Below are 126,284 nucleotides of genomic sequence, written 5' to 3'. Positions count from 1 at the left end.
TACTTAATTCTACGACTTCTGCGCAAATGCGTGGTCATGATGCGCCAACAAAAAATTGACGAAAGAACGCACCTATTAGGTGCTTTCTTTTGGGTGTTTATTTTTTTTCACTTCAATGCGCATGATCATGCACATGCGTATGTCATGCAAAATTGAGAAGAGAGCAGTGTATAAATGAAACAAATAATTCTTAAAAAATAAGAATTAAAACATGGCTGATCCAGCTCCTTATGTCCTACGCTGTTGCAATCTGACTTTTTGCCGACTGCGCATTTAACTGCGCATGCGCGAAAATAAACAGGAAAAAAAATAAACACCCAAAAGAAAGCACCTATTATATTTCAGCAGTCCAATTCACAGGGCATTACAATTTAGGGCTTTTTTCACCACTCATAGCACTTGTGAAGCTTTTGTATGTAAAATCTATATAAATTTTATTAAAATATGGTAAAGCTTAAATTGTTCCCCGTGAATTGGACTGCAGTGGTAGTATACCGTATTCCAGATTCCCGCACCCGCAGTCCAATTCACAGGGTAAATTTTTTACAACTTAGGGCTTTTTTTGCCGGTGGTGGCGCTTGTAAAATTTTTTTTATATAGATTTCACATATAAAAGCTCCACAAACACCGCCAGTGGAGGAAAAAAGCCCTAAATTGTAATGCCAGAGTATTCAGGGTAGGATGTAGCTCATTAGTTCCGATAGCGGCGCTTGTGAACTTTTTATATAGATTTTACATAGAAAAGCTTCACAAGCGCCACCATCGGAAAAAAAAGCCCTAATGAGAACATCCTCTGAATACGGGTGCTGTGAATTTGACTGCCGTATTCACAGGGCAACACAGTTTAAGCACTGAAATATAATAAAACTGGAAGCCGAACTTAGCGTTACCGAGAGAGAGATTCAATGGATGGGCTTTTGTTCTTGTCGGTACAGTCACGTCAACTAAAGTTGGTTGAGACTGTACTGAAATATAATGTAACTTTTATATCGTGTAGTACTAGTTTGTTTTGACGTTGACTGTACGAGATTTAATGTGCGCATGCGTGAGTGAGAGGGAAAGCCATCCAATATATTGCTATCTCTAGCGACACTCCGTGCATTGGCTAGGCATAGGAGTTCACTTTCCAGTTTTATTATATTTCATTGAGTTTAAGGCTTTTTTCCTCCACTGGCGGCGCTTGTGAAGCTTTTATATGTGAAATCTATATTAAAAAAATTTGACGACAAGCGCCATCAGTGGCAAAAAAAAGCCCTAAACTGTATAAAAATTTGCCCTGTGAATTGGACTGTGGACAACATACTTTTTTGTTGGTCTCTAGAATATCACTAGTAACTGAATTTACACCAGAACATATTTAATTTGAACTTTACCTGTATATTTAATTGAGTTTAATTTTTACGGTAATTATATCAATTTAAATTTGAAGTAAAATAAAAGGCCGGTTTATCGTCCAACATTACAGTGAACCAGTGAACTGAGTATTAATTGATATCATTAACAAATGATTATGTTTATTGAAATTTAAAAGTAATATTTATTGATTTGTTTAATAGAATATTTATATTTTTTTTATTTAATAGAATACTTATTTATTAATGAAAGAAGACAAAGTAATTTTATTTTTTTATTTTAGAGCAGAGATGCTTTGCGTTCTGTTCTTTTTTTAGACTGTATGAGAAATACATGTTTTATTATTTTTTCTTTTGTCAACGAAAAATTAATTGTTAAAAAAACTGAATTTCGTGAGCTGCGCAGGTTGGTAAGATGTGAAGGTGGTATTTCTAGTGGTTAACCGCTCACGTAGCGAAAAGTTTTATAAATATTTCTATAAAACGTTTTTATAAAAATTTTTATACAAATTCTTATATAGATTTGGCGCTTTTTTTATAGAATAAATTCTATAAAATTTGTGGTTGATTTTTATAGAATGAATTTATTAATTTTTTATAGGATTTGGTTTATAGGATTATTTTTATAAAAAAAATGATTGGTATATATCATAATCATCATCCCGAGTGAAATTTAGATCAAGTCTTGATCAAGAATTCGATCAGGCAACATTGATTTCAACCATTCTGATAGATTTTGATGGGCTTTATAAGAACGTAACGCTAAACGTGATAATATTGATCATATTTGATAAAACTTGATCAAGTATCTTGATCAAATCTTGATCACGTTTGTTACGTTCTTTTATAAGATTTGATCATATGCTTGATCAAGATTTTGATCAAGATACTTGATCAAGACTTGATCAAGATATTTCATCAAAAGCTGATCAAAATGAAAAAAAAATTATTACAAATTATTAATTTTTTATTATTGTATTATGAAGTGTGATGTCATAGAAAAGAGTTAAATAATTATCGAGCGCAGAAGTTTTTTGTTTTTCTAATACACGGTAACCGGGAATCGAACCGACGAAGTATAAATTGACGTAGTAACGGGTACGCTTTAGACCGCTCGACCACGGAGGGAAACATGTACCGTGTGATTTTGAAGTTTATATATTTAGACCAGTCTTGCGACATTAAGCCAACGTTTGGCGTTTTTTTCAGTAAAAAACTTTTATCAATATTTAAAAAAATCGTACTAATGAACATAATATATAATAAATTAAAAGTTAATGTTTCTTTGATCCTATTCCTGATCAAGAAAATATTTAAAAAGAACAAGTAACGAGATAAATATTTATTGATCAATTCTGATCAAGTTTGATCAAGACGGCCTTATTGCTGCACAAGTTAAGTTTTATTTGATCCTATCTTATCAACTGGCCTTTAGCCAAGAAGAGTTAAAGTTTTTATGATCAATTTTGATCAAGAGGCCGTATAACGACAATTAAAGTTTTCTTGAATAAAAGTTTGGATCAAGACGCCTATCACGGACGTGTTAAAAGTTTTCTTGATCCCATCTTGATCAAGACGGCCTTAGTCACGAAAGTTAAATTTTCTGATCAAATTTGGATAAAGACGGCCGTATCACGGACCAGTTAAAGTTTTCTTTGATATCATTCTGATCAAGACGGCTTTATTCAATAAGAATATTTAAAGTTTTATTTGATCAAGTTTGGATAAAGACGGTATTACAAAGAAACAAGTTAAAATTTTTATTTTGATCCTATCTTGATCGCTTTTTTTAGTCAAGAATAAGAGTTAAAGTTTTCTTGAACAAGTTTGGATCAAGACGGCCTTATCACAGACGAGTTAAAAGTTTTCTTGATCCTATCTTTAGTAGGTTATCCTTAATAAAGCATTTTATCAAATCTTTATCAAAAATTTATCAGGTTTTATGAATTATTATAACTTGATTAAGTATTTATTAAGATTGGAGCAAATAATTATTTTATTGAACAGATTTCAATCATCATATACGCTGTTCTATAAAAATATTCTTCTATAGAATTTTGAATTTTTATAAAATATCCGAAACGGAATGTTTTATAAAATTTTTCCTATAGAATAGTTTTTATAGAAATATTATATATGAACTCTATAGAATAGTCCTGTATAGATTTTATTATATATGTATAACATTGTACATAATTGATTTAATTCATTTATTTATTGTTGTAACGGGTCTTTTTATTTATTGTACTATAATATTCGTTTTTTAAACAAAGATATAAACCAAGCCAATGAAACATGATTACACTTAATCCATTGACAAACAGTTACAGTCACTTCTGAATCATCAGGGTCTATATCATTATTAAACTCGACTATAACACTTTCTTTTTTTTTTAGTTATATATTATCTATTTCAATAAATATTTTTAATCATACGCAACAACAATAAATCAAACTATCTTCATGACATGTATAATTTTATATAATCAAGCATCAACGACCACGCCATCAAAAATGAAAAAAAAATCATTAAATAATATTTATTTTTGTAGTGTTTTGCAATTGTTTATTAACAATTCCAAAAATAATCCTTTTAAATAATTCTCTTTTCATCTGTAAAGAGAAAAACGTGGACTGATGATAGCAGAATCCGTATTTTAGCGGAAAATAATATAAAAAATTGTTTATTAACGATGGCATGTCACCTCGAATAATTTTTAACATTTATTCGTAAATATTGTTGAACAATTTTCTTTTTTATTTTTAAAGAGAAAGTCGCGAGCTTCTTTAAACCAACGAATGCAGGTTTCATATCCCACACGGAAAAAAAATATATAATTTATATATAAAATTATATATAATAAATTATATATATCAATTATATATACTATTGGGCGAAAACGTGTATATAATTTATAAAAAATTTATATATAACGATTATATATATATATAATAGTTTATATAAAATTATAATACGTCTTTATCACAGCTTCCTCCTCTTTCCTCTCATAAATTGTTTATTTTGTTTTTTAAATTTTAATTTAAAATTAAAACAATCTTCCATCGAATTTTTTGATTGCCCTTCTGGTTGGGAGGCAAGTGCTTCACCTCGATGCCACAAATCTTATGATAGATCTTTGTAAAAATATAAATAAGAATATGTTTTTTCTCAATTTTTTTACTTTGCTGTTTTAATCATAATTCTATTACTGACTTTTATTCAAATATATAAAATTTTAATTTTAACATCTCTTTGTTCATATTTTTATGAAAAAAAAGATAAAACCGGTATTAAAACCACAAAAAATTGAGAGAAGTCATATTCTTATTTATGTTTTTGCAAAAATTTATCATAAGATTTGTGGCTTCGAGGTAAAGTACTTGCCTCTCAACCAGAAGGGCCCGGCGGGTTAGAATCCTGATGGAAGATTTGTTTTTGATTTTTTTAAATTAAAATCAAGAAAATTTTTAAATAAAAACAATTCATGGGAGGTATCGAGAGGGGGAATGTAATAAAATTTATATGTAATTTTATATAAACTATTATACAGAGTGTCCCATTTTAATTTATCAATGGATTTATTTTGAAAAATATAGCTTAAATTGAAAAATGTTTCAAGTAAAAGTTGTAGGGTTTGGAGGGGGACATAGAAAAAAAAAAAAAAAATCCGAAAAATCCAAAATGGTGAAGTTTCCGGTATAAACATAGTTTTTTTAAATGGATACTGTATTTTTTTTTTCACACCAAAATGTTTCTTAAATCAAAACTAATACTTTTTATTTGAAAAATTTTTCGATAAAATCACTTTTTTTTCGGCCCAATTTTATCTATAGTTGATGGATTTTCTTCAAAAAAAAAAATGGCTTTGATTTGAAAATAATATTTAGAAAAGTTGTAGCGTTGAGAAAGACAGACTCGAAAAAAAAAAAAAAAATTGTTAAAAAATTCAAAATGGCGGAGTGAGAAGCATGAATACAAAAAATGGACTTAGCCAAAAAATTTTATTTAGAAAAAGTGTTAGACTTGATGCGAACAATTTTTTGGTAAAAAAAAATTACACCTAACCTCAACAAAAAAGATGTTCATACTTTAAACTCCGCCATTTTGAAATTTTTTTTTCCGTGTTTGTCTTCTTGAGCGCTACATTTTTTCTGAATATTATTTTTTGATGAGAGCCATATTTTTTCAGGAAAATCCATAAACAGATAAAATTGGGCCGAAAAAAGTTAGTTTTGATGTAAAAAACGTAACGGTGCAAAAAAAAATTGTAGTATCCATTCAAAAAAATTATGTTTATACCGGAAATTCCGCCATTTTAGATTTTTCGAATTTTTTTTTTTTTGTTTTCTATGTTCCCCTCCAAACCCTACAACTTTTACTTGAAACATTTTTCAATTTAAGCTATATTTTTCAGAATAAATGCATTGATAAATTAAAATGGGACACTCTGTATATAATCGTTATATAGGTATATAAATTTTATATAAATTATATACACGTTTTCGCCCAATAGTATATATAATTGTTACATATAATTATTATATATAATTTTATATATAAATCATATATTTTATTTCCGTGTGGATGCATACTTCAATATAATGGTTAAAAAAAAAATTGTTTACTCTAAAATTTTAATTAACAATACTTTGTTATTGTTAATTATGTACAAATCTTGATTTTATTATTACATTACCGCCCATATTAAATGATCCCAATTTTTTGGAAAATCTCGTGGGTTTCCTGCCTTGTTTCTAGTTTCTTTCCTTCTAAATCAAAATTTTCATGTCCTCAATTCGAAACCCATTAGTTGAGGCCTCCCATCTCTGGGTACCCTGAAAATTCTTTTGAAGCAAAATGTGTCCTGAAACCAAGTCCATGCATTATTTAAGTCACCTACGAAATAGTATGAATGAAATGTTCTGCACGCGAGAAAGTAATTTTAAAACCGGGAAATGGGTCCACTTTAAAGTGTCCTATTTTATACCTAACTTATCTTTTTCTTATATTCTGTTTTTTCTTTTCTACAACTTGTGTTTTTTCTAGAAGTACCAACGAATTTATAGTTTATGTTTTTATTGTTTCGCACTATTCTTCGTGTATAAAGTTGTCAACTTTGACATTCATTATCTATAAAAGCCGAGGCAAAATTGAAATAAATTGTCAAGATAGATAATTATCATTTAAAAAAAGCTAATTAAAAATCTATAGAAACTCAAATCATTTACAAACAACCTTAACAATACGATATACAAATGTATATGGAAAGTATATAGAAAGTGAAAAATAAAGAAACAGTGAATACAAGAAAGAAAAGATAAATATGGGAAAATATCAGTAAATATAAAAGAAAAATCACTGAATATAAAAAAAAAAAAGATAAATATGGAAAAATATCAGTAAATATAAAGGAAAATATAAAAAAGTGACTGAAAAAAACGATAAATATGGCAAAATATCAGTAAATATATGAAGGAAAATATAGGAAAATATCAAAGAAAAACCGGTAAATATAAAGGCAAATATAGGAATGTGACTGAATATAAAGAAAAAAACGATAAATATGTAAAAATATCAGTAAATATCAAAGAAAAATCAGTAAATATAAAGGAAAATATAGAAAAATATCCAAAAGAAATCACTGTATATAAAAAAAAATACGATAAATAAGGGAACATATAGATTATGTCCCCCCCCCCCCAACCATAGTAAACCCCCTGAAATCTTTCTAAGTCCTTTAATTAATATAAGCATGATAAATATGAAAAATGAAGAAAAATATAGAAAAATAAAGAATATATAAACGAATAAACGACAATCTAGAAAAATCACTGAATATAAAGAAAAATACGATAATTATAGGAAAATATTAGGAAACTATCATGGAAAAATCATATTTTTCAACAAGATTTTTCAACAAAAAGATTTAAAAAAAAATTATTAACATGATAAATTATTAAATATTCAAGTGAAACAAAATATATACGATCACTGGAAGATTAGTAAGAAAAATTAATGGACAATACCCATCAACAAATAATAAAAAAATAATGATACCAATATACTGAAAAAGAAGTATCAGAAAGTTTTGTGTGGTGTTACTTGATTGATATAAAGACTTCTTTTAATCAAATCATAAAAACTTCTTGAATCATGAAAAACGTCTTGGATCAAAACAAATTGTTCTATGTTTTTAGAAGTATACTTCTTGGATTATGAACAAAAGTGTTCTTTGGTCAAAGGCAAATTGTTCATGTTTTTAAAGCATGCTTCTTGGATTATAGTAAATGTGTGTCTTGGACCGAGACAAACTTTTCATGTTTTAAAGTATGCTTGGATTATGAACAAAAGTGTCTCGGTTCACATATTGTTCATGTTTTTAGAAGTACTTTTGGAATTATGAATCGATATGTCTTGGAATTATAATATTGCTTAGCTTGGCGAACATTTATCAATAGATTTGGCTTACAAACCCTGTAATTTGTGTAATTTCCGCAATTTTTTATTTTATATCGCCCGTTAATTTTATTTCCAACGGGACCGAATTGTGTCCATTCATCAGTCCACAGTTTAACCAATGCGTGAAACGGAAAGTTATTTGTATTACTTTAGTGACAAGATATTTTTTTAAAAATTTATTATACAAATGAACTGAAACTACACGTATATATATATATTTTTTATAATTAATTATTAAATTACTATAATATCATTCTTTTGTTATATCGAAACATTTTATGTTTTCCAAATAATTGTTAAACATAAAATATCTTGTCACTAAAGTAATACAAATAACTTCCCGTTTCCATATCGCGCCCGTGGTTAAGCGAGCTAAGGCACAGGTTTAGATTAGATAGGTTTTACGGTCATAGGTTCGGGTCCCTCGTTAGGTAAAAAAAAAAAAAAAATTGTAAGAAAAAAAGTTATAAAATAAAAATTGCAGGATAAAAAAAATTACAAATTACAAGTTTGTAATTGAAAAATTTTTTTTATTTTTTTTATTTTCAATCCTATTGAGAATAAATGTTCATAAAAAAATATTGAGTTAAATTGAACCGAGACATATCGATTCATATAATTCAAGAAGAATATCTCTAAAACATGAATTAATATGTCTGAAGAGAAAATTTTGTTCATAATCCAAGAAGCATACTTCTAAAAACATGAAACAGTTTGTCTCGGTCCAAGACACATTTATCCATAATATGAAGCATATCAGTAAAAACATGAACAGTTCGTCTCGATCCAGGACACACATTTATCCATAATCCAAGAAGCATACTCTAAAAACATGAACAGTTTATTCCCGGTCCAAGACACATTATTTATCCATAATCCAAGAAGCATACTTCTAAAAACATGAACAGTTCGTCTCGATCCAAGACAATATTTACCAAAATCCAAGAAGTATACTTAAAAACATGAACAATTTGCCTTGGATAAAGACACTTTTGTTCATAATCCAAGAAGTATACTTCTAAAACATGAAAAATTTGTTTTGATCCAAGACGTTTTTCATGATTCAAGAAGTTTTTATGATTTGATTAAGAAGTCTTTATTCAATCCAAATCAACTTATCTTAATCCAATCATTTTTGTAAGAAGAAAATTAATTACAATACTTTTCAACAAATAATAAAAAAATAATGATACCAGTAGAAGCTAATATAAAATTCGATATAGTACATCTACTAATTAATTTATTTGCAGGTAAAATTATTTTAGCAAAAAAAAAAAAAAAGAAAATTATTCAATAGTAATAATGACATTATTTAGATATCATCGCAATCATAATAGCAATAAATGAAATGGAATTTATATATATGCAATGTCAGGATGGTTATTAAAATAAAGAACAATAACATTAGTAGACGACAGTGATTATGAAGTAAAATAAAATTTAAATGAAAAAAGTTTGATTAAGCTAAATGAAGATATTAAATTTACCAAAGAAAATATATTTTAGATTGAACTAACCATATGAAATGAAGAGTCAGAAAATTTCGAGGGAAAAAAGGGTGATGTGATAGCATTAAATGAATTGAAAATAAATGAATATAAAAAAATTGAAAATATAACGACGACTTTAGCAACAACTAAAACTTTAAATCCTGATTCAACCGAGGGAAAAAAGTAAATAAAATAAATACAATCACACTCGACAATTTTGTAATAAATATTCAACATTGACAGGCTAAAATCATGGTACTACAAAAAGAATAAAAACAGAGTTTAAAAGGTTAGAAGAAAGCGATTCTGGACATGAAGATGACCGATTAGAAGGAACAAGCAAAATGAATGAAAATTAAATAAATTTTAGTTGTAACAATAATCATTGTAACGATTGAGAATGAAATAAATTTGTAGTCTTTGCTTCTGCAACTGTATGATCATTTTTTTTTTTTTTTTGGTGATTGAATTTTTTCAGAGAAATCCCAAAAATTGTGCTGGCGCTGGTGGAAATATTTCCCCGGCATTAATCCACACTCAGAGAAGGATATGTTAACATACAAAAGTTTAATGTTAAGATATATATCTTTGATGTAAACTTATCAGCCACCACCCATTTAAACATATAGCAATATAAATGTTAACATTAAACAGGATATGTTAATACTGTTAACATATCCTTCTCTGAGTGCATTTTTATCCCATGAGATTGATACCGGAATAGTTTCGTCGACATGAAATTAGTACCGGAAAAATTATTCTGGCATGAGATAAATGAAGGAGAAAAAACTCTAGCAGTGATTTTATGCCGGAGTAATTGCTCTGGCAGTGATCTCATGACAGAGTATTTTCTCCGTCATCAATCTCATGCCGGAGTAATTTTTCAGGAAATGGGCCAAAAACAAAGTGACCTCGGAGTAATGCCGGAAAAAAAATTAAAAAAGATCTGTAACGTTTGTTGGAGCGTGTGGCCCGCGTTACCGTTGAAAATTAAAAATTTTTATTACTCCGGCTAGGGCCGTGTTAAATTTTATCTGTTAAATGATTTTTGAAAGTAACAATACAATAATAGTACATTTTTTTTTAATTTTCTCAAAATCAATTTTTTTTTTTTTTCTTTCAAATTACGTAGAGTTAAGGCAAGCTATAGGTTTGTTAGAATCAACGGAATGACTTCAAATTAGGCTCAAAAAATGTGGTTTTCGAAACTCTATCGCCCCTTGAGGGGTTTATCCTGATTCCAATAGTCAATTTTTATCTATTTTTGAAAAAAAAATTACGAAAATATTTCAAAAATTCTATTTTTTACAATTTTATAAAAACTATAATTTTTTTTGGAAAAAGTTTCGAGTAAAAGTTGTAGGATTTTATCACACATGCTTTTTAAGTCTTATACAAAGTATTTAGGACGAATTTGTCGAAAGTTGGAGCGTTTTTCAGAAATTACTTGAAAACTAGGAAAGCAATAACTTTTGATAAAATTGTAGTAGAGACTTTGTATTAGGCTCAAACGATGCGTCTTCTAAAACTCCATCGTCCCTTATGAGAAAAAGCATTATGTGTTCAGTCACTTTTTAAAAAAAAAAAAAAAATCGATTTTTTTAAATTTTTTATGAGAAATGTGATTCATAGTTCAAAATTTTCTTGGAGAGGCGATAGATTTTTTGAGTACGCATGTTTTAAGCCTAATATGAAGTCTCTAACACCATTTCATCACGAGTTATTGTTTGCCTAAAAAATGAAAACGGCACAAGCTATAACCAAACTCAAAATAAAGTAGTCGCAGAGGTTTATTCATATTAGACTTAAAATAATCGTTTTTCAAAATTCTATAACTTTTTCAAATAAATTTTTCCCATACGAATAGTATTTTTCGTGAAAAAAAAAATAAACACAATTTTTTTTATTTTTCATTTTTTGGAAAAAAAAAAAAATGGTCGAATAGATAATGTTTTTTTTTATTAGGGGCGATAGAATTTCTAAAGCCGCTTCTTTTAAGCCAAATCCGAAGTCTTTACGACAATTAGTTTAGAAGTTATGAACGTTTTCTTTTTTTGGGGGATAAATCTAATATTGCAGTATCATAAATTTATGACGTATTTAAAGCTATTTTCAGCACTTCTCAAAATATTGATAGTCTAATCTTGTTTACGTCGAAATCCGTGGAAATCCGGAGTTAATTGGGACTTACGAAAAGAGATTCTGATATAACTCCGGATTTTTTTCAGAATTTTCGCGTCAAAAAAATGAATCAATAGACGAGAATTAAGAGTCTACATAAATATAATATTCATCGGGATTCAAATTGTTTATAACGAAAATTTTTGTTAATAAATTTTGTTTCGATCATTTAAACAATTTTAATAAAAAATTTAGAAAAAATAAAAAAGTAATAACATGAAAAAATAAAATATTTTATTGCAGTTAAATTATTTATTTATAAATTTCAATCGTTCATTAGTTATCTTAATTTAATTTCTGAATTTTCTAGTAAAATTGTTTGAATTAATGATATTGTTATAAACAAAATTTTTTATAAACAATTTAAAGCCCAGTTTAAATTTCTTAGAGTTTCAGCCTCGGATGAGCTACGAATGAGAGGAGAAAAAGAATCCACATCTCTTTTTCTTGATCGACCAGAGGCATTTTTAACGATATTCATAATTCCGATTTCCCGCATGCTTAACCCTTTCAAAAAAGCAAAAAACCCTTGATAAATAAGTTGAAGCTTTTCCTTGCAACTTTCATCTATACCCCTTAGTTTTCAAGATATTCTCAAAAAACACCTATGTTTCACTCTTTCTATTTTTTTTCAACCCTTTAAAAATTTTTTTAACCCTGACCAATCGATTTCCTTATCAATGCGATACCTACTTATTTTTTTTCAAAATCGAAATCGAAAATGATAGATTCCGACCTTTATCTCCTGGACTAATACTACTGAAATAAATACAGAAGAATTCTTCTTAAGGATCACTTTTCCCGCGCGTACTGATAATACACACACACTTTTAAAAATATTTTGTGATGAGTTTGTATAAGTTATCACTATCAGCTTTTTATTTATTGCTTTTCACTTGTGCATCAGTACAGTTCGACTGTTCGACATCAACTGCGGCATATTGATTGATTCACCCCCTCTAGAAAATTTTGCCACTCGAGTCTATCTCAATTTTTATTTGTTTTTTATTTTTCAAAACTGCCGGTGTATGGAAATACACGAATATTAATATTTCATAAAAACAATGACAACTCTTCTCCCTATTTTGAATTTTTATTTTTTTCCTATTGTACTACCTTACTATTTACATAGTATATTATGAAAATACTTTTCATTGGAATAAAGTAAGCCTGGATATTTTTATTCTTAGAAAAGTATAACGCATTTTTATTCAACCCTTCTCAAGGGTCACTATATCCCACTCTGTAAATTGAAATAATATTTTTACGTATATTCAAAGACAAGTCAATATGATATCATATCTATCAGTTAGTATATTATGGTGTCGTATTATGGGTTTATTGTGGTATTCAGATGACAATGTTTACAATTGGAAGAGAAAATTATATAAATTTTATACTGGACTTATTATTTTTATGGAAATAACAATGTCATTAACAGAGTTTATTGCATTATTTGGTTCTTTTAATAACGCTGAAGAATTTGCAAATGCATCATTTTTATTAGTTACACACATATGTGGATGTTTAAAAATGATTAATATTATTGTAAAACAAAATGTTATTTCGAAATTACTATCAACACTCTTGGATAATAACTTACAGCCACGTGATGATAATGAGACCAAAATATTATCAATTGATGGTGGCAGAATAAGGCAAGTGGTATCACAAATATTTGTGTATATGTGAGTATATAATTAATAATAAATAATTAATATATTGATATTGAAGGAAAGTCACGATAAAATACAATTTTTTGGTAACTTTTACCATCTCATATTTTATTATATCTTCATTGATACGAGACATACCACTTCATCAATTTCCCTTTTCCTGTACGTTACCACAAATTTTATCAACAGGTAAAGGATATTGGGTTGGTTATTTTTATCAAATTATAGCATATTATAATATAGCAAATATTCATATTGCATTTGACATTTTATTGTATGGATTATTGATGATAAATTGTACTCATATAAAACTTTTGAAATATCGTATTTCAAAAACGAATAAATATATTGAAAAAATGAGTTACTTGAGATATTATAATATAATACTACTTGAACATAATTATTGGAAAGATTGTACTAAATTACAAATTTTCATTTATCAGTTGAGTAATTGTATTGTCTTATTCTTATTCAATTATAATATATTATCGAATAATTAATATTCTAGATTTGCAAAAACAACAAATGAAACATTTACTTATTCAATATTAATTCAATATTTTGTAAGTTCAATAGCAATATGCTCAAGTGTTTTTCAATTAACATACATTGATATATTGAGCAAGGAATTTGTATCATTAATTGCCTATATAATTTGCATGACTATACAAATTTATATTTATTGCATTTGTGGAGAAAATATATCATCTGAGGTAAATTTAATAAAATAAAAAATATTCATGTATTTTTATTATAATTATATATTTATTTTCTGTTAATATGAAAATAATACTTGCGTATTTGATTAGAGTGACACACTGACAGTTAGTCTTTATAATTCTGAATGGACATCATTATCAAAAAATGGGAAAAAAAGTTTAATTATGATGATGATACGCAGTTTCAAACCTATACAATATACATGTGGATATATTATAACACTTTCGCTTGGTGCATTTACAAGTGTACATGAATTTTTTTTGTGAATTTTAATTTTAAATAAAAAAAACAAACAAAAGAATTATTGTATAAAATTAGATAAGCTTTTTTTTGGTTTTATTTCAATTTATAAAATTTTATTTTTTAGATTCTAAAATTATCATATTCTATATTTAATATTCTTCATCAATAAATTATTTGACAACAAAAATTAAATAATCATCAAAGTAAGTATTTGAAGTAGCAAAAATTTAATTAGCGTAAAGTATGATGATGTATTTTTTTTTTTTGAAATTATAATATATAATATTATATAATAAATACAATAAAATTAGATTTTACTTATTTATTATTACATCATATTTATCATGTTACTAATATCTAGCGGCCAAGTAAAAACTCTTACTAATTTTTTTCTTCTAAATTTTAGAAAAAAGAAAAATTTCACGAAAAAAAAACTAAGTCCCTTATTTTGAAGCCAAAAGTTTAAGAAAAAAAACTCTGCATATTGATTGTTTGGCTACAATTACAGCTAAGTAAAAATCTCGTGGAAATTCTAAAGTTGAACTTAGTTTTTTTTTTAAGTCCAGAAAATTTCACGAAAAAAAAAACCAAGTCCCTTATTTTGAAGCCAAAACTGCATAAAATAAAATAAAATTACGAATAGTAGGAAAAGTCATAACCACCAATAAGCCGCCATGGGGGGCACTTCGGGGTGCCACGGGCCTGAATTCCGATACTTCCAAAAAAAATATTGATATCGATTTCAGTAGTATTTTTTTTTTGTAGAAAACAATGGGCATAGTAAAAATCCGATATCTTTAATAGTTTTCTAAATATTAATGGTTGAAAATTAAAAATATCGAAATATTTATATAATGACAGGTTGTAATTTGAAAAAAAAACAGATTTCATTAATCTGCAGATATACTCTTATATATGAGAAGATCTTTTCATTTTTCCCTGAAAATTCACAGCACGGTGAAAAAAGTTTATATCTAACAATACAGGATGTCTCGTAAGACACGCATTTATTTATTGATCACATTGATAGAAATATCACATAATGTGATCAAAAAAATATAAAAGTGTTTTTAAATTAGAATGTGATCAATGAATAAATCACGTAATGTGATCAAAACTATAAATGTGATTCTAAATTAAAAATGATTATTTTGTCATGATTAGTGTGAGTCAATGTGAGTGCTGTGTGTGTGTGAGTTCGCAGCTGCGCATTCATCCAGCGAATTTATGATTTCGCTCTCTCTGGCGTTCGAATTTTGAATTAATTAAAAAAACAAAAATAGGGTTGTTAATTTACCGGTGTTTTATTTTTTTAGCATTTTTAACCAGATTTTTTACCGGTAAAAAATCATTTTTAACCAAAAAAGGCGGAGCTTACCGTTTGCGCGGCTGATTTCAAATAGTTTATTTCATCTTTAATGTGAATATATTGATAAATAATAATTAAATTATTAATTTATGATCAAATTTATCAATTAATTAATTTATTATTATTTATTGTTTAATAAATAATTGATTATTAATTTATTATTCAATAAATTATATTTTTATTATTAATTTTATTATTATTAAACTAATTAATAAATGGTTATTCTTCGTATTATAATAATTAATGAGTCCATTTAATTGAATTTTTATTTCACCCTAGCGGATGCGTCGACACCTATTCGATCGGGATTTGACTCTCCAATGCCTCCAATGTAGCACTCAGTCGACAGCGATTTGACAGCCATTCGACAGCATATATAAGGTGCTTTCTTTTGTGTATTTATTTTTTTTCACTTTCATGCGCATGATCATGCACATGCGCTTGTCATGCAAACTTGAGGAGAGAACAGTGACGTCGAACAAATAATTCTTAAAAAATTAAAAATTAAAACATGGCTGATCCAGCACCTATAGGCTGCGTTCTTTGGCCAGTTTTTTTTCACGCATTCTGACCGCGCAGTTGCGCAGAAGTGAAGAAATCCAGTAAAATTTTTAAAGTATATATGTGTGCGTTACACACACTTACAAACATTTGAAAACTCACGTGCTTTTTCACCTTTGCGCAAATGCGTGGTCATGATGCGCTAAAAAAAAATTGACGAAAGAACGCTGCCATAAAACGTAATTCACTAGCACCGGATACTCAAAATGAGTTGGAAAAATATAAAATAAATATAAGATTATAATGACAATAACTTAAACTGACTGAAACCTTGACTAGTACATGTATTTAATATTGAATAAAAGATTAAATTATACACGGTAGAGAGGTTAGATTGACATGATTCGCATTTCTACTGGAGTCAGAAAGCTGTCGAGCCTCAGACCATTCATCGGTAATTGACTCGGTCATTATTACCGAGATATTTTGTCACTAAATCGACAGGCTTCCGACACCGAATTGAGAGCTGTCTAATTTATTCATTTTTCATTGTTTTAAATTGTTTAAACATTATAATAGACTTTATTAATTTTTTAATAGAAAATTATACTGTGTTATTATGTTTTTCACATGCAATTGTTATTAACAATTAATTTAAAAATGATAAACAAAAAAAAAATTTTTTTTTTAAATTTTTACAAGTTTTTTTATATTTTCTATTAATTTTTTTATAAAAAAAATACAAATCTATCATTAATAAAGTCTATTATAATGTTTAAAAAAGTTTTCGAAGTATCGATATTTTTTCAAAACATGTATACGATTTACTTAGTCGTTAGATTTTTTACTATAGCTGTAATTATAGCTAAACAATCAATATTTATTCGAGATGTCAAATTTTTATTATGACATTTTTTTTTCCTTGACGAGTTTTATCGATCACTATTATTGAATTTTAGAATCAATCGTTATTTTAATAGCTGTACTATATATTACCGATAAATAGCCGTTTTTTCGATAATTGAACTTGATTTTTAACCACTTTGCGCATGCGTGGGAATTTTTTTCGTATTTTTCTCAGTAATATGAACAAGTTCTATGCCATAGTCCATTTATTACCAGAAACATCTAGATTATTCCCAGTTATCACTGAAAAAGTCAGTTGTTTCTGGTAATAAATGGACTATGGCATAGAACTTGTTCGAAAAACTATGCTAGTGGCCACACGCCTTAATCGTGAGGAAATTTCCTATAAGAAACAAAAAAAAAACCTGTTGTTTGGGCATATGATCTTGTCCGATTTTAGTGATTTTGTCATAGAAAAAAAATTTTTTTATAATGAACCCATCGTTATCCCATGATGAAATTTGGAAATTAAGCTCATCTTCTGCTCTACTTCTTACAGTAAAAAAATCAGATTTTTAAAAAATGGCGAAATCGTAGTTTACTCTTGTAAAGGAGGTGTTTTTTGATTCTGGCTCGGCGGTTAATGATGGTAAAAATAAAAAAAAAATCAGAGGTACATCTGAGTCGATGACTAACCCAAAAAAAATATTCGTTTTCAAATCTGTGAGGGTGAGGGAAAAAACCCTGTGAGTTGACATGGAATGTCCCATATGCTGTCGAATGGCTGTCAAATCGCTGTCGACTGAGTGCTACATTGGAGAGTCGAGCTATCCGCTAGGGCATGAGACTTTCATATATTATTATATCTATAGATATATTTTTATATATAATGAGATCTTTCCATTTTTTCCCGTATACTTAGAACAGAAAATACCGTATTTTTCACCTATATAGTTGTAAAAATATCGTATCAAAACTTACTCGTATTTTACGGTATTTACATAGAAAATTCGGTAAAAGGCATATTGGTATGATATTTCGATTCGATAACAAATACCGTATTCAATGCCGGTAAAATACCAAATACCGTATCAGTCAGGGATGGGCATAATGTGAGTTTTTGAGTTGTTTACAATTATCCATGGATAAAAGTTAGCTATTTGAATAGAAATGGCGTTATAGTTCATTTATTACCAGAAACAACTGACTTTTTCAGTGATAACTGGGAATAATCTAGATGTTTCTAGTAATAAATGGACTATGGCATAGAACTTGTTCGAAAAAGTATGCTAGTGGCCACACGCCTTAAAACAGGATAAAACGGATTGAAAAATAAAAATGTCTAAGGAAAAGCAGTAGCTAAAGAAAAGATGTAGCTAAGGAATTAAAGTTGCCAAAAAAATTATGTTTTAAGCAACATTAATTCTTTAGACACATCTTTTCTTTAGCTACTGCTTTCCCTTAGACTATTTCCTTTTTTAAAAATAAAATTAAATGCATTTAATTTATTAAATAAATAAAAATCCCAAGGACAAGCTGGGGTGCATTCCTTTAATAAAAATTTTTTTTTCGTTTTGCAATTTCGCCCTGTAATACCGGCCAAAATTTTATAGGAAAGAACTGTTTCTTGTAGTGGCAGTACTGACACATGACATTATTTTTTTTGGCTTCCAATTGCTTCCAATTATTAGATGGATAACTGTTTAATGTTTATATCAAACTGAAATAATTAGAAAATTGACTTGTTGTGATTGTTTGCTATTGTCACATAGGTCGTACCACACATTATCGTAAACTGTAAAGTCTGGAATATTGCATAGAGAATTTTATCACTTTTGTCGTTGTTTCTGTTTCTAGTTTTTAGTCGGTATTACAAAATTGGGCGAAATTGCAAAACGAAAAAAAATTTTTTATTAAAGGAATGCACCCCTTGAGCTAAGAAATTATGGTTACTTTTGATGATAGTTCCAAGTTTCACCGCTAGAGGAAGATTTTTTTTATACAAATGGATAATACTAAGCATGTTTTAAACAGTTTTAAACATGGTTTAAAACATTATGTTTTATACATGCCCATCTCTGGTATCAGTCGACATCACTATTCACTACCCTTACCATGGAGGTGTTAAACTCCATGACCCTTACCGAAACGCACCCCTATTACTTTTTTTTTACAAATAATTCGGCCAATTACCTACTATCGGAAATAATTCAAAATTTAAATATATGTAAACTAACAAACATTTTTTTTGTAAATTTTTATTAATGATTTTTTTTTTTAATCGTTTTTATAGTAATTAATTAAAAAACATATAAATTAATAAATAAAAATTGAAATATAATTTTATTTTAAAGTTCTTAGAATTTATGTATTTTTTAATTTTTTCTAAACTGTTGTCACAACGTTGATGACTCAACGTGATTTTAATCTTGACAAAAGTACAAAAATAGCTTTAGTTCAGGTGCGTTGGTACGATAAGACAGTTGTTGGGTAGTTTTGTGTGGTCAAGTGAAATAAGTAGTTGTGATATTAGTGATGTCATCTATCATTTTTGGAAACATTAACCACGTTTAGCTATTAGTCACAATATAGATAAAAAAATATAGGTATATAAAAAATTAAGTATAATTTTAAGTGTAATATTAAACAAGATGTTTTTCACTTTACTAATTACTGTGGGTTTTGTAATACTTATTTCACCATTCTACAATAAAATTGCCTGCAAAATAAAACATTTTTGGTACAACAATAAATATATCAATGGTAAATTCGGTCAAAATACAAAAAAAAACTTTGCTTTGGATAAGATTGTAATTGCAGATACTCTGGAAAAATGTGAATACGCTGTCCAATATATTCAAAGGTATCAATTATGTATAAATTAATTTTATTAAGCTTCATTTATTTATTCGTTGATTCAAATTAATTTTATTATGTGTTCTTTCTTTTCGGCAGCAACTTATCGTATGGTGTTTTAGGATTTGATTGTGAATGGGTAAACGAAAATCCTGTATCACTGCTTCAATTAGCAACTTTCAATGGTGTCTGTGTGCTATTTCGACTTGATAAAATTGGATTTGTTCCTCCGAATCTGAAAGTAAGAATGAAGATTTGACGTTAATATTATTATTATTATTACTATTATTAAATGAATTGATTCCATTTTTTCTCAATTTTTAAATAGGTATTGTTGTCAAATAAATGCATACTCAAAGTTGGCGTAGAACCATTTGAAGATGGTAAAAAACTTACCAAAGATTATGGCTGTCGAGTATTTGGAACTCTTGATCTCCGAAAATATGCTGATCACGTGAATATTCCAAATGAACCAGGATTGGCTTCTCTTTGCATGAACTATCTTGGAATAGAAATGAATAAATTTTGGAAGATAAGATGTAGTGACTGGAATTCTGATGTTCTAACTGATGAACAAATTTCTTATGCTGCGTCTGATGCCATAGCTTCTATCCAGATTTATCATGAGGTAAGTTTCTAAATTCTTTGCTATTATATAATAAACATCATCACATTTAATTATATTGCATTTTTTTATTTTCAATACAGATGCAAGTCAAAACCAAGCAAAAATATGGTATATTATTTAATTTTTATTCTAGTTTCATTGATATTATAAAACGAAATTTTTTTAAAAAGAATAAAAAAAATTTCAAGACTAATTTTTTTCACGAGATTCCTTATGAAATTCTGGATGTCAAATATCATGCACGTTCTTCAAAAATTAACAAAAACAATGTAACAGGAAATAAAACTGTAAAAATAAAACAGCAACAAGTATCAAAAATTTCGAGTATACCAACACGAAAAGAATCATTGTATAATCATTGTCATTTACAAGCACCTGATGGAGAACTATTGTGTATATTTGATCGAAAAAAAGGCAACTGGTATGTGAGTAAAGGTCTAGGTAAAACAGTAAGCGAAGATCCATTTACAGTTAGATTAAATTTTGAACCAGTCAGTCGAGGTTTCGCCGAGGTTGATAAATATTATACTCAAGTTAGAACCAACCAATGTGTTGTATGTGGATCATTTGATAATTTTATCAAGAAAAATATTGTTCCCCGAGAATATCGTAAATACTTTCCATGTGAGTCATTTATTTTGCAATTTATTTTCAACTTTAAGTAAATGTGTTTTTTTTTTTTTTAATTGTTTAGAATAAATTGTTAATTTTTTTAAATTACAGTGGTGATGAAAGTTCATCAATCTCATGATATCTTGCTACTTTGTTCATTTTGTCATGTAAAAAGTAATGCAAGTGATCAAGATTTAAGAAAAGAACTTGCTAGAATGTGCAATGCACCTTTCAATCAAACAGAATCTGGATCACAAGTAAAAAAAGAGCAACAACAGAAAAAACGTAAATTTCTTTTAGCTATAAACGCATTGAAAGATACTACAATACCACAAAATCGTAGAGAAGAACTAGAATCACAAATACGTGAATGTACTCAAGGTCATGATTTCGACATTTCCAGTACAAAACAAATACACGAAATAATCAAATTAATAAATGAGTCATCATCGTCTGAGCAAGAAAAAACTTCAACTCATGGTTTGCAAGTTGTTAAATATTTCACTGACAATGAAGGTGGTTTAGTGAGCCTTGAAAAAATGTGGCGTGAGCATTTCTTAAAAACTATGGAACCGCAATATCTTCCTCCACTCTGGTCAGTTAGTCATAATCAAGAACGCCTTGAAATTCGACAGGTCCAGAATCGAATTGGACCAGAAGATGCTAAGGTTGCTGGAATTAAAAAATAAATATAGTACAAAAAATTTAATTAAATACTTTAGGTAAGATTGCATAATGTGAACTTAAGGCGAATCAAAGATGCCAATTGACTGCATTATATTTTAAACAAAAGTATTTATTGACTGTTACAATATTTATGTTAAAATATATTTATTAATTATTATTTTTATGAATAATAAATGACGCAATACAATTTAAAAAAGTACCCAGTTTTTTAATTTTTTATTCATTCAAAGCCATATTAAAAATTTGGATCTTTCTCAGGTGGAATTTTGTTATGAAAAAATTTGATAATAATTGAAATGGAGCCTCTGGAAGAAAGGAAAAAAGCAGACAGGTACTTAGGAAACACTGAATGGTACACTAGTGAGGGCTCTCTGCATTCTATTCTCCAAGTTAGCTGACTTCCCTCTTCGCATACACCGCACAAGAAAAAAAACGAGACAAATAAAAGAATACATTTAAAAATTAAAACAAGATCAAAATTTAAATGCCATTATACAGATACTAAAAAATAATATTTTCTTTTATTACGTTATCTGTAAAATTATAAAAAAACAAATAACAAGATCAAACTGATTAATTAAACAGTAAAAATTTTATTTGTTTTTGTACTTTTAACATTATCATTTATTTAATTAATTGTCATACATGCAATCTTTTTTTTTTGCTTTGACAATCGATGTTCATGTCACTGGTTAATAAATAAAATTACTTCTATAAATTTTTTAAAAATATAACTAGTTTGAAAGACAGAAGAATTGACAAATGATTATCTCGACAAAATTAATTATTCATAATTTGAATTGTCGCAAAATGACGTTAGTAAACAATGATAGGATAATAATATTTTATAAAAATATAAAACATTTATTTTTATTGTCGTTGAATTTTAACAATTAACTTTTCAAATTTTTAAGACGTAATCATACGATAAATGTATTTCAATTGAATCTATATAAATATTGAATGAAAAAAAAAAAAAAATAATTTACATACCTATTATATTACTTTTTTTTGTGTACAATTTTTTTTTTTTCTTTTTAATAATAGCAACTATTTTAAATCATCAAATACAAGTGAAATCCATTGGATGAGTTTAGATGACATTCTACGCACTGAACAAAAAAATCTATTTTATTTCTTGAACCCCCATAATCATACCCCCATACTCACACAAATTGCACTACTAAACTAATTTAATAGCCTTTAACGATTTTTTATATTACCATTCAATTTATTAATAAAAATATTGTCATTTGATTATTTATAATTTTCAAATTAATCGTCATCATCCTCATTATTTTCATTGTCACTATCACAACACTTTTTGCTTGTATTAGCTTCGTCGTCTTCTAATTTCTTTCTTGCAATTAATTCTTTTGCCGGATTAAATACTCCATTTGTTTGAACATTACAAATAAAACATCGAGTAGATTTTTTGTAATGTCCTAAAGCACATTTTTCACAAAAATAATGCTTACATCTAGAAAATAAATAAAAAAATTTGAATTACTTTTATAAATAAATATTTGTTAGAATTAAAATATGAAAAAAAAATTATTTACTTTGTAATAATTGGATCGGTAAATGATTCACGACAAATAAAACATTTAAATGGCAAAGTGTCTTCATCACTGTCAATTTCATATTTTTTATCATCATCATCATCACCACTGTCATTGGCAGTACCACTTGTACCTTCTCTCTCTAATTGCCAACCAAGTTTATAATCAGATCTGTCATGTAAAAATTTACAACTATCACCAAATCCACAAAATCCAGTTTCTTTGTAATCCTTACAAATATCCGGTTGATAATCCCATCTTACTGTTGTTCGTATATTTGCTGGTGCTCTTATTGGACCTTTTCTTACCATTCCACTCGAGGCATTTCCAGCAGCAGTATCTTTTTTCTTAAAATATTGAGCATAATTATTCATACCACGATATATTTTATCATCTTCTTTTCCTTCTAATTCTTCATTTATTTTTTGGGCTTTTTCAAATATTGCTTGGGCATCCTTGTCCAATTCTGTTTCAGTCTCAATAACTGATGTTGCACCTTGATCACCTGGACCAGCAATTTCACTAGTTTTTTTGCTTTTATATGAAACTCTCAATACACTTTCATCCTCACTGCTTGAATCATTTCTTGATCGTTGTTGTTTTTTAGTATTAGTCTGTAAAAATAATAATTTATTTAAAACAATAGGATATATATAATTTTATAGATTATAAATTAAAAGAAAAAAATTAATTACCCTTTGTATCAGAGGATTATTATCTATTTTTTTTTCTTTTTTCACAATGATTGTTTCATCTTCACTACTTCCTGAAAAATTATAAACAATTTTTATCAAAACACTGCTAAACGTTGTTTATTTATAACCTCAAATTAATTGTAAAAATATGAGTACTTTTTAAAAAATGTTTAGGTTATTAATTACGAAATACTTGCCATTATTATCTTCATCAGTTTTTCGTTTTCTTGTTGATGTTTTATTTATTTTGCGCTTTTTAAATAAAATTTTTTTATCACTTGTATTTTCGTCGGCCATGGCTTTAAAAATTGTATTTTACGTTTTACACGTTTTTACTTTTTACACAACAACAACACACACCATTGGCCACCATTTTGATATTTTTGGCACTCTGTCATTGTCAGTGTTTTTTTTTTTTTTGTGTATATGCATTGTGGACGCGCCTACTCCACGCGAGAGATTATAATTTTTTTTTATTCTAAAGTTTAAATAAACCTTTAAATATTATTAAGTTTGTTAAGAATAAAAATAATATTCACACAATAATTATAAAATAATCAATAAATTACCACTTGAATATTAAAAAAAAAAAAAAAGAAAACCCAGGTATTTATAAAAAATTTAAAATAATACAAATAATAATTATACCTATAGGTATAAATTAATCAATTAAAAAGGTTATAAATTATATTTATATTTAATTTTAGTGTTAAAAATGGGAACAACAAGTAAAAAGAAGAATATGGAAATTGATTTTCAAGATAATATGATACTTTTAACAAGAAAATATCTAAAAAGAAAAATTATGTGTCCAGAGACAAAATTTCGACATCATATTAAAGAACGTCAACATGTATTGGATCTTTTGAAGCGAACAGTTGAATGTGGAGAAAGTAATTCAGCTTTGTTAATTGGTCCTCGTGGAAGTGGTAAAACAACACTTGTTAATTCAGTTCTTAAAGAATTATCAACTATAAAAAATTTTAAAGACAATGCAATGATTGTTAATCTTCATGGATTAGTTCATACTGATGATCGTTTAGCATTAAAAGATGCAACTCGTCAAATGCAATTAGAAAATGTTGTTGGTGATAAAGTATTTGGTACATTTGCTGAAAATCTTAGTTTTTTACTTGATTGTTTAAAAGCAGGTGATAAAAAAAGATCAAAACCTTGTATTTTTATATTGGATGAATTTGATTTATTTTGTGGACATCAAAATCAAACATTATTATATAATTTATTTGATGTTGCACAATCAGCACAATCTCCAATATGTGTACTTGGTATAACATGTCGTCTTGATGTTATTGAACTATTGGAAAAAAGAGTTAAATCAAGATTTTCACATAGACAAATATTTTTATTTCCTGGTGAAAATTCAGCACCAGAACAAGCATTAAATGGATTTGAAGAACGTGTTGAATTATTTAAATATTTACTAAGACTTCCAGATAATGAAAATATCAATAGGGTTGAAGAACAGTATGATGATTGTATGATTGATTCACAATTTGGAACTGTTTGGAATCAATTTATCGATGATTTAGTATCAAATGTTACAATGATTAATATATTAAAAAAAATGTATTCACTTGATGTTAACGAAAGATGTTTTAGAAATTTTTTGGCTGTTGCTGTATCAACACTTGATGAAGATCATCAAAGACTTGAAATTAATGATTTTATTGAAGCAAGTAAAATGTTTACACAAGATGATAAAGTTTTATTGCTTGAGGGGCTTTCAGTACTTGAAATAAGTTTAATCATTGCAATGAAACATGAAACTGAAATTTTTGATGGTGAACCAATTAATTTTGAGACAATATTAAATCGTTATAATAAATTTGCTAATCAAAATTCAAGCATTCAATCCGTCCAGAGACCAGTCATTATGAAAGCTTTTGAGCATATTAAGGTAATATTTTCATTTTTTTTTTTTTTTTTTTTTCGTAGAATTTTTAATATAAATATTTTTGTTTTTATTTTTTTAAGAATTTAGAACTGTTAACACCCGTTGGAGGAACAAATACTCGTACTGAAAAAGAGTATCAGTATTATAAATTTTTACTAACTCCAGAACAAATACTCGATGCATTAAAAAATTATCCCAGTTTACCAACTGAAGTTAAACAATGGGCAACAAACAGTCTTCAATAAGTAACACCTTAATTTTTAGAAAATATAAAAATAATAATTAAATAAATAAAATCAGGATCATGTGCCATTTTATAAATAACGGTAAGACATAACAACTAATAAAATAAATTACAATAATAATGATTATTATTTAAAGGAAAAAAAAAAAAACAACAAAATATATAAATTATTAATAATCTAAAAAAAAGCAAAAGAAGTTTGTTGCTATAGTCATAACTTTTTAATGAATTTATTTTTGTTTTTTTTTTTTTTTTTTTCGATTTATTAAGAAAAAAAAGAAAAATTTGCTCATAATAATTATGAATTTAATATTAATTATTCAATAATAATAAGTTATTTAATTAAATAGTCAAAATAGTTGAATAGTCTAGAAACATATCGATATTTAATTTTTTTTTTTTTATTATTTATTATTTTTTATTTTATTTGTAGATGATTTTTTTCTTATATTAATAATTGTGTGAGATAATTAATTTATTATGTATATATAGAAAGTAATAATGGCAATCTTGAGTTCCTCGTTTTGACAATGATTATTAACACGTCCATTGCAATTCGTCCGTGAGTAACTAGAAAAAAAAAAAAAAAACAAGAAACCAGTACAATTTCAGTGGATTTTACCAATGAAATTTCTATTTTTTTTTCCTCTATAAAATTATGAGGAAAAAAAAACAAATTTATTTAGTAATAGCAATAATGATAATAATAATTATGTATTTATGCAAGAAACACTTATTTAAAGTGCATTTATTTATTGAAAGTAAATTAATAAATACTCAATACATCTTCGTAAACATTCCACTAGATCAATGCAGTTATTTTTATTTGTTGTTTTATTGTTTAAATTAATGTACCAGTTATGCCAATAAGTATATTGATTCTTTTAATCAAGCCAATTTGATTGTGAAATTGTTCGAATTGTTGCTTGAGGTGATACCTGATTGCTTGAATTTATTAAATTTTTTTGTTTTATTTTTTGACGATTTTTTAATTTAAATAAATTATTTAATTTTTTTGCTTTTATATATTCTTTTATGTATGATTCATGACCTGTATTTATACCAACAACTGGTACTTCTTGAAGTGCTTTGTCTTTTGGAAATGGTTGTAAAGCTGATATTGCACGACTAACACCAATCTAAATAAAAAAAAATTAAATAAAATAATCATAATTTATTAAAACAAAATGAGTTATAATAATATTTTTTTTTTTTTTTTTATTACTGTTTTATGTCTGACACCGTGTTCAAAAAGATCTGCTCCAATTAATTCTTCATGTTCAGCCATTCTTATTGGAATAATTAAATTAACAAACTGAAGTAAAAAAAACATTTTTTATAAATTATTTGTTTTTTTTTTTAAATATTATTAATTGATTTTACCCATAACAACATGACTGATGAAGTAAATGCCCATACAGTAAGAGTCAATACTGCTAAACTTTGAATACCAAGTAAATAATATCCACCACCTTTGAAAAGTCCACTTCGTCCACTGGTTGTATTTATAGCACCAGGATTATCAGCAAAAAATCCAATCGATAAAAGTCCCCATATGCCAGACGCACCTTATTAAATTTTATTATTAATTTTTCATCAAATTTATTATATTATGTATTTATTATACCATGAGTAGCAAAAGCACCAACTGGATCATCAATTTTAAATTTATCAATGATTGGCATTGTAAAACAAGTTATAAAACCTCCGATCATTCCAACAACAACAGCTTCCCAAGCTTGAAATAAAAAGCAGCCACCAGTTACAGCAACGAGAGAGCCAAGAATACCATTTATTTGACTGAGAATGTCAATACCATGCGGATTTGTTAGGCTAAAACTTAGTCCAACAATACCACCGCCCATGCTCGCCATTACTGTTGAAACAGCAGCTCTAGCCGCAAATTTCCATTTATCTTCATTTACACCATATGTTGAACCACTGTTAAATGCCAACCAACCCCACCAAAGTACAAATAATCCTAATATTGCATTAACAGGATTTCCAAGTGGAAGTGGATCAAATCCATTATCATATCTTCCTAAACGAGGACCCAGCATCACTGCACATGCTAAAATTATTTGATTAATCATTAATTTAGCCAGCTATGTTGATTGAATGTTCAATTTTATTACCTAGAGCAGAAAAACCACCAACTACATGTACAACACCTGATCCAGCAATGTCAACAGCTCCCAAATGTTTTAAAAATCCATGATCACCCCACATCCAACCCGCAGGAATACAATAAACAATAGTATTTAAAGATGAAAATAAACAATATGCTTTAAAATTACATCTTTCAGCTAATGCACCACTTACAATTGTTGTACTTGTTGTACAAAATGATAATTGAAATAAAAATGCAGCACAAATTGGACCCATTAAATCATCATAAATATATGGATCAATTAAATAACCACTTGTACCGATAAATGAATTTGTTGGTTTATCGAAACCAAAGCTCATGCCAAAACCAAAGGCCCAATAAGTTATGCCACCGAGCGATATATCAACAACATTTTTCATCATTATATTAACTTCATTTTTAATTGATACACACCCTGATTCTAACATCCCAAAACCCGTTTGCATTGTAAATATAATAAATGAACTTGAAACAATCCAAATACTGTCTTCTTTGCCAATTTGAAATAATATCGGTATATATCTACTACTAGTTGTATTTTCATTTGTCATAACTTTTTATTTTTATATTGTTTAAAAATACCTAGTGAAACATTGAAGAGTAACAAAATAAGACTGACATTAAACAGTAAAAACATAAACAATCAAATATTTAAATTCCATTGATTTTATTATGACAATTCACAAAGAGAATATTATCATTTTATGATGAGGATATTTAATGATTATTTAATGAATTTTATTCTTGTATTTGTATTTTTTTTTTTTATTTATTGACGTTTACATCGATTTTTCTTCATCTATCACGATTAAGTCTTACAATATTAACTTCTATTATGATAATATATTTATTTACTTTTTCCCATATATCATCACTTGTTGTTCCTTTCATCACTCTAATTTATATGTTATAATAATATTATATTATACCATGTTAATAGTAATCCAACTGGAATAAAATAATGTTTTTTTTTTATATTTTTTTATTTTCCAGTCAGATAGCCGCGCAAATACACGAGTTATCATCATCAATAATGCATTGCAGCTTGCATAAATTCAAAGAAAAAACAAAAATAAACAATAAAAAAAAATTAAATGAAATTATTTGTGATATAAATATTAAAATAATTTCAAATGTAAATTTTTTTTTTTTTGTTTTTATAAAATAGTTTTGTGTGAGATTAACATAATACCTAAATCATTAATAATATTATCATTTATTTTTTTGTTTTTTGAATAAAATTCATGTTATTAATAATAAAATTTTGAAGCAAAACTAAATATCTCAAATATGTACTTATGCTTTTTTTTTTTTTTTTTATTTTTATATTTTTATATCTTGATTTTTATGCATATGTATTGTATTGATCTTTTTTTTTTTTTTTTTTTTACTTTTTTCACATTAAATGTTCTTCTCAAGAACTGGTTATTTTTAATGTCCATAAACGTTCTCATCACTGTAGGCTATGTAAAGGAAGCAATCTTCTTCATGATGTTCCTAGAAATTTAAAGAAAAAAAAATTGAAAAATTTGTTTATAAATTATTTGTTTTTCATTGACATTAAAGACAGCAAGTATGTATTATAAAAATTACCTGATAGAGTGAGCCCATGGTTGCACTTGTTGGTGGAATAATATTGTTGACGAAGAAAAACAACGCATCCTCAGGACGTAGATGAATACGTTTACGAATCAAAAAATAAAACTGACCTACAGTAAGATCAGAAGGTACCAGATACTTTTGTTTATCAAGGTCACTGATTTTAGCTTTTGGTGCTTTCTCAACAATTACCTACATACAGAAAAAAATAAATAAATAAGTAAATTATTTTATTATTACCTTGAGTTATAATACACAGAGCAACACAGAGCCAATTGCTGTTAGATTACGGCGTAGTTTACTTTCACGGTCAGTTATTATTATTTTTGATGACAAGAAAAATAAATAAAAAACATCTGACTAATATAAACATTAGTGGTTTTTTTTTTTGTTTTTATATATATATTTTTATATATATTTTTAATCTACTACGTAAAGCCAATGACGTCTGTTATTAATGATATAAAATAAAATATAAATATTCTTTTTATTAAAAAAATTCACATGTACATAGAAATGTTGACTAGTTAATAGTAATGGTATATAATATACATTGTCTGTGTATGAATGTGTGCAGCATATATGTCGTCATTCACGAATGAAAAAACACAAATCATGTTTTTTCATAATTTGTAAATATTTAATTTTTCATATTTACATAACTTGGAATAAGTTCATTGACACAATTGCAAAAATATTAAATTTTATTAAATATTTTTTATTATTTATTACTTACAGGAACTCTGTCTGGATACTTTCGTCTAATTTTTTCGCCCTCCGCCTTTCTTTTCTCAAAGGGATGTTCTTCCTTGTACTGGAATTTCATGATTGCAAAAAAAGTATCACTAAATTTATTAATTATCGTGATTTTTTATAATTATTTTATGATGTTTTTAAGTATTTAGCACGACAAAATAATATTTATTTATTGAACAATGGAATTTTTTTAGATTACACAAAATTGATTGATATTGAAACGGATACACCAACGAATGTACACTTTTTTTTTTTTTTGTTTCTGAAAGGCTCTTAGACTCGCTGCTGCTCGCTGCTGTCACAACAATAACCGCGCATGCGTACTTGTTTAATCGCATTGATTCCCTACGCCATAATAAAAAAAAAATAAAATGAAGTTCCAAATTCCAAAAACAAAAAAATAAATATATCATAATCTTTTTTTGTTATAATTATTACATGTATATTATTGTTCAAAAAAATTAATGTATTATTTGAATTTATATTTTAATAACTTTCAAATTGCATTGATTTTTAATTTAAAAGTTCAAGTTAAATATTACATTCAAATATTGCCGCGTTTTTATTTTATGTCATAAACGGTGTCTGTCTTGCCGACAAGCAAAAAGATTGTGGGACGATGGCCGCCGATTCTGGTAACTGAAATCCTAGCCTAACTCTTAAGCTTGTTTCTCTTTCATTCTCGCTGCTTGCGCGATATATATCATGGCTCCGGTAAGATGTTTTTTTTTTAATGAAAAATTAAAATTATAAGTAATATTAATTAAATAACTAGTGCATAAATATTTATACAATTATCAAAGTGTATATTAATAATAATTATATGACAATTGTTAATTATTATCTTGAGATTGTGTCGGAAAAGTTGGATTCTAAATCTGCTGTGATACTGTGATCATAAACCACATGGCTTGAATGAATTTATTATCAGTCTTATTTTCTTTTGATATTCATTTGTTTTTTTGTTTTAACTGTGGTGTTATAAGTTTTTTTTTTATTATTATAAACAATTTGCCTGTAAGCATTATTCTGATATATTTATTTAATTTGAATTACAGAAAGTTGCAGTCAAGGCCCCTGCCAAGGCAACCATGGCCAAAAAAGCCCATCTTCGTGGCAAAGGCCAGAAAAAAAAGGTGTCTCTTAAATTCACCATTGATTGTACTCATCCAGTTGAAGATAACATCATGGATGTAGCCAATTTTGTGAGTATTTTATTTTATATCCCAGTTGTATTAATGCAATCATTAAAAATAAAACTATAACCTCAAATATTATGCTTGAAATTTGTAAACATGTTGATTATCAATATTAATTTATTTTTTTTCAATAGGAAAAATATCTTCAAGAAAGAATCAAGGTCAATGGCAAAACTGGCAACTTTGGCAACAACGTAACAATGGAGCGCAACAAGAACAAGCTCTCAGTCAACAGTGATGTTGATTTTTCAAAAAGGTGGGTGTCTTTCTGATAAATTTCATTTACTTTTATGTACAATCCATATACTTTCATACAATTTTATATACTAACCATGATAGAAAGACTATAGAGTATATTTCTATCATGATACTCGCTAATTTCATATACTTATCAATCCAACCGATATTTGCACTGACCATTGATGAATTTGTTTTATAGATACCTCAAGTATTTAACTAAAAAATACTTGAAAAAAAATAAATTGCGTGATTGGCTCCGTGTTGTCTCCAAAGACAAAGATACATATGAATTACGTTACTTCCAAATTACAAGCCAAGATGACGAAGAAGATGATGCTGAATAATTCTTTTGTTATGTAATTATCATCTGTTGTCAGGAATAAAAAATATATAAAATGATTTTCATTTCAAGTACTCAATGAATTATTTATTATTTTTACACATGTGTACAACCTAAACATTTTTTCAAAAATACTTATGTTTTTACATTTAATTTGAGGTTATAAACAAACAACATTAATCAGAGTTTTAATTAAAATTGTTTATAATTTTTCAGCCAGTAGTGAAGATATAACAATAATTGTGAAAAAAGAAAACAAAATAGATAATAATCCTCTGATACAAAAAGTAATTAATTTGTTTTGTTTTCTTATAATTTATAAACATTATACATATTCTATCGTTTCAAATAAATTATTTTTGTAGACTAATACTAAAAACCAACAATTTTTTATTGTAATATTCAAACAAATGAAGTATATAATCCAGCAAAAGAATTAATTGTAAGAAAGAAATTAGAAGACGACGAGGCTGATACAAACAAAAAGTGTGATAGTGACAATGAAAATAATAAGGATAATGATTATTAATTTGAAAAGTATAAATAATCAAATGACAATATTTTTATTAACAAGTAGAATGATAATATAAAAAATCGTTAAAAGCTATTGAATAAGTTTAACAATTAATGAACATTACAAGGTCAATTAGTTTAGTAGTGCAATTTTTGTGTAAGTATATGACTATGGGGGTTCAAGAAAGAAAATAGATCGGCGTCTGCGGAATAGCAAGTACTTTGTAATCGATAACAGACCTTTTTTTTGTTCAGTGGGTAGAATGTCATCTAAACTCATCCAATGGATTTCACTTGTATTTGATGATTTAAAATAGTTGCTATTATTAAAAAGAAAAAAAAAAAATTGTACACAAAAAAAAAGTAATATAATAGGTATGTAAATTAATTTTTTTTTTTTTTTCATTCAATATTTATATAGATTCAATTGAAATACATTTATCGTATGAGTACGTCTTAAAAATTTGAAAAGCTAATTGTTATACTTCAACGACAATAGAAATAAATTTTTAATATTTTTATAAAATATTATTATCTATTATGATTGTTTACTAACGTCATTTTGCGACTATTTAAACTATGAATAATTAATTTTTTCGTAATATTCATTTGTCAATTCACTTGTCTTTTAAACTAGTTTTACTTTTGAAAAATTTATAGTAGTAATTTTATTTATTAACCAGTGACATGAACATCGATTGTCAAAGCAAAACAAAAGATTGCATGTCTGATAATTAATTGAATAAATAATAATTTCAAAAGCACAAAAACAAATAAAAATTTTTACTGTTTAATTAATTCAGTTTGATCTTGTTATTTGTTTTTTTATAATTTTACTTTTAGTATCTGTATAATGCCATGTAAATTTTGATGTTGTCTTAATTTTCAAATGTAAATTTACTCTCGTTTTTTTAAATTCGTTTTTTTCATTATTGTACATGAATTTCTATCAATTAATCTAGCTTATTCTGTTAATTTTTTTTAAAGAAAAAATCGACAATGAAATTGAGTATTGGAATAATTTATTAAATATATTACAAGATGAAATGTAAATTTTTATTTTCTTTCAAACAGTTCTTTGTTTTTGCATTTCGAAATTACTTTTTCGATTTAGAAATTTTTTCATTAAAAAATAAAATCATAGAAAAATAATCTAGCATTGTTAAAATTGAAGAAATAATTAAAACACATTGTATAATTCTCTCTAATAGATAGCTCATGATTCTGGATGTGTATAGCAGTAATGCCCCCATCGGAAGAAGAAAGCCTCTGGCTAGTTGGAAAAAGTGGAAGTGTATCATCATTTCAATCAACTGTTGGAGGACAAATAACAAGATCAATTCCTCATACTAGAGGTATTCTTTATACCGAAGAAATGACAAGTAATACATCAAAAGAATCGATTGGAGAAATTCCAACAACATCAACAATGACAAATGTTAATTCATCAGCTGTTGATTCATCAGTTCCATCATCAAGGGATCACCAAATTGAACCTGATTCAATTGATTCAACAGCTGACATTGATCTTATGTCACATTTTCATGAAGATGCTATTAAACAGGTTTAGAAAAAAATATTTCTCATTGTTTTTATTTTTTTATAATTTTTAAATTTGTTTTTGAAATTAATATTTGCAAATAATTTGTGATAGGTATATAAAAACTCGACATTCGATTGGTCGTTAAATCCCAGTTATTTTTATCACAGGTAACATAGGCTGACATAGGCGCTAAAAAATAAAAATACTTTTTTTTAATATATGTATATGAGTACTTGTGCATGTACACTCAAATAAGTGTGGTATTGGTAAAAAGTGTACATGTAGTAAAAGTGCTTCAGTTTGCATATATGTGAAAAAAAAAAAATTATTTTTTACTCCATTTATTTGAATGTTTGTATTTGTTACTAACGTCATATTTACTTGGATCAATTTTTACCATTCTTTTGTAATTAAAGTACATAATTATTAAAAAATTATGGAAGAAAATCAAGACAGTAACCGGGTCAAACAACCACCTGATAATGAATCTTCCGAATTACTTGAAGCTCTCAAGGATCTTCAGCCTGTAAAAAAAAAAACATACCAACTTATATTTTTTTCATTTGAATGATTTAAATTAATCAACAAATCTCTTAATTTTATATGTTGTAGTAATGCTTTTTTTTCTTTAAATATCTTGGAAATGAAAATTGATTTTTTTATTTTTAAATTATTGCTAAATAATAGGTTATATTATTGTTGTTGTGTCATTATAACAAATTTTATTGTAGTTTAAATTTTGTTTTAAATTTTTAGACTGGTGTTGGATATTTTCAAATAATGGTAGCAATATTTGCTGGATTAAGTCTTTCATCAGACACTATAGAATTTTTTGTTGTACCATATATATTGCCAAGTGCTGAAGTTGAATTATGTATTGAGGATAACGAAAAAAGTTGGCTTAAAAATATAAGTTTATTTGGATTGGCACTGGGGGGATTTGCATGGGGTGGTTTGGGTGATCGAATTGGTAGACGTCGTGCTTTATTATCAGCAATGTCAGTACATTTACTCTTCATTACAATTGCAACATTTATGCCAACTTATGGTACACTGATGTCTGTTAGATTTTGGTCAGCCATTGGGTAAGAATTAATTTTGAAAAATACAAAAATATAATAAACAGTTAATTTATTAAAAAACTATATAGTATGGGTGGTGCAATGCCACTTGCATATGCCTATCTAGCTGAATGTTGTCCACGAGGAAGCCGAAGTATTTGGATTGGAATTTTAGTAGCAGCTGGTGCTCTTGGTGGTGTTTATGTGGCATTACTTGCTTGGTTTGTGGTACCAACAACTGGTGAAATGATTGTTCTTGAAAATAAAGCACATTTCAGTGCTTGGCATAGATTTTTAATATTTTGTTGTTTACCAGCATTATTTTCAATTGTTGGACTTATATTTTTACCAGAAAGTCCACGTTATTTGATTGAAGCTGGTCATGATGTTGAAGCCATGATGGTTTATCAAAAAATATACAAAAAAAATAATACAAATAAAAATACAACTGGTTCACAGTATCAATTATCAGAACTTGAATTACCAAGTAAAAGATCACGTGGACAAACAAATTTATCATCATCAATATCTGATCAAACAGTACTTGGTGATATTATTCATTCAATTAATTTATTTAAAAATTCATTTTGTGAATTATTTACTGCTCAATATATACGTGTTACTATAACATTATTTATAATATGGTCAACAATTGCATTTGTATATTATGGAATTCTAATTTGGTGTCCTGAATATTTAAAATATATACGTGCAAATGAATATACATTACAATCGAAAAGTTATTATGACAAAGAATTTAATGGTACAATCTTTACTGGTTCACTTGATAATTTACAATATAAAAAATCAAAATTTTTTAATTGTCAATTTAATAAAATGATAATTAGTCATGTTAAATTTTATAATTGTACATTTAAATCAGTTGATTTTACAAGTATACGATCAAGTAAAACATATTTTATTGACAGTGAAATTGTTGATTCAAAATTTGTTGATACTGATTTATCATCACAAGCATTTATAAGATGTAAATTTGAAAATAATACTGATTTAAGTTTAAAAGGACCTTGTCCAACACTTGATCTTGATTATAATATATATATTGAAGAAACATTACACGCACATCTTGTCGCTCAATTGGCATTTATATTTGCTGCAGCATTTGCAGGTTTTGCACTCAATGAATTTCGTCGTCCAAAAATGATTGGTAAGATTTTATTTAAATTTAAATTAAAATTATTTTTATAATAAATACTTTATATATTTTACAATTTTTTTCAATTGCTGTAACTTTATTTAAATTTGAAAAATTTAACAAAGTTACTTTGCTAAAAACTGTAGTATATATTAACTGAGTTATTTTATTGTATTTTTCTTTTTCAGGTCTATCACTTTTTATATCATCAATTGGAGCACTTTGTATAATATTTGTTCAAAATCATACATCATTAATTCTAAGTTTTGAAGGTGGTTTTATGATTATTTTTTCAATTGCTTGGACTCTTATGACACTTGTTACACTAGAAAGCTATCCAGCACACATAAGATGTTGTGGATTCGGTATTATGGCTGTTGGTATTAGATTATCAGGTTTAATTGGTACTGTTATTTATCAAAATCTCATTGATGCACCACTCATTGCACCTGCATTACTTACAGCCATAACATTATTTATTGCAAGTGTCGCGGCTTTCAAACTTCCAGACACACATGTAGTTTTTCTGTAAAAAAAATTAAGGTATATTTTATTATGTTTATATGATAACATATTTAAAATAATTTTGTATAAAATTGTTTGCCATTTATGATGTGTGTGAGTATGTATGAGAGAGAGAGCGAGAGAGAATAATTTTATATTTTTGTTTATAAATCGCACAGGCTGTGGGCTAATTGTTATTGTCCAGTTTGAATTAATGAAAATATCACGACTGATAATTATTATAATAATTTTTTAATTTATTGAAACATTTATTTACAGTTAATGTTCTTTTGTTTTTTAATTATTATTACTTTTAGTATAAAAATTTAATTACTTCCACTGAGATTTTTGTCTTGTAATTTTATGATATTTATTAATTTAAAATATTACTTACTATTTATGAGAAGGATATTTTTATACATGAATTTATTATAATTTTTTAAATTATATTTTACACACACTCGGTATAATTGATGTGGCAAAAAATAAAAATTAAATCATGAGTAGCTAAAAGTCAATGTATACAACTAATATTTTAAATAGAAACAAAATTTTTTAGAAATTCAGGATTTCAGCTCTGAACAAAAAAATAGTCAATCGAAAAAAAATGTTTTACTTCTTCAATGATAATTTTGATATTTTATGTATATACTTTTATATTATTTAAATCAGTTTTTTAAAACATATTATAAATATATATACTTATATATTTTTTTTTTAAATCAAAATGTTTTTGAATTATTTCTATATAAATACAAATTCAAATTTAGAATGTTTTAAAGATAAATAATGAGCTGTTGGATATTGAAAAAAAAAATTATTTTAGCGGTCAAATAAGTCATAAATCGTACATTAATTATAGAATTATTAATACTAAATGAATGTAAAATAAAAAAAAAGAAATATGGATTATTTATTCCACTGTGTTGCTTAAATGTTAATAAATAATTAAAAATACATTGAGTAAATAAAAAAAAATGTCATACGTATTTATTGTATGTTAACATTTACAAATATATTATTATCACACACTTGTTATAAAGGTTTTATTTTATAGAGGAATCAATACAATCATATAAACATATGATTAATTATTATCCCAGATTACTCTACACTTAATTAAACGTATCTTAAAAATCAATATAAATAAATTTATTATAAGTCTTAATTTATATACAATATTTATGAAAACAATGAGGGATGTAATTAGAATAATGAGATAAATATAGCTTAAAATAATAATTATTAAATGCCTTCAATATTTTGTTTTTGTTTTTTTTCTCGTCTTTTCTATTAATAATCGGTGTATTAAGATAATATATTTTATCGTACAAGCTATGTTATACTATAATTTTGTGGTAAAATATTTACTTTCTATCTCAATCTTAATTATCGTTATTACAATTATTATTATTATTATTATTAAATGTACAAGTTTATCCAACGAGTGGATAATTCATTTATTATTTAATTGCTAGAAAAACTAAAAAAAAAAAGTCTTTATTATTTTTTTTTATCAGTCATCGGAGAGTACACACACTCCAATTTCGTTGTGCGCTCGTTGATTTATTTATTTTCATAGATTTATTATAAATAACTTTTGTTTGATCATTTTAATTCCATTATGGTTTTTGTTTTTTTTTTCATTTTTTATTTTGTTATAAATGTATGTAAAAAATTTTGTATACAATTAGTTGCTGACGAAATATATGTTTATATATAAGTAGAAAAAGTTTATTTTTAAAATAAATAAAAAAAAATAATAATACATAAAACATATGTATAAAATATTACTAAAATAATACTTGAAAATTATTTTTTTTAATGTGAATTTCGTTTTGAAAAAATAATTTATATAAAAAAAAAAAGTTTCAAAATCAATTTGTACAATAATACTCATCGACCCATTTGACGTAAATTATAGTTAATAATTGAAAAACAAATTATAATACAATGTAACAATTGAAACTGTGAAAAATAAAAAATAAAAAATTACAATTAATTTGACAGTTCAACTGCTGTATAAAAAAGCTTATCGAACATTTTACTTAGATTTTACTTATCGTCCATTTAAAAAATGACACAGTGGTCTTTGTCTATTTCACGTAGAAAATTATGTTCATCTCAATATAAAATCATGATAATGATGACAAATCTTATCAAACGTGATATATATAAATACAATTAATGGCAGTTTATTTAGCTTATTTATGTATATCAACATAAGTGATTATACATATTTATTTAACTATAAATAATATTATTTATAATAAAAAAAAAAAAATCATATTACAAAATTGACGATAAATTATATCGTCATGACATTTATATATATAAGAAGAATAGTGAATAATACAAATGTTTATTCAATTTTAGCATTCAAACTCTGATGCTGTAATTGCATTCAAGTCTTTCATAAGACCTTCTAAATTGGCCATTTCCTGATTTAATTCTTCAGTACTGTAAGAAGGTTTTAATCGTTCAAGTTCTTCAGGTGTGTGGGAAGCACTTGATACAGATGTCAGTCTATTTTTTGCCAACTGACTTGTTGAACCTAATTGTTTTTTATAAGGACTACCAGATATACTGGGTCTTATTGTAACACCATGTTTTTGTTGTGCTGGTGTTGATGGTGCTGATTGTGGTGGTGGCGCAGGAACGCTAAAACTTTTTAATGGATGTCCTTGAAGACGTTTTACACTACCACCAGATTCATTGCCACTTCCTGAACCTCCTCCACCACCACTACTTCCTACTCCTCCTCCTCCTGCTTCTCCTGTTCCACTACCACAACCACCACCAATACCATTAATACTACCAGTTGTTGCTGATGTAGAGTTTGATGTCTGACAGCTAGATCCATAAAGACTGTTTGGACCATACTGAGTTGCATTATAAGTTGGTCCACTTGAAACATATGACATTGGAGCTTGAAGTACATAATTACTCGGCATGGAGCAAGAGTCAGGACTTGACTCAGGTGTTGGTTCTAGTGTTATGTGAGCTCGACTGAGACTGTATTGAGCAACTGTCCGAGGATAAGTTGGCCGCAGTGATGATCCATCAGTGCATGAATTGTGAATCGTTGATTGAGACAAACTGCAATTTACTATTGGCGTTGCTGTTCCAATAGCTGAAATTTATTATTATTATTATTATTATTATTATTCTTAATAAATATTAATTTATGTTTTAACTTTAAAATATTGTAATTCAAGTATATATATTTTTTATTAAATAGTATAAGTAGTGTTTTTTTTTGTTGGGGGAAATAAAAAATAATCATAATGACGATGTGATGATGAAGTTGTATTTTTTTTGTTTTACTCACGTTGATGTACTGGAGCACCATCGATAGGTAGTGTTATAAGTTTAGCTTTACCTCCACGACTGTGTTGTCTGCTTAATGTTGAACACTTCTCATCCAAGTTGCCTAATTATTATGATTTGTAAAGGGTTAAATAAATAAAATACTAAATAACTAAAATAAATAATATTTTATAAAAACTAAAATTTAAATAAATATTTGATTTGTAAAAAAGGAAATGTGTTTTTATGTATGTAAAAAAAAAAAAAAAAAAAATTAAAACTAATAATTACCCATGTAACTTGGCACGTAAGTTCTTTTATCCAATGAATTTGAGTTAATGGGAATTGAATCTTGACTATAATCTGAATTTCCAGATCTTGGCAATGTATTTGCAACGCCACTTGTTGATGCTTCACCATTAACTGATGATTTTTCTAATGCTTTTAATTCCATTTGATCATGATGTATCCAAAGATCAGGTGGTTTAATATTTGCTTTTAAATTTGTATCTTTCATATAGCCTTTTTTATGATCTGGTGAATCAGGATTTTTTCGGCAACAAATGAATAAAATTACAACGGCAATACCAGTCAATAAAACAACTGTACATCCTACAATTATATAGACGAGTATTCCAGAAAGTGTATGACCATCTAAATTAATTAATAAACAAAAAAAAAAAAATACAATAATTAAATTATTATTTTTATTGTATAAATATAAAATTATTTTTTATTATTAAAGAGCTTTGTAAACATTAAAATAAACTATGCTATTGTAAAATATTATAATCAAATAATATCAATGATAATACGAAATGAAAAAAATAATAATAACAATATTATCATTGGCCTAAAGGTTTTCAAAATTATTTTATGTGTCTCTAAATAATTCTAAATTATGATTGAAATTTATTTCTAATCTATCAGACATATTATAAATAATTTTTTAGCCTTTGAGAAACTTTCTAAAAAAAAAATAAAGATTTTCTCGAAAATGGGATTCAACTGTAATGCGACGTTAGATAAAACTTATTATGATGTCTTACTTGGACGAGTTTTGAAGGTGACTGTCGTTGAAAATGGTCCATATCCCTTTGCATTTCTAGCTTGAACTTTAAAAAAATATGTCGTACTTGGTGAAAGTGATCGTACAATATATTCAGTTTTATTTCCAACCATGCCATCAACAAGCCAGTCTCTATCTCTATTAGTATCATCAGTTGAATATGATATAATATATCCAATAATTTGTCCATTAGGTTGTTTTGGTGGTTGCCACTGAAGTATAACTGCAATAGTATGTTTTTCTTGTTCATAATTTTGAACAATTAAATCTTTTGGTGATGATATTGGAGCTGATTCTTCAGTTTGATTTAAAACAGCCATACTCCATGGTGATTCACGTTTACCTTTAACTGTTTTAACTGTAGTATATCTAACAACATAGTAACGTGTATATTGATTTAATGTATCAGTCCAATAAAGTACAACTGTTTTTGATGATAATACAATTGCTTTGAGTCCAACTGGTGGTATTAATGGTGATGATGATTCAGATACTGATTTTTCAGTTGTTCTAACATTAGCATAAACTGGTGGTCCTTCACCAGCTTCGTTTGTTGCTCTTAATGATATAACATATTCTGAAAGTGGCTCAAGTGGTTCAATGGAATATGTACGTTGTTTTCCATCAAGTACTTTAGTATATGAATCAGGAAAACCTTTACCCCAACCAACAACATAACCACGTACTTTAATACCATCATCTTTTGGTGGATTCCACCATATTGTTATAGATAATGATGATGGTTTTGTGCGTAAATTACTTGGTGCTGATGGTACTGATGATTCACCTAAATCATTTTCATATGTTTCAACAGCCATCCATTCTGTCCAAGGACCAGTACCATTGACATTTAATGCACAAATACGTACATGATAAATAACATGTTTATCAAGACCAGTAAGAACATAAAGACGTTGATTACCTTCAGTTGTTATTGTATCAGATTGATAACGTCTATCTTGAGGACGATAACGTATTTTATAACCAGTTATAATACCATTTGTTCCTTCAAGAGGTGGTTCCCATCGTATTATAACACTTGATGAACTTGCTGCTTCAAGTGTTACATTGTGAGGTGGTTGACTTGGTTGTGAACTATATGTACGTATATTAATTTCACCAGATGATGCACCAGGACCATTTTCATTAACAGCATGAACCCAAATATTATATTCAGTATAAGGCACAAGATCGATTAATTCATATGTTGTACTTGTTGTTTCACGTGTTTTTTCTTCACCTTCATCTTCATCTTCACCCTTTACAAATGTCACAACGTATTTTGAAATACGACCATTTAATACTTCTGGCTGTTGCCATGAAAATTTTATACTTGTACTACTCGTTGCATGCCCATCAAGTGGTATTGGTGGTCCTGGTACATTTGCTTCGGATAATGTTGTCTCACGAAGAATTTCACTTGACATACCAGCCCCTCGAGAATTATGTGCAACCACACGAAATTGATATGTTACACCTGGCTGTAAACCACTGACCATTACTTCCAGCTGTTTGTGTGCTGTATTAACAACACGTTCTCTATAATATATGTGAGAAAAGAAAAAATAAAAATGAATAAATAACAAACAAAAAAAAATTACACCAATGAGATATGAGATAATATGATATCAAGTATACTTATCAAATATAAAAAAAAAATCATGTATATGAAATGTTTACTTTACCTTTGGGAACCTTCCTGTTTATAATACAAATAGTACGTTAAAGAATCATCATTTCCATTTTCCGGTTCCTGCCAGCGTAATGTGATAAATCTTGTTTTTGTAATGACAACACTGAGATTTCTCGGTGCTGATGGTACACTACTACCCTCATTTGTTTCCAGACTATCTGTATCATCTATAAAAGGTGAGTCAGGATCGTATGAGGAATCAGGATTATTTAATTTATCAACAACATCTACAGGATCGTCTGAGGAATTCATTGAAAGAGGTAAATTTGTCGTATGATCTGTTGATGATGTATGACCAATGAGTGTACTAGGATGTTGCCATGTTGTATTGTATAATTGACGTTGAGGTGTCAATTTTTTCTTTTTAATTGATTTTAATGTTGTGGATTTTGATGAATGGGATTTTTCTAATGTTTTTTTTTTAATTATTGTTATCATGCGTCACAGTTAATAAAGAAAAGAAAAGAAAAGAAAAAAAAAACAAAAAAATTAAATAATAATAAATAAAAAACATTGAATAATAAATAAATACGTAAAAAATAAAAATAAAAAACGACTTACTTGGTTGATTGATGGTAAGACGAGCAGAGGCTTGAACACTGCCAGCAGGATTAACTCCAATACATTGAAAAATACCAGCATCAATTGCCATAAGGCCATTTATTCTTAAATTATTACTATTAACAAGTTGCCAATATTCACTCAATGTTATTTTTTCACCATTTTTTAACCATGTTATTTTTGGCTCTGGTTTACCATATATTTCACATTCAAATTCAAGATCTTGATGTTCATTTGCAATTTTATCTTTTGGTCTTTTAGTAAATCTTGGTGGTACTTGTACAATAACTTCAACAACAGCATCAAGTGCTTCTTCTTTATTTTCTGCTCTACATTGATATGAGCCATGATCTTCTTCCATAATATCAGTTATCATAAGACTTGATGCTGCAACTTTTCTATATCTTGAATCAAGTGCAGCAAGATCAACAGCAACACCATTTTTTAACCATAGTATATTTGGTTTTGGATTACCATTTGCAGCACATTCAAGTGTTATTGTTGATCCTTCAATAGCAACTTGTTGACTTGGTTTTGCAATAAATATTGGTGCTGATAATGGCTGATCAATATCACTTGTTAATAAACCAAGTTGTGCTTTATTACTTAAACGAAATTGATTAAAACCACTTGCATTACATCGATAAGAACCAACATCATGAGATTTTACTTCATCAATTTCAAGAGCTCCAGATGGCATTATTGCCATTCTACTTTCATCTAGTATCAATGGATGCTCATCTTTTAGCCAATTTATTTTAACACGATTTGATTGTATTGGAAGTGAACATGATAAATATGCAATTTGTCCAGAATAAACCATTGTATCTTGTGGCTCACGTTGAAAACTTGGAAGATTTGCAAGTTTAATATTTGCTGTTCTTGATACAATTGATCCAACATTTTCAACACTTGCCAAACATTGATAACGTCCAGTTAATTCAGAATAACCAGAATTAATATTGTTAATATATAATGATCCATTTGGCAATTGTGAGCGATTATCATCACCAATAAAATTAATTGGTTGACCATCCTCTGTTCTCCATTGAATGTTAACATGACCAAAGCCACTTTTTGCTTGACAATCAAGTCTAGCTGAGCCACTCTGTTCTACAATTACATCCTGAGGTTCAACTTTAAAATATAGACCATCTGCACTGTCAACTGAAAATATAAAAAAAAAAAAAACATTATACTTTTTAAATTAAAATTGGACAATTGTATATAGATAGGAAATTTCTTGCATTACAATACAAAATATAAGAGGGGTGTTGGCAAACACAAAGGGTACGTAAACAGCCCCAATCTTTTTTTTTTTTTTTTTTTTTTGAATTATTGTTAGACGACATGCTGCTATGGGTATACGGTCGAACGATATACGGTGGCTTTTGCTCTATGACACACGCGCGTTCTTTGACCCTATACAATCCTCAACATAAAACGATCTATGCCTATCCTTCTATAATCTATGTATTGCACTCGCATCACCACAGTTATTCCAGCTGTTATGTCAGTCGCGTGCTTTCATAGTTCACAATATAATACATATATATATATCTACTTTCTATATTTTTCAGTAAATTTTTTTCATAATAAATAAGCTTGCCTTCAAGACCATATTCATAGTTAAATCGATTACGAGGCACGGCATCAAATATATAAGAGACACACTTTTGCTGCACCCCTAGTAGACATTAAATATATTGCCACCCTTCTCTTTGACACACAAAATATCATTAATTTTTTTCAAAATATAAGCAGGTTTTTTTTTTTTATTTTTTTGTAATGTTGCATGATAAAAAAATGAAATATAGTATAACATAATATCAAAAATCAATATGCTTGAAAAATTAATAAACCTAACTGTAATTTAATGTAAAAATATATTTCTTTTTACAGAAAAAAAGAAATATATCAGACAAATTATATCTATACAATCGCTGGTATTATTAAATTAATTTTTTATTTATTTGAAATAATGAAATTTCGATTTTTTTAATTTTAAAGATCTTAAAGTGAAATTCAGAAAAAGCTTTTAATGAGAATTAATAAAATAATTTGATGGTTTTAGTATTTTTAAATATCAAGTCAATTTCATAAGATAGTAAATGGATTACACCACAAAATAAATTTTCATATAATATACTGAGCAATAGAAAATTACGATAAATATTGTTGTAATTTGTTTTGTTACGATTCAGTTTGACATGAAGTCTTGCAAATGATTTCGTTTGTATAAAGAAAATATCATTATTAATTCGTACATTTTATTTTTAATAGTTTACTGTTTATTATTAAGGAAATAAATCGATAGAAAATATTTTTTTTTTTATTTTGTTATTACCGAAGTCATTTAATAATTTTAAAACTCCAAGAGTTTTAAGGCTTTAGATTATTCTAAGAAAACACACTGGATTATCATGTTATCAGCTGAACAACATAATTCTAAACCATTCCATAAATCAAATGATGTGCGCGAGTGTGTATATATATAAGAATTTTTGTGTTAAAGTTACTTTACTGTAAGATGTATTAGTTTAACACTTTCTAGTTGTCTGGAATTATTGATAATATACATTTTACACAATTTGAATGTTGAAATACATTTTTTTTGACTATCTAAAATGTTAAATAAACATTTTTTTTTTTAAACTCAATTCTAAGTTGACATAAAAATAATACTCTCGAATATATTTTATGATATATTACATAGAGTGTTGATTTGACATAGAATTTTTTGAAATTGATCCTATCGTATTAAAATAACACAAAAATTAAGTACGAGTGTTTTTAACATTAGATTTTCGTCAAATTTTTACATTATCTTCTAACGATGTTTTTCTTTATAAAATCGTTGTTTTTGTTTTGTTTCGTTTAGATATAAAAAAGTGTAGAAAATATAGATTTTATCATAGTCTAGATGGATAAATGTGGCGCCAAACTTTTTCGATATGTTAAGGTTATTACTATTGGAATACTTTTCAGTATATTTTTATTTTGAAAGATTTTGTATTTTTTCTTTTTGTGCAATAAATAACATGGTGAATCACTTATCCCAAGTATCCACTAGCTCAAAGAAAAAAAAAAAAAGACATATACATACACGCCCTTTCTAAACATTATATGCATTCGGGATTTATATCATTCCCGTTTTTTTCTTTTTTTTTTTCAATTTTTTTTAGTTCTTCCAGTTTTATCGTTCCGTCACAATATTATTATCATACCCGGATATCCCTTCCGACTTCTTAAAATAAACCAAAATGACAAAGTGAATGATTTTAAAAAATAACCAAATGATTTAATTAAAATGTGAGAAAAATATTTTAAACTTTATATAAAATAAAATTTGATTTTACAAATTTTAAAAGAAATAAATAATTTTCTTATTGAATAAAGAAAATTCAACGTTTATGAGCAAATCTAAAAATATTCAATTTCAAAATAAAATAAGTTTTTTACTAACTGAAATTTCAACTTTTTATAATTGGTAAAAATTGATCATTTATTTTTTGAATAGTAATCAATTATTGTAGCGATAAAAAATAATCAAAAAAAAAAATTATTAAATTGCATTTATAAAACCCAATTTATTTAAAAAAAAAAACAAGTGTTGCAGAAATTTAATACAAAAGTATAATTAATAATAAATGCATATACACAAAGGTTGTTTGTTAATTTTTTTTTTTTTAATTTATAATACAAAAACAAGTGTACAGTATAAAATTAAACTACTTAATAGTATTTTTCATTATTTCATTCGATAAATTTTGTATAAAGTCATACAATATTTAGAGGATGTTATGGTTTTATACCGATCAGTAACTCAATTAATCACCCGCACTTCCGGTTTTTAATACAGCTCAATTGTGAATACTATACACATTAAAAATATCTCTTCCTTTTGATACCCTGAATAATATATTATTTTTTTAATTCACCGAATTTTGCACCCACAAATAAACAAGTATATATAATTTTATTCATTTAATATTGTGAAACATATTCATCATATTATTAATTTTCTTGGAACCTGTTGGATATCAATGACTTGATCGCATAAACAGTTAGAGAGTTAAGTAGTATGTATATGTCTAATTATTTATAAGTCATTTATATTGTAATTTTTTTTATTCAACACGCAAACTATATACCACAAACGTATTATTATAAATTTATTATTTTTTAAACAATTAATAAAGCAACAATTTTATTAAATGTAATTATGGGTTTTTCGTGTGAATAATCAATCAATCAAACGATCAAAAAAAATATAACTAAATAAATAAGAAGGGAGATGGAGGTCGTTGAATTGATTAATGAATAAAGAAGGTGGCACGCGCAGAATTTTTGGTGGTGTAGAAAATAAAATAAAATAAATAAACAAAAACTTAACAGCATCTTGATTTACAGCTGGAAGCATGCACTTGCATATGCCTTAAGTCAAAATACAGAAATAGATTTAAAAAATATATTCTATGAGTTTGTGTAGGTATATTTATTTTTCTTCTTAAATCTTAACTGATTATTTATCATTAACAACTGACTCTGTATCATTACAATTCCAAAGGCACCATCAAATTTTTTTTTTTGTGTTTCAGTGATATACGAATGTATATTTTTATTTTCTATGAATTAAAATTAAAATAATAAGTGTGTATGCATGAAAGTTGGAAGTGATGCACAGATGGTGATTGTCTCATGCGACAACTAAATACAGAATGAAAATATAAAGATAGAAATATAATGCAATAACTGGAAATTTTGTTGATATGATGAGGGAGAGAAAAAAAAAAAAGAAAAAAAGCAAAAGTCTGATGACTCTCTTGTGTCTAAAATGATGAGCTTTTTTTTGTTCTTTATTTATTTTTTTTTTGATGTGTATAATGAGGAAAAATACAAGTCAAAACAAACTTTCAGAAATAACAAGTAGAAGCTTCTATGCTTAAAAGCTTTTCATCAAGCACATTTACAGCTTAGAATTTTTTTTTTCTTTCTTTTTAAGCACGTAATTTCAATATTCGACATACGTATTTTGCAATATATCGAGATATTTCATTCTGTGCAGCAGCACACGTGCCTAGAAAATTTGCTGCGCTCGTTTCAAATCAATGATGCCGAAAAAAGGAAAAAAATAATAAAAAACAATTTGAAAGAACGAAAAGTAGAGAAAAAAAAACTAGAGATCCTCGAAAACACGTGTGTCGTACATGAGTGGCATATACATTTTAGAAAGAAAAAAAAAAGGATTAAACAAAAAATGTGAGGGCTAAAAGGAGCTAAAAAAATAAATATATATATATATATACATCGTACATATTGAGAGATATATGTGCGGTATAATAAATAATAGAATATAAAAGAGACAGCACAATAGTATAAATAAAGACGAAGAGGAATATCATGTGAAGTTGGCAACGAGTTGATGAAGGGTGATTTTTATTTGAAGCAAAGAAAGGGAAAAGAAAGTGTAAACCAAGGCAAATGACATAAAATTTTGCATTATTAAGCAGTATTGCTGTTGCACGGAATGAGTTAAAATTGAAACAATGGAATTGTGATTTCAATGGTTTATGACAAGTAATCATTACTATCCTGGTAAAAAAATTTATTTTCGTATTACTTTGTTATTTTCGGTGTATTTTCGTATATCTTTGTATTAATCTGAAGAAATCCGTCTGAGGAAATCCGTAAAAAACCAGAAGGAAAATAACATAGATTTCGGAAAACATCATTTTCATCATTCTAGCGTTATTTGGTTGAGCCAATACCGGAGAAATATGTAGAAAAAAAAACGAAGAAATACGGTGAAAAGTGAAATGATGACAGAAAAAATATGAAAAAATATTTTTACAAGTTAATATTAAAGACAAAAAAAATGGAACGATTTGTTAATTCAAAATGAAAATGAAAAAAAAAAAACAATTAGGGAAATGCGTGGTGGTTAAAACACTCGACACATGACGAGCAGCCAACCATGGAGACATAAAGTACGAAGGGGTACGAATTTAACCAACGGGGTGTCTCATAAATTTTAATGGGTGTAAGGTTTTACTTTTTTTCTCTTCTTCAACAATTATTACCACCACCTACCTCTCCAAGTTCAAAATTCAAACTTTTCTTTCGTCTCTCACTCACTTTTAATTTCTCAACATGGTACATAAATTAATTGCCCTCCTCAACACGCAATCCAAGGTTGTTAATATCATTTTTTTTTGTATTTTCATGATTATTTTTATTTTTGATTTATTCACTAACTTTGTTTTCATGTTCTACTAGTTGGCACTTAATTAAATTCTCGTTAATGATAAAGTTAAATAACCTTTTTTTATTCATATTTTTTCTACTATTCAATAAAAATATTTCAAATCAATAAAGAAGGGCTTTCAGGTTTAAAAATTTATTTCGTAATAGTAATAATTATTTTATGAGTTCGAAAAAAAATTATCTTTCCGACCAATATTGGCTTAACTAGTTCAATATTGAGTGGATTAATTTTCTATCACATTAATATCAAGTATTTCTCTATGTTGAAATAAACTATTTTCGTAAATATGCTATATAAAAAAATTTCTTAAACGAAGTAAATTACAGCCATGGAAAATTTTTCACAGTGTGATAAATAATAAAAGAAAAAAAAAAAAAAAAAAATGCGGTATGTAATGCCTAGAATGGATAAACGTGGGCGATCAAGCAATAAGGTGTCATTGCGATTTGCGACAGATATTTTTGCAACTGAACAAATAAAAATTTTACATGTCAATTATTATTATCATTATTGAACGAGTTGTATGATACAAAATTCAATCCACTCTTAATGCAAAGGATCAACCAACCCGAAAAAAAGCTAAATATAAAATTATTAATAATTTCTTTAATTTAAAAAAAAAAATTATATAGGCAATGAGATAAATAGATTAGTGCGTGGGGTGAATTCATAACCGGTCTGCAACCATACATGAATAGAAATAGTAAAGAAATAAAAGAGTAAAAAAAAAAAAGTTGGGTGAGGTGATCTGTTACGACATTTCTTCTTCTTTTAAAATTATTTCTATCAAGATTAAAAAAAAAAAAAACATAATCAAAAAAAAGCTCTCTTATGATTTTTATCTGTCTATTTTGTTCTTTTATATACACAAGACAAACTTCTGTTGTTCTCTTAGACTCTATTCTCATATTTCCTATTATACTAAATAATAATGAATTCTATAAACCAAAATAAGTGAGTTTTTTTTTTTAATATGTAGATGCGGGTGTTTATTTATATTCAATATTAAACAGTTATAGTAAACCAACTAATTTGAAAAAAAAAAAAATCCAATTTATTAAGTTATTTATATTCTAAATGGTATGTTGAATTATATTATTGCATGAAATTAAAATACATATAAATAAGAAAAATTATATATCACGTGTCATTTCATGGGGCTTAGTGATCATCTAGACCTTGGGTTTTTATTCTGCTCGATTTATTGGTGAATCAAGGGGGAAAAAAAGTTCAATTCGTTGCTGCTGCTGCTGATGTTTTGTGTTGCAGATGCACACACAACAATATGTAATGTAAATGGGGAAGGTGGATATATATGCGCAATACGTGATAATGATGATGGTGCTTTACTTGGGGGGATTTTATACAGGATCGGAAATACCTCCCTTTTTATATTTACCCAATTATATAAGGCACCCACACCTTCTCCCCCTTGCAACATATTTTTGCATCTACATTATTATGTTTATTTATTTGGTGAAGATCTTTATTCCACAGCAAAGGGAAAAAAAAAATTACTAAATGTATGTTTATGATGCTTTTTCCTTTTTTAAAAAGGATACATTTTAGTGGGTTGAGAAAAATCGATTTTTTTTTTTTTTTTTTTTAACATACCCTTACTTGTAACGACTTTGGCACAAATACTGTAATTATATTTTATATATTTCAAACGAAAAAAATATTTTAAAACAACTTTATGATGAAAGAAAATTATTGAATATAAAATAAAATCTATCAAAAAGTGACAACATGAATTAAATAAAATAATATTATCCAATTTGAATATATGAAATAAAATTTATTTCATCTCAAGTTTTTGTTTTTTTTTTCATGTCCTATCAAAATAATGTTGCAAACTCATTTCTCAATCATTACTATCTCATATATATAAAATCTCATGTTTTTTTTTTCGTCATTTATTCAATACTTGATATTTTATTTTTTTAAATACATGCAAACATACCTACGACTTTCTCGCTTTACTCTTACCAAACCAATACAACTTTGTACTAAGATATAATATATATTAATCAACATTTTCTCAGTATAGACTACAGAAGTATTATTTTCATATAAAAAGAAAAGTTTGATTATGAAGAAAAAATGAAAATTGATTGAAAAGTTTTTTAGTTGAGAAAATAAAATTGCATTGATAAGAATAAATTTATCATTTGTAATTGAATTAAATAATAAAACAACAGTAATAAAATGTGTTATTAAAAAAGAAACAATATTTATTATCAGTCACTTGAACAATTGATAAACAATGTTTTTTAAAAAAAAATCAATAATTTTATTGTTTTGTAAATTTAATTGTTAAGTGCAAATGTTGATGATTGATTGATTACCGGTTAAATTAAATATTGTTTATAAATTTTAAACTCACCGTATTTAGGTAATATACACAACAGCAGTGTCAGACAAATATTAATAAACAACTCCATTTGTTATAAATTTATAAACATTTGTTGTGTTACACTCTCCAAAAAATTTACTCCAAAAAGTCCAGTATCACTGGTTATTTATCTTTTATTTATAAAAAACAAAAAAAAACAAGGAAAAAAAAAAAAAAAAAAAGATAAATATCCTTTATAATTTATCAACAATGAGCTTACTTTTCACTTTAACTTCATTTTTTTGTTTTTTTAATTAAAAAAAATACATCATCTGTCAATAAATAATTTTTGTTTACATTTTTTTTAATAATATATTCATAACCGGTTAATTTTATTAATTTACAATAATGATGCATTATGAATAGTATATTTTATGTTATACGTTAAAGCATGATCATATGTATAACATGTAATCGAGTAACTAGTAACTACACTACATGCACTGGATCTCACTGGATCTGACAGTGTCTCAAACTCTCAACCCCTGACGGCTGACACCATCAAGGACGCCATTTTGAGACAAGCGTCTGAAATTTAATTCGTTTATATTCGATAATATTCGTATAAATTCGATTTTTTTAAGTCTCGGTTATTTTCGTTGGTTTTCGTAAAATGTCGTGGTGGTGGTAAGTGTATATGTATTGATATGTATCCGGTGCATTTTTTAAAAAAAACAGAGAGAGAGAGAGAGAGAGAGAGAAAATTTTAGGCAAGCGTCGTTTATACCAGTTTTTACTCCAATTTGTGTATTTTTATTAGGTTATGTGTGGTGAATGACATTTTATTTTTATTTATATTTAAAAATTAAAACAAATTGATAAATAAATAACTTTTAATTTTGATTACAACTTGATTTCTGAGTACAACTTGACAAAATAATAATTGTAAGTATAATTATAATTACGAATTTGTTAGCAACAAATAAATGACAGTATAATGTATTGTTGACAAAAAGTAATTGATTTGTTTTTATTATTATTAAAAGATGTCTGGAGGAATGTTGTATGGTGGTGATGAGATTGGAGCATTAGTATTTGATCTTGGTCATCATTCATTAAGAGTTGGATATGCTCAAGAAGATACACCGAAAGCTGAAATACCAGCAGTTGTTGGTATTGGTGAAGATTCAAATGGTACAGCAACAAAGCATGAACCAATGGATATTGATGATAAAAAACAAGATAACAATATAACACAATCAAAATCAAAATATTATATTGACACAACAATACTTCATGTACCTCGTCCTGGTATGGAAGTACAAAGTTATATGAAAGATGGAATGATTGAAGATTGGGATCATTTTGAAAAAGTATTGGATTATACATACTCAAAAGTCATACAATCAGATGCTGATTATCATCCAGTATTATTTTCTGAATCACCATGGAATATACGTAGTAAAAGAGAAAAATTAACTGAAATAATGTTTGAAAAATATAATGTACCAGCATATTTTTTAGTTAAAAATGCTGTACTTGCTGCATTTGCAAATGGACGTTCAACTGGTATTGTTGTTGATAGTGGTGCAACACATACATCAGCAATACCAGTACAAGATGGTTTTGTACTTTCTCAAGCAATTGTTAAATCACCACTTGGTGGTGATTATATAAGTATGCAATCACGTCAATATCTTCAAGATAATGATATTGATTTATCACCAGCTTATATGATTGGTAGTAAAGAAATTGTTAAAGAACATGAAAAACCAAGATGGGTACCAAAAAAAAATATTCCAGAAGTTACAAAATCATGGCATAATTATATGGTTAAAAAACTTGTACAAGATTTTCAAGCTAGTGTTTTACAAGTATCAGAAACACCATATGATGAAAAAGTTGTTGGAGCAATACCAGCTGTTCAGTATGAATTTCCAACTGGATATCACCAGGTAATTTTTTTTTTTTTTTTTAAATTCTAAATTTAAAATCACTCTCTTTGAATAATATAATTATAATTTTTTTTTATTAGGAATTTTCAACTGAAAGATTTAAAATACCTGAAGCACTATTTGATCCAAGTATGGTTCAAGTTCGTCCAGGAATGGTTGGTAATACAATGCTTGGTGTTGGACACATTGTACAAACAAGTGTTGGTATGTGTGATGTTGATGTTAGACCTGCACTTTATGGAAGCGTTGTTGTAACTGGTGGAAATTCATTTATCCAGGTAACTTGAAAAAAAAAAAAAACTTATTACTTTTTTTCACTTGTTAAATAATTTATTGTATTTGTTTATTAAATATAAATAATAATTATTTAAAAACATTTAACAGGGCTTTCCAGAACGTCTTAATAGAGATTTATCAATGAGAATTCCTTCAAGTATGAGATTAAAATTAATAAGTGCCAATGGTTGTGCTGAACGAAGATTTGGTGCTTGGATTGGTGGATCAATACTGGCTTCAATTGGCACATTTCAACAAATGTGGATATCAAGTCAAGAATATGACGAAAGTGGAAAAAGCCAGGTGGAAAGAAAATGCCCGTGAATTAATAAGTATATAATTTTTATTTGTACGTATAAAAAAAAAAAAATATATATATAATCACAAAAAAATAAATTCATTTTTTTTTTTTTTCAATATGTAAAATTTTAAGCTAATAATATCAACTTAATAATAAAAAAAAATTTGTATTTCTATTTATTGTAAAATTGTGTGAATTTACAGATTGTATCGACTTGCTGTTATTTCACACAATTATAATAAATCATATTTCCACCCTCAATAGACGTGATTGTATAAATAATTCATCAAAACAATTATCCAAACAATGAAACATTTTAACTGCACTATTTTATATTCGTTCAATAAATAGTCTATTATTTTTATAACAACTGTAAGAAACATAAAAGTATCAGCTTTACTTTATTTATTTATTTTTTTTTAATCTGAAAAATGAATACATTAGATATTGAGGCTTTATTTTCAGTTAATAAAAAAATTTTAAAACTTGTTGGATTATATCCAATTATGTTAAAAAAATATTTTACTTGTTTATTTTTTATGTTATTAATTGTTATTCCTGAAATTCATCAAATTTATATTAATCAAAATAATTTAAAAACCATACTTGAAACAGCATCAGTGTTGTTAACAATTATTCTTGCAATATTAAAGTCTGTTATTTGGTTACTAAAAAAAGATACAATAAATTTAATTGATTTTCTTTTTACTGTTTATTGGAAAATTGCAATTTCTGTTGATGGATCAAATGACATTTATCAATATGCAAGGTATTTATATTTATAAATGTTTTTTTTTTTTTTTTCAAAGAAATTTCTCACCAAGCCATTTTTTTTTTTAATTACTTGAAAAATCATTGTAAAGTAATTTTAAATCATGAAATTGTTTAAAAAAAAAAACAGCTCACGTTTACTCAGGTTGTATATACCTATATTAATTAATTTTTTTCTTTTTTAAAATAATGCCAATTTGTGTGAAAGGTGAAAACAATTCTGGATTCATTGAGGCTATAAATACTAAAAATTCTTTGAAATGTCATGAAAAAACTTTTCAAATTATAAAGACACTAAATTACTTTCAAGGCTCTCAATTATTTACATTAATTGTTTTTTTTTTTTTAAATTTAGATCAGCTAGACGTATCACAATTGGATATTGCATATTAATATGTAATGCTTTATTAGTTTTCTTCGGTATACCGCTGATGAGTTATGCTGTTAATAGAAGTAATGATAATCAAAATTCAACTATTAAATTTAACCTTCCTTTTGTTGCAAGTTATCCAAAAATTTTTTATGAATCACCAATATTTGAAATGATTTATCTGAGTCAATTACTAGCAACTTCAACTTGTGGAATAATTATTCTTGGCACTGACACTTTAATTGCAACAGCAATATTTCATACATGTGGACATTTTGTAATTTTAAAAAAAAATTTAGAAAAATTAGTAATTTCACCGATAAAAAATATTGATAACTCAAAAAAAATAGATAAAGAGTTCAATTTAATCATCAAACATCATCAAACTATTATAAGGTATGCTTGTGTATCCATTAAAACCGAGACGAGATGAGTCAAGATTTTTATGAGTCTCGACTAATCCTGAATTTATTTTTAGAAAGTCTTAAAAAAATTTAATGATTAAAATTAAAATATAAAATAAATATCAATTGAAGCTTGAAAGTTATGTGAGTTAGTGGGTTCTTACCAATTTTATTTTCTGCATTTATAATGCATACAATAAATACAAATAATCATCAAAGAAAAAAGATTTACTGTGTGGTCATTGATTATTTATTGAAACATATTTAATTTATATATTATTATTATTATTATTATTATTATTATTATTATTGTTTTCTTTTTTTTTCAAAGTTATTTCAAAGCATTTTTAAATTATTAAATTTCTACAGAAATAATTTTATCAAAGTATTTATTAATAAAATATTATCGATTATATTAATATGATTTTATCAAACTGTCTTGGATTCATGTTCTTCTATATCGTTGATCAGAAGCCTACTGGCATATCGATAATCTTTTGAAACAAAAAAAAAAAAAAATGACAAATGACAAATGAATTTTATTCAATTAAAAATATGCGAAAATAGAAAAAAATTATTTACCTGTTCACGAAAAAAAACATAGAGAACATGAGTCATTGGAATGTAGTCAGATCCCATCAATTTAAATATATAAGAATCTATAAAAAGTTCATCAATATCTTGGATACATTGTTCAACACTATCGTATAATGTATTTAACAAACGATCTCGAATGATCTCCAAAGTAATAACTGTAATTGTTGATACATCTGAGCTCTAAATAAATAAATATATAAATATTATTTATGGCATAAACAATATTTGAGTAAATAAAAAAATAATTTATTTAAAACTTTACTAACCGATGTTCCAGCAATTTCTGTCATATCATTATTATTTTCTTGTTTTAAAAGATATCCATATTCGTGTTCTTGTAAACTCTGCAATACATCTAGAAGATAAGTAAATTGACTTGTCATCTTTCCTGATCCAGTAAGTTTTGAAATTGGATGATATTTTGATTCATTAGGTTCCTCTCTGCTTTCCCAATTTATATTAGCAACTAATTCATGAAAGTATTGTTGTGTAATCTTTATTTCATTCAACCATGAGTTTGATGGATCATCTTGGAACTGTTGCAAATAAATATGCATAAATAATTTATTAATATCAGTAATACATTGTCGAACTGTTTGGTATTTATCATCAATCAAATTGTAAATGATATTTTCTAGATCTTTAGCATATTGTGAAGTGAGTTCTGTTGGTTTAATTTCCTGATGACGTCCAATCAAAAGTGGTATGATATTTGTTTTCACGTACATAAATTGATGAGTTTTTGGTACAAATAAACCAAGACATTCACGAAATTCTTTTGCTGATTCTTTAAGCATATTATTTTGGTACTCCAATAGACATTGTTGAAGTAGATTACTATAATAGTTTGCAGAATCATTACTTCTTGATAGATCTGGTGAACTGGGTGAGTCGACACTTGTAGAAGCAGACATCAAATCATCAAAAGTAGGCGGTGATATTTTCCTAATATTTTCTAGAGCATAATTATTTTCAGTTAAAGGACGAGTAGATGACTTTTTTAATGGTGAGTCATTAGCAATTTCGGAAGAACGTTTTCTCTCATCAACATTTGTACTTAATTTACCAGCATTAGCCAAAAATTTTTTTTCTTTTATATCAAATGATTTTGATGAGCCTGGTTCGGCATAAGCTGGAATCATTTTATCAGATGATAATTGCTTTGGCAAAGAGTCATCAGGTGAATCTGATTTATTTAATAATTCAACACTTTTTGATTCATTATTTGATACTTGCAATGATATTGATTCAACAACTGGTTCTGATAATTTGTCATCAATATCATTTTTTTCAGGTACTTGATTAGTTGATGATTCACTATTACACTTTTCTTTATCCATCTGTAATTATCAAAATAAAATAAATTATATGAATTATATTTTTATTATGAATTTTTACATTGATTATCACGAATATTTTAATTGAAATACTATAAAATTTTGTTGATTTTTATATCAAAACACTCACCGTAAAAGAATATGCAGTTACAAGATTAAGTTTTTATTTTTGACGAGGTCAAACAAACGTGGACCTTTGTAGACAACTGGCAATCAAGAATATAATTTTCCAGTCGAACTGGTGAACAAAACTCACACAACATAAATGAAAATAGAAAAAAAAAAATATTATTTATCGACAAATTCTTTTGTATATATTTTATTTTATTATTTTCTCATAAATTTTGGTAAAATTTGTTTTTAATGATAATAACCTTGGTAAATTTATTGTTTATTTTGGTAAAGTCTTTTGATAAATCAATTTATTTATCAAATTATTTTTTCATCAGTTTAAATAACTAATAATATTTTCATTTCGTTGCTGTTTTATTTTTATTTTTACTCAATATTTTGAATTTTATTTATGTGTATTTAAAATGAATGAATAATTGATAAACATCTCGTCTTGTTTTCAAGTACAGTAAATTAAAAACAAAAATTATTAACTCACTGCGTTTTGATTGTTGAAATTGTAGATTTTCCCAGAGAATTGAAAACATATTTAGTCCAATGATGTTGGTCCAAGTAATTGCCAGCAGTATCATAATTTGTCTCGTTGGTTTTCAAGTCAACTCGGTATGCCGATGATCGTTTTTTTAATCAAATATAATATCATAAAAAATCCAACATTTATTTATTGACAGACATTTTCCGAAGGCGATGGATTAGCTGAATACTTGTCCTATCTATTAATGGCACTTTTTCAATTACTAATATTTTGCTGGCCCGGTGATGAATTAATCAACAAAAGTAAAATGATCAGTCAAGCAGCATACTCAACTAACTGGTATTTTGCATCAGATAATGTAAAAAAAAAAATACGTTTCATGGTATTTAGAGGACAAAAACCATGCTTTTTATCAGCAGGAAAATTTTCATATTTAAATTTAGAATATTTTAGTACGGTAATTATTAATGTTATTACTAAAATAAAAAAATTATTATTTTTTTCATGAAAATATAAAAAATTTAACTTTTATTAATTATTTTTTTAGATTTTGAGTACTTCAGTCAGTTATTTTACATTATTAAGAAAAACTCAATAAACTTATTAATAATTATGATTAATAAATTCTACTTCAATTAATATAAAATGATAAATTAAATCAAAGGTATGCACCCCAGCCAATAAACATCTGGCAGAGATTATCAATATTTACGGCATCAAGTATGAGATGATTTGTTTGACCCTCAACACTAAGATTAACGACAATTTCTGATTTTGTTCCAGATGGTTTAACAACGCCTTTTAATCTTTCTTCAATATTCTTCACAGATTTAAGAGCCTGTCAACAAAAAAAAAACAAAAAATATATTAATTTATTTATCAAGTTAATGTCATTGCACTAAATTTTTGATTATATATAAAAATAGATAAAAATATAATTACATCATTACGATTTTCGGTGTAAACAAAAGGTGTTAAAATACTAATAAGTGTACTGGCTTCTTGTCTCAATACTCGAAGAGTTGTTTCACAAGATTTTCTAAATGGTCCTTCATACCCTAATGGGCCCATTGCTTCAACCATATTTTGAGTCAAACGAAATGGTACACGTTCTGGTTCTTCAAATTTTTCTCCATGATTAAATAAACAATTAAAATCTACATGTACACAATCACCATTAACAATATTGATATTTAAATTTTCACCATGACGATCACCAAGACCAACAATATATCCAACCATTGACATAACAGCACTTGTTCTTATATATGCTGCTCTAGCTTCATACCAACTATATGGATCTGCAAAATTTTTTCTAAAAAATTGACTCAATATTGGTGGATGTTTTGGTAATAAAACATTAACAAATGCCTTTCTTCTGGCTTCTAATGGTGCAAATTTATTTGGATGTGTACGTAAATCATTTGGAGAAGCACCAAGTGAATTGGCTTTGTATAAATTCATAATTGTTGGTCTTAAACCAGAAAGATTTGATAGCCATTCTATAATACCACATTTTTCACTAAGTGGTACAACACTGTATGTTATAATGTAAAGTCTTCGTTGTCTTGATTCTGGATTTTTTTGTAGATAAGTATTTACAATTGTATTAAATTCCATAAGACGTAAATCACGACGTAAATCATCTTTTGGTTTAACCATAAATCTATAATTTTTTCCATCAGATCCAATAAATGTTATACGTTTTGGTCTAACAAGTGATGATAATACTGTTACTTCTGGTTTAACACCAACAATTGAAACCATTCCATGTTCAAATGGTACATGATTATTTCGATTTTCTTTTTTAGTTGGTAATAATACTTGAAAAAATTTACTTGTTGGCATCATAATTGGACCAAAATTTTTTCTTTCAAATAAACGCTGTAAATTATTATTATTTATATCTTTAATATTAACAACTGTTAGATCTTTACGAACTTCATGATATGATAAATCAACTAAACATTTTGCTAAAAGTTTAAAACTATTAATTAAATTTTCAATTTCTGTTTTATTTTTTCTTTTTTTAAATTGTGAACTTGATGATATTTCAATACCAGCTTTAATTTTAGCTTGTATTGATGAATTAAATATTTCAATCATCATCCAAATTGAATAATGAGGATATTCATCAATAAGATCAATTAATATATCTTTTATTTTACGACTAACAATTTTTGATGGATGACAAATACGTGATACAAGTTGACTAAGTGCTGTTAACCATACATATTTTGGTACCATCTGACGATACAAATCAATATATTTTGCCATTTCTGTGAGAATATAATTTTGTTTATCACTTAATTGTTTTAATGATTGTACTTTTTGAGCAAAATCCATCCATATTGATAACATTTTTGGCATTGATTGATGAACATATTTACATCCAATTGATAATGATTTTCCATAATTTGAAAATGCACGAAGAAGATAGCGTAAACCATTTTTACCATCAATTTTTTCTTCTTCTGACATTCTATCAAAATATGATTCAATATACTGTGCATACATTAAACGACTTTTTTCCCAATCATCAATAACAGATGCTGCATTTTTATAATAATTTATATTTTTATCTGGATCAACATTTAATGTTTCATCATTATATTTTGCAAATAATAATTTTGCTTTAGCATAATTTTTAGTTTCTTTTGTTGGTGTTTTTTGTGATTGTGAATTATTGTATTTTTCTAAATTTGTTGTTATTGAAAAAAAATGTTTCAATGTTGTAAATGCTTCATCTTGACAACCTTTTTCCCAATAAAGTTGTGCTTGTTCAATTGAAAGTTCTTGTATTTCACAATAATCACTTGCTGATAAAATATACATATATGCTTGTTGATATAAACCAGATTTACGTGCAATTTTAGCACTTTTTAACCATATTTTACCAATTTCTTTATTTAATAAAATTTTTTGTTCATCTAATGTTGCTAATTTAACAGCAAAACCCAATGTTGCACGACGCATTGACAATACAAATTCAACATTTTTTGATGTTCTTATTAATTGATCACGTTCTTCCCATTCTTTAAAAATTTGTGGTAAATTATTGATATTATTTATCATTAAAGCTGTTGCTTTTTCAAATTCATTTAATACATGAAGTTTCATAATACCAGAATAATTTTGTTGATAAACACCCTCATGTGATGCATTTCCAACTTGTGAAATTAATTTTTTTTTAATATCATAAAGATCTGGTTTTATTTTATTTTTTAAATTTTCTAATATCAAATTTTTTAAAACATTTGTCTCATGTGTTTCATCAAGTTGTTGAAAATCAGCCAAATGCCAAAATGTTTCATGACTCTCAATTAATGGCTCATATTCTGGTAATTGATTAAGAATACCACGTGTTATTTTCATTGCTGTAAATGGTTGATCAAGACTTAAATAACAATTAATAAGACCCTGAACGTATTTTGGTTCAAGTGATTTTTGTGCAAGACGTTCATAACAAATAGCAGCATCTTGAATTTGACCATTTAATTCATGTGCAATAACACGTTGTTGAAGACTTGGTAATTTATTTTGTGTTGATAATATACCAGATACACCATCAGGTTCTTCAAGTTGTGTATAAATATTTGCAAGTAAAGTCATTTCATTTTGATCAGTTAAATTTTTATTATTTGATGTCATATGTCTTTCTAGATACATTAATGAACGATGATAATCACATAGTTTATAACAAGCAACTGCTAATATATAATAATCAAATTTATTTAAAAAATTTTTTATTTTATTATAATTTTTATTATTCATTCTATTATTATGTGATTCATCAAGCCATCTTTCAATATAATCAAATATACTAAATACAACTTGTGAACAACGTACACGTCTTGCTTCATCAGATATTCTATTTGTCGTATGTGCTTCACCAAATTCTCTCAATGGTTTCCATGATAATAATTCTTTATCCATTTTTTTATCAGTTACTTTAATTATTGAAAATATTTCATTTTGTAATGTTAAACGATCTTTGTCATTACCATTTTCAACAATATATGTAAATATATATGGTATTAAAAATATTGTTGTTTTTGAATCACGTTTTAATGCTGGACGAAATGTATTTAATAAATTTGAAATTTTTACATCTTCTATTGTATTCATCATTGAACATGCCCAATTAAATGACCAATCTTCAAATGTTGAACCACTCTCTGATCCATAAATTACTGTTCCAGTTTTATTACAAATTTTTGCAGTAATTGTATATCTTGATTCTTTAAATGGTTTTATTATTTGTTGACATTTTGGTGTTAAAGATTTCCAAATTTCATCATCATCAGTTAAATTAATTTGATAAAATTTTAATATTTCTTGTATTGCCAATGCAAAACTTGATACATTACTTGCATTTTTTTCAACTTGTATTGCTTTAACAAGTGAATTTATTAATTCAATAACAAAATTTATATTATTTATCATTGAATTTATAAATAATATATCATTTCTTGTTGTTATTCTTCTTCCACGTAAACTTGGTTCAATTGCACCTAATTCACCAAGACATTCACCAGATATCATACGAATTTTTTCTTCTTTATCACAACAACCAATTAATAACTCATCTAATAATTCACCAACATATGGATGTATATTTGTTTCTTTTAATATCATAATATTCAATTCATTTCTATGTTCTTTTAAAAATATAACTAAATGACAAAGTGCTTTATAACGTACTTCATAAGTTTCATGTTTTATTCGTACTAACCATTTATCAAGTTTTTCATTAAATTCAGTTGGTGTTGATTTTTCAATTTCTGACATAACATTATCTATAATTATTTGATCAACATTAAGATCTTTTATAAAAAATACTTCTGATATATATTGTTCTAAATTTTTTTTATTAACAATAAATATAAATTCAAGTATTTTCATAACTTCATTACGACATGATTCAAGTAATGGTATCATTGATACAACAATTGTTGGTAAAAGTGGTCCAAGTTCATCAATTGGTATATTTTTAACAAAACATTCCCATGCATAACAACATATTTTTTTTAAACCAGGTCTTGTTAAACTAAGTGATGTTCTTAATGTTGTTAAAATTTTAAAACGTAATGGACTTAAATATTTTGGTCCCATATAATTCATAAGACTACCAAGTGATAAAAGTGCTGCTTTTTGAGTTGATTGATCAGCCAATGGTACTAAATTTGCATCAAAACGTACAAATACACCGTGTAATTGTGAATTTAAATATTTTGCAATGTCATCTTTTGTAGCAAAACTTTTTTTACCTTTAACTTCTTGATCAAATTCTGATATTAGCTCTAAACATGTTAATACAGTTTCTTCATGATCATGAAAATAAATAAGTAAATCACGAAATATACCAATATGTGATAGGGTCATTAAGTCTCTTAATGAAGTTTTTGCTATTTTTGAAACTTTTTTAAGACACATTATACCATCTTCTGGTGATTCATTTAAAAACACATGTACACAAATATGTTTAAAATGTTTTTTAAATATTTCTGAACTATCTGTACTCAAACGATATATTATTTCAGAAAATATTGGTTCTATTTCTTCAACAATATGATACAATGAAACAAGAAAACTCAATGCTAAATCTCCATCTTTTTCAAGAAATTCTTGTAAGCCACCAGTAAATCCAATACACTTTAAACATTTTGTCAGTGAAGTATCCAAAAGATGTCCAACTTCAAGATAATTTTTAGCAGCTAATCTCATCATTAATTGTATTTTATTTTTTTTATATCTCATATAAATTTCTTTGAGTGTTAAACCAGAAAATCTAGCAACTTCTTCATAAGCAATAACTGCATTTGCAATTGCATTGTATGATGATCTTGAATGAATTATTGTTACAATAAATAAATTACAAATTCTTTCTTCAATTGAATCAAGTTGAAGTTTTGATAAATTTTTAGCAGTATTTATTAGTGTTAAATGATTTGATTCTTTATTATTTGTCAGTGAATCATGTAAAATTTCACTAAATTCATCAATAATATTTTCAACGAAATCATCAAGTTCAGTTGGTAAACCATTTTGAAATACAATATTTCTATCTTGTCCTCTTGTACATAAAATTATTTTATTTTCCATAAGTGTTACAATTGAATTTGATAAATTTTGACGAATTTTAACATTTGAATCACTAAGATAAGGTAACCAAAGTTTTGATATATTATTTTTACTAAAAATTTCCAAATGATTTGATAATCTAACAAGGTTTTCACTCATGTTATTACGTATTTCAATAAATTGTGATGAAATTAAATTAATATAAGTCATAAATAATTTCTCATCAATTTTAAATTCAGATGATAAACCAGGTAAAATTTTTTTATCACATACATTACAATTAATTGTCCAATTTGATGATGACAATGATGATAAATCCCATATTTGTTTTTTAAAATTTGCTTGACCAGATAAAAAACATACAATTGGTCCAATTATTTTAGCAACAGCTTCACAAAGTGGTTTACGTTTACTAGTCAATGCAGGTTTTAATATATGTGTACTTAAATCTAAAAATGATATGCTACTATCTTGAAGAAGAAATATTGAATTTAATATTGCTGCAATTCCAAGTTTAATATCCTTTTTCATAACACAAATACTTAAATAACTAATACGTTTTTTACCCTGACCAAATTTACACATATTTTTTAAACATTCAATTTGAATATCAATGCTCAATGATTTAGCCATTTCAAGTAATTTTTCTGATATCTGTAAATGTGATGATGTTTCTTTTGTTAACCATGGTAGTATTAAAAAATTTTGAATTGGAGTTTTATCAAAATCTTGAATAAATATTATTTCATTTAGGCATGAATATATTAATGATGTTTCATTATTATTACTTGTTGTTTTTAATATATTCAATAAATATTCAAGGATATTATTTGGATCATTAAATAATTTACCTTGAATTTTATTATCAATCATCCAATTTGATAATACTCGTGGTGCTTTTAACAAATTAACAAGTGATGATGAATCATTATTTTTTATTTTATTTGATAATAAATTTAAAAATAATTTCCATAATTGACTAGTTTCAGTTAAATCAATTACAACAAGATGAGCAGTTTGTATTTCTAAAATAATATAATGAATAAAAATTTTATAAAAATTTGGAAATTCATCAAAATATTTGATAAAATTTTTAGCATCATCGGATGAATATGTTCGTGGATTTTTAATTAGTGCAGTTTGAATTTTTTCACATATTTTATTTTCAAGAATTTTTATATTTTCTTTTCTCATTAACATTGTATCAAGAATTGAGTAACCTAAATTTATAGCTTTTGGTGATTCAATAAAATGATGAAAAATATCAATTAATATATTCCAAAAATTAATTGTATCTATTTCATTCCAAGTATTATCCAAATTACTAATAATTGCATTTGTATTGTCAATTAAAATTTCAACAATTTTATCATCAACTAAATTAAATTCTAATATTTTCAATGAAATTTTTAAAGCCATGAGTTTTGCTTCAGGCTCAGAATTATTTATTATTCTTAATAATCTTGGCCATAATTTATCTGTATTCCAAACTATAACACCAGAGTTTATGATTATTTTCATTATTGATAATTGTATATTTGTTATAAAATTTGATTTAATTTTTATTGTATATGATTCAAGATTCATGTCATCAATTGCATTCTGATTAACAACGAATCTTTCAATCAATATATAATTTTTATTCTCTTTATTATCATCAAAATCCAATATGTCATCAAGAATAATCATATATTCATCAGTAATTGCTTCAAAATTAACACGATGACGAACAACAAGCATACGAAGAATAAGTGATTGAATTTGTAGATTACTTTCAGAAATATCATCAGCAATTTGATCACATAATATCTTAAAACAAACACCAAATAACCATTTTGTAAATGATAAATATTGTATACACCAAGGATTTGTTGTACCACGTACTCCAACTGGTGGAATAAGAAATTTATGAAGATGGCTTGAATTTGAAATTGATGTTAAAAATGGATTAATATATTGTGAATTTGATTCATTGGAAACTAATGTTCCTAATTTTTTAATACATTTCCACAATTCTGATGCTTCTAAGATTCTGTAGAACAAAAGAACACAAAATTTTTGTCATTTTACATGAAAGTAAACACTTAATTTTTTTATTGACATTAAACTTACATTTGTTCAACTGGAGATGAGTCTGATTCTTCTTGATCAACCTCCATGATTTTTCGATTTTTTTCTAATAAAAGTTTCTATGTTTAATATTACATATTAATTTATAATTATATCAACAGAAACATTAATACAATTTGTACTATTTTTTATACAAATAACAACAAATCATATATAACCACTTAAAATGAGTTTGTATGAAAGGCCGGTTCGGCAATGAATGAAACATAACAAATAATAACAATATACTAAACAATGTCACAGCCATTACAACATGGTAAGAATCAGGAATGGGCACATTGTAAGTTTTTCAGGTTTTTTACAATTGTCCACGGATAAAACGTAAGAAACGTATAAAAGAGAATATAACGAGCAAGAAGTTTAGGCTCGAAATTTTACGGCTTTTACGTTTTCTCTGCACCCGTATTCAGAGGATGTTCTCATTAGGGCGTTTTTTTTTCGATGGTGGCGTTTGTGAAGCTTTTCTATATGAAATCTATATAAAAAAAATTTTGTCAAGCGCCATCAGCGGAAAAAAAAGCCCTATGAGAACAATTTTGCCCCGTGAATACGGGTGCAGGTCTAACTCGTCATAACTTTGTTAACAATTAATGAATCGACTTGAAACTTGGCATATAATTTTGTAATAGTCTAGTAAAAATAAAAGTAACTTAAAAAATAATATTTACTTGTATTGTTTTCTTTTATTAATTTATTGAGTAATGTCGGTCGGAATAAAATACGTTTTTTGAACTTCAAGATAAAAAAGTGTCGAGAAAATTTTAGAATTTAAAAACTTGTGTTAAAAACAATAATTAACCAAGTTATTAATTAATTAGGTGCTTTCTTTTGTGTATTTATTTTTTTTCACTTTAATGCGCATGATCATGCACATGCGCCTGTCATGCAAACTTGATGAGAGAACAGTGGCGTCGAACAAATAATTCTTAAAAAATAAAAATTGAAACATGGCTGATCCAGCCCCGCATGCCCTACGCTGTTGCAATCTGACTTTTTGCTGTTTGCGCATTCAATTGCGCATGCGTGAAAATAAACAGGAAAAAAAATAAATACACAAAAGAAAGCACCTATTAACAAATTGTGAGCTGCCGCTGCGATCGTAGGTCCGTAGCAAACGTATGCGCACTCTCAAGTCAGTGTATGGAGCTAACAATTAGTTGGTACAACAAAATGTTGAATCCTGAATGACATGAAATTTGACACACTAATGTTAAGATAAATATAATGATATAATGCCAGTGGTTGCCGGCGCCAACGCACAGCCATTTTTTTTTAATAAGAAATTTTGCGCATCTGCGCCTACGCGTGTGCTGATGGAAATCACATCGGGAGCTTTCTTTTGTGTATTTATTTTTGTTCACTTCAATGCGCATGATCATGCACATGTGCATATTATGCAAACTTGAGGAGAGAACAGTGGCGTCGAACGAATAATTCTTAAAAAATAAGAATCAAAACATGGCTGATCCAGCCCCTCATGTCCTACGCTGTTGCAATCTGACTTTTTGCTGACTGCGCATGCGCGAAAATGAACAGGAAAAAAAATAAATAAACAAAAAGATCTGGTAACGTTTGTTGGGGCGTGTGGCCCGCGTTACCGTTGAAAATTGAAAAATTTTCAATACTCCGGCTAGGGCCGTGTTAAATTCTATCTCTTAAATGGTTTTTAAAAGTAACAATACAATAATAGTACATTTTTTTTTATTTTTCTGAAAATCGATTTTTTTTTTTTTTTTTCGTTCAAGTTAAGGCAAGCTATAACTTCTGTTAGAATCAACCGAATGACTTCATATTAAGCTCAAAAAACGTGGTTTTTAAAACTCTATCGCCCTTTAAGGAGTTTACCCTGAATCAAATAGTCAATTTTTTACTATTTTATGAAAACTATAATTTTTTTTGAAAAAAGTTTCGGCTAAAAGTTGTAGGATTTTACCACACATGCTTTTTAAGTCTTATACAAAGTATCTAGGACGATTTTGTCGAAAGTTAGAGCGTTTTTCAGAAATTACTCGAAAACTAGGAATGCAATAACTTGATAAAATTGTAGTAGAGACTTCGTATTAGGCTCAAACAACGCGTCTTCTAAAACTCCATCGCCCTTCATGAGAAAGAGCATCATCTGTTTGGTCACTTTTTTTTTTTTTTAAAAAAACTAAATTTAAAAAAAAAAAAAAAACGGTTTTTTTTTCAATTTTTATGGAAAATATGATTCATAGATCAAAATTTTTTCGGAGAGGCGATAGAATTTTCGAATACGCATGTTTTAAGCCTAAGATGAAGTCTCTAACACTATTTCATCATGAGTTATCGTTTGCCTAAAAAATGAAAACGGCACAAGCTATAACTCAAAATAGAGTAGTCGCAGAGGTTTCATATTAGGCTTAAAATAATCGTTTTTCAAAATTCTATAACTTTTTCAAATGAATTTTTATTGTACGAATAGTATTTTTCGTGCAAAAAAAAAAAAAAAAAACACAATTTTTTTTTTTTTCGTTTTTTTAAGAAAAAAAAAAAAAAATGGCTGAATAGATAATGTTTTTTTTTATTAGGGGCGATAGAATTTCCAGAGCCGCTTCTTTTGAGCCAAATCCGAAGTCTTTACGACAATTAGTTTAGAAGTTATGAACGTTTTTTTTTTTTGGGGGATAAATCCAATACTGCGGCTGAGCCTTTCGGCTCGTAGCCTCCGTAAAAGAAAGCTATCAGTGTTCTGCACCCGTATTCACAGGGCAAATTTTATACAATTTAGGGCTTTTTTTGCCACTGATGGCACTTGTCAAATTTTTTTTATATAGATTTCTTACAAGCGCCGCCAGTGTAAGAAAAGAGCCCTAAATTGTAATGCCCTGTGAATACGGGTGCTAAACAGTAAACACCGAGTTCATGAAAGAAAACAGCCAATCTCTTGCGCATGCAAACATGCATGATGCTCGATGCTGATAGGTCAACTTAAAACGTTAATAACTCAGGTACAAAGCATCGTAGAAGTCAGAACAAAAATTTAAAAACATTTTCGTCGTAAAATTTCATGATCTATCTCGTGGTATATACTACGTGCGGCACTTACGGGGCACGCTGTATAAATTGTGGCAGCGGCAACTCACAATTTGTTTATTGTATTAGATTGTATTGTGTATAGGAGATTCATTACATCGTTAAAGATAGTTGTTTATCTTCACTTATATTTCCAGATCGTTCGACATCACAACTCCAGTAAACTCTTATACATCATTGTCGATAGACATATATCGTTGAAGATCGTCAGTGATAGTTACTATAATGCGGACAAAAGAAACATCTTCAACGATCTCCCATAGATGATTTTTGAAGATCGTCAAAGATCACTTTTTTTTTCCAGCGATATTTTATTTGTTAAATAAATCAAATACCAAAGAAAAGCAGTAGCTAAGGAAAAGATGGAACCAAGGAATTAATATAGCTTACCATTTAAATTTTTTTTGGCTATATATAAACCAAATTTATTAATTCTTAATTAATTTTCAATTTTACAAATTCTTTAACAAATAGAAATTTGTATAAGAAAAAATTAATTTCTTTTGTTATTTGAAAAAATCAACATTCGTATAAAATCAATTTTTCAATTTCTAAAAAGTCAAGATTCTCCATTATAAAAGTAGGGAATATGTCCCGGACTCCTGGCTCCAGCAGTGCTTGGTGAAAAGTTGAATTTATAAAATTTGCCCTCATTATTATTTAAAAGAAAAATGAAATAATGAATAATTTTTTTGTTTTTCGTTCATTTGTTAAAATTTGCAAGAAGAATATGTCATTAAAAAAAAAAAAAAAAAAAATAGTTAAAATTCAACGATTTCTTTTTCAAAAAAATTTACTTTTTTATTATTATTTTATTATTTTTCAAACAAAATTATGAAGTGTGAAGGTAAATCAATTGAAAGTGAAGAAGAAAAAAAATGTAATCTGAAATTAGGAAAGGAGCCATCACTTCCAAAATATGATGGTCTAGAAATTGGTGATAATTTAATAAAACGATTAAAAATTGGTAGAAAAAAAAAACTGCTATAAAAGTGATTGTAAGATTTATTGTGAAATGTATATTTTTTTTAGCAAAAGTTAATGAACAACAGTTTGTTAATTACGATAATTATTGGACAGAAAAACTTGCTTGTATGAATGAAGATCACACAAATAAATTGAAGCTTACTCTTGAACAAGCTTATTCAAGTATGAAAAATATTGAAAATTATTTAAAAATAACTGAGCCAAAAAAAACTTCAATTGATTTAGAAATTGTAAATATTCACAATAAATTTACGATAAAATTATTTATAAAAAAAAAATTTATTTTCATTTATTTGTTAGATAAGAAATTGTTATGAAACACACGAAAATCAATCAATAAATTGTAGTAAAGATGTTGATAATTTTCTAAGAGATGTCGACAAATTAATGTTTCAATATGTACGAAAAAATGAAGATGATAATTTCATATCAAATCGACGACTGACTTATGCAGAGCGTTTTAAACGAGGTTTTTAATATTTCAAAAATTTATCAACAACAGCACTTGGTGCTTTTTCATTGCATAAAATCTTCAAGATATCTTCAATTGATAATTTTTTTTTGTTACCTTTGACTCCCAAGCCAGCCCTGACAATATACATAAAATTAAAAAATTGCTCTTACGCCCTTTTTTCTTTTTCATGACAATATATTTGTATACATACCCTAGTGGAAAAAATCTCTCCGGATTTTCTCTGGATTTTTACGTAATTGAGACTTCCGGAGATATTACGGAGTAATCTCCAGTCTATTTTCATAGTATCTCCTATTTTTTCTGGAATTTTCGCTTAAAAAAACTAACAAAAAGAAATGGAAAAATCAATTGAAAAAACCAGAAATAAGAGTTTACATACGGAAAATAAAAAAGGAATTTTTTTCCGAAAAAATCCGGAGAAATTTAAAGACAATCTAGAGAAATCCGGAGAAAACCCGAAGAGATTATTTCTACCAGGGTAGAAGATATTGTTTTTTAAAATTTTGGATGATTGAAAGACAAAAAACATAAAAATTCAAAAATTATTAAGACTTTAAACGACGGGAAACGGTAAATTCAGATTTACCAGATGTGATCAGACACGCATCCAAATGTATATGAACGGTCGGAAAACAATGGCCCAGGGGGTAACCATGGGATGCCACGAATCTGAATTTACCTAGGTCCGAATTTTAGTTATAATTCATGTCCATGGTCTTCACAATATCATTGACTTGATAACGTATTTTGTGTGCGTGTTTCTAAAATAAAAAAGTTTTGGTAACGAGATTTCCCGTTGAAAATTAAAAATTTTCAAAACTTCGGCGAATGGGTTTTTTAATTATAAAAATTGTTATTATTATTGTTATTATATATTTTTTTAAATATTTATTTGAATACCTTTAATTTAGGCCTATTTTAAACTCTCTATCTTGAATAGTTTAGAAGATATAAACATTATTTATTTTTTGCACGTGACTTTAATACGTTTGGCTTTGTCTCTGTAATTAAATGAAGGTATACGATAAATTTAATTATACCTATTCAATAACTAACCATTGCGATTTAATTATTGACTTTGCTTTTCTGATGCACAGATGAGATATTTCTATGCGTAAAATGATACCATTAGTTCGATTTCTAGTTGCCTGATCAGCAGCAATAACTGAGTCAATTGTAAAATTTTCTATACACCAGACATAAATCACTTCAAGATCTGGGTTGTTTTTTATAAGTTGAATGAAACCAGCATCAGTAAGTTTCTTGCAATCAATACAACACAATTCTTTTAATCCTTTTAATTTGATAATGAAGCTGTCTGAAATATCAAGTATACTTACGTCTAGTTTTTGTAAATTTTTCAAGTTTATTAAAGCATCGAGAGCTGTTTCAGTAATAGCCATACAGCCATAGATATTCAAACTTTTCAGGTTTTTACAATTATTAGCAATAGCAATAATTGTACTATCTTCAAGATTTCTTGCCTGATACAGATTTAAATGTTCAAGATATTGTAATTTTGATAAGTGATCTAAAACAGATGGAGAAGTAAGTCGGTCACCATCAATAGATGGTACTATAATGCATCGAGGAATTTCCAAACGTTTAAGTTTTTTACAATTGTTTGAAATCGCAATTATTGATTCCTCACTGAGCTTAACGTATTCAAGCAATATTAAACATTCAAGATTTTCCAACTTTGTTAACTTTTTTAAGGCAGTATTATTCATAAAGCGATAAGGATTATGTATCCTCAAGTGTTTCAAATTCTTGCAGTATTTAACAATTGTATTTGCTAAGTCAGGCATTATATTAGCAGAAATACCAAGATACTCTAAGTTTTGAAAGTTTATCCATTTCTTGAGAGGAATTTTAGCTACATCATAAAGACCATCTTGGATATTAAGATGTTTTAGATTTCTGCATGTACAAAAGATAGTATTGAGTAATTGAGTAGAAAGATCTTCCGTCCCTTTATCTATCTTTCCAGTAGGTGATAGATTCCACATCCTTAGATCGATATATTCCAAATTAACGAGTTTATTAAATAGAGAAAACTCTTTGTGCACATTATATGGTCGAATGTTGAGATGAACAAGTGTAGTTTTTTCTGCTATTTCTTGAAAGATGTTATCCACGGAGAAGCCATGTAATGACAATTTTTGAAGATTTCTAAATTTTTTAAAAGTCTGAAAATGATAAAAATTCATTCGAATAATTTGTTTTTTTTTTTTGTCACTGGTGACACATAAACCACTAGTTAGTATTCAATAAAAACTTACCATTAAAACTGTTCGCTCATAATTCGATAGAGGTTTAGAAAACAAATGAATTTGATTAATTTCTTTTGGAAGACTATTAATTATTGCAGAGAGATTAATTGTCTTATTAAACAACTCATTATTCATTTTTATTATAATGCATTTTAGCCTCTCCAACTGTGTGAATGCTTCAATAAATTGATCAGCATCATCAATTAATGAAACGATGTTAAATTCACATTCAAGACTTGTTAAATTTTTACAGTGATCACCAATAAATGGCATGATACTTGCCTTGCAAACATCAGATAGAGACAATTCTTTTAAATAATTACCACATCTTAATAATATTTTCTCGAGGTATGATTGTGTCAGCAAACGGTTATCATAAGAACGTCCAATTGATGGTTCACATTTGTATTTTTTAATGTCATACCAAGCTAGTTGACATGCCTCTTTCCATTTGGTACAAACTAGAATAAAACGTATCAGATTAAAAATTTAATAATATACACATTACTATTTCTTTAAAAACAAAGAAACTTTATTTTGATGATAATATATACCTTTTTCCATGTCTATTCTTTCTGGTATTGGCAGCAGCATAAAGATTTTTGCTAATGAGTCATAGTCCAGTGAATTGATGACAATTTTTTTTTCATCCTTGTCACCATCATCGGAGGTTTGTTGGTCTTCCCTAACACACATTCTTTTTGCGCCCATTTTAAGTAAACTCTGCAATTATATAGTAAAACAATAATGATGAACTTGAACGTATTGCAACTACAATTATTGACTATTGCTGCTAGACATTGAATACTTATGATTCATAAGTTAAATGAATAAAAAAATAGATAAATAAATTTAAAAAAAAAACGACTCAAAATAGCCCGTACTAGGCCCAAATTAAGTATCATTAAAAACTCTATCGCGCTCTAATGGAACCAGCTATATTTCTTTCAATCATTTTTATTTAGGTAAAATTTACCAAAATCAAAAAATTAAAAAAAAAAAGTTGCAAAATAAGTTTGGGCGAAATAGTGTTTGAAAAAAAATAAAAAAAAAAAAAAATCGTTTTATTATTATTTTTTTTTTGTCGAAAAAATATTATGCCTAGAAGAACAGTTTTTCAACGCAGCTCTAGAGTTTTGAAAGATGCTTTATTCAAAACTAAGATAGAGTCTCTACGATGATCCTATCAAGAGTTATCGGATTTATAGTTTTTTTCAATATATTTTTATTAATTATTTACTGAATTATTAATTTAACAACAAATTGCGAGTTGCCGTTAAGGCTATTCATGCATATATGCGTGATCGTCAGCCCCTTCTTCCGCAAACGCCTGTGTTCGCGCGTTTGTATATATCCATATATGGATACAAACACTATTCGCGCAATTTGTTGTTAATAATTCAGTAAATAATTGATAAAAATATCTAAAAAATTTTGTATAAAATTTCATGGTACACTGCTCAAAATATTGCCACTGACAAGTTACTCAATTTTTTAATTTCTCCGATTGTTTTTTAATTCAAAGTTAGACAAATTGAATTTTTTATCAATATTAAACAATAATATAAGAAAAATTAAACAATCTTAATAAATAAATTTTTCGACGATACTGTTGCAATCACTAGCTTATAATAAAGATACAGACGATACAGTCATTTATTGATTTTCAAAGAAGTTGTCACGAGTTAAAAACTAACTTGAAAAAAAAGTATACTTATTTAAAAAAAAAAAAAATTTCGTTTTCATTTCTTATCACGTTAACTGATTATTATTGAAAAAAATTCATTTCGAGAAAAATATGTATTTTTTTTTCTTCTATCGACGACTGTATTTTATTTTTTTTTATTTTTCAATTTTAATTTTTTCTTATTTTTCATCCACAGCAAAATAGCGTTTTCTTGTCTTCGAGTGCTCGACTTGTTATTGCATTCGGACCCTCAATTATAAACTTTTATTTACCTTAATTGATCTTTTGATTGGGTGATGATTAATATGTTGTTAATGAAGTAAATTTTTTTTTTATTCAATACACAATGTCATTGTCATTATAAATTAAATGTATCAAGTTAATGATGAGTTTTAATTAGACACTTTTTTACGTTCAATAGTTTATTATGCTAGGGTTATTTGTTAACCTTTGATATACATGTTAAAAAAAAACTTAAAATTACTCACGTGGATCTATAGATCTATATAGGGATCTGACCTATGGGCGGGGTTTGGTTGCTCATGCACACATTTATTGTGTAAAAGATTATCTGTGAGGCAATATGACGGATTCAAGATGCGTGATTTTATATATAGTTTGCTCTCTTTAACAAACTTTACTATATAACACTATATAAAATTTTTAATATAGTTTTAACAATCTGGAAATAGTTCACTGTGCGCCACACTGCACCCGTAATCACAGGGCAAATTTTATACAATTTAGGGCTTTTTTTTGCCACTGATGGCGCTTATAAATTTTTTTTTATATAGATTTTACATATAAAAGGGGGATATTCCGATATCCGAGACAACATGTTTTATAAAAGCTATAAAAGCTCCACAAGCGCCACCGGTGGATGAAAAAAGCCCTAAATTGTAATGCCCTGTGAATACGGGTGCTGAAATATAATAAAGCCGCACCCGTATTCACAGGGCATTACAATTTCGGGCTTTTTTCCTCCACTGGCGGCGCTTGAGAGCTTTTGTATGTGTGAAATCTATATAAAAAAAATTTAACAAGCGCCATCAGTGGCAAAAAAAAGCCCTAAATTGTATAAAATTTGCCCTGCAGTCCAATTCACAGGGCAAATTCTTTACAATTTAGGGCTTTTCTTTGCCGCTGATGGCGCTCGTAAAAATTTTTTTTATATAGATTTTACATACAAAAGCTTCACAAGCGCCGTGAGTGGTGGAAAAAAGCCCTAAATTGTAATGCCCTGTGAATTGGACTGCTGTGAATACGGGTGCTGCGGTCCAATTCGAGGGCAAATTCTTTACAATTTAGGGCTTTTTTTTGCCGGTGATGGCGCTTGTAAAATTTTTTTTATATAGATTTTACATACAAAAGCTCTACAAGCGCCGCCAGCGGAGGAAAAAAGTTCTAAATTGTAATGCCCTGTGAATTGGACTGCTGGAATGTGAACTCTCGCCTCAAAAGTGTCACCCAAAGAGAAACGCAATGTATAGTATAACGCATATGTCAGTTAGAGAACTACCGATAACGAAAAAAAATAATTATTGAATTACTTTTAGTTCTCTAATTGACCGTACAATTAAAGCGCCGTAAGTGAGACAAAACCGCACCCGTATTCAGCACCCGTATTCAGAGGATGTTCTCATTAGGGCTTTTTTTTCCGATGGTGGCGCTTGTGAAGCTTTTCTATGTAAAATCTATATAAAAAGTTCACAAGCGTCGCCATCGGAAAAAAGCCCTAATGAGAACATCCTCTGAATACGGGTGCTGGATCGAACACACTTATCGTAACTTACATATTGTTTAGAGTAGTGCAGTACTTAGGTCCGTTCAGAAACTCTTGTTTTTTCGGATCTTCAAGATAGCGGACGTGAGTTTCTATCTAAATTGTTAGCCTAAATCAACGCTGAAACAGCGCTATTTTGAAGATCCGAAAAAATGAGACTTTCTGAACGGACCCCTAGGTGCTTTCTTTTGTGTATTTATTTTTTTCCTATTTATCTCCGCGCATGCGCAGTTGAATGTGCAGTCAGCAAAGTCAGTTTGCAACAGCGTAGGACATTAGGGCTGAATCAGCTATGTTTTAATTCTTATTTTTTACGAATTATTTATTCGACGCCACGGTTCTCTTTTCAATCCTGGATAGCTATTCTCGACATAATTATCCCCTCAGTTATCCCCGGCGACAGGGATAACTATTTTGTGGAAATTTACCTTAATTTATGGCTTTATTTGTATCTTCTTCAATGGTTTCCATCAAACGACTATATCGCTTTCGAGCGTTTTCATGTTATCCCCGGTACAGGGGATAATTATGTCGAGAATAGCTATCCTGGTGAAAAAAAAAACTGGAAGTCGAGTATTTGGCTGGCAATCTGGAAGAATCTGGCAGACTGTTGAAAGTCGAGTATTTGGCTGGCAGAATCTGCCAGATTTTGTCATTTTTTGTCGACTCTTGCAGAATCTAACAGAATCTATTAAATTTTTTCACCAGGGAAGTTCGCATGACATGCTCATTGAAGTGAAAAAAAAATAAATACACAAAACAAAGCACCTATGGCACCTACTGCGATCCAAATATTGCTATCTGTTGTTATCTTTAGCGACTCGTCCCTGTGTATATCAAATTAGATCTACTTAGATATAATTAGATCTGCACTGAAAAAAAAAATTCCTATTGCCAATAAAAAAGCTTCTTGGAAATAGGAATTTTGTTCTTGAAAAAAAAAGCATTTGAAACATGAAAGAAAAGTTTTGGTTTAAACAAAAAAGTTCTTTTAAAAAAAAAAAAATTTCTTAAATTGTATAAACATTATCTTGGATCATGACTGAATGTTCATAATTTAAAAAATAAATTTCTTGGGTTACGAAAAACTATATCTTGGTTCATGAACAAATGTTCATCTTTTTAGAAGTACGCTTCTTGGATTATGACAAATATGTTATGGTTCAAGACCACGCGTTCCCCTTTCAAGAACTTCGCTTCTTGGGTTATGGAAGATATGAAATTTTCACCTCCATGATTTCAGTAGAAATATAATGTGATCCCAACTAGGGTTGTGAGCGTTGTGAGTCTGGATTGTTTACCGGTAAAAAATATACTATTGGCTTCTTCCTTTCATGAACTTGGTGTTTAGAACATTGATGTGATCTCCATCAGCGCACTCGTAGTCGCAGATGCGCAGAATTACTTATTTAAAAAAAATGGCTATGCCAAGAAGACTAGAAATACAGGAGGACTTACTCCCTATCTCGCCTCAGAGAACCGTATCGTTATATGGTGCCGTATGAGGGGCGCTAGTAGTGTAATGTGCGCGACGTATTTTTTTTACAAGTAATACAAACATACTCTAACAAAGATCATGTGTATAATGCTCTATTAGTGTTTGTCAGAGTATGTTTGTATTGTGCGGATTGTAAAAAAAAAGCGATACAAGTCGCGCACGTTACCGTGTCACTACTAGCGCCCCTCAATTATGTGGCGACCGTATAGCGATACGGTTTTTTGAGGCAAGTTCGTCCTCTTGTATTTCTAGTCTTCTTGGGCTATGCATTGACGCCAGTATTATATTTATATTTTTCTTGACATTTGTATATTAACCTAAAAATATTGAAATTGTTGGTTTGTAAACACACTTTTTTTTGAGGTTCCATTCTATTCCATTTTATTTTAAATAAATTGTTTATATGTTTTTCAGTTACAATTGGTTGATACAACAAAATGCTAAATCCTGAAAGACATAAAATTTGACACACTAATGTTAAGATAAATATAACATGTGGTTGCAGCCATGAAAGAAAGCAGCCATTTTTACCACCAAAAGACATCTCAAAATCACATCACCAAAAGATATTAGGTGCGTTCTTTCGTCAATTTTTTGTTGGCGCATCATGATCGCGCATTTGCGCAAAAGCTAAAAAAGCACGTGAGTTTTCAATTTTTGTAAGTAGGTGCTTTCTTTTGTGTATTTATTTTTGTTCACTTCAATGCGCATGATCATGCACATGTGCATATTATGCAAACTTAAGGAGAGAACAGTGGCGTCGAACGAATAATTCTTAAAAAATAAGAATCAAAACATGGCTGATCCAGCCCCTCATGTCCTACGCTGTTGCAATCTGACTTTTTGCTGACTGCGCATTCAACTGCGCATGCGCGAAAATGAACAGGAAAAAAAATAAATACACAAAAGAAAGCACTTATTGTGCATATATGTAATACTCTTATATTGCTAACGTCCTATCTCTACAATAAGTGGATTTCCTTCATGGGCTACGGTGCAGACTCTATCGTCTTCCTTGTCGTGTGCCTACCAAAACGACGCGCGCATGTGACACTCGGAGAACGTCGAAAGCTCACTTACACTACTACATTTGACGTAAAAATTTTTGTTTGCACCAATACAAATAAATTTAACAATTAGATATAATAGTGTGAGTGTCACATGCGCGCGTCGTTTTGGTAGGCGCACGACAAGGAAGACGATAGAGTCTGCACCGTTGCCCATGAAGAAACAATCGAGCCTTGTTAGCAATATAGGAGTATTACATATATGCTATTAGGTGCTTTCTTTTGTGTATTTATTTTTTTTCCTGTTTATTTTCACGCATGCGCAATTGAATGCGCAGTCAGCAAAAAGTCAGTTTGCAACAGCGTAAGACATGAGGGGCTGGATCAGCCATGTTTTAATTCTTATTTTTGAAAAATTATTTGTTCGACGCCACTGTTCTCTCAACAAGTTTGCATGACAGGCGCATGTGCATGATCATGCGCATTAAAGTGAAAAAAAATAAATACACAAAAGAAAGCACCTATTGTGTGTAACGCACACATGTATACTTTAAAAATTTTACTTAATTCTACGACTTCTGCGCAAATGCGTGGTCATGATGCGCCAACAAAAAATTGACGAAAGAACGCACCTAATCAAAGATCGTCGAAGATCACAAATTTTACATACTGCGCACCTTATGTTTGTATATTTTTTGTCCATTTTCTACTTCCGAGAAAAAAATTTGTGATCTTCGACGATCTTTGAATATCGTCCATAGAGATGTCACCTTTGTTTTTTCTACGACTATCACTGATGATCTCCAACTAATACAATAATTGTATTATGTTCTATCGTTGTCTATTGTTGTTGTTGATATACATATAGAAATCGTCAGCGATATCCCTGATTTTTTTTCTCTGTGGTTTCAAAATCGGGGTACAGACTAAATTTAGTTAACTAGGGCAAGTTGGAAGAAGCAGTGATTATCTCCAACATTCTCAGAATTTCTTTAAATTTCTCGGATTTTCTAAAATCAGAGAAAAATCAAAGAAACCCTGGTGAAAACAATTTTGACAAAATTTGATTATTTGTAATAAATAAAATAAAAATAGATTTTTCCTTGATAAATTTTCAGTTTCTGCGTTTTCAGAAATTTCTTTTGCTGGAAAAAAAAAATTTCGAAAATCAAAAAAAAATATTAATATTTCTGCCCAAATTTTCGCTATGCTCAAAATGCGTCTATTGTCCACTATATTCTGTAAAAAAAAATTCAGAAAAATAAAAAAGGTCCCTTTTGAGAAATTCCAAAATTAGTGATATTTAAGATGATGGAGCCTAGAAAAATTGATGAAAAAATCTTAAAAAATTAGAGGCCTAATTTCAGCCCAAAATCAACCAAAAAAAGCTTATATCTTATCATAATCGTAAGGGGTCAGGCAGATGACCCCGTGATTTGACTAAGAACGCCCCATACATTTATATTATATTTATTTGAATAGTTTTTTTTCTTTTTTAAACTAAACATAATTTTTTTTTTATTATTACACAACATTATAAATGAATACAATATTACAAATAAAATTTACCAGAAGAAAAAGAAGATAAAAGATAAATATAATAACAATGTTATGAGTATTTTTTTTTTTTTTTTATGTTGATATAATAATTATATACTAATCTATGTTAAATGATATACATATTATAGAATATACTTTGATTATGATTTAACTGAAATTTTTTTATCCTAATCCTGGTGGACTGGAATTGTAATCAATGCATCTGGATTCACACAATCCTGAATGATCACAAATTCTTGTTCGTTTTCCTGAACAGAATGATATGAAATACGATGGTTTCTTAACATGAACAAAAGTAAATGAAGGAATCTTCCAAGCTTTAATTTTTACATCAGTGATAGCATTATTCAATAGAAATATATCGTAAATGTTGGTATATTTAAATGCATTATCTTCAATGTGGCTAATTTTGTTGTGTGATAAATCCAACTGACTGCATTTAAAATTTTCAAAAGTATCTTTTTTAATAATTGAAAATTCATTGTAACTTAAATTAAGAAGATGTAAATTATTATTATTGGATTTCATCAATGATTTATTATCAATTCCATTAATTTTATTATGATTCAGGTCGAGGGTAATTAAATTATTGAGACTATCAAAAATACCAGTAAAAATACGAGTTAATTTGTTGAATGCCAAATATATATATTTGAGATTGTCCAATGAATTAAATGCAGCAGCTTCAATAGTCGTCAATTGTGTCTGTGATATTGACAATTTTTCCAGATTTCGTAGACATTGCAATGAATTAATTGGTAATTTATTTATTGATCCACCTGTATAATAGAGAGCCGTAATTGGCAGTATATTCTTATTGAATCTTGGATTATCACAAATATTAATTGAATCGCTATCTAAAATTTCCAATATTCTTATACTTGGAACAGTTTTCAATACATTATTAATATACTCGGAGGGTGATTTTGGATTTTTTTTAATTCCCATTTTTAAATAATTGAGTGATAATAAATAATCAAATAAATTTTCTATGAGTGGAATTGGTCCAACATCTAATACTAAATTTTCTAATTTCGTTAAACCATCAAATGATTCTGGATAAATAATAAATTCACTTTTAAAATTTTCAAATATGATTAATGTTTTTAAATATGATTTAGTATATGAATTTTTGAATGCATATTTCTTGATTGATGATATACCTGTGTTGTTCAATTCTAGTTTGTCACTTGGTAACAAATGAGAATATTTTCTGGCGTGGAATGATATGGCTACAAATTCATCAACGTATAATAAAGATTTGTGGTCAATACAAATCATATATAAATTATGAACTTTACAATTTGCTTTAGTTCGAGAATTGTTAACATACCAAAAATCAGTGTCATTTATAAAACCAATATTATTATGGTAATATATATGATCAAGATTCATATCATCAAATGCACCATCATCAATTTGAATAATTTGATTATTTGAAATATCTAAAGCTTTTGTTTCAAAACCGTAAAATGTATCATTTTTAATATGATTTAATAAATTATAACTTAAGTCAAGCAATGATAAATTTAGATTCATAAATACTTTATGATCAAATGATTTTATTTTATTTGATGATAGATTCAAATATTTGATATTATCAAGACCGTCAAATGCCGAGGGTTCAATTGTTTCGAGCTTGCTTTCTGTGACAGCAAGATAATCAAGTTGTTTTAAACACGAAAAAGCACGTTGTTGTAAACTTGTAAATTTTCCATATTCATAATGAAGACTTGATAAATTAAAATTATTTGTGCATAATTTTTCATCACAAATATTGACTTTATGTTGATGAGACAATAATAAGTTATGTAAATATTTGAGATTTTTAAATAATTGACAGAGAGGTATAGTGGATGATTTATCTGCCAAAATTTCTAGAGATCTTAATGACGTTAAGCAATTAAAAATATATGATTGAATTTGAATTGTCCTAGTATTGAGTATAAGAACTTCAAGTTTTTTTAAGCCAGTAAATGATAAAGGAAATATTGTAAAATTTTTTGCATCAGAATTTATAATTAAATATTTTATACTCAAATTCTGAAATGCATTTTCTTCAATTGATTCAATGCTGTTGTCTACTATTTCAAGTGCTGAAGGCTGCCAATTATCAAATAGTTTTTTTACTAATTTAAGTTTCATGCCAGTTGTACAAATTTTGAAAAAATAATATTCACTCAAGTAACACATGTTGTCGTTAAAACTGGGGAAACTGATTAATTTATTTGATTTATTTTTTAAATTATTGTCTGTGTTCAATGCAATATCGGAATTCATATAATCATAATAAACAATAGTATTATCATTAAAACCCCACTTTAAGCTATTGATAGTGAACAAATAATTGCTAAATAGATAGATTGTGTCGACATGTGAGGAATTAAATGCTCCATCAAAAATAGCAACAATTTTACTTTGTGTGAGATCAATAACATTGCATTTTACATTTCGAAAAATTCCTTCATCAATAATGTCCAATGAATTGTAGCTCAAGTTGAGCAATGACAATTTGTTACTTTCAATTACAAATGATCCATTATCAATTTTATTTATCGAATTATTACTCAAGTCAATAACTTTCAAACTTCGAGAAGTATTAAATACATTTGAGGCTATATGAGTCAGTTTATTATTTGATACTATGGACACTTTTTTTAATTTCTTCAATACATTAAATGAACCTGATGAAATCAAAGTTAAATTGCTCTCAGATATTGTAAGCTGTTGAAGGTTTTTTAAACAATAAAATGATTGACGTGTCACTACAGTCATGTAACTACCAGTATATTGAAGTTCAAATATATTGAGAGAAGTATTTTGTCTTGTGAAATAGCAAACATCAGCATCGTGTTGATTAACTAATTCCAATTTATGTAAATTTAAATGTTTATCCAGCAAATCATTGAGATATGATTTTGTTTTATCGGTCAATTGAATTTTTAGATATTTTAAATTATTTAAACCATAAAAAATATCAGTGTCTAGCAAAACTGAAGCTGAATTAATTTCTAGATTTTCCAATGCTGCTAAATTGGAAAAAGCAAGTGGTTCAATATGCAATTCAATATCAGCCAAATTGAGTTGTAAAGACTTAATTGATGAAGATGATGATATATTTTCCAATGCATTATTTTGAAAGACGTTAACTTTTTTATTTGTTATTTCAGTTTTATTTGGATATATTTTGATAGCTGAATCGTTGCCTCTAAAAAATGTCCAATTACCGTTTCTACAATTTTGGTAGGTTCCCGTAATTGTTTTATAACAATAATGTGTCTCCGAAAATACCAACGACGGTCGATATATCAATAATAATTTAATTATTATCCACAAAATTCGAATGTTATTCATTGTGGACGTATTTTTTTATGAAGCACTTATTTTGAAGTAGACACTGATGTCAAAGTAACTTTCGACATCTAAATTATTTTCACCTTATATTTACTTCTATTTATATCTTCCGCCACTACCTAAAATTAATCCATTAAATCATAATATAAATATTCACTTGAATTATGAATTTTTTGTATATTTGATTTATTTATTACTTGTTTGTCATTTTTTTTTTTTATGTAAAACTTTTTCATAGAAAAACAAAAAGTATAAGCCATCAAGATTTTAGGCTTTTCTTATCAGTACTTTTCAGCGTTATCATCTGTTGATGGAAATTTACCAAATCATTTTTTCAAACATCTTTGAAATATATACTTTTACTTTATTCATAATATTTACTTTCTTTCATTTTTAAGAAATATTAATAGTTTGAGCTTTTATATATATTATTTACTATCTATAAAGAATTTAAATATGCAATCACTTAAATTATACGCTTCTAAAGCGTTAATTTATATCATAGTAATATTTATGTCAATTTCTAAATGACTGGAAAGATGAAAATTTTTGAAAATTACTTTTTCATTTGTATTTGCATTTTTTTTTTTTATTACTAGCTTGAACATTATAAAAACTATAATATGTAAATATAAGGTTCTATTTGTATATGAATAAATGTTATCAAGTTAAAAAGAATAAATTTAAGCAAATAAAATTTTATTTTTTATATAAATCAAATTTAAATCCGACAACCGTCTCGCCAAGTCGTTTTAGGTTTATTTTTTTGTCGTTCTATATTTTTTCGGCATCTACTTGAGGTACAAGCTATTTATATTTTTCAATATCATCACTTATTTTTTATCTCAAAACAAGTATATGTAAACATCTCGCATCTTCAAATTAAAAATGCAGAGACAACAATAATTTTTTTCTTTATCTAATCGCTCATTATGAAAGTAGAGTAAAAATAAAAAGTAAAAAATGAATAATAAATTAATCTCGAGATTATAAATCAATTTTAAATTTAATTTAAAAATAGTTTTCATTGTATACCAGCATAATATTTTATTATTTTTAATGAGTATACGTATATGAGACTACATTATTTTTCATCCAGCAAAATCGTAAAATCATAGAATAATACATTCTAAATTGACAATGATGACAACGTATGATTTCTCCTGTTCTAAATGTAGAATATGTTGAAGAAAAATTGAAGATTGACCAGCTCTACAATTCAACAAAAACTACAATCATATAGTTTACTCCGAGTTTTTAATTTATATTCTCAAGAAAACACTTCATTTACGTTGCATGTATAATAAATATAACTTTGGTAATTTAGGCTTTATATACAATGTATAATAGCAATCAATATTCTACTTTTCAAGTAGAACAAAATTCCTGACAATAATTGACACTATACTGAGCTAAATTACTCCGTGTCTCCGTAAATATCTCCGGAAGTCTCAATTGCGTAGAAATCCGGAGAGATTTTCTCCACCAGGGATGAATTCAAGTTTCTTATATCAAATGATGAGTTTTTTTTCGAAACATGATAATTTTCTCTTTTATTAATTTATACTACGTGAGCTTGAAATTTCCTTTGTTTTGCTACGTGATTTTTTGTTTCGAAATATTATTTAATGTAGATTTCAATTATGTGAAAATTTGTGCGTGAGTATATAGACCTATACGACCTATACCTGATGAAAAATTGGAGAAATTTACGCCAAGGAACCAATAAGGCTTTGATGATGTTGACGGGAAAAAGAATCTCATTAACTATTTGAATTATGATTCATAATCATAGAAGGGACAAGTTGTGGAGGTGATATTTTTGGAAGTTGAGCGCCGTAAAAAAAAAAAAAAAAAACTTTTATTATCTTGTACTGGACATCGTGTTTTACTGACATCTCTCGATATACATCTATTTAATAATTTCTATTTAATAATTTACAATTTTTTTTTATCATAATTTAATTTTAAAAAGTGAAAAACCTATTTAGTAAGTAGAAATTACTATTTTTCTTTTTTCGCTCTAATCAATAGCATGTGATATTTTATTTTGAATTTTTGGTAGAATTTAATAATAATAATAATGATAGTTTGGTGAAAAAAAGAAAACACGTGATTTCATATAGTGAAATTAATTTATTATTTTTTTTCAGTATTAAAGCATTTGGGAAAGATTTATGCCCAAAGAAATCAAGCAACCGTTGATGATGTTGGCAAGGAAAGAGATGACATTAACTGCCTGGACCATTATTCATCATACAAAATATTCATGTGGCTTTTTCAGCGTATCGAATCATGATGGGCTCCCAGGAAATTCAGTTATTTAATGCAAAAAAGATCAAGGAGCCTTTGATGAGGTTGGCGAGGAGAAAAATTACATCAACTGTCTAATCTTTTGGTGCATTTGAACGACCACCTATAGTAGAAGAAATGAGAAGATTCAACGCGTCCTGTATACGGACACAAAATTATTTTTTAATGGATGCTCAACAACTTGAAGACAATGAGATAATTTAAAAAAGACACAAAGGGTTTAAAAGTTCCAACCAAGATAGGAAAGTTTCATCGAAGACTTCAAAAATAACTCTACGAACCTATTTTTAATGGAACTTTATTAAAAAAAGTTTAGAACTCACTAAAAAAAAAAAATAATGACAAATAAATAAAGACCTCTAAAACAATTTCTTCCTTTTTATTATAGTGATTTTTTGTATACTTATATATTTTTTTTCTATTTTTGAGCTTTTATTTCTTTAGAATAGAATATTAACAAGTGAAGAGCGTCTTAAAATATTTTTTTACTTGTGTAGAAGGCGTTTTGAAACCTTTCCCTGGTGAATTTCCCCGCGATTTCTCCTGAATACCTCCGCGATTACTCCGAATTTCTCCCAAATTGACCCATGCGGAGAAATGAGTGGAGAAAGGAATCAAAATTTCTTTCCGAATTTTCTCCGAATCGAGTTGGGTGAAGAAACGTTCAGAAATATTTCTTCGCGATAAAAATACGCGGAGTAACGTGCGAAGAAAAAAATTTTACCGCAGAGAAATTCTTCCGAAATCAACGAAGACGGAAAATTTTTTCAGTCATTTTCCCACATTCATCAATTTAATGAAACGATTACGAGAGTTTTGTAGACCAAGTACGTCTGGTATATCAACTTTTTTGAAAAAAAGTGTCTTTGAATTTCAATTTTTTACAAAAAAAATTAACATCATTATGCTTTGCGTTATGTAACAATTAATAATTAGTCATTTTTTTTTGGAAAAATTGGAAATTGAAAAAGTTAGAAAAAAATTGAACAAATGGTGGAGAAAGTTGAAGAAAGGGTAGAGAGATTTGTCCGCCATTTCTCTAACTGTGTGAAAAAATAATTTCACTGCTGAGAAATTTTTTCTAAAATCAACGACAAGGAGAAATTTTTCTGTCGTTTCTCCGAATCAACATAACCTCAACCCTTAAGGGAACGTTAAAATAAACTGACACTGATACAGGGAAACATATAGGGATTTTTGAAATTTTCCAAATTCAGTATGAATCACCGCTATCGTGATATACCGAACCGAACGGAGGTTTTGGAACGTACCCCAAGCCTGGGAATTTTTTAAATTGTTGGATCAAAGTGTATTTACCGCCATCTTGAAGATCCGAAAAAATGATAACTTCTAAACTACGCATGCAATTAATCCATTAGAGTTTAAAGAAACTAAGAAGCACTTGCTAGGTGCTTTCTTTTGGGTATTTTTTTTTTTTTTTACTTCAATGCGCATGATCATGCACGTGCGCATATTATGCAAACATGAAGTTTTGCAACAAAGGAATATGGTGGATTAGCCATAGCCATTTTTAGTTTTTAAGAATTATTTAGCCGGATGCCATCGTTCTTCTTTCCTCATGTTTGCATAATATGCGCATGCACATGATCATGCACATGCGTATGTCATGCAAAATTGAGGAGAGAGCAGTGGCGTCGAAACAAATAATTCTTAAAAAATAAGAATTAAAACATGGCTGATCCAGCTCTTTATGTCCTACGCTGTTGCAATCTGACTTTTTGCCGACTGCGCATTCAACTGCGCATGCGCGAAAATAAACAGGAAAAAAAATAAACACCCAAAAGAAAGCACCTATTGGCGCCGGCAACCGCTGGCATTATATTTATATTAACATTAGTGTGTCAAATTTCTTGTCATTCAGGATTCAGCATTTTGTTGTGTCAACCGATTGCAACTGAAAAACATAAACAATTTATTTAGAATAAAATGGAATAGAATGGAACCTCAAAAAAAAGTGTGTTTACAAAACCAACAATTTCAATATTTTTAGGTTAGTACAAAAATGTCAAGAAAAATATAAATATAATACCAGCGCCAATGCACAGCCATTTTTTTTTTAATGAGTAATTCTGCACATCTGCACCTACGCGTGCGCTGATGGAGATCACATCAGTGTTTTGAACACTGAGTTCATGAAAGAAAGCAGCCATTATGTAAACATGAGGAGAGGACAGTGGCGTCGAACAAATTATTTTTAAAAAATAAGAATTAAAACATAGCCGATCCAGCCCCTCATGTACTACGCTGTTGCAAATTTACTTTTTGCTGACTGCGCATTCAACTACGCATGCGCAAAAATAAATAGGAAAAAAAATAAACACCCAAAAGAAAGCAAATGGGTGCATTCCTTTAATAAAAATTTTTTTTTCGCTCTGCAATTTCGCCCTGTAATACCGACCAAAATTTTATAGGAAAATGCTATTTCTTGTAGTGGCAGTACTGGGCAGTACTGGCACATGACATTATTTTTTCAAGCTTCCAATCATTGGAAGAATTACCTGAATGACTGTTCAATTGTTATATCAAACTGAAATAAATAGAAAATAGACTTGTTGTACTTGCTTGTTATTGTCACATAGGTCGTACTAGACATTAGTAAAGTCTAGGATATTGCATGGAGAATTTTATCACTTTTGTCGCTGTTTCTGTTTCTAGCTACTTGTCGGTATTACAGGGCGAAATTGCAGAGCGAAAAAAAATTTTTTATTAAAGGAATGCACCCCTTGACTATGCAATTTTCCAAGGATCTATTCAGAAATTAGGTGCTTTCTTTTGAGTGTTTATTTTTTCCCTGTTTATTTATTCCCTGCGCAGTTGAATGCGCAGTCGGCAAAAAGTCAGATTGCAACAGCGTATGACATAAGGTGCTTTCTTTTGGGTGTTTATTTTTTTTCGTTTATTTTCGCGCATGCGCAGTTAAATGCGCAGTCGGCAAAAAGTCAGATTGCAACAGCGTAGGACATAAGGGGGACGTTCCAAAAATCACTCGGAAACCCGGACCGGCGCAGTAGATGAAAAAATATAGTGATAAAATAAACTTAAAAGTAACTAGAGGTTACTGTAGATATTGTAAATAACAAAAACAGCCATATTGCATATGCCATTTGCTTTTGTTACTTAATACGGTTGTGAAAAGTATTTTCATAATTATTATTAATAATTAAACAATAATAATTTATTGATTTGTGCCTATAAAAATACATGAACAAACAATCATGTCTACCACAACAAAGTATCAAAAATTTTCTATGATCACAATCTTGAACTTCCGGGTTTCCGAATGCTTTTTGGAACGTCCCCAAGGAGCTGGATCAGCCATGTTTTAATTCTTATTTTTTAAGAATTATTTGTTCGACGCCACTGTTCTCTCCTCATGTTTGCGTAATATGTGTATGATCTGGCGCATTGAAGTGAAAAAAAATAAATACTCAAAAGAAATGAAAGGATCTCCAAAAGAAAGCACCTATTTACCGCTAATCGCTAGGGAATCCATTGTGTGCATGTCAGGGTTGGCAACGCTGGTCAAATCATTTATTTTTTTTTTGTCATTAGTATCATAACCTTCAAAATAACAATAAATACAATACAATCATAGAATAGTTTTGATGAATATTATTTATTAAATTTGACAATATAAAAGAAAGAAAAATGAGTGAAAATACTGAAATAAATGGAGGATTGGTGCAAACAAAAGTCAATGGTGAAAATAATGAACATACTGAAAAATCATCAACACTTAATGAGACCAAAACTCTAGATGAGTATATTCAAGATCTTAATAAAAAAAGTGGTAATTCATCTGGCAATATGTCACAAGCAAATACAACAAATCGCCAAAAAAAACGTAAAAAAACACTGAGAGATGCAACAGCACCAAAACAACCATTAACAGGATATTTTAGATTTTTAAATAATCGTAGAGAAAAAGTAAGAAGTGAAAATCCAACAATGTCATTTGCTGATTTGACAAAACTTCTTGCTTCTGAATGGAGTTCATTGCCTACTGAACAAAAACAAGAATATCTTGATGCTGCTGAACAAGACAAAGAACGTTATAATCGTGAATTTCGTGATTATAAACAAACTGAAGCATACAGATTATTTAATGAAAAACAAGAAATGGAAAAACGAGAAAATAGTGGAAATAATAAAAAAGAAAGAAATGGAACAGATATCCCAAATGATCATCCAATTGTAAGTTATAAAATATTGTTTTCATCATTTTAAATCATTTTTTTTCTCCAATAATTTCTAATTTTTATTATTAATAGCAGGAAACACCAGTTGAAAATGAATTTTCTGGTTTTGATATACCAATTTTTACTGAAGAGTTTCTTGATCACAATAAATGTAAGTTTTATTATTATTTATTATAGGTATGAAAAATATAAATAAAAATTCATTTAATTAATTTTTCAAATTACAACAAATAGCATGTGAATCAGAACTTCGACAATTGAGAAAAGCAACATCAGATTACGAAGCACAAAATGCTGTACTTCAACGACACGTTGATAAATTACACAGTGCTGTTAGAAGTCTTGATTCAGAAGCAAATCAACAAAGAATAACAAATCAATCACTTCAACGACATCTCGATACTTTGAGAAATCAATTCGTTACTTGTTTTTCTTCAATTTCACTACCAGGAATTTATGATGGAGCTAATATTCAAAATCTTGACAATTATATTGAACAATTAGAAGCAATTTTAGAAACTAATGCTGATCCATTATTAAAAAGTACAGTTAGAAATGCTGTATCACGATTGGAAACTATGGGATGACGTTCACCTCTCAATGATACATCAACTGTTGTTGTTGATATCAGCCGTAATGATGATGATAACGATGACGACGATGATTATGATGATAATGATAATGATGCTAGTACAACTCCAAAAGATGCTTCTACTATTGCATCAACATTACCAGGTAATCAAAAACATCATCGTCGGAAGCATCGTAAATAAAATACAAATACTTATTTTGCGTTTTTTTTTTCTAAATATATATTATAAACAAACCAATAATTAATCAACTACTTATAATATCGTACTTGTAATTTATATAATAATTATAACTATTTGTAATAATCACAGATTCATTAAATTGATTTGAATAAATAAAGCCTTTTTTTTTTTTATTGTCTTGAGTGAAATTATGATTTAATATTTTTTACATCATCTCGAATACGATCCAGTGTTGAACTAAAAAATATAAAAAAATATATATTAAATTAAATTAATAAAACATACAAAAAAAATTATTATTATTATTGTTTTAAATCATTAACTTACGATAATAATTGTGCATTTGGACGTTTTTCATTGTGCATTTTTATAATTTCAGTATTAAAAATTGGTATAATATAATTGACAGTTGCCACATCAATGTTAATTAATAAACGTAATAAATCAAATGATATTTGTGGTTTATAAGATAAGTAATTACTTAGTATTGTTGCTATTTTATCATTAACTTTTTTTTTCAATATATCATTTGTTGTATAATTTGAATTTTTAAACATTGCCTTTAAAAAATTTTCAGCTTGTTTTTTGTGTGGATGCATATCGTGAACTTTAAAATAAATTTCAATTATTTTTGTCATTGAATGTGTGATAATTGATTCAACAAGCCATTTTGGACAATTTGATGTTTTCAGAAAATTTTCATAAACAGCCATAACAAGATGACAATGTTGATGTGTTGTATTTCCATTATATGCTGTTATAAATGATAATGTTAATTTAATAATTAAAAAATTACAAAATTCCATATTACTATCCATAAATATACGAGTTATTGGCTCAGTATTTTTAAATTTACCATTATCAATTGGAATAACAATTAATGGTAAATATTTATCAAAAAGATTAACAAAAATTTTATGAAGATTTATATCACTTTGAACACCAGCTGTTCCAAGTCCAAGTATTGCTTTGGAAAAAATTTTTTTTGAATGTATTTTTAAATACGATTGTTCTTCAGATAGTAATAAAGTTGTTTTTATCAAATTAATTAATGGTCCTACATTTGAATTCTTTTCATGTAACATAGCACTACAAAAAAAAAATATTGACCCCAAACAGTTGTGTATGTGAATAGCTAATTCAGAATTTATATTATTTTCATTGATTGGAGTTAATATCCATTTTTCAAGATCTTTAAATATCATACGTATTCTTCTATCAAATACATTGTATTCTTTTTGAGTTATGGTTTTTCTTTTTGTTGATATTGCAATGATAAAACGAAAAAAAGAACCATCTTCAGCAGTAAAAACTCTAGCATCTTTCCATGATGGAAACAATTGTTTAATTTCTGGTAAATTAATAACATTATTTTTAAGAGTTAATATTTCATCTTTGTCTGAATCATGATTAAATATACAAGCTTTTATCCATGCTTGTATTAATATTAAATCAAAATTTTTAACAACATTTTTTAATAATTCAACAGTATCATTTTTAACTAGTATTATTGATAAATAATGAAGTGTAACACGTATATCTTTAACTTTTATTATTGATGTGAAATGTTCAAATAGTGTTTGAGAATTGTGTTGATATTTTGATGCCATTGAAGGTTTTTTAATAGCACAAAATGTAAATAATGCAGCAAGTTGAGCAATGTCATTATAATATTCACTTGATAATTCAACATCAAAAACTAATGTACGTGTTCTACGTGCAGCATACCATAAACAATCAAGTATTTGATCATTTGCACGTGGAAATATATTGATTAACATTTTTAAAATAATACCAACTTTACTTTTTGGACAATTATCAAGATAACGATGAACCCAACTACCAAATAAATAATTTTCACCATTATCAAGTATTTCATTTGATGACAATACATATACCAATGTATCTAAAAATGATGACATCATTGTTCTTGATAAATCATCTTCTTTACAACAAATAATATCAATTGTTTTTAATATTTGTTCAGCAATATCTTGAAGATTTATACGTTTATCTGCATAAAGTATTAGACATGCTAACTGTGATTTAAAATTAAGTAATGAACGTCTTGGATTTTCTAGACTTGTTTCATCAACAACAGATGGAACTAAATTTAACATAGCTGTACAAATTCTTTTTGTATCAGTTGTAACAGCAAGTGTTAAAAATAATGATATAAAATTGAATATTTTTGATTCAGAACTTATTTCTAATTTTTTTTTCTGAAATTTTGTTAATATTCTTCCTTCTAATTGTGTCCAAATTCTCATGTCTTTTTTATCCCAACTTTTTTTTAATAATGTACCAAGATATCGTAGGAATAAACCATAACTTGATTCTTTACTGCTATCATAATTATTTTCAATTCTCATTTTTATTTGTTTAATTATATCAAATGGTGTTTTTTTTTCAAGTGATATAGACCATGGTCCTGATGTTTGAATTAAAAATGTTTGATCAAGACGTCGATGAAAACAATCCCATATTAATGCTATTATTGTTATTCTAGATGGCCACCAATCATTCATTTCTTTTAATATTGGTATCATTATTTTTAATTCTTCATCAATTTCATCTCTATCACCATCTTTACCTCCGTTATTTAAAAATGATTTTAATATTTTATCAATTTCATCATAATTTGATGTTATTCTATTGCAATTAATACCAATATATGTACCATCATTACTATAACCATAGAGTAAAGTTAAATGATAAATCATCCATATACAAAATAATTCTGGATTTTTCATTTCTGGATAATTTATTTTATCTTCACTGTGCCATGTTAATTTTTTATTTTTAACATCATTATTATGTTTAGAAATTAATATTCCATCAAGTGATGTATTAACATAATCCCAAAATTTTTTACCTTTGTATTTATCATAAATAATATTAATAAATAATTGTAATATTAACCACATGTCTCTAACACAAGTACAACTGTATGGATTTTTTTGTTTTAAATCAGTCAAATTAATTCGTTCAAATATTTTTGTTGATATATAAATAAGATCATCAATAATGAGATTAATTGTTTTATCAAGTTGATCATTTTCTTGCAATAAAACAATTCTTGAATAAAATAATATTAAAATATGCCAACGAAGCTCAAGATGTGTATGATAAAGATGAAATTCTGGCTGATTACAATTATTACCAATATTTGCAACAATATAATGAAATGTTGATGATGGAATGTATTTTAATTGTGAAAGAAATCTACTCAATTCATTTAGCATATCTTCAATTTCTCCATTTACACGTAAAATTAATGGATTTTGCATTGTTGGCATTTCTTCAATGATACTTAAAAAATATGTTCCTGTGTAATCTATAAAATCACCAATTGATTTTCTTAATTTTAAAAAATCAGTATTCGATTGATTTTGTGTTAATACATTGTTGTTGTCATTGTTGATGTATCTATTTAAAATTTTCAATTGCATTCTAAAATTATTAAAAACAATAAAATTTTAATAATAATAATAATAATAATAATAATAATAATAATAAATTAATAAAAGATAGGTATACAAATATTTATGATAAATCTTACTTGAGACAGTTATTTAAATGTTTCAACTGTAATATTGCAGTTGATGCTGGATAATTATAACCAAATAATGTCACTTGTTTTTTATCCAGTTGATAATTCACATTATGATTTGTAAGTCTTTCTAATTCATTTATTATCAATATACTAGTTTTGCTGAGTTCAAAATCATTGGAATTGACTTTTCCATTGCAACAAAAAATACTGCATTTTTCGTCCATTGTGAAAATATATTTTTACTTATCAGTCTTCCATCTGTATAAACAAAAAAATATTCAACAAGTGCCACATGTTTATAATTTTATTGTAGATAGCATAATATAATAATCAGTTGATTTATTTTTTCTATTTATAATTTTAATAAATTGTAAATAGTCTTTCAAATTAATTCTTAAAAATTGAACTTAATTTTTTACATGTTAATTAATTTACTTTGATTTAAAATAATAATACAGTAAAATGTAAACAAACATTTTTTTACCGGTAAAAAATCATAATCAAAAAACTAGTGATTAAAATTAGTATGTAATGTTATGATAAATAAATGGGATACCTATTGAAATAACTCAAGTTAATGTCAAATTTTTTTTTAAATAAAAACTTTGTTAAAGTTGTTTTTTTATTAATTAAAGTATTGTAACCAAATAATTATCAGACTTAATCAGGAAAAAAATATTTCTCTCTACGTTCTACACGATTGTACACGATATTGTCATTTGTCGCCAATCGGCAATCGCCATTCACACGTATGTATACATATTTACACGTATAATCACACACGTCCACACACGTCAGTCGTCACACACTTTACATTATCAAGCCGCCAAAACCAGCCAAAACAAGCAGCGCTACAGTGTTGAAACTTGACATTTGACAACAAATAGTTATTTGTAAATAAATATATATTGTTGTTATTATTATTTATTGATGTCATGTTATTATTATCGTTAGTATGATAAAATAAATATTATTACAATAAATATTATTAAATAATTATTGAATATTAAAATGTTTCATTTTTCATTCATTTCAATAGTCAACAACAAAAAAAGACATTGATATTTTAATAATAAATATTATCAAATGTTAAGTGTTTGAGTAATATAATTGAAAAATGAAGCCAATTAAAATTTATGTAGATGACACCAATGCAGATTCATTGCAACAATTGAAACAACACGAAACGGCACTTGAAGAAACAAAAAATGCTCTACTTATTGAGCAATTAAGATTAAAAAAAATACTTCAAAATTTACAATTAACACAAACAGGTAAAAATGAAAAATTATTATTCAAGATTTTTCTATTTAATTATATTATTCTGTTACAGTGAACAAAGAGGTTTGCCAAACTGGTACACAGTTTAATTCTAATGAAAGTTATAAAGAAAATGGTGCAACTCAAACAAGTCTAAATCCACAAGCAATGAGCTTGGAAAAAGACATTGCTCAAGTGTCTTCTGATCAAGAACAAATATGTCCAATGTGTGGATTATTTTTTAGCAAGTCTGTTGAATTTAAAATGTTTCATGAACATGTATTGACACATTTTACATCAGAATCAGTTTCAAGTTTTGAGCTAGTACCATAATAAGCCTAAACTTTTTATTTTTCTGTTGATTAAATTACTATTGAAGTTTTATCATTTTAGAAATAATAATTATGTTAAAAAATTTAAGATATACAATTCATTAATATTTTATATTTATATTTTTCACATACTAATGTAAGATTTATCAATAACAAACGTGACAATGATGATAAAGATTGAAGCTATTTGCACCATTTCAGCTGGTTAGAACGTAGTTTTTCACAGAATTTTAGTGATTTAACAAAGTAAAAACAAAATTAAACTGTATAAAAAATACGAAGAACCTAGATCTTTAAAAACCTGGCTAAAATTAGCTGAAAAGATGTAAACAGCTTCGTTCTATTCTAAATGTATTGTACAAAATAGTTTTTGAATTTTTTTTATGCTAATTCACCAGGTTTGACATCTTTGGTTTCAGCTGGTTCTTGAGTAGTTGGTTGAAGAAGATTATTATGAAACCAAGCAGGTCGTTTTTTTGGCATTTCAATAATTCTTTGACCTTGCCAATACTCTGATGTTTTATCTGGATTTTCATCTTCGTACATAACTACTACTTCATTTTCAACTGGAGTCAATTGAAGCTTATTGACAATTGCTTCTTGCATTTCTGTAGTTTCTGCTTTAACACGTTTATAACATTTGCCTAGGAAAAAAAAAAAAATTATAGTTGTCGGATATTATATAAATTAAAATTTTGTTTTCTTTTTTAAATAAAACTTACTGCAAAGGTGACCAGCCTCATAATCATGACCACAATTTGGACAAACTATCAAGTTAGTTTTTGGTACAAGAAGTTTCCAATGTTTTTCAGGAAAACCAAATTTTCTACTCCATCTTTTTTCTAGTGGACGTCGGCTTTTTGGAGCAGCCCAAAGTATTCCATCTTTCCAAAGTTCTTCAATACGCTCAGTTACATTTGACGGCTTAGTTTCACGAAGACTTGAACGATTACCACTTAATCCCAGAAGACTAAGTGCGGCTGAAATTTTAAAATCATTGAGTATCTAAATAATATTCTAAGTTGTTTTTATAATAAAATCTACAAAGCAAAGATTATCATCATGTAAAACATCCAGATGTTATTAGATACAATGAAAAAGTAGTAAATAAATCATGACTTACGTGGAGGAGTGCCATATATTCCCAATAATACATGATCAATTATGTTATTCAATCGGTTAATCAACTTCCAAGCCATAATTTGTGAGTTTTATTTTCTAAGGTTTTAAGTTTTTTAAACGAGATTTTTATTTTTGAGGTTAATGACTTAATAAAAAATTCATAATCCCGGTAAGGTTCGTTTATATTTCAATATTTCGTTTTGCAATTTGCACTGTCCAGGGATGGGCATGTATAAAACATATCGTTTTAAACATCTTTAGTTTTATCCATTTGTATAAAACATCTTCTTCTTCTGAAAATTAGCAAAGGAATTGATGTAAAATACTACAAGCAGTAGCTAAGGAATTATACAGCAGTCCAATTCACAGGGCAATTGGCAAATTTTTTACAATTTAGGGCTTTTTTTTGCCGGTAATGGCGCTTGTCAAATTTTTTTTATATAGATTTCACATACAAAAGCTCTACAAGCGCCACCAGTAGAGGAAAAAAGCTCTAAATTGTAATGCCCTGTGAATTGGACTGCAGCTACATCTTTTCCATAAATAGCTACTGCTTGGTAGCCATTCTTGACATAATTATCCAATATTCTATAGGGAAATAGCGGCAATAGTCATTACTCATTAGTCAATAACAGTCAATAATCAATATAGTGAAATGTGAATGATAGTAAATGTAAATCAACCTTTAATTCCCAACATGCAACAGCAACAAGTTTACAGCTGTTTAACATTTTTTTTGTTGACATTGACTCCACGAGATTGCACGAGATCTCTTCAAAAATGAATAGTGAAAAGACATTTCAACAAAAATATAGTGAAAGCTCACCTGAAATGTGCCGGTATAATTTAATCATTACATAGAAATAAAATTTTAATTACCTAAAAAATAATATATATGACAAATGATTATTATTATTTAACATTGTTGACTTTGATTTTCCAGTAACCCTACTCAAAAAAGAAAAAATTATTTGGATTGGGATGAATATTTTATGGCACTAGTTTTTTTATCTGCTCAGAGAAGCAAAGATCCTTGCACTCAAGTTGGAGCTTGTATTGTTGATAATGAAAAAAGAATTGTTGCTGTTGGTTATAATGGAATGCCAAGAGGCTGTGATGACGATGTTTTTCCTTGGGGAAAAAGCGGGACGAAACTCGAAAATAAACACTTGTATGGTATGCAAATCTTAAAAAATAGTTTAACATCTAGCTTTAGGCTTATCCTTTACTTTGAATTAAATTTGTTTTAAACGTCTTTTGCAGTTTGTCATGCTGAGGTAAATGCAATATTAAATAAAAATTCTCACGACGTGAAAAATTGTACCTTATATGTTGGACTTTTCCCGTGCAATGAGTGTGCTAAAATGATTATTCAATCAGGTATTAAAACTGTCATTTACATGTCTGATAAACATGCACATAAAATTTCAACTATAGCAGCCAAAAGAATGTTTGAAGCAGCAAATATCGAAATCCGGTAAGTTTTTTTTTCTTTCTCGAGTATTTAGCAAAATTGTAAAACATTTGACAATGTTAAAATATTGGTAGCTCTTTTTATTTTTGAACAACGCTTATTTTCATGTTTATTTGATCAAGCACTTCAACTATTTAATAAGTTTTTTGCTCTTGGAAATTTTCTATACGTGTTTTAGCAATTTCATTTCAATTATGGTGTTTTTTATTCGTTTTAGTCAATATATCCCTAAAAAAAAGGAAATAACAATTAACTTTGATGATATCAATTGGAATAATCAAAATCAAATGCCAGCAACTCCTTCGAAAGATGATTTGTGTTCAAATCCTAGTGAGCAACCGCGTCTACGACCTTCCTAGGTAAACTGAACTTTATTTTGAGTTTTTTCTCAGGTATTTTTCATATAAGACAATAAATATGACGCTGTCAACAACAATCTTTTATACTTGTATATATTTTTTATATTGATATTAAATTATTGAGGTACATTCTTAGCTAGATTTTGTGGGCGTGTCCTAAATAAAATCTTATACTTTTCACATTACAGATTTTGTTGTTAACCATTTATTGTTTCCATTATTGATCAATATTATGCAATATATTCAAATAAAAACCAATTATATATTGATAAAAAAAATTATTCTACAATATTTATTCATTTCAATATTGTGCACAAAATTTTTTTTTGTTAGTGTGCATCACTGATTTGCATTCATTATCAAGTTTATTATTTATATCAAATTAATATTAATATTCACTACTCATCTCAATTTTATATAGTTAATAAAAACATTTTTAATAATATTTTTATCATTACTTGCATTATGATGCTTCACTATTTTGTAATCAATTTTTTTTTATGAAACTTTAAATTTTCCCGCTCTTACAATATTTCCCAGTTATGGCTCCTCATTAGAAAATCAGTAAAAGTTTTTACTACATATTTTCAATTATTACTCAAAAATTAGTACTATAATCCCATGTGAACCAGATACCAAAAAATTCATTATCATTTTTTCTATTATCTATCAGTTTTTCAATAAAATTTTATATTTAGAAATGTCATTTAGTTATGATCAAAGAAATCTCGTACATCCCCTCCCATAAGAGCCCACGTTTAACTTCTCTAAAAGTAGCCAACTTTAATTAATTATTATACAAAAAAAAAAGTCTATAACATAATATATTATTTCACGAAAAGATTCATCAGTATTTCAATTAAATACTGTATAAATTTAGAGAAATTCTGATATTTGGAAGGTAGCTAAGAACTAACCTAGGTACGTTCCAAAAATCACTCGAAAGCCCGGAAGTGCAAGATTGTGATCATAGAAAATTTTTGATATTTTGTTGTGGTAGACATGATTTTTTTCATGAATTTTACAGGCACTTATCTGCACTTATCAATAAAATATTGTTCAATTATAGAAATACTTTTTACAACTATAATGAGTAACAAAAACAAATGGCATATGCAATATGACTGTTTTTGAAGTTTACAATATTTACCGTAACCTCTAGTAACTTTTCAGTTTATTTTATCTCTATATTTTTCTGTCTACTGCGCCGCTTCCGGGCTTCCGAATGATTTTTGGAACGTACTCCCTATTAGGTGCTTCCTTTCAGTAGGTGCTTTCTTTTGCGTGTTTATTTTTTTTCCTATTTATTTTTGAGCATGCGTAGTTAAATGCGCACTTAGCAAAAACTCAGTTTGCAACAGCGTAGTACATGAGGAAAACCACCGAAAGAGAGCACCTACTTATCAGGTGCGTTCTTTCGTCATTTTATTTTTGGCGCATCATGACCGTGCATTTGCGCAAAAGCTGAAAAAGCACGTGATTTTTTAAGTGCTTGTAAGTAGGTGCTTTCTTTTGTGTATTTATTTTTTTTCCTATTTATTGTCGCGCAGGCGCAGTTGAATGTGCAGTCAGCAAAAAGTCACTTTGCAACAGCGTAGGACATGAAGGGCTGGATTAGCCATATTTTAATTCTTATTTTTTAAGAATTATTTGTTCGACGCCACTGTTTCGAGTTGGTTTTTGAAACGTCCGGTTTCCGAGTGATTTTTGAAACGTCCCCTATTGAATACAACCAACTTTTTTTTTTTTTTGCGGTGTTTCACGATTTACACATTTTTTTTAACTATTGAATAAATGTTTAAAAAAATAAAAAGTTGATCAATTATATTTCAGGGATTAATAATATTAGGTTATTATACAATAATTTTTTCAAAAAATTATTGTTTTATCAAAAAATAAAAAATTCATCTTTTTAAGGTTGGCAATGGCTCTCGGACCAATGTATTAAACATAGGCTTTATCCCCTCTCCTATACCCCAAAATTTGGCCGAGGTAATCCCTTAATTGATCTTTCTATTTGTTGATGATTAATTTAGTAGTTAAGGTTGTTTGTAAAAGACATCGTCGAACCAATATTTGTAGTTTGAGGGGCCTGTATATCGTAACGCTATATCTCATGCCCGGGTACCCAAAATTTTGTTGCGCTTCTGTCTCGAAAACCGGCTTTTAAGTGTGTCCGTGCATATACAGACAGACACTAACACTACTGCTAGCAAGCAAGTACAGTACACAGCTACATTATATGCTTGTGTGTGTCACGTCTGTGCGCATCACTTGCCGCGAGAAAGCAAATATTTTTTTTTTTTAAACTTGAATAACTTTTAAAATTCGTGGCAAACATAACTTATATTTTCAAATTATATTCGTTTTTTTCTTATCTACAATTTGATAGAAAAAAAAAAGTTTTCGAGTAGACAACGAATCTACTATATGCTGTTTAAGAAAAAAAAAATTATTTCGCACTATTCTCGTGTATAAAAGTTGTCAACTTTGACATTCATTATCTATAAAAAGCCGAGGCAAAAAAAATTGAAATAAATTGTCAAGATAGATAATTATTTCATTTAAAAAATAAGCCTAATTAAAAAAAAATCGAGTAGAAACTCAAATATTTACAAACAACCTTAATGCAATGAATTTTGTTCTTTTTCAATACACAATTTCATCGATTTCGTAAAAAATTTAAAAAAAAAAAAAATGCATTAAATTAATTATGAACAAAATTAGACAATTGTGTACATTTGACCGTTGATTGTGCTATGTATTTTTATTTCTTATTTTCTCAGCATTTATTGATATCAGTTGATATAGATAATATGGATGTAAAAAAAAAAAACACTAAAAAAACGCGCGTGGAATAACGTGATCCCACCTAAGAAGTCTACGTTACCAACATGGTCTCAAGTTGTATTCAAAAGTTTCAAATTATTTCAAATTGTAAATAAAAAATTTTGAAATGTTAAAAATAATTACGAACAAAGAAATTGTTCTGTAACTTATAGTCAGCTATAAAAAGTGAAACCAAATGTATTATCAAACTACATCAAATAACTTTACTGCGAAACTATTTGTTCAATTCCATCTTCTTGTATTTATTTCAATTTATTTTTCATTTTTAATTAATATACTGAATGGTTAATCGAATACATGAAAATATTTATTATTCTTGAAGTATAATATTTCTTTTTTATTTTCGACAAATCTTTAGAAATATTCGTGTCTGTTTGGGTAAATAAATTAATCAATTTATTTTTGTAAATGATTATTTATCGAAAAAATATATCGTCAATAAAATGAATGTCTTCTCATTATTAAAAAAATATATTGTTAACAAGATAATAAATTATTGTTATGTACAAGAATTTACCTTAGTCGCAAGTTTGTAAGTATCAACAATAAATGACACGTTTATCAAAAAAAAATATAAAATGATTTTTAAAGCCACGGAATAAAAAATACTCCAATTCCAACAAACCAAGTTGCTCCTGAAATTGATTTACATGATCTTGTTAGATTTCTAATTTTATACTATATAAAAAAGTTACGAAATATCTAACCATGTGATATTTTTTAAGCCATTCGAATATTATCAAGCCTGTAATTACAAATGTACGATTAAAGATAAAAATAATTGTTTCATACATAAAATTATTTGAGAAAGTATATTTATTTTTAAACTTTGTTTTACAAAAATATTAACATTGACATTTGAATTTTTATGATTTCAAGTAATATATAGAAAACAAGTAATAATAATAATATTCTATTAAAAAATATAACAATTATAAAAAAGGATACGCGAGAATAAAATCGACATATAATATATATTTTTGTAATTAACTTAATTATTTTTAATAAATTAAAATTGTGCGTTTTTAAGAATAAATTATAGAAAAATATTACCCGTAAATCGAAGAGGAATGTATAAGATAAATTTATTTATAAATATTCAACAACCAACCATTGAGATTTAGTTATTGACTGAGAAGCTTCCACTATTACTGGATTAGATATTTTGATGTGTAAAATGACACCATTTGTACGATTTTTAGTTACCTGATCAGCATCAGTAATCAATTCAATTGTAATTTTATCTATACGGCAGACATCAATGACTTCAAGATTTGGATTATTTTTTATAAATTGAATAATACCAGCATTAGTAAGTTTCTTGCAACCATCACAATGCAATTCTTTTAATCCTTTTAATTTGATAATGAAGCTGTCCGTGATTATATCAAGAAAGCTAACGTTTAGTTTTTGTAAATTTTCCAAGTTTGTTAAAGCAACGAGAGCTGGTTCAGTAACAGCTTTGCAACCTTGGATTTCTAAAATGTTTAGGTATTTACAATTATTGGCAATAGCAATAATTGTACTATCTTCGAGATTTTTTGCCACACACAATTTTAGATGCTCAAGATATTGCAATTTCGATATCTCATCAAGAATAGATGGAGAAGAAAGTGGGTCCCCATCAATAGATGGTACGATAGTGCAATAAGGAATTTCTAAACGTTTAAGTTTTTTACAATTGTTTGCAATTGAAATGATTGATTCCTCACTAAGTTTAATGTAAACAAGCAATATGAGACATTCAAGATTTTCCAACTCTGTTAATTTTTTTAAAGCAGTTTTATTCATAATGCAATCAAGATTATTTATTCTCAAGTATTTCAAATTCTTGCAATATTCAACAATTGTATTTGCCAAGTCAGGCGTTATCTGACAAGAAATACCAAGATATTCTAAGTTTTGGAAGTTTATCCATTTTTCCAAAGGAATTCTAGCTACAGCATAGGAACCATATGAAATATCAAAATGTTTTAGATTTTTGCATGTACAAAAAATAGTATTAAGTACTTTTGTCGAGAGACTATTCAAATACATACTCCCAGTCGGACCCCTTGTTAGGTCAATATATTCCAAATTAACGAGTTTATTAAATAGAGAAAGCTCTTTGTGTGAATCATGTAGTTGGATGTTAAGATGAACAAGTGTTGTTTTTTCCTCTATCTCTTGAAGAATTATGTCGTCTAAACGGAAGCCATGTAAGGTCAGTTTTTGCAGATTTTTAAATTTTACAAAAGTCTGAAAATAATAGAAAGTTGATTTAATAATTGTATTTATTTGATTGATAGTAATGTTTGTCCCTGGTGATAAACAACTATAGTTGGTATTCAATAACAACTTACCATAGAAACTGTCTGTTTTTGGCTCGTCCGAAGTTTAGAAAATAAATGAATTTGATTAATTTCTTTTGGAAGACTATTGATTATTTCAAATAAATTAAATGTTTTATTATCGTTATCATGTTTTACTATTATTTTAATGCTTCTTAGTTTATCCAGCTGTGTGAATGCTTGGACAAAGTGATGAGCATTATTAGTTAATGAATTGTCATCAAATTCACATTCAAGACTTGTTAAATTTTTACAGTGATCACCAACAAATGGCATAATACTTGCTTTGCAAACATCTGAGAGAGACAATTCGTTCAAATAAATACCACACATTAATAATATTTTCTCGACGTATTGTTGTGTCAACAAACGGTTATCATAAGAGCGTCCAATTGATAATTCACATTTGTATTTTTTAATGTCATACCAAGCTAGTTGACATGCCTCTTTCCATTTGGTACAAACTAAAATAAAACGTATCAGATTAAAAACATTAATAATAAAACATTGATATCCTATATTCACAAAAAAAAAAAAAAAAAAAAAAAACTTTATTCTGAAACTAATTTATACCTTTTTCCATGTCTATCCTTCCTGCTATTGGCAGCAGCATAATGATTTTCGCTAATGAGTACCAATCCAGTGAATTAATGACAACTTTTTGATCCTTATCACCATCATCAGAAATTTGCTGGTATTTCCCAATACATATTCTTTTTACACTCATTCTAAGTAAACTCTAAAAATATATATATTAAAACAATAACTATGAATTTAAATGTAATACAACTAAAAGAAAATAGCTCAAAATAACCATAAAAAAAAAATCTATTCCAAAATATAGAACTAAAGGTTGATGATTTACCAGTAAAATCGACATCAATAAAATTATATTTAAAGCCAACTAATATTGAATGTCATAAACATGGTAAAATATAATTGATAAACGTGATTATTTCATAAGTGTAATTGTTATAATTATAAATTTCTATTTACCTCAATTGATCTATTGATTGTTAATGATTATTTAATTAGGTAATCCAATTAATTTTTTTCTCCTTCAATACACAATGTCACAGACTTGGTAACGTATTTTTTTTTAAAATAATTGTATTGATTTAGTGATGAGTTTTCATCCGACAATTCCGTACATTTGACCGTTGATTTACAGTAAGTTCTTTAACATTTTTTTTTTTTGCGCATCATGACTACGCATACGCGCAGTAGCTGAGGAGCGTTCGAAGAATACCTGAAAAACAAGATTGGGTACAAAAATAATCTGTACAATCAGATAGCTGAACTAGATATCTAAATATTGAATTTCAAGTAAATCGGACGAGTAGTTTGCATAAAACTGTTGTCCGAAAATTTTTTGAATCTTTCAGCATTCGTATTCACAGGGTATTACAATTTAGGCCTTTTTCGCCCACTGGTGGCGCTTGTGAAGCTTTTGTATGTGAAATCTATAAAAAAAAAATTTGACAAGCGCCATCAGTGGCAAAAAAAAGCCCTAAATTTTGTCTTAATTTTTAAAAAAATGAATTGACGAATAAAAGGACGTCGGAGTTGACTTGATGAAACTTAGAAAAAATAAGAAACCACAGGGTCTAGAGGTCAAGACGTTTGCCCGGTAAGCAAAAGGACCGGGTTCGAACTTCTTCATTTTTTCTAAGTTTCTGGTTTTTTTCAATTCTTTTCTGAACGGACCCCCGAACTCTTATGCTTAGCCAACAGGTGCTTTCTTTTGTGTATTTATTTTTTTTCACTTTAATGCACATGATCATACAAACTTGAGAAGAGAACAATGGCGTTGGACGAGTAGATCTTGAAAAATATGAAGTAAAACATGGCCCTTCATGTCCTACGCTGTTGCAAATCAACTTTTCGCTGACTGCACATTCAACTGCCCATGCGCGAAAATAAATAGTTGCTTTCTTTCACAAAAATCTTCTACTGCACCCGTATTCACGGGGCAAAATTGTTCTCATTAGGGCTGTTTTTTTCCGCTGATGGCGCTTGAGAAAATTTTTTTATATAGATTTCGCATAGAAAAGCTTCGCAAACGCCACCATCGGAAAAAAACGCCCTAATGAGAACATCCTCTGAATACGGGTGCTGGAGCTCCAGATAAACGCCATCTATTAGATCAGAAAGCGTCATCTGTGAGCAAATGTACAAATGTGATTTTCAAAATAGAAAATGGCTGAGCATTGGCGTCAACTCTGTTATTTATTTGTTATAGTTGTCGGTCGACCAGATAACCGGGAAAACAGAGTTGACGCCAATGCTCAGCCATTTTCTATTTTCAAAATCACATTTGTACATTTGCCCACAGATGACGCTCTTTATTCCAACAGATGGCGTTCATCTGGAGCTCCACTACAAGATTTTTGTGAAAGAAAGCAACTAATAGGAAAAAAATAAATACACAAAAGGTGCTTTCTTTCGTGTATTTATTTTTTTTCACTTCCATGCGCATGTTATGCTAACTTAAAGAGAGAACAGTGGCGTCGAACAAATAGTTCTTGAAAAATAAGAACTAAAACATGACTGAATCAGCCTCTCATGTCTTACGCTGTTGCAAACTGACTTTTTGCTGACTGCGCATTCGATTGCGCATGCGTGAAAATGGATAGAGAGAAAAATAAATACACAAAAGAAAGCACCTAATGCACGGGAGTGTCGCCAGAGATAGCAACATTTGGGCGTATTTTTCTCTCACTCACGCATGCGCACATTGAATCTTGTATAGTCACGTCAAAAAAAACTAGTACCACACGATATAGAAGTTTCATTATTTTTCAGTAGTCTCAACCAGTTTTAGTTGACGCGACTGTACCGACAAGGACAAGAATACACCCAATTCGTTTCTCTCTCGGCGACACTTTTGACGCGAGAGTTTAGCTTCCATTCTTATTTTATTTCAGTGGAGACGACCCATCGAACACACCTAATCTAATTTAGATTATTAGCAATTTGCTGGGCTGAATCACCATCATCTTAAAGATCCGAAAAAATAAGAGTTTTTGAACGGACCCCAGACCTTTCACTACGATGTGCGCGAGCCGTGTAACTTACGATGTAATAAACTGGGTGTAGAGTGAAACCGGCAGAAGAAGAAACCATATGTATATGCGCGAATATGGAAGCACACAAAGGCAATATATCTGTGTAACAGCTTCATTCTCCCACTCATAATTCTTGTACACACAGACATACAATTTGTTTCTGTGTGCATCAATATTCGCGCATGCGCATAACATACCTCGTGAACTTCTGACGGTTTCACTCTATTGGTGCTTTCTTTTGGGTGTTTATTTTTTTTCACTCCAATGCGCATGATCATGCACATGCGTATGTCATGCAAAATTGAGAAGAGAGCAGTGGCGTCGAAACAAATAATTCTTAAAAAATAAGAATTAAGACATGGCTGATCCAGCTCCTTATGTCCTACGCTGTTGCAATCTGACTTTTTGCCGACTGCGCATTTAACTGCGCATGCTCGAAAATAAACAGGAAAAAAAATAAACACCCAAAAGAAAGCACCTTATATTATTTGTAAATTACAATGGGTTTTATACTTAAATACACTCAGCGATGGGCATGTATAAAACATAATATATAAAACATAGTTTTAAACATCCGTAGTTTTATCCATTTGTATAAAACATCTTTCTCTAACGGTAAAACTTGGAACTATCATCAAAAGTAACCAAAATGAATTACAATCCCGGGAGCTTAGGAATTGATGTAAAATATTCAGGACAAGCAGTACCTAAGGAATGAATGGAGCTTAGAACATAATTTTTTTGGCAACATTAATTCCTTAGCTACATCTTTTCCTTAGCTAATGCTTATCCTTGGACATTTTAATTCTTTATAAATGAATTACATGTATTTTATATTTAAAAAATATAAATGTCCAAGGAAAAGCAGTAGCTATGGTAAATATGTAGCTAAGGAATTATTGGAGCTTAAAACATAGTTTTTTTGGTAACATTAACTTCTTAGCTACATTTTTTCTTTAGCCACTGCTTATCCTTGGACATTTTTATTCTTTATTACATGTATTTTATTTGTTAAATAAATAAATGGCTAAGGACAAGCAGTAGCTAAGGAAAAGATGTAGCTAAAAAAAATTATATGATAAAAAAAAAACTTACAAATCACAAATCACAATATAGGCCCATCCCTGTTTACACTAGTCGGAAACTGGCGGAAATTTGACGATAGTGGATACATATAGCACTTTACTTTTCTAGTTTACCGTTTGTCGGTCAGCATTAAGTTAATGCTATTCAGTATTCACGACATTCGTATTTTTGATTTTTATTTTTTGCATAATATTATTAATAAATATTAAACTTTGTATATATTTATACATAACTCAAAGAGAAAGGCCGTTTGATTTTTTTTAGATTTTGCGATGAGTATAATTAGCTTATAATGACGTGTTTTTCCTAAAGTCCTAAACTACATGTCTATATTTATTCTTAGCGGGTTGCTTGCAATTATTGTTTTGTTTGTTTTTTTTTTTTCATTTTAAAGTTCAAGGCTATCTATGCAAATGCCAAAAAGAGTCACGAGGTTGCGGATGAACTTGAAATGAGTTGTACACATTTAAACATCAAAAAAGAAAACAATAACATGATAATTTCACGTCAAAGCTTTGTTTTTTGTTTTCAATGTTGCGAATAAATAAATAAAAATATTAGTGAAAGAAGAGCCAGATAACTTTTAGACAAAAATCTTTTACATAAAATACCGATGCATATTAAGTTATTAAAACGAATTAAATAAAAAAAAATATCTTGAGAAAATAAATCGGTAGTTGGTGATTTAAAGTGGAATCTCCTATATATACATATATGTGTATATGTATATTATTTAGTTGCGAAAAATTCGTCGGTAGCCGCGAATGACAGCTAACAGCTTTTTATTATCATTGAGCTTGTTTAATCATCTTAAACTTTAAAATTATACTGTGATATATATTTCAATTGAGTAATTAATTGCGTACAACGAATGTTGTATAAAATTTATCATGAAAATACGAGAAATTGCCGACGAGGTAATTGTATTTTTTTATATTTTTTTTTACAATTGTTAATAATTATAAATTTCGAGGTTACATCAATGTTGATGTTACAAAACTTAACATTCGAAAAATGATAAATTTTAATATAAAAAAATTAATAAATTTGTTTTTATTTTTTTTTTTTCATCACACAGCCTCCGTTGCTCCAAGCAATATTTCTTGGTGCAATCCAAGAAATACAGATTCTCCTAGAACAAGGAGAAGATATTCATTGGCAAGATGATGAACAACGAACACTTCTTCATGCTGCAGCATTCACGTAAATATTTGATAAATAAATAAACTTAAATTTAATAATTTTTCATAATTTTTGTATTTATTTTAGAGGTGATGCAAATATTGTAGATTGTTTGATACTGGCTGGAGCTGGAGTGAATTCAAAAGATATTAAATGGTTGACACCTTTACACAGAGCTTGTTGTTCAGAAAATGATGCTGTTGTTGAGGTATTATTAAAACATGGAGCACAAATTAATATAATTGATAGACATTGGCGGGCACCTCTGCATATTGCTGCAGCTAATAATGCTGTGCGCTGTGCTAAATTGATTATTCCAAAATTATTAAGTGTTAATTCAAGTGATCGAGGTGGAAGAACATGCTGGCATCATGCAGCATTTAATGGTCATATTGAAATGATTAAATTATTTTTAGAACATCCTGATTGTGCTGTAAATGCACAAGATAAAAAAGATAGAATAGCACTGCATTATGCAGCACATCAAGGTCATCATGAAATTGTTAAAATATTATTAGATCACAATGCTGAAATTGATGTACGTGATGTTGATCTTTATACACCTCTTCATGCTGCAGTTGCAGCTGGTCAAATTAATTGTATTAGAATTTTAATTGAAGCTGGTGCTGATATTGAGGCTAAAAATGTTTATGGAAATACTCCATTACATTTAGCATGTTTAAATGGTCATGTTGATGCAGTTATGGAATTAATTCGTCATGGATCAAATATTGAGGTTGCAAATTATCGAGGACAAACACCACTTCATGTTGCAGCAGCTAGTACACGAGGTGTTGATTGTCATGAGTCATTATTAAATTCAGGTGCTAGAATAAATGTGCAATCTCAGGATGGAAGAACACCTCTTCATATGACAGCGATTCATGGAAGATTTACGAGATCAAAGAGTCTATTGGATGCCGGTGCTTCACCAGATACACGAGATAAAAATGGTAATACTGCACTTCATATTGCAGCATGGTTTGGTCATGAATGTTTAACAATGACATTATTAGAATGTGGTGCTTCTCCAGCAGCAAGAAATGCTGAACAACGTACACCACTACATTTGAGTTGTCTTGCTGGTCATATTGAAGTTTGCAGAAAATTATTACAAGTTGATAGTCGTAAAATTGATTCACGTGATATTGGTGGTAGAACACCATTACATTCAGCTGCATTAAAAGGATCAGTTGATTGTCTTGATCTTTTACTTTCAAGTGGTGCTAATTTTCGTCTTTCTGATAATGATAATCGATTAGCACTTCATTATGCAGCAAGTCAAAATCACTATGCTTGTGTATTTCCACTTATTGGTTATGGTAGTGATCCAAATGCTCAAGATGTCAATGGAGCAACTTGTCTTCATCTTGCTGCAGCTGCATCAAATCCATCTGATAATTTAGATCAATGTGTTCGATATCTTTTGGATCATCGAGCAAATCCTCATTTACGTGATAAACGAGGATTTACAACTATTCATTATGCTGTTGCTGGTGGTAATCAACCAGCACTTGAAGCTCTACTTCATGAATCTGCTTTTGGAAAAACTCAATTATCAGCAATTGTTGGTGGAACAACAAATTCATCAATTCGTCATGACAATCAAGAACTTCCAATTCCATCACTTACTCCTTTACATATTGCAGCCTATCATGGTCATTCAGAGATTTTAAGACTTCTATTACCACTATTTCCTAGCACAAATATATGTGAAGATACTGGTAAAACTCCCTTAGATCTTGCTGCATATCGTGGCCAAGAACAATGTGTTAGTCAATTACTCAAATCTGGAGCTATTGTATCAGTACAAGATAATATTACGAAACGTACACCTCTTCATTGTGCTGCTGCAATGGGACATACTAATTGTCTTAAATTACTTCTTCAAAGTACTGAAGATCCATCAGTTATTGATAAATGTGATGCTAAATATCGTACTCCATTGACACTTGCAGTGGCAAATAGTGTTAAAGATTGTGCCTCCCTATTACTAAAGTACAAAGCAGACTGTAATTTACCAGATATTAATAAACATACACCACTATTTCGTGCTGTTGTAAAAGAACAAGATTTACCCATGGTTGAAATGCTTCTTGAACATGGTGCTAGAGTTTCAGCTCAAGATTTAAATGGTAAAACACCACTTCATTTGGCTGCTGCTTGTGGACGATTAAATGCACTTGCTGCACTTGTTAAAATTGATTCAACAGCTGTAACTCTTAAGGATGATCAAGGATGTACAGTTCTTCATTGGGCTTGCTACAATGAAAATGCAAAATGTGTTGAATTTTTACTTGATCATAATTTAGTTGATACACTTGAAGGTAATCCATTTTCTGCTGTACATTGTGCTGTTCATCAAGGCTCAGCTCAATGTCTTGAGTTATTAATCAATAAATTTGGTGGACAAACAGTAGCAGCACCACGTGATACACCTGGTGGAAGATTGCCACTTCATATTGCTGCTGCTGCTGGATCATTTGAGTGTGCAAGATTAATTTTATCTTCAGTTGGTCCAGATCTTGCAGGACTTGAAGCACAAGATTATGCTGGACGAACACCACTTCTCAGTGCTGCAGTTACTGGTCATATAAATACAATTGAATTGTTAATTGAATGGAAAGCTGACATAAGAGCTGTTGATTCAGCCAATAATTCTGCACTTCATTTAGCTTGTCAGAGACGTCATTCAACTGCTGCCTCACTTCTACTTGATAGAATTGAGGCACTTGGTAACAATAAAGATAATTTAAAAAAATCACAAAATCAAATGAAACTCACTATCAACATGGTAAATAAACAACAAAAAACTCCACTTCATCTTGCTGCAAGAAATGGCCTTGTTGGTGTTACCAGAAGACTTTTACAACTTGGTGCTAGCGTTGTTGCTGTTGACTCTGATGGTTTAACTCCAGCACTTGCATGTGCACCAAATCCAGCAGTTGCCAAATGTCTCGCAACTATTCTCGCAGCACATGGTTATTATTTTTATCATTTTATTATAAATGTATACATTTATATACTTGTTATTATATCAAAATTATTATAAATTTTGTTTTTTTTTTGCATTAATAGGGCAAAGTTGGGAATCTACAAAACAAGCACCATCAATTCAACAAACATCAGAAGTTTATTTAAATGGAAGAATCAATGACTCTCAGCACAGTTCTGATTCTGAATTTTACTGACGTCATCTAATGCGGTCACACGCTGATTTTTTATAACAAATTTTTAAAAGTGATTACAATATTGCTAAGACTTGAAAAGAACTGCTCATTTCTTCGATTATTATTATTATTTCTTTTTATTTATAATTCTATCTTTTAAATTCTGATAATTTTATAAATTTGATAATGATAAGAATGAAACATAAATGAAATTATTGACTTATAATTAATTTTTAATTTTATCGCTTTATCAGTGTGTTCAAACATCACATTTTATAACTACCAGATGATACTTATTACGGCATAAAAATTAGGTACTAATTAATTGTTTTTTTAAATTAAATGCCCTCAGGATTTGATTAATTTGTTTATTAATAAACTAATAATAAAATAAAGTCGAAAAACAAAAAGTTATGTATTTTCAATTGTACATAAACTAAAAAACGAACAAAAAAAATAATGCAATCGTAGCATAATTATCATTGTAAGAATTTTCAAAATAATAAAAAACAAATTAACAAGTGTATATGATATATCGATTTAAAAAAACCACGTGTGTACGGATGTTCTATCTCTCTTCCTCTCTATTTTAACTAAAAAAGAAAAAGAGTATGGCGCCTATGATGAACTATCATGATTGCTTTTAGAAGTCGCATGAGACACGTTGTCATTGATGGCATGGTTTTGATCTCACAAAAAAAGTCAATAGTTACAAAAATGAACAATAATACAAATAAACCATTAATTTACAAAGTTACAAATGAGTGTAAAACAACCAAAGCAAGAGTTGGAGTAATGACATTAGTTCATCATCATGTTGATACACCAGTTTTTATGCCAGTTGGAACACAGGTTTGTTAAAACTCATTGTTATTTTATAGGTTATACGTGTGGCATTGTTTACATATTTTAATTAAAAAAATACATATATTATAAAATTTTTTTAGGGTACATTAAAAGGATTGTTACCTCAACAACTGGAACAATTAGATTGTCAAATAATGTTGAGTAATACATATCATCTGGGAATACGTCCGGTAAATAATATTAATTTTTTTTTAATTATAATTAATCTATTATTAATTTATTAATTAATTTAAGGGACCAGAAATTTTAAAAGAAGCAGGTGGTCTACATAAATTTATGAATTGGAATAGAGCACTATTAACAGACTCTGGAGGATTTCAAATGGTATCTTTAATGAAATTAGCAGAAGTAACTGAAGACGGAGTTAAATTTAGATCACCATTTGATGAAACTTCTGAATGTATGTTGACACCAGAACATTCAATAGAAATACAAAATGCTATTGGTGCTGATATAATGATGCAATTGGATGATGTTATACCAACAACATCAACTGGTCCAAGAGTTGAAGAAGCAATGCATCGAACAACTAGGTGGTTGGATCGTTGCTTAGCTGCTGATAAACGTCCACATGAACAAAGTATATTTCCAATTGTTCAAGGTGCTTTAGATGAAAATTTAAGACGTCAAAGTGCTGAGGAACATATTAAACGTGACGTCAATGGTTTTGCAGTTGGTGGTTTAAGTGGTGGTGAAAGTAAAAATGATTTTTGGCGAATGGTTCATGTGAGTACAGATATTCTTCCAAAAAATAAACCAAGGTATCTCATGGGTGTTGGATTTGCTGTTGATTTAGTTGTATGTGTTGCACTTGGAGTTGACATGTTTGATTGTGTTTTTCCAACAAGAACAGCTGTGAGTATTTTATTCAATTTTTATTTTAAATTTCAGTCAATGAAAGCAACAAGGAAAACAAAAATTAATACACTTAAATTTTATATTTATAGAGATTTGGATGTGCATTAGTTCGAACTGGACAATTGAGTTTACGTCAACAAATTTATAAAAATGATTTAAAACCGATTGATGAAAATTGTGATTGTTCTACATGTAAAACATACACAAGAGCATATATTCATCATATTGTGACTGTTGAAACAGTAGCTTGTCATCTTTTGACTGTTCACAATATTGCATTTCAATTAAAACTTATGAAAGACATTCGTACGAGTATTGTTAACCAATGTTTTCCAAAATTCGTCAAAGATTACATGGACACTTTGTATTCTGATAAAAATTATCCAAAATGGATAATAGATGCACTTAATTCAGTTAATATTAATTTATTAGAAAGTTGATGATAATTTAAAATTAGATTAACTTAAATTTTTAATATCTACAAGTATTAATTTATTTTATCAACTTGATCATCACACAGGCACATTTAATTTTTTTAATATAATTTATTATGAATAAAATTGAAAATAGATTAATCACATAAAATCATCTGAATCATAGCCAGCTTCTGTGTTTGTTGTCATTTTATTTTCAGTAAAAAGTGATGTGTAACTTCTTATTTCTGCTTCATCTTGTCTTTTTTTTTCTTCTATTTTTTCTTTTTCTTTACGTTCACGTATTACTTTTTTTTGATCCTCTCTTTCTTTTCTATCTCTTTCTTCACGTTCACCTCGAAAATTTGGCTCAGCTGATCTTTTTGTTTTGTTTAAACGATTGACAATTGCATTTATTCTTTTACTTATTTTCATTTTTCTTACATCTTTTTCTTTATGAAAACTAACTTGACCAACTTCCATGCCAGGTGTTTTTTTTAAATTTGCCCACATTGTGTAGACAATACCAACGTCATTGACTTTGTTACCTTCAATACTGTTGGCTTTTACAAGTTGTGCAGCATCCTCGAGAACTGAACTTGGTATATCATCGATTGTCTGGCCCTAGAAAAATAATTTTATCAATATTTTATTATTATAATTAGTTGTTAATAAATAAAAATGTAATTCATTTGAATTTGAATGTACTTACTGGTCGAAGTCGAAGATAAACATGGGCAGAAGAAAATTTATCTACGTGAAACCAAACATCTTCTGGCCAGCCCCATTTTATTAAATCCTCATCTAAACAAAATACACAACTGATTGTAATATCTTATCATAATTAACTTTTTGATTTTTAAATAAATTAATTCAAGTAGAAGTACGTACTTTCATGTTTATCAATACCCATAAATAAGGTAACAGGAGGTTGAACAACTGAAAATTATGAATAAAACAACCACAATAATAAATTGAACTCAACATGAGAAAATGATAACAACATAGGACACATGTAAGTGCATGTAAGATAAGTAGATGATACTTATTATTTAAATTTTAAAAATTATAATATTATAATTGTTGTTTACCGTCGCTTTCAAAGAAAAATACCATCTTAATTGATAAATTATAATATATACACGTGGAATGACAGTACTGTTGATGTTTTTCTTTTTTTACTCGTCAATCGTTGTCAATCGTCAAACATTAAAGATCAATAAATTGCAATAAATATGTAAATTGTAAACTTTATTTGAAAAGACTTTGAGGTTAAACCGAGAAGACTAAAAATACAGGGAGATGAACATCTCATTTATTGTCCAGTAGGTAATATTGATGTCATTGTCAATATATATATAATATCTATATGTAACCACTGTTTGAGCATCGACTGGTAACTATAGAGTAGCTTATCTCTCTCTCTCTCTCTTTACCGTTAACCCGCGCAATTCTGTACAATTTTAATTTGAAATTGTGGCCCGGTGACCACTAGCAAAATTGCTATTAATGTTTAGTAGTTTCTATAAAGTAGCTATATTAAACAGCTATTGGAAAAGTGCTCATTTTATTAACAAGTATCTATGAATCTGTTGTTGAGTCTTCTGCTAAGGACACCTGTTAAATTAAAAAATATAACATATTTTAATTTATATCATTAAACTTGGATTAAATTATTTCAAATAGAAACTACTTTTGGCATGTTTTGTGATGGAAAATATTGTGGATTGTTATGTTTACTCATACAAATTTGAATTTTATTTTACAAAATCATAACATTAAGATTTGAATTTTTATCATTCTAAGTTATATACAGTATTACAATATGTTCTTTTAATGATACATCATTATCTAGTGAAAATAACACGTGTAAATAAAAGCATTAAGTATTATTATTTACTTTTTGTAAGTACTCATTAGTGTAATGTTTTTTTACAAATTATAATTATATTTTCTTAAGAATATATATACATCACAGTAAAATATCACGCATAAATTACAGAAAAGAATACGATAATATTTTAATTAATAAAAATCAAAGACCAACCATTGAGATTCAATTGACTGAGTAGCTTTTAAAAGTTTCCAATCACAAGTCCGTATGTGCAAAATAATACCATTTGTACGATTTTTAGTTATCTTATCGGCACAATTAACTACGTCAGCTGTGATATTATTGATATCGCTGATATCGAGGTTTTCAAGATCTGGATTATTTTTTATGAGTTGAATAATACCAGCATTAGTAAGTTTCTTGCAACTAGCACAACTTAACTTTTTTAATGCTTTCAATGTGATGATGATATTGTCTGTTATATTTACACAGTTAGATACGTTTAATTCTTGTAAATTTTCCATACTCGTTAAAGCAATAATAAAATGTGCTTCAGTTATATCTAAAGCAAATTGAATTTCTAAACATTTGAGATTTTTACAATTATTAGCAATAGCAATAATGGTACTATCTTTAATATTCGTTACATTATTCAAATTTAAATGTTCAAGATATTTCAATTTTGATAACTCCTTAAGAACGTATGTTGATGAAAATATGGGCAATTCCAAACGTTTGAGTTTTTTATTATTTTTTGAAATTGCTATTATTACGTCATCACTGCATGTAATGTGGCCAAACAATGATAAATTTTCAAGATTTTTCAACTCTGTTAATTTTTTTAAAGCAGTTTCACTTGTTGTTCGATCAACAACACTTATACGTAATTCTTTTAAACTCTTGCAATACTTTACAATTTTGATTGCTAAGTCATCAGATATTGTATTACAACTCATACTGAAATGTTCCAAGTATTGAAAGTTTATCCAGTTTTTGAGTGGAATTTCAGCTATTTCATATGAGCCGTTTGGAATATTAAGGTACTTCAGATATTTGCATGTACTGAAAATAGTATTGAGTACATCTGTAGTTAAATTTGGCATGCGATCGAACATCACGGTCGATAGGTTGATATGTTCCAAATTTACAAGTTTATTAAATGATGAGTAATCTACGGGCATCCTTATTAATTTGATGTCAAGATAAACCAGTGTTGTTTTTTCGACTATTTCTTGAATAACGTTGTCTGAACAGTGGCCGTGTAATGTCAAACTTTGAAGATTTTCAAATTTTTGTAAAGTCTGAAAAAAGATAAAAATTCATTAGAATAATTTGTATTGATTGAATTGTATTCATTTAATAGTGCTAAACAACTAGTAACTAATGTTAACTTACGAAAAAAAGCCTTTTGTTCCGTACTGACTTATTTTTAGAAATAAGATGAATTTCATTAATTTCTTCTGGAAGACTATTGATTATTTCATATAGATCAATTAAACAATCCCATTCATAATATTTCATGTGTAATTTAATCTTTTTTAATTGATCTAACTGTCTAAACGCTTGAACAAAATGATAAGGATGATTCATCAATGAATCGTCTTCAAATTCACATTCAAGACTTGTTAAATTTTTACAGTGTTCACCGACAAATGGCATAATACTTGAATCACAAACATTTGAAAGAGATAGTTCTCTCAAAAAAAAACCACAATTGAATAGTATTTTTACTACGTATGATTGTGTCAACAAGCAGTTATCATAAGAACGTCCAATTGATATACCACATTTGTATTTTTTAATGTCGTACCAAGCATGTTGACAAATCTCTTTCCATTTGGGACAAACTAGAATAAAAAATAACAAATTAAAGAACTAATAATAATAAAACATTGATTGTTAATAGAAACTTTATTTCAATAATTATACCTTCTTCCATGGCTATTCTTTCTGGTATTGGCAGCCGCATGAATATTTCGAATAGAGAATCATAATCCAGGCTGTTGATGTCAAACCTTTCCTTGCTGACATGATCAACGACTTCTTGATCTCTCAGCTGGCCACAAATCTCTTTTAAACCCATCATGCTTTAATACTGAAAAATAATAAGAAATTAATTTCACTATAAAACCACTATATAACCTTTCGAAATAAAATTACATGTTATTGATGAAAAGCGAGAAAATAAAAAAGTGATTTCTACTTACCAGAAGTTTTTTAATTTTTATAATGAAATTAATTAAATTAAATTAAAAAAAAACGAAAACTATTTAACACTCGTGGATCACGAGATGTCAGTCAAGCACGATGTCCAGTACGAGATAACAGGGGTTTTCCTTCACGGCGGTCTACCGCCAGAAATACCACCTCCACCTTCCCATTCTTCCGCCAACCTACGCAGCTCACGAAATTCAGTTTTTGCGCAGGCAAGTTCGGGCAATAGTCTGGTCAGCATGTAAACATTTTTTGCGCTATCTATAGAACTCGTTCCTACTACATGCGTGACTTTTTTTTAGGATTTTTTCAATATTTTTCCCATTTGAAAGAAAGGTTGCAACATATGAAACCATCATAAATAGCCACAATAATTTCAATTTATTAAGGCAAATATAGCTAATCTTAATAAAGATTACTCATTAATTTATTTGGCTACATATTTTCCGTAGCCATATTTGTCGTATTAAATTAAAAAAGCTTTTTTGTTTTAATCCTATTTTGCTTTGAAATCTTTATTTAACAATATGTGGAGAAAATCGGATTAAAAGGGAATAAATCGGAGAAACTCGTAGAGAGTCGGAGCGATGCGGAGAAAATCGGTAAAATATCGGAGACAGACGGAAAAAAATCAGAAGGAAACGGAAGAATATCAGAGAAAATCCGAGAAAAATCGAAGAAAATCGGAGAAATCATTTTCAACAAGGAAATTCTCAAGATTTTCCAACTCTGTTAATTTTTTTAAAAGAGTTTCACTTGTTGTTTGATCAATAACACCTATACGTAACTCTTTAAAGTTTTTATAATACTTTACAATTTTGATTGCTAAGTCATCAGCAGTCCAATTCACAGGGCAAATTTTCTACAGTTTAGGGCTTTTTTTGCCGGTGATGGCGCTTGTAACATTTTTTTTATATAGATTTCAGATACAAAAGCTCTACAAGCGCCGCCAGTGGAGGAAAAAAGCCCTAAATTGTAATGCCCTGTGAATTGGACTGCAGATCTATGTTTATGTTTATCACTGCGCAAAATTGAGGAGAGAACAGTGGCGTCAAAACAAATGATTCTTAAGGCATGTGGCCACTAGCATAGTTTTTCGAACAAATTCTATGCCATAGTTCATTTTTTACCAGAAACAACTGACTTTTTCAGTGATAACTGGGAATAATCTAGATGTTTCTGGTAATAAATGGACTATGGCATAGAACTTGTTCGAAAAACTATGCTAGTGGCCACACGCCTTTAAAAAATAAGAGTTAAAACATGGCTGATCCAGCTTCTTATGTCCTACGCTGTTGCAATCTGACTTTTACCCGACTGCGCATTTAACTGCGCATGCGCGAAAATCAATAGGAAAAAAAATAAACACCCAAAAGAAAGCTCCTATTACCTATTAACTCGGCATTCAGAATTGTTCAGCACCCGTATTCACAGGGCAAATTTTATACAATTTATGGTTTTTTTTCCCACTGATGGCGCTTATAAAAATTTTTTTATATAGATTTTACATATAAAAAAGCTCCACAAGCGCCACTGGTGGATGAAAAAAGCCCTAAATTGTAATGCCCTGTGAATACGGGTGCAGGAAAAAATGAATTGACTCATAGAAGGACGTTGGAGTTAACTTGATGAAAGTTAGAAAAAATAAGAAGCCCTGTGGTCTAGTGGTCAAGGCGATTGCCCGGTAAGCAAAAAGAACCGGGTTCGATTCCCGGCGGGGGAACTTCGTTATATTTTCTAAGTTTCTGGTTTTTTTTCTGATATGTGATTTCCATCAGCGCACGCGTGGGCGCATATGCGTAGAATTATTTATGTTTTTTTAATGGCTGTGATAATATTGATATACACATAACAAAATTTTGGATAAATATGAAAAATGACATTAACAAAGTTAAAAAAGCAGCTGCAGCAGCAAATGAAGTATATTGACGAATTTTCTATTTGAGGTTCGCCAAAAAACAAAATAAACAATAAAAAGAACTCAGATGATAGTTCTCCTTGGTGAAAATAATTTCTCCGATTTTTTCGGAATTACTCTGATTTTGAAAAATCGGAAAAAATCGAAGAAAAATCGAGGAAAATCAGAGAAACAGGAAAAATATCGGAGAAAAGAGAAGAAATCATTTTCATCAAGGCTCTTTTAAGGTTCCATTCACAATTTTAAAATATTTGTTAATAATTGATACGTCATATAATTGTTGGTTTTGTAAACTTTTTTTTAAACACAGGGCAAATTTTTTACAATTTAGGGCTTTTTTTTGCCGGTGATGGCGCTTGTCAAATTTTTTTTATATAGATTTCACATACAAAAGCTCTACAAGCGCCGCCAGTAGAGGAAAAAAGCCCTAAATTGTAATGCCCTGTGAATTGGACTGCTGGATAGCTATTCTCGACATAATTATCCCCTCAGTTATCCCCGGCGACAGGGATAACTATTTTGTGGAAATTCACCTTAATTTATGGCTTTATTTGTATCTTTTTCAATGGTTTCCATCAAACGACTATATCGCTTTTGAGCGTTTTCATGTTATCCCCGGTACAGGGGATAATTATGTCGAGAATAGCTATCCTGGAGTTTAAACCTTAGTTAACTGTTGGATGAAAAAACCGGCCTTTATTTTTGCATTTGCTGCTTATGAAATCAACAACAAGCGCCTCCATGTTTTTCTATCGCGACTAATATTTCTTTATTGTCGGCGTATCGTTATTGCGGCAGTCCATTTCACAGGGCAAATTTTATACAATTTAGGGCTTTTTTTTGCCACTGATAGCGCCTGTAAAATTTTTTCAATATAAATTCCATTGGATTTTACTAGTGTTGGGCTTTTTAGGTTTTTGGGAATATTATACGCATTTCGTATAATACGCGTAATATAGGGATAAAACCGGATAATATGGCAGTGCTGCATATATACATGTAAACATGTAATTTATGTTTAAACAATGAAAGTGTATTTATTTGATTTATTTAATAAAATATATGTAATTTATTTATTAAATGAATGGAAATACCAAGAACAAGCAGTAGCTAAGGAATTAATGTAGCTAATAAAATTATGTGGTAAACAACATTAATTTCTTAGCTACTGCTTTTTCTTGGACATTTTTATTTTTCAAAAATAAAATAACATGTATTTTCTTTATCAAATAAATAAAAATCTCAAGGACCAGCAGTAGCTAAGGAATTAATGTGGCCAGAAAAAGTATGTTTCAAGCTACATTAATTCCTTAACTACATCTTTTCCTTAGCTACTGCTTTTCCTGGGACATTTTTTTTATTTAATAAATAAATTACATATTTTATTTTTACATTTTTACCAATTTCTTTTTTATCGATCTGCGGATAAAACGTATAATACGACGCCAAAAAAACAGGGCTGTATAATACGGCATATCATACGGCGTATAATACGGCCGGATAAAATAAGCCCAACTCTGGATTTCACATACAAATTACAAAAGGTTCATAAGCGCCGCCAGTGGAGGGAAAAAGCCCTAAATTCTAATACCCTGTGAATCGGACTGTTGGACCCGCAATAACTCCCGCAATACTGGAGCAAGAAGCAGCAAGAAGCAGTTCTATAACAGAAAAGAGTGAGAAGACACCGCTTCATTCAGCTGAAAAATATAGCTGAAAAATTACCGGCTATCATTTTGTTAGCAAGTAGATTTTTTACTTATCGACATTTATAAATTCAATTTTGAATTTTTAGAAAGCTGCGAAGAGTCGTTTTCAGCTAAAAGTTTTGTTGACAAAAAGATCATTTTAGAAAAAACGAAAAAACTTTTACCCACGTGTTTTTAATCTTTGAATTGTGTTTAACAAACATTAATTGATCTATTTTTTTTGGTTATTTTTGTTTATTTTATTCTGGTTGTAACAGATTCAAGTTCATCATTATTTTTTGATTTTAATATATATTTTAAGAGTATCTACTCAAAATGAGTGAAAAAAAAATATGTGTTGAGAAAGACCGACAAACGTCTGATAATGGTGACAAGGATAAAAAAAAAATTGTCAGCAATTTACTGGATTGCGACTCATTAGCAAAAATCTTTATGCTGCTGTCAATACCAGAAAGAATAGACATGGAAAAAGGTATTTATTATTATCGAAATAAAGTTTCTTTGTTGTTAATGAAATATTAATGTATATATATTAAATTTTTAATTTGATACGTTTGATTCTAGTTTGTACCAAATGGAAAGAAGCATGTCAACTAGCTTGGTATGACATCAAAAAATACAAATGTGAACCATCAATTGGACGTTCTTATGATAACCGTTTGCTGACACAATCATACCTCGAGGAAATATTATTGAGATGTGGTATGTATTTAAAAGAATTGTTTCTCTCAGATGTTTGCAATTTAAGTATTTTGCCATTTGTTGGTGATCACTGTAAAAATTTAACAAGTTTTGAATGTGTATTTGATAGCAATTCATTAACTAAAAATGCTGTTCACTTTGTTCAAGCATTTACACTGTTGGATAAACTGAAATGCATTAAAATAATAGTGAAAAAGGTTTTTGACAATGATTTGAAATTTGATCTATTTGGAATAATAAATAGTCTTCCAAAAGAAATTAATGAAATTCATCTTTTTTTAAAATCTTTGGATCGCCGAAAAAGAACAGTTTTTTTGGTAAGTTTTTATTAAATACCAACTAGTTGCTTATCACTTGTGACAAACAATTCTATTAATAAAATAAATGTTTATTATTTTCAGACTCTTAAAAAATTTAAAAATCTTCAAAAATTGACCGTACATGGCTTTTCATTAGACAACATAATTTTTCAAGAAATAGCAGACAAAACTACACTTGTTCATCTTAATATTGAACTAAATAATTTACCTGAAGAGTTTTCCCTATTTAATAAACTCGTCAATTTGGAATATATCAACCTACCGATGATTCGTTCTACAAAAGAACTCAATACTATTATTTGTACATGCAGAAATTTAAAACATCTTGACATTCCATCTGGTGACTATGATGTAGCTGAAATTTCTCTCGAAAATTGGATAAACTTTCAAAACTTAGAATATCTTAATATCTCTTGTAATATAACACCTGAGTTAGCAAACGCAATTGTTAAATATTGCAAAAATTTGAAACACTTGTGTATAACAAACTCTTATCACCAAGTTACGAATGAAACTGCTTTAAAAAAGTTAACAAAGTTAGAAAATCTCGAAAGTTTAGTATTGCTTTATTCCATTGAGCTCAGTGAGGAATCAATAATCGCAATTTCAAACAACTGTAAAAAACTTAAACGTTTAGAAATTCCTGGTTGCGTTATAGTACCTTCTATTCCTGGGGACTCACTTCTTTCTCCATCTGTTCTTGATGAGTTATCAGAATTACAACATCTTGAACATCTAGATTTGCGTGCGGCAAAAAATCTCGAAGATAGTACAATTATTGCTATTGCTAATAATTGTACAAACCTGAAAAGTTTAGTAATCAGTGGTTGCATTGCTATTACTGAAAAAGCTCTCTTTGCTCTAACCAAATTGGAAAGTTTACAAAAACTAGACGTAAGTGTACTCGATATTTCAGACAGCTTTATTATCAAATTAAAAGGATTAAAAGAATTGTGTTGTGTTGGTTGCGAAAAGCTTACTGATACTGGTATCATTCAATTTATAAAAAATAACCCAGACCTTGAAGAGATTAGTGTCTGGGATGTAGATAACATTACAATTGAATCGGTTATCGCTGCTGATCGAGTAACTAAAAATCGTACAAATGGTATCATTTTACATATAAAAATATTTAATCCGGCAATAAGACAAGACTCTAGGTCAATAATTAAATCTCAATGGTTAGTTATCGAATAGATATAATTGAATTTATCGTATGTCTTTCTTTTTAATGTACGCGTAATATTCTTCCATAATTTATTCTCAAATACACATACAAAATAGTAAATACGTTACTAAATCAAAGACATTCTGAAGATATTGTAAAAGAACATTATTATTATTATACTTGTTACTTGAAATTATAAAAATTTAATGATAATGTTAATATTATTGTAAAACAAAGTTCAAAAATATATATAATTTCTCAAACATCTTTATGTATGAAACAATTATTTTTACCTTTAATTGTACTTATGTCTTTACAAATTCAAAAAATTATTTGTATTATTT

At 28.0% G+C, this 126,284-nt stretch overlaps 20 protein-coding genes across 29 annotated transcripts; 11 read left to right on the top strand and 9 right to left on the bottom strand.

Annotated features, from left to right (window-relative positions):
- The first annotated feature begins 18,934 nt into the window (after positions 1-18,934).
- Positions 18,935-22,597, top strand: LOC122848614 (exonuclease 3'-5' domain-containing protein 2-like). 2 transcript variants are annotated; one of them, XM_044146814.1, is made up of 6 exons: positions 18,935-19,701; positions 19,794-19,935; positions 20,023-20,322; positions 20,403-20,946; positions 21,046-21,656; positions 21,880-22,597. In XM_044146814.1, exons 1-5 carry the CDS (start codon positions 19,490-19,492, stop codon positions 21,621-21,623), a joined length of 1,776 nt encoding a protein of 591 aa, XP_044002749.1. In that variant the 5' UTR covers positions 18,935-19,489; the 3' UTR covers positions 21,624-21,656; positions 21,880-22,597. The 2 variants fall into 2 exon arrangements, with proteins under 2 accessions (XP_044002749.1, XP_044002740.1); XM_044146805.1 differs by having other exon boundaries at positions 21,046-22,597.
- Positions 22,598-22,619: 22 nt separating this feature from the next.
- Positions 22,620-24,257, bottom strand: LOC122848624 (E3 ubiquitin-protein ligase RNF113A). The gene is made up of 4 exons (XM_044146829.1): positions 24,076-24,257; positions 23,879-23,949; positions 23,184-23,797; positions 22,620-23,101 (listed from the first exon to the last, which is right to left on the bottom strand). The coding sequence occupies exons 1-4, from the start codon at positions 24,173-24,175 to the stop codon at positions 22,897-22,899; spliced, it is 990 nt and encodes a 329-aa protein (XP_044002764.1). The 5' UTR covers positions 24,176-24,257; the 3' UTR covers positions 22,620-22,896.
- Positions 24,258-24,280: 23 nt separating this feature from the next.
- LOC122848597 (origin recognition complex subunit 4) lies at positions 24,281-26,610 on the top strand. The gene is made up of 3 exons (XM_044146781.1): positions 24,281-24,484; positions 24,586-25,796; positions 25,874-26,610. Exons 2-3 carry the CDS (start codon positions 24,594-24,596, stop codon positions 26,036-26,038), a joined length of 1,368 nt encoding a protein of 455 aa, XP_044002716.1. The 5' UTR covers positions 24,281-24,484; positions 24,586-24,593; the 3' UTR covers positions 26,039-26,610.
- On the bottom strand, positions 26,332-28,843 carry LOC122848582 (putative ammonium transporter 3). Of its 2 annotated transcripts, XM_044146769.1 has the most exons (6): positions 28,173-28,843; positions 27,854-28,108; positions 27,665-27,775; positions 27,421-27,605; positions 27,263-27,352; positions 26,332-27,176 (listed from the first exon to the last, which is right to left on the bottom strand). In XM_044146769.1, the coding sequence occupies exons 1-6, from the start codon at positions 28,735-28,737 to the stop codon at positions 26,922-26,924; spliced, it is 1,461 nt and encodes a 486-aa protein (XP_044002704.1). In that variant the 5' UTR covers positions 28,738-28,843; the 3' UTR covers positions 26,332-26,921. The 2 variants fall into 2 exon arrangements, with proteins under 2 accessions (XP_044002704.1, XP_044002695.1); XM_044146760.1 differs by having other exon boundaries at positions 27,665-28,108.
- Positions 28,844-29,045: 202 nt separating this feature from the next.
- Positions 29,046-30,867, bottom strand: LOC122848605 (gamma-aminobutyric acid receptor-associated protein). The gene is made up of 3 exons (XM_044146793.1): positions 30,522-30,867; positions 29,780-29,977; positions 29,046-29,683 (listed from the first exon to the last, which is right to left on the bottom strand). The coding sequence occupies exons 1-3, from the start codon at positions 30,609-30,611 to the stop codon at positions 29,618-29,620; spliced, it is 354 nt and encodes a 117-aa protein (XP_044002728.1). The 5' UTR covers positions 30,612-30,867; the 3' UTR covers positions 29,046-29,617.
- Positions 30,868-31,165: 298 nt separating this feature from the next.
- LOC122848575 (60S ribosomal protein L22-like) lies at positions 31,166-32,394 on the top strand. Its single transcript, XM_044146748.1, has 4 exons — positions 31,166-31,255; positions 31,600-31,746; positions 31,875-31,996; positions 32,180-32,394. Exons 1-4 carry the CDS (start codon positions 31,247-31,249, stop codon positions 32,322-32,324), a joined length of 423 nt encoding a protein of 140 aa, XP_044002683.1. The 5' UTR covers positions 31,166-31,246; the 3' UTR covers positions 32,325-32,394.
- A 239-nt stretch (positions 32,395-32,633) lies between these two features.
- LOC122848557 (synaptic vesicle glycoprotein 2B-like) lies at positions 32,634-37,590 on the top strand. 3 transcript variants are annotated; one of them, XM_044146717.1, is made up of 5 exons: positions 32,634-33,208; positions 34,045-34,397; positions 35,133-35,461; positions 35,527-36,605; positions 36,782-37,590. In XM_044146717.1, the coding sequence occupies exons 2-5, from the start codon at positions 34,062-34,064 to the stop codon at positions 37,123-37,125; spliced, it is 2,088 nt and encodes a 695-aa protein (XP_044002652.1). In that variant the 5' UTR covers positions 32,634-33,208; positions 34,045-34,061; the 3' UTR covers positions 37,126-37,590. The 3 variants fall into 3 exon arrangements, with proteins under 3 accessions (XP_044002652.1, XP_044002671.1, XP_044002661.1); XM_044146736.1 differs by lacking the exon at positions 32,634-33,208 and adding an exon at positions 34,488-34,543 and having other exon boundaries at positions 34,314-34,397; XM_044146726.1 differs by lacking the exons at positions 32,634-33,208; positions 34,045-34,397 and adding an exon at positions 34,568-34,902.
- A 653-nt stretch (positions 37,591-38,243) lies between these two features.
- Positions 38,244-52,998, bottom strand: LOC122848542 (neogenin). 3 transcript variants are annotated; one of them, XM_044146688.1, is made up of 7 exons: positions 52,384-52,997; positions 43,730-44,896; positions 43,161-43,575; positions 41,456-43,014; positions 40,698-41,060; positions 40,429-40,530; positions 38,244-40,230 (listed from the first exon to the last, which is right to left on the bottom strand). In XM_044146688.1, the coding sequence occupies exons 1-7, from the start codon at positions 52,439-52,441 to the stop codon at positions 39,470-39,472; spliced, it is 4,425 nt and encodes a 1,474-aa protein (XP_044002623.1). In that variant the 5' UTR covers positions 52,442-52,997; the 3' UTR covers positions 38,244-39,469. The 3 variants fall into 3 exon arrangements, with proteins under 3 accessions (XP_044002623.1, XP_044002641.1, XP_044002632.1); XM_044146706.1 differs by having other exon boundaries at positions 43,161-43,335; XM_044146697.1 differs by lacking the exon at positions 40,429-40,530 and having other exon boundaries at positions 52,384-52,998.
- Positions 52,999-53,068: 70 nt separating this feature from the next.
- On the top strand, positions 53,069-55,251 carry LOC122848539 (actin-like protein 6B). The gene is made up of 4 exons (XM_044146675.1): positions 53,069-53,277; positions 53,379-54,287; positions 54,368-54,565; positions 54,672-55,251. Exons 2-4 carry the CDS (start codon positions 53,379-53,381, stop codon positions 54,885-54,887), a joined length of 1,323 nt encoding a protein of 440 aa, XP_044002610.1. The 5' UTR covers positions 53,069-53,277; the 3' UTR covers positions 54,888-55,251.
- Positions 55,252-56,876: 1,625 nt separating this feature from the next.
- LOC122852077 lies at positions 56,877-59,069 on the bottom strand. Its single transcript, XM_044151697.1, has 5 exons — positions 58,954-59,069; positions 58,474-58,581; positions 57,273-58,346; positions 56,992-57,186; positions 56,877-56,903 (listed from the first exon to the last, which is right to left on the bottom strand). Exons 3-5 carry the CDS (start codon positions 58,344-58,346, stop codon positions 56,877-56,879), a joined length of 1,296 nt encoding a protein of 431 aa, XP_044007632.1. The 5' UTR covers positions 58,474-58,581; positions 58,954-59,069.
- A 444-nt stretch (positions 59,070-59,513) lies between these two features.
- Positions 59,514-67,362, bottom strand: LOC122848532 (serine/threonine-protein kinase ATR). The gene is made up of 3 exons (XM_044146661.1): positions 67,147-67,362; positions 59,893-67,066; positions 59,514-59,788 (listed from the first exon to the last, which is right to left on the bottom strand). The coding sequence occupies exons 1-3, from the start codon at positions 67,191-67,193 to the stop codon at positions 59,609-59,611; spliced, it is 7,401 nt and encodes a 2,466-aa protein (XP_044002596.1). The 5' UTR covers positions 67,194-67,362; the 3' UTR covers positions 59,514-59,608.
- Positions 67,363-70,995: 3,633 nt separating this feature from the next.
- On the top strand, positions 70,996-71,816 carry LOC122848521. Of its 2 annotated transcripts, none has more exons than XM_044146648.1 (3): positions 70,996-71,155; positions 71,251-71,435; positions 71,506-71,816. In XM_044146648.1, exons 1-3 carry the CDS (start codon positions 71,053-71,055, stop codon positions 71,680-71,682), a joined length of 465 nt encoding a protein of 154 aa, XP_044002583.1. In that variant the 5' UTR covers positions 70,996-71,052; the 3' UTR covers positions 71,683-71,816. The 2 variants fall into 2 exon arrangements, with proteins under 2 accessions (XP_044002583.1, XP_044002575.1); XM_044146640.1 differs by having other exon boundaries at positions 70,996-71,185.
- An 18,922-nt stretch (positions 71,817-90,738) lies between these two features.
- LOC122848512 (high mobility group protein 20A) lies at positions 90,739-92,319 on the top strand. 2 transcript variants are annotated; one of them, XM_044146626.1, is made up of 3 exons: positions 90,739-91,370; positions 91,451-91,526; positions 91,610-92,319. In XM_044146626.1, the coding sequence occupies exons 1-3, from the start codon at positions 90,825-90,827 to the stop codon at positions 91,960-91,962; spliced, it is 975 nt and encodes a 324-aa protein (XP_044002561.1). In that variant the 5' UTR covers positions 90,739-90,824; the 3' UTR covers positions 91,963-92,319. The 2 variants fall into 2 exon arrangements, with proteins under 2 accessions (XP_044002561.1, XP_044002551.1); XM_044146616.1 differs by having other exon boundaries at positions 91,448-91,526.
- On the bottom strand, positions 92,273-96,437 carry LOC122848505 (protein MMS22-like). Its single transcript, XM_044146603.1, has 4 exons — positions 96,261-96,437; positions 95,711-95,962; positions 92,476-95,601; positions 92,273-92,385 (listed from the first exon to the last, which is right to left on the bottom strand). The coding sequence occupies exons 2-4, from the start codon at positions 95,926-95,928 to the stop codon at positions 92,337-92,339; spliced, it is 3,393 nt and encodes a 1,130-aa protein (XP_044002538.1). The 5' UTR covers positions 95,929-95,962; positions 96,261-96,437; the 3' UTR covers positions 92,273-92,336.
- Positions 96,438-96,540: 103 nt separating this feature from the next.
- Positions 96,541-97,384, top strand: LOC122848495. The gene is made up of 3 exons (XM_044146591.1): positions 96,541-96,653; positions 96,744-96,978; positions 97,038-97,384. The coding sequence occupies exons 2-3, from the start codon at positions 96,822-96,824 to the stop codon at positions 97,295-97,297; spliced, it is 417 nt and encodes a 138-aa protein (XP_044002526.1). The 5' UTR covers positions 96,541-96,653; positions 96,744-96,821; the 3' UTR covers positions 97,298-97,384.
- A 106-nt stretch (positions 97,385-97,490) lies between these two features.
- Positions 97,491-98,615, bottom strand: LOC122848489 (39S ribosomal protein L32, mitochondrial). The gene is made up of 3 exons (XM_044146578.1): positions 98,420-98,615; positions 98,019-98,276; positions 97,491-97,940 (listed from the first exon to the last, which is right to left on the bottom strand). Exons 1-3 carry the CDS (start codon positions 98,493-98,495, stop codon positions 97,678-97,680), a joined length of 597 nt encoding a protein of 198 aa, XP_044002513.1. The 5' UTR covers positions 98,496-98,615; the 3' UTR covers positions 97,491-97,677.
- A 333-nt stretch (positions 98,616-98,948) lies between these two features.
- LOC122848462 (deoxycytidylate deaminase) lies at positions 98,949-105,829 on the top strand. 2 transcript variants are annotated; one of them, XM_044146553.1, is made up of 4 exons: positions 98,949-99,257; positions 99,362-99,594; positions 99,682-99,895; positions 105,688-105,829. In XM_044146553.1, exons 1-4 carry the CDS (start codon positions 99,199-99,201, stop codon positions 105,707-105,709), a joined length of 528 nt encoding a protein of 175 aa, XP_044002488.1. In that variant the 5' UTR covers positions 98,949-99,198; the 3' UTR covers positions 105,710-105,829. The 2 variants fall into 2 exon arrangements, with proteins under 2 accessions (XP_044002488.1, XP_044002482.1); XM_044146547.1 differs by lacking the exon at positions 105,688-105,829 and adding an exon at positions 100,110-105,332 and having other exon boundaries at positions 98,950-99,257.
- Positions 105,830-109,556: 3,727 nt separating this feature from the next.
- Positions 109,557-113,972, top strand: LOC122848442 (serine/threonine-protein phosphatase 6 regulatory ankyrin repeat subunit B-like). The gene is made up of 4 exons (XM_044146525.1): positions 109,557-110,502; positions 110,664-110,788; positions 110,855-113,748; positions 113,846-113,972. The coding sequence occupies exons 1-4, from the start codon at positions 110,476-110,478 to the stop codon at positions 113,956-113,958; spliced, it is 3,159 nt and encodes a 1,052-aa protein (XP_044002460.1). The 5' UTR covers positions 109,557-110,475; the 3' UTR covers positions 113,959-113,972.
- A 598-nt stretch (positions 113,973-114,570) lies between these two features.
- Positions 114,571-116,102, top strand: LOC122848451 (queuine tRNA-ribosyltransferase catalytic subunit). The gene is made up of 4 exons (XM_044146536.1): positions 114,571-114,789; positions 114,885-114,974; positions 115,039-115,659; positions 115,752-116,102. The coding sequence occupies exons 1-4, from the start codon at positions 114,571-114,573 to the stop codon at positions 116,100-116,102; spliced, it is 1,281 nt and encodes a 426-aa protein (XP_044002471.1).
- Positions 116,103-116,175: 73 nt separating this feature from the next.
- LOC122848481 (coiled-coil domain-containing protein 25) lies at positions 116,176-117,422 on the bottom strand. The gene is made up of 4 exons (XM_044146566.1): positions 117,167-117,422; positions 116,967-117,014; positions 116,788-116,879; positions 116,176-116,699 (listed from the first exon to the last, which is right to left on the bottom strand). The coding sequence occupies exons 1-4, from the start codon at positions 117,189-117,191 to the stop codon at positions 116,238-116,240; spliced, it is 627 nt and encodes a 208-aa protein (XP_044002501.1). The 5' UTR covers positions 117,192-117,422; the 3' UTR covers positions 116,176-116,237.
- Between the last annotated feature and the right edge of the window lie 8,862 nt (positions 117,423-126,284).

The sequence above is a fragment of the Aphidius gifuensis genome, linkage group LG1 (genome assembly GCF_014905175.1).
Source record: "Aphidius gifuensis isolate YNYX2018 linkage group LG1, ASM1490517v1, whole genome shotgun sequence".
NCBI lineage: Eukaryota > Metazoa > Arthropoda > Insecta > Hymenoptera > Braconidae > Aphidius > Aphidius gifuensis.
This window is presented reverse-complemented; position numbering and strand designations above follow the sequence as displayed.

Coding starts and splice junctions, on each gene's coding strand:
- LOC122848614 (XM_044146814.1), top strand. CDS start 19,490: ATGTTTTTCACTTTACTAATTACTGTGGGTTTTGTAATACTTATTTCA. Junction 19,936..20,022: donor TTGTTCCTCCGAATCTGAAA/GTAAGAATGAAG, acceptor ATTTTTAAATAG/GTATTGTTGTCAAATAAATG. Junction 20,947..21,045: donor ATATCGTAAATACTTTCCAT/GTGAGTCATTTA, acceptor TTTAAATTACAG/TGGTGATGAAAGTTCATCAA.
- LOC122848624 (XM_044146829.1), bottom strand. CDS start 24,175: ATGGCCGACGAAAATACAAGTGATAAAAAAATTTTATTTAAAAAGCGC. Junction 23,950..24,075: donor AACTGATGAAGATAATAATG/GCAAGTATTTCG, acceptor ATAATTTTTCAG/GAAGTAGTGAAGATGAAACA. Junction 23,798..23,878: donor ATAATCCTCTGATACAAAGG/GTAATTAATTTT, acceptor TTATTTTTACAG/ACTAATACTAAAAAACAACA.
- LOC122848597 (XM_044146781.1), top strand. CDS start 24,594: ATGGGAACAACAAGTAAAAAGAAGAATATGGAAATTGATTTTCAAGAT. Junction 25,797..25,873: donor AAGCTTTTGAGCATATTAAG/GTAATATTTTCA, acceptor TATTTTTTTAAG/AATTTAGAACTGTTAACACC.
- LOC122848582 (XM_044146760.1), bottom strand. CDS start 28,737: ATGACAAATGAAAATACAACTAGTAGTAGATATATACCGATATTATTT. Junction 27,606..27,664: donor TGGTGCTTTTGCTACTCATG/GTATAATAAATA, acceptor AAATTTAATAAG/GTGCGTCTGGCATATGGGGA. Junction 27,177..27,262: donor ACGGTGTCAGACATAAAACA/GTAATAAAAAAA, acceptor TTTTTTATTTAG/ATTGGTGTTAGTCGTGCAAT.
- LOC122848605 (XM_044146793.1), bottom strand. CDS start 30,611: ATGAAATTCCAGTACAAGGAAGAACATCCCTTTGAGAAAAGAAAGGCG. Junction 29,978..30,521: donor AGTATCCAGACAGAGTTCCT/GTAAGTAATAAA, acceptor TTCTGTATGTAG/GTAATTGTTGAGAAAGCACC. Junction 29,684..29,779: donor CCATGGGCTCACTCTATCAG/GTAATTTTTATA, acceptor TTAAATTTCTAG/GAACATCATGAAGAAGATTG.
- LOC122848575 (XM_044146748.1), top strand. Junction 31,747..31,874: donor TCATGGATGTAGCCAATTTT/GTGAGTATTTTA, acceptor TTTTTTCAATAG/GAAAAATATCTTCAAGAAAG. Junction 31,997..32,179: donor GATGTTGATTTTTCAAAAAG/GTGGGTGTCTTT, acceptor TTTGTTTTATAG/ATACCTCAAGTATTTAACTA.
- LOC122848557 (XM_044146717.1), top strand. CDS start 34,062: ATGTGTATAGCAGTAATGCCCCCATCGGAAGAAGAAAGCCTCTGGCTA. Junction 35,462..35,526: donor AGATTTTGGTCAGCCATTGG/GTAAGAATTAAT, acceptor AAAACTATATAG/TATGGGTGGTGCAATGCCAC. Junction 36,606..36,781: donor TCGTCGTCCAAAAATGATTG/GTAAGATTTTAT, acceptor TTTCTTTTTCAG/GTCTATCACTTTTTATATCA.
- LOC122848542 (XM_044146688.1), bottom strand. CDS start 52,441: ATGGAGTTGTTTATTAATATTTGTCTGACACTGCTGTTGTGTATATTA. Junction 43,576..43,729: donor TCTTACCATCAATCAACCAA/GTAAGTCGTTTT, acceptor AAAAAACATTAG/AAAAATCCCATTCATCAAAA. Junction 43,015..43,160: donor AAACAGGAAGGTTCCCAAAG/GTAAAGTAAACA, acceptor CATATATTATAG/AGAACGTGTTGTTAATACAG.
- LOC122848539 (XM_044146675.1), top strand. CDS start 53,379: ATGTCTGGAGGAATGTTGTATGGTGGTGATGAGATTGGAGCATTAGTA. Junction 54,288..54,367: donor TTCCAACTGGATATCACCAG/GTAATTTTTTTT, acceptor TTTTTTTATTAG/GAATTTTCAACTGAAAGATT. Junction 54,566..54,671: donor GTGGAAATTCATTTATCCAG/GTAACTTGAAAA, acceptor AACATTTAACAG/GGCTTTCCAGAACGTCTTAA.
- LOC122852077 (XM_044151697.1), bottom strand. CDS start 58,346: ATGGATAAAGAAAAGTGTAATAGTGAATCATCAACTAATCAAGTACCT. Junction 57,187..57,272: donor CAGAAATTGCTGGAACATCG/GTTAGTAAAGTT, acceptor TTATTTATTTAG/AGCTCAGATGTATCAACAAT. Junction 56,904..56,991: donor ATGTTTTTTTTCGTGAACAG/GTAAATAATTTT, acceptor TTGTTTCAAAAG/ATTATCGATATGCCAGTAGG.
- LOC122848532 (XM_044146661.1), bottom strand. CDS start 67,193: ATGGAGGTTGATCAAGAAGAATCAGACTCATCTCCAGTTGAACAAAT. Junction 67,067..67,146: donor TCATCTCCAGTTGAACAAAT/GTAAGTTTAATG, acceptor TTTGTTCTACAG/AATCTTAGAAGCATCAGAAT. Junction 59,789..59,892: donor ACACCGAAAATCGTAATGAT/GTAATTATATTT, acceptor TTTTGTTGACAG/GCTCTTAAATCTGTGAAGAA.
- LOC122848521 (XM_044146640.1), top strand. CDS start 71,053: ATGAAGTGTGAAGGTAAATCAATTGAAAGTGAAGAAGAAAAAAAATGT. Junction 71,186..71,250: donor AATAAAACGATTAAAAATTG/GTAGAAAAAAAA, acceptor TATTTTTTTTAG/CAAAAGTTAATGAACAACAG. Junction 71,436..71,505: donor CTTCAATTGATTTAGAAATT/GTAAATATTCAC, acceptor TTTATTTGTTAG/ATAAGAAATTGTTATGAAAC.
- LOC122848512 (XM_044146616.1), top strand. CDS start 90,825: ATGAGTGAAAATACTGAAATAAATGGAGGATTGGTGCAAACAAAAGTC. Junction 91,371..91,447: donor TCCCAAATGATCATCCAATT/GTAAGTTATAAA, acceptor TATTATTAATAG/CAGGAAACACCAGTTGAAAA. Junction 91,527..91,609: donor GTTTCTTGATCACAATAAAT/GTAAGTTTTATT, acceptor TACAACAAATAG/CATGTGAATCAGAACTTCGA.
- LOC122848505 (XM_044146603.1), bottom strand. CDS start 95,928: ATGGACGAAAAATGCAGTATTTTTTGTTGCAATGGAAAAGTCAATTCC. Junction 95,602..95,710: donor CATTTAAATAACTGTCTCAA/GTAAGATTTATC, acceptor TAATAATTTTAG/AATGCAATTGAAAATTTTAA. Junction 92,386..92,475: donor CCAAATGCACAATTATTATC/GTAAGTTAATGA, acceptor TATATTTTTTAG/TTCAACACTGGATCGTATTC.
- LOC122848495 (XM_044146591.1), top strand. CDS start 96,822: ATGAAGCCAATTAAAATTTATGTAGATGACACCAATGCAGATTCATTG. Junction 96,979..97,037: donor TTTACAATTAACACAAACAG/GTAAAAATGAAA, acceptor ATTCTGTTACAG/TGAACAAAGAGGTTTGCCAA.
- LOC122848489 (XM_044146578.1), bottom strand. CDS start 98,495: ATGGCTTGGAAGTTGATTAACCGATTGAATAACATAATTGATCATGTA. Junction 98,277..98,419: donor AATATATGGCACTCCTCCAC/GTAAGTCATGAT, acceptor TTAAAATTTCAG/CCGCACTTAGTCTTCTGGGA. Junction 97,941..98,018: donor TGAGGCTGGTCACCTTTGCA/GTAAGTTTTATT, acceptor TTTTTTTCCTAG/GCAAATGTTATAAACGTGTT.
- LOC122848462 (XM_044146547.1), top strand. CDS start 99,199: ATGAATAGTGAAAAGACATTTCAACAAAAATATAGTGAAAGCTCACCT. Junction 99,258..99,361: donor AGCTCACCTGAAATGTGCCG/GTATAATTTAAT, acceptor TTGATTTTCCAG/TAACCCTACTCAAAAAAGAA. Junction 99,595..99,681: donor CGAAAATAAACACTTGTATG/GTATGCAAATCT, acceptor CGTCTTTTGCAG/TTTGTCATGCTGAGGTAAAT.
- LOC122848442 (XM_044146525.1), top strand. CDS start 110,476: ATGAAAATACGAGAAATTGCCGACGAG. Junction 110,503..110,663: donor TACGAGAAATTGCCGACGAG/GTAATTGTATTT, acceptor TTCATCACACAG/CCTCCGTTGCTCCAAGCAAT. Junction 110,789..110,854: donor CTTCATGCTGCAGCATTCAC/GTAAATATTTGA, acceptor TATTTATTTTAG/AGGTGATGCAAATATTGTAG.
- LOC122848451 (XM_044146536.1), top strand. CDS start 114,571: ATGATTGCTTTTAGAAGTCGCATGAGACACGTTGTCATTGATGGCATG. Junction 114,975..115,038: donor ATCATCTGGGAATACGTCCG/GTAAATAATATT, acceptor AATTAATTTAAG/GGACCAGAAATTTTAAAAGA. Junction 115,660..115,751: donor TTTTTCCAACAAGAACAGCT/GTGAGTATTTTA, acceptor TTATATTTATAG/AGATTTGGATGTGCATTAGT.
- LOC122848481 (XM_044146566.1), bottom strand. CDS start 117,191: ATGGTATTTTTCTTTGAAAGCGACG. Junction 117,015..117,166: donor ATTTTTCTTTGAAAGCGACG/GTAAACAACAAT, acceptor CATAATTTTCAG/TTGTTCAACCTCCTGTTACC. Junction 116,700..116,787: donor TTTATCTTCGACTTCGACCA/GTAAGTACATTC, acceptor TTATTTTTCTAG/GGCCAGACAATCGATGATAT.